The sequence below is a fragment of the Meriones unguiculatus genome, chromosome 14 (assembly GCF_030254825.1).
Source record: "Meriones unguiculatus strain TT.TT164.6M chromosome 14, Bangor_MerUng_6.1, whole genome shotgun sequence".
Classification (NCBI taxonomy): Eukaryota; Metazoa; Chordata; class Mammalia; order Rodentia; family Muridae; genus Meriones; species Meriones unguiculatus.
Genome location: NC_083361.1, coordinates 26,470,474 through 26,593,331, shown reverse-complemented (window position 1 = coordinate 26,593,331; position 122,858 = coordinate 26,470,474). Strand labels below are relative to the sequence as shown.

The 122,858-nt window shown below is 39.2% G+C and overlaps 1 protein-coding gene across 5 annotated transcripts; it reads left to right on the top strand.

Annotated features, from left to right (window-relative positions):
* Positions 1-59,288: 59,288 nt before the first annotated feature.
* Positions 59,289-120,821, top strand: Far1 (fatty acyl-CoA reductase 1). 5 transcript variants are annotated; one of them, XM_021659812.2, is made up of 13 exons: positions 59,289-59,408; positions 72,631-72,681; positions 85,824-86,018; positions 89,795-89,970; positions 95,305-95,484; positions 97,915-98,092; positions 99,210-99,254; positions 99,363-99,481; positions 100,098-100,165; positions 102,307-102,478; positions 109,660-109,789; positions 115,337-115,464; positions 117,404-120,821. In XM_021659812.2, the coding sequence occupies exons 3-13, from the start codon at positions 85,830-85,832 to the stop codon at positions 117,564-117,566; spliced, it is 1,548 nt and encodes a 515-aa protein (XP_021515487.1). In that variant the 5' UTR covers positions 59,289-59,408; positions 72,631-72,681; positions 85,824-85,829; the 3' UTR covers positions 117,567-120,821. The 5 variants fall into 5 exon arrangements, with proteins under 5 accessions (XP_021515487.1, XP_021515485.1, XP_021515486.1 ...); XM_021659810.2 differs by lacking the exon at positions 102,307-102,478 and adding an exon at positions 101,831-102,002; XM_060367005.1 differs by lacking the exons at positions 59,289-59,408; positions 102,307-102,478 and adding exons at positions 59,754-59,772; positions 101,831-102,002.
* The last annotated feature ends 2,037 nt before the right edge of the window (positions 120,822-122,858 follow it).

The following is a 122,858-nucleotide window of genomic DNA, read 5'->3' as shown; positions in this document are numbered from 1 at the left end:
TTTATTACTTACTTATTTTGTTGATGTTACAAATTGCCTGAGAAAAGTAACTTAAGGAAGAACAGGTTTATTTTAGCTCACCGTTTGAGGGTACAATCTCTTGTGGCAGGGAAAGGCTAGCTGGTGGGAATGGCTCTCTCTGGTGTCAGGGGCATAAGAGAGCCCGTCATATTGTGTCCACATAGAGCAGAGAGTGGATGCCGGCATCCAGTTCACTTTCTACTTTGTCCCTTTTTAATTCACTTGGGGCCCCCAGTGCCCCAAGTGCACTGGAACAGTGCAGCCCACATTCAGAGTGAGATTCCTTCTTGGGCTAAATCTCTGTAAATATCCTCACAGGCGTACTCAGAGGTCTTGTAGTACTGGCAACCTTGTACCTTGTCAAGGTCAGATTATCTGCTGCTGCTGCTGCTGCTGCTGCTGCTGCTGCTGCTGTAGAAAACAGCATGGCAGTTCTTAGACTGAGGCATAAGGTGAGAAAAATTTGATTACAGCCTGATTCAGTCAAATTAGCAATAATGATTATCCATCACAGATGGAACTTACAAATTCACTACACGCTAAAATTAATTTCCAATCTTTACAGAAAAAGAGCACTAGACATAAAAGGCAAATATTAGCATTGACCAAACTTAATACTATTTAATATCAAGAGACCAAAAAGGAAATGAGCAGGTGTCTAACACACTGAGAGGAAACGTCTGTAACATGCCTCCTTGTCATGGGGGCTACTTCTAGATCTTCCCCTAACGACTCGCAGGACTTTGAGCTACTAGAGGCTCCGCAGTTGAGTTCCTGGCTAGACACCATGCTTGGCCAGAGAATGCTGCCGGGAAATGAAATCCTCGGTTGTTGGGGAAATGCAAGTGCAGAGGCCAATGTCACCAACTGACTCTAGTTCTGTGTTGAATGTATTTGGAACAAATTGCTGAAAAACAGTGTTTACTGCTGTTTTGAGGGAAATCCACAATTTATCATTCAGGGAGAGGAGGGAGAAGAGGAGAGGGTAGGAAAACGTGGGGGTCAATGTGTGGAAGGGAAACTGAGGTTACAGCAAAGCCAGAGGAGGAGGAGGTGTCAGAAAAGACGTGACTTGCCAAACTTTGCTGATATATAATGTAAGGACAGCATTATCAGATGTTGCAATGCTGAGAACACTGGGTAAGAATGATTTGGTTGAGTAATTCAGGCAGAAAGCTCACTGTAACATGCTAACGAAATGGTAAGAGCTGGGAAACACTGAGTGTGGAGCAGAGGCACAGGTGGGCTGGAACTGCTGCCTGGATCAGCAGATGACATTTTACCAATGTAATCGTGATGACCTAAAAAAAACAAAAACAAAGTTTTAGTTATGTGTAGGTTTGTCTCCAGTGCACATGGAGGCCAGAAGAGAGCATTAGATCCTCCAGAGCTGGACTTACAGGCAGTTGTGAACCCCCTTTCTGTGGGCACTGGGAACCCACCTGGGATCTTCTGCAAACCACTAGGAACTCTTGATCTTGAAACCATCAAGTCCAAACTTGAGTTTGAAGTAACACTCACATATTATGGGCTAGCTTCAAACTGGCTGTACAGCTGCGGATAACTTTGAGGATTTAGCTCCTCCTGCCTCTCCCACTGAGTGCAGGGATTACAGGCATGAATCACCATGTCCAGTATATGTGATGCTGGGAATTGAACTCAGGGCTTCAGGCATGCTAGGTAAGCACTCTACCAACTGAGCTGTATCCCAAGTCCAGCTCAATGACCTTTGAGTAAGTAATATATTCACTCAGTTCAAAGATCTGAAAAACTACACATTAAGAAGGTGTACTCAGAGCTGGGCAGTGGTGGTGCACGCCTTTAATCTCAGCACTCAGGAGGCAGAGGCAGGCAGATCTCTTTAGGTTCGAGGCCAGCCTGGTCTACACAGTGAGTTCCAGAACCACCAGGACTACACAGAGAAACCCTGTCTTGAAGAAAACAAACAATACCACCACCAACAAAGCCTTGCTCAGACATCTTTATCCCTTTTCTTTATCCCTGTACACAAACACCATTTATTGTTTTCCGCTGACTCACACAAAAGTAGCCTACTGGCTTTTCTTTCTGCCCCCAACTACGGATCCTGCACCTCTCCAGATTAGACCCTGAGTGGAAAGCTCTCTTCCTGGTCCTCTGCTACTGTACACTACTTCACTGAGCATCTTGTACGTATGAGAACTGAACTCGTCAATGCATGGATACATTTTTAGGGTGAAATCCTGCAGCAGATTTTGCCGTGATTCACCTGTCCATGTGCAAGTTTCTGTGCTTTTTGGATCTGTGTCTGACTTCTAATTGATACTTCTGTTAGCGTATAGTTGTGCGGTTGCATCTTCCTTCACCCCAACCCCCTCACGTGGTGCTAGAGATTGCTCGGACCCTGAGATTTGTGTAAGCTGGGCAAGTATTCTGTCACTGGCCAATGTCTTCAATAGTAACTTTTCTGAATAATGTACGTTCGGTTTTGACAGGGGCAGGCAGACCACCTTCCATAGAGTTTGTACCACTTTACACTGCAATGAGTGGTTTGAGGCAGGGCTTTCCCCTGGAGCCTCCACAGCATAAAATGCTATCACATCTTGGAACATTTGGAAGTCTGATACGTGGAGGCTAGTGTTTTAACTTAATTTTATTTTGCACTTTCCCAACTGTGAAAGGTGTTGAATATATTTTCAAAGGTTTAAAGGTGATTAGAGTTTCTTACTGGGTCCCAGAGTTTAGCCATTTCTGTCAATCTATTACAGTGGACATTGGTTGTCTCAAATGTCTTGGAACCAGTCCAAACTCGGGGTATTAACTCGTAGCTTATGGCACTGATTGCAGCTATTCCCCCTGGCATTGATTAATTTTTGATTCTTGTGTATATCTATATTTGTGTGTACATTTATGTGTATAGAGCTAATGTTTATTTTATAATAAAACAATAACAAAAATTAGGAAAGAATTAGAACCTTCACAGAGTTGTACTTGACCATCACCTATAGACAAAGTAAAATCACAACATATTACAAAATAATTTATATATATTTTTAAATTGAGTGTTAAAATATGGCGCATCATAATTTATTTTATGTATAATTTTATTTTGGTATAACCTTGACATACAGTGGATTATTTTTATTTTAAAAGATTTATTTATTTTACTTTTTGCATATATGAATATGTTTGCCTGCGTATATGTGCATGCACCACATACATTCCTGGTGCCTGCAGAAGTCAGAACAAGAAGTCCCTGAAACTGGAGTTATCGATGATTGTGAGTTGCCCTGTGGATGCTGGGACTTGAACCTAGCCCCTCTGCAAGAGCAGCAAGTACTCTTAACCACTGAACCATCTCTCTGGTCCAGTTAATTATTTTGTCAAGACATTTAATGGCTTAAATTTTACTACTCGCAAACAGCAAGTTTTAATAACAAATACATATATATTTATATATTCATAATAAAAAACAAAACCAACTGGAAAATGGTGGATGAAGTTCTGTTTTCTATTGCAATCTTACTTCGGGTTACTGCTTATTTCCTTCTTTACTCGTGTTTTTTTCTCCCTTGTCTTCCATGGTGTCTTCTTCACCTTCAACAACTTCATCCCCTTAGTATCTGTAATGTATGCATGTTAAACTGCTACCTGATTATTATTATTGTTTTTGTTGTTATTGTTCTTATTTATTTTGCAATTAAAACCCCTGTGCCACAACATGGAAAGGACCTTGATGTCCTTATCCTTTTGCCCAAACATGCACATGACAAGCATCACAAAAGGTTCTTCCTGGTCTGTTAACTCTCACAGAGCCTGGGCAATGTTTTGTCTCAACGGCAAGTTTTAAATTCTTCTCCCATATTTGTTCTCCCATTCTACTAAAGAACTTGGAGAAAGGGATAATGACCAAGCACAGTCTTGCTCTCCATTTCAGTTGAAGCATCAAATGTGTTTGTGCATATATTAGAAAACCTAATTCTTACTTTGCAAAAGAGACAGTAGGAAAATATGAAGTGCAGATAGAAGCACGTGGAGTCATAGTTTGTGTGGCATGAAATATTCCTAAGTTGGGCAGCTCAACTGGATGCCCGTGAAGTTTAAAAAAAATATTCTGGGGAAAAAAATCTGGATTTCTTCACTTACGGTTACTATAATCTTTCCTGGGTTTGTATTCCTTGCAGTCTTCTGGATGTTCTCCCAGATTTCTTTATCCACTAGGTTGCTGGAGTCATTTTCCACACCCCTTTCCTCCCCTTGCCTTTTTGGTCACGGTGTTTCATCACTGCAGAGTAACTCTAAGACACCTACCCTGCCCCACCCCCAACACTCGGGGTGTAGACGCTCACCGCCACACTCTGCTTTTCTGTGGGTGCCGGGATCTGAACTGAGGCCCTCATGCTTGCTTACCAAGCATTTTACCCACCAAGCCATCTCTCTAGTCCACACCTTATCGTTGTTGTTGTTGTTAACTAACCAATTTACTGTAGGTCAGCTATGTCTCAAGTGGTAGAGCTTCCGGAAGTGGAGGAACTACTCTTCCGGTTCCTCTTTCTCTTAAGACAGCGCAAGTGATATTGTAGGTCCTAGCCTTATCAGGTCCCCACAGCTCTCTCGGGTTTTACCATCGAAGGAGAAATTATATTCACTGTGCTTGCTGATTTCAGCTTTTTTTTTTTTTTTTTTTTTTTTTCAGTTTTCTAGAGTGGGTGGCTCCTATGTAGTGGCTCCTGTGTTTTCTGATGATTCAGATGTACCTGGTGAATATAGCCATGCTGCTGTGAACTAAGCCCGAGTCTAAAGAACATGTCTTGATTTTTTTTTTTTTAATTAAATCTCTGGCCTGATTTTCTTCTTTAAAACTCCCTTCTCTTCCACTAAATTTAGCACATGCTTCCCAGGGTACCTGAGATGCAAAGTCCCCTGTGAATCTCAGGGTGTTTGTTTGTTTGCTGGACACTGTGTTGCTCAGTGGCTTTCAGATATAAAATGAACCAGTTCTTCAAGGTCATAGCAGCTGGTTTGAAGTACTCCTCTTAAACATGATGGACTAATGACACAGCTTGTTGTATAATGTGTGTATAATGTGTAACTCTGAAGTGCTTTTCCTGGCCAGAGGCAGAAAATGTAGTCAAAGATGAGTCAGAATCCCCTGCCTTCTTGACAGAACGGGCAAGTGTACTAGCAGGCAGCCTGAATTTAGTTGAGAAAGCAGGTCTGTTAGAGTCATCAGGAGGAACAGGTATCATTCTGAGCCTGACTTCAGGATGACAACTGATGGCTGTCATCTTCAGCCTAAGTGGGCTATTTTCTCTGAAGACAGGTATCTCTCCATATTCGGTGAAAGCCTATAGTGGTTTTTGAGCTCATTGAACTTTATGTGAGCAAGTGACTGAGTTTTGTCCTTTACTGTCAAACTTTCAGAAGTGTTATCTTTTTAAAAAGTATATCTCTATTTTTTTTTCTGTTGTAACCTGCTTGTACTCTCTAGTCCCCTGTTGAGACCTACTGTAGTTCTTAGCATAGCTATGGCTCCTCTGTTAACACCCGTTGTCGCCTTTAGCATACCAGAAGCCATTTTACCCCCTAGTCCCCACCTTGAATATGAGGTAAAATTAACATCAAATTCCCAGGCTCCTCGTGCCTGAGAATGGGATGCAATTCAATAGTTCAATGTTTGCTGCTTAGAATAAAACAATAGATGGTAAATGCATGTTCTGCTTGAATTAAAGATAAATATATGTTCGATTAGAGGTAAGGTCACTACATCCTACAATGTTCCTTACTCCCAGAAAGCTGGAAAGCCCCCAAGAGCTCCCCTACCCTAAATCCCAGCCAATCAGCGTAAACTGCTTTGTCTAGCTACCCAGATACAACACAATACACAAAATTAATAATGTTTAGCTATAGTCAAAGTGATGTCATGCCCCCCCACCTCTGACACCTGGTTACCTGGTTGTTACTGGTTATGGTTTTTGTATATATACATAAAATCTGTCTTAAAAGCAGACCGGCATCATAGTCTCGCTCCCGAGTCCAGATTATGGTCCTGACTGGTCATTTTTTTTGTTCAGTGTTCAATAAACGTGCATGAATCTGAGTCTGGTGTCTGAGTGGTTGGCGTGTGGCTACCCTTGAACCCATAACATTTTGAGCATTTCATACATGAATACACTATGCATGGATAAGTATTTTGACCATACTTTCCCCTCCCTCTAGTCTCCTCCCCTTGACTCCCAGGTCCACTCACTTCTCTGTAACCAGCATTTGCTACTTTATGGGTTCTTCTTTCTTCAACCCTTCTCCACCCTTTCAACCCTCTTACACTAGATCTGAGAGAAAGAGAGAGAGAGAGAGAAAAAAAAAGGATAGAGAGGAAAGGAAGGAGATCCCTGAATAAAGCCAGGGGTCAGAAGGAAGGCAACATTATTGTTAGACTACTTCCCACTGAGTAGGGGCATCGAGTCCCTGGGGGCAAGTTTGATCTTCACCATCAGGATACCTAATTTCTTCTTGTTGTTGTTTCTCCTTTTCACATGGCTACTTCACAAACTGTGGCCGACAGCAGCCGACAGCCGACAGCCGACAGCAACCAACAACCAGCCAACACCCCCCCCAAATGCCTCTTGTGGCCCTAGCATTTATATAACCCTCTGAAAACTTCCCAGAATCCCAAATTGTCACACAATTGCAAAAACTATCTGCAGCTGGCAAAAATCAAGCCCCTGTCAGAGCCTGAAGCAAATCATAGTCAGCTGCTGTGAGGCCTTATATCCCTACATCTGGGGTTAAAACAAAAACATTCTTATAATATTTCTGTGTTTTTTAAAGAAACTAACATTCCAAGATTGTCACTACATCCCTCCAACTCCCCACCCCAGCCCCCTCGCCAGCTTCTTATCCTCTGGTTTTGCTCTTATAACCAACTGAGTCCAATTTATGATGCTTATATACTCATAGGTGTGGGACCATCTAAACAGGGCCAACATGTCAGGGGCCACACCTGAAAGAAAATTCACTTTCCCTCCCCCAGAAGTCATTAACTGTCAATCATAGCTCCTCAGTTGAGGGAGGGGGCTCATGAGAGCTCTCATTCCTCTGTGTTAGAATGCTGACCATCTTGATTCTGTTTAGGCAACCACAGCTGTGAGCTCATACATCTGTCATGCTCAGAAGACATTGTTTCAGACTAGTCCCCCAACCTCTAGCTCTTAACAGTCTTTCCACCCCACCTATTTTGTTGTTTCCCGAGCCTTGGTGGAGATGTCCCACTCCTGGTTGAGCACTCCATAGGCATTTGCTCTTTGCGCTCTGACCAGTTGTGAGTTTCTGCATTAACTGTTATTCATTGCAGGAGGAACTTATTTGATGAGGTCCGAGAGCTACACACTAATCTTTGGGTGTAGAGGCTGACACTGTGTTAGAGGGTAGTTTTTTGTTTTTTTTTTTTTGAGGGTAGTTTGATAGTATGTTCATTTAGCAGAATAATAGTCACAGTTTGATCTAACTGGAGTCTGTGAGCTCTTCGGCTATGGGCTCTTGGCCAGACTTGCTGCAGCAGGCACATATTTCCTCCTGTCCAATCAGAAAGTGGTCTGTTACTCCCATAATAGTCATGCCACTGTTTCATCTATGGGCTTATTTTGCCATGAATGGGTGTTGTAGTTCACTCACGTGGCTCACAGCTGAGTACGACTGTTGATGCTCCTCCTGCCAGCAGCCTGCTTAGCGCCGTTAGGTACTGTAAAAGCTAGCCAGTAGGGAAGAAGCCTTCTGGGTCAATACCAACTTAATCTGTACATGTTCTGTGACCAAAGAGGACAGTGTCTTCAACAGTACAGCTTTACCATCAAGTTCTGGTGGGCAACCAAGGGCTATGGTGACAGCTGGTACTGTTTGGGGCATTTCTAGGTGTTGTTTTTGCACTTCTTTTTTCAGTGCCTTGTCTACTCCATAGCTTGTCTCTTTCAATTCTTGAATCCCTTTCTTCTCTAAATCTATCTACTCTTGCTTTTCAGTTAAATTTTGGATTTGTACTTGGCTGCTTTATCTATATTCTGAGAGCTACAGAAGCCAAGTTTTCACCCTGATTGTGAGAGCTGATCTGTCTTTCATCCAGTGTGTCCTCTTCACCATCATTCTCTTCTGAAGCATTACACTTATTTTCCAGACTCTATCATTGAACTAACCTAGAATTTCCTGATCTTTCTATTTTCCCTCTGCCCTCCTTTTCTCAGATTCCTTCTCCTCTGGCAGCTCTTTATCCCTGATGTTATCAGTGTCAGATAGGAATACTCTAGATTCTCCATGACCCTTTTAAGAAGTTTTCCAAATGTCACAGATTCCTAATCTCTTTCATTAGGAGAAAATGAAGGCTGTCCCTTAGACACCTCTCTGAGTAGTTTGTGGTGTGATTTGTCACCACAATGTTTTTTTCATAAAATTATATGATGAGTTGAACTCTTCCAGGATGGACTGTGTTGACTTGATCCATTTCCAGCAGTCATTCCCAGACCTAGTCCTTTAAGGTCTATGCAGAATGACGCCTGATTGCTATCAGAGTAGAGCGAACAGCACTGATCACAGGGGTATATGGGCAACATGGACTTTAACTGGGTTGGTGTGACAGTAGATGAAGGACAAGGAGGAGACATGAAAGACCAGGTCAAATGTCATCAGATGTGGCTGATTTGTTAAAATCATCTGTAGGTTCACACGGAGCATGCTCAAATGTGTCTTTCCCTTCCTTCCATAATTTACTTTTCTTTTCTTTTTTTTTTTTCTTTCATTTTGGATTTTGATTTTTGATTTTTTGAGACAGTTTTTCTGTGTAGCTTTGGCTGTCCTGGACTCACTTTGTAGATCAGGCTGGCCTCGAACTCACAGAAATCTACCTGCCTCTGCCTCACAGAGTGCTGGGATTACAGGCATGTGCCATCATTCCCAGCTTACAATTTACTTTTCAAAGTTTTTTCAAGGTCCCCTTTAGCTTTGTTTTTCCTGAGACCCCCTCTTTCAGACAAATTTACTATCTGAGGACAAGTGACCAGAAGATGGTGGAGTTGGAGACCTGGGAGAGACTCTGGATTAGGAAGATCTGCTCCAGGATCTTGAAACAGATCTTTTTAGACTCCTGTAACACAAATGACCTTGTACAGGAGTCTATAATTGCCATGGTATCTACCTCTTTCTCCTTTATAAAAAACCCTGTGTTAGTCACTGTTCTATATCTGTGAAAAGATACTATGAGATACCAAGGCAGCTCTTACAATAGAAAGTTTCAGAGGCTTATTCCATTATCATTATAGTGGTAACATGGCAGCAGGCATGGAAGGCATGGGGACAGAGAAGTAGTTGAGAGCTACATCCTGATATATATAGAAAGAGAGAGAGAGAGAGAGACTGGGTCTGGTATGGGATTTTAAAAATTATTTACTTTTATTTTCTGTGCATTAGCATGAAGATGTCAAATCCTTTGGAACTGGAGTTACAGACAGTTGTAAGCTGCCATGTGGGTGCTAGGAATTGAACCCAGGTCTTTAGGAAATGCAGACAGTGCTCTTAACCACTGAGCCATCTCTCTAGCCCCTGGCATGGGCTTTTTGAAACCTCAAAGCCTACCCCAGTGACGCCTTCCTCCAACAAGGCCGCATCTCCTAAACCTTCTCAAACAGTGCCCTCTTTGGTAACTAACCATTTAGATATATGAGTCCTAGGGGGCCGTTTGTATTCAAATCACCACCTTCCACTCCCTGGCCCCAACAGGCTAGTATCCATATCACAATGCAAAAATGCATTCGGTCCGACTTCAAAAGTCCTTATAATCTATCAGTCTCAACACTGTTTATAAGCCCAAAGTTCAAAGTCTCTGAGACTCATGTCAATCTCTTAAACTTAATCCCCTATAAAATCAAGCCCAAAAAGAAGATCACATGCTTTCAACATACAATGGTACAGAATAGACATTACCATTCCAAAAGGAAGGAAACAGAGCTTAGTGAGTAAATACTGGACCAAAATACGACTGAAAGCCAGTAGGGCAAACTCCAAATTCGCATCTCCATGTCTGGTGTCTAAGTGTTTGGTAGATGTTCTTTCAGTTTTGGTGCCTGCAGCACACTTCTCTCTCTTGGGCTTGTTCCATGCCCTGTTAGCAGCTTTTCCTGTCAGGTATCTCATGACTCTGGCATCTCCAACATCTTGATGTCTCCAATGCAATCCAGGTTTCACTTTCACAGCTTCACACTTTTCTGGGCCTCCTTGCAGGGAAACTCCTGATGCACACGTGGCCACAGTGGCTTTCCTCAGCTATCACCCTTTCTTGTATCCTTGACTCTAAAACCAGAACCACGTGGCCAAAGCTGCCAAGTCCTGCTGCCTGATGGGGCTGGAACTCTGCTCCTCTTTTAGTTACTTTTGCATTGGCTTTCTGCTGTTGATGGTCTCCTTTACTGCCTATGTTTTCCTTTAATGCTGTTTCAGAAGCTGGAAGCTTATTTACATAAAGTCACCACTCCCTGTATTTCATTTAGCATCAGGCTTTTCTTTAAACTTTTTATCTCCTTGAGCACTGGACTCAGCTCCATTACACTTCCAAGCTCTCCTTTCCTTCTCAAACTGTAGATTTTGTATTTCTCTTTGCCCAACTTTCTTCTTTTCATTATACATCTGCATAAGAGTGACTGCTAATAGACATGATCCTAATAGACAGTATTAGACTGTCTTGAAATCTCCTCTGACAATGTGCTATTTTTTTTAAATGGAAAAAAATTATTTAATTTAGCTTTAAGTTAGCTCAAATGAGAAGGGCATAACAGATTTTCAACAAAACTTTCACTTTGTACTTTTTTCGTAATGAAGAAATATACTGAAAAGTTGCAATACATGTAAATCTCTCCAGCATTCCTATCTTTCCAATTACCATCGCATCCTCACTGCATCTGCTCTAATTTGTCTGACCTTTGTGGTTCTTTTCCTAACCTCAGTACACATTTGACAATGTGCTATTAATCCAAAACTCTTCAATGTAGTCTCAGGCATATTTTCAGGACAAGGGCAAAAAGCAGCCACATTTGTCACCAGTATATTATAAGAATTGTCTGTAGGCCACTTACTAATATTCTTCCCTCCTGACACTTCTTAAGCTGGCCGCTGCAGTTCACATTGCTTTCAGTACTGTCTCCTGTGTATCATTAATCTCTGTATAAAGGATCCAACTGCTTTGCTAGTTCAAATCCCAGTCTTTCATGGTCCTCCATGAAACAGCATGGTCAGACCCACTTCTGTCTTAATCACTGTTTTATTGCTGTGGAGAGACACCATAAGACACCAAGGCTGAGTAATATTCCATTGTGTAAATGTACCACAATTTCTGTATCCATTCCTCAGTTGAGGGACATCTAGGTTGTTTCCAGACTCTGGCTTTTATGAATAAAGCTGCTATGTCCATGGTTGAGTAAATGTCCTTGTTGTATGATGGTGCATCTTTCAGATATATGCCCAGGAGTGGTATAGCTGGGTCTTGAGGTAGCATTATTACCAATTGTCTGAGAAAGTGCCAGACTGATTTCCAAAGAGGTTGTCCACATTTGCATTCCTACCAGCAATTGAGGAGTGGTTTCCTTTCTCCTCATCCTTGCTAGCATGTGCTGTCACTTGGGTTTTTGTTCTTAACCATTCTAATGGGTGTAAAATGGAATCTTAGAGTCATTTTGATTTGTATTTCCCTGATGGCTAGGGATATTGAGCATTTCTTTAAATGTTTCTCAGCCATTCGATATTCCTCTGTTGAGAATTCTCTGTTATATACCCCATTTTTTAAAATTGGATTCTTTGGTTTGTTGGAGTTTAATTTCTTGAATTCTTTATCTATTTTGGATATTAGCCCTCTGTCAGATGTAGGGTTGATGAAGATCTTTTCCCAGTCTGTAGGCTGCTGTTTTGTTCTGATGACAGTGTCATTTGCTTTACAGAAGCTTTTCAGTTTCAATTAAAAACAAGGAAATGATGAAATTAGCAGGCGAATGGATGTAACGAGAAAATATTATTCCTGAGTGAGGTAATACATACCAGAAAGACAAGCATGGTATATATTCACTTATAATTAGATATTAGCCATTTAATACAGCATAAGCATACTAAAATCCATAGACCTAAAGGAGTTAAGTAACAAGGAGGATTATAAGGAGGATGCTTAATTCTCATTCCAAAGGGCAAATAGAATAGATACCAGAAGAGGCTGAAGAGAGGGAACAGGATGGGACCCTACCATAGATGTACTATGAAAGGCTCCACCCAGCAAGGGATTGAAGCAGATGCTAAGACTCATTGCCAAACTTTGGGCAGAGTACAAGGAGTCATAGGGAAGAGTAGGGGAATAGAAGGACCAGGAAGGGACAGGAATGTCATAAAAAGATCAAGAGTCAACAAATCTGGGACCAGGGGGCTTGTGGAGACTGATGCACCAAACAAGGACCATGCATGGAGAGGACCCAGACCCCATGCTCAGAGGTAGCCAATAGGCAGCTCAGTCTCCATGTGGGTTCCCTAATAAGGAGAGCAGGGGCTGTCTCTGATATGGACTATGTTGCCGGCTCTTTGATCACTTCACCCTGGTGGGATGGTTTTGCCAGGCCACAGAGGAAGAGGATGCAAGCAGTCCTAAGGAGACTTGATAGGATAGGGTCAGATGGTAGGGAAGGAGGGCTCCCCTTTTGGAAGACTAGAGAAGGGGAATGGGGGGAAGAGGGAGAACGGGTGGGACTGAGAGGAGACAATGGACGGGGCTACAGTTATAAAGTGAATAAATTATAAAAAAAATAAAAAATTATCTAAAAAAAGACACTGAGGCAGCAACTTTTATAAGAGAAAACATTTAACTGTGGGTTTGCTTACAGTTTCAGAGGCTTCGTCCATTATCGTCAAGGTGGGAAGCATGGCAGCAGGCATGATGCTTGAGAGCTACAGTCTGATCCACAGGCAGGAGGTGGGGGACTGGGCCTGGCATGGGCTTTCTGAAACCTCAAAACACACCCCCGGTGAAACACTTTCTCCAACAAAGCCATACCTACTCCAACAAGGCCACAACTCCAAATCCTTCTCAAATAGTAGCTTGATGACTAAGCGTTCAAATTATGAGCCTATAGAGGTTATTCTTTTTGTTGCTCTTGGGATTAAAGGCATGCTCCATCATGCCCAGCAGTGTTATTTTTATTCAGAACACCACATACCTTCTCTCTACTCCTTCCTCTGTCCCCATAAGGCCACCTCATTCTTCTGTTACTCTGTACTCTCAATGATAATCTCTACGAAAAATATAATCGGTGTTGTAAGATCTTCAGTATGTTCTATAACAAGACCTAGAATGATATCTGTTCCTTCTAGAATTGAGTCTCAAATTTGAAGATGTGGGCTATACCCTGATCTTGAAGAATACTGTCTAGAATGGGAACGGCACTATTTCTTCTTCGGGAAGGAATCCAGAGGTCCATGATGTCTGAGATGCTGCAGGAAGTCTTCCAAAGTTCAGGTGCGGTGGCTCATGCCTGCATTCTCTGTGCTTGTGGGGCAGAGGCAGGGGGATTCCTGTGGGTCTGAGGTCAGCCTGGATCACATAGTGAGCTCCAGGTCAGCCAGGTCTGCATAGTAAGACTGCCTCTTAAAAAACCTCCTGGAGAGGATTTTCTGGAAAATTAAACTATAAGTTCTAATTCTTGACACACCTAAGTATGATTCTTGAGGTTTTTCTAGAAGAGATTATTCTTAAGGAATTTATGTATGCATGCATATGTTTGAATGTCTGTTGCAACTGCATGCAGGTGCCTACAGAGGCCAAAAGAGGGGGCTGGATCATCTGGAACTGGAGTTCTACTGGGTGTTAGAACTAAACTCTTCCCCACTGAAGCATCTCTCCAGCTCCTCCCGAGACTTCTACAAAATACGGTTTCAGAGGTTGCCATCACACACATGAGGAGGTCGGAGGTGCAGGAGTCAGTTCTCCCCTTTCACCTAAGGGGTTCTGGGGATTGGACTCAGGTCTTCAGCCTCGGTGGCAGGTACCTTTACCTTCCAGGCTATCTCTCTCTTATCCTATCCCTGTCAGGAATTTTAATAATGTAGACTCTCCTTAGATTTCATCACCAGTAACAAGAAGGTCCTTCTTTCAACTGTTCTAGAAGATTTGGCTTTGAGAATGATTTTGTGGGAAACAGATTTTCCGTGTAAGCTCAACCCACAGCTCGAGTTTCATCATTGCTTAAGGTCTGTGACACACCAAGTGCCCTTTGTCTTTTACACGGAAACATAAATATACACGTGGTTTGAATGTGACTGAGGAAGAATGGAGGAGAAGACTGAGGGTTTGAGAGAAAAGTCCTCAGTGGGTGAGGGATAATGAGAGAGTGGGAGTACCTAAAGTGATATAAATAGGTAACCCTTTTAGTTGGGTGTTTGCTAAGCACCGAGCCACATTCTAAGTACTTCTAAAAACTCCATTTAAGCCTCATGAATGACATAATGAAGCGAGTTATAATCCAAGTCATTTGTATTTATCGAATGAGGAAATAGGTAGAGAGGTGAAGTAACTCTCCCCTTGGCAAGTCACCCCAGTTCACACAGTATGTAACAGGGCAGAGCGGAGGCTTCAGGGCAACCTCAGCTCCAGATGTTGTGCTCTTAACCACCCTGCCATTCCACTTTCTGCCAAACAGCGTCCAGGGCCATCTGGCCCAGGAACTGCGTTAGCAGGCCCAGGACTTCCTGGACTGCTGTTCCAGAGCCTTCTCACCACCCCTCAAAGGGAATCTATGACAGATTAGATTCTGAACGAGGCAAAGAATTACAATGGATGACGGGGGGAGTGACAGAACCTGTTTATATCACACAGAAAATCATGAAAGAATGAAAACAGGCTTGAGAGGAAGCAGTGCTCAGTATGGTGGGGAAAGATGCAGGTGAAATGAGAGCGGTGGTCTTCTGGTCTCGGGGACCCCCTGTGCTGTCACTCCCTTGGCGTGATCTTCTGGAACTCTGGAAAGGTTATGAATGCTGGAAGGACACCGTGAGCTAAGTTTTGTGATGCAGCTCTTAAAACCTGGAGTTTAAAGGACACTTGACTTATTAATCTCAGAACAGAGCTTTAAAACCTCTGTGTTCACAGTCAATTCTTCGGAGCCTTTAAAAGAACTCAGTCCAGATCACTGAGCCGTTTCAAATAACAGCAGAGTTTTTGCTGTAGCCATAATAAACTTGCTTTATAGTTTTGTTTTTTTAACTTGTTTTCATTTAAACCAGTTCTTCAGGACTGCAAGTCACAAAAGTATGTACTGTGTGAAACCTGATCTCCAATCCTCCAACAACAATTTAAAAAAGAAAAAAAAGTTTGAGTTTCTCTTGCCCTGCAACCCCACTAACATTTTATTTTTGGTTTGGTCATTTTGATAATATTTGTTCAAATTGGGGTGAAGAGGCATCTCCTTAGGTTTTGGTTTGTATTTTCCTGATCAAAGGTATATAAAAAAAAAAATACATGCTCTGATCATTTCTATGTCTTCTTTTGACAAACGTGTGTTCAGATTACAATAGCCAAGCTGTGAGATCAATCAAAGTGTCCACTGAAAGGAAAACGTTATATACTGTGTTCTATTATCACGCCAGACCCCATGCATATGCATAGATAAATGTCTCCATTTTTGTTAACAGAATACACTTTAGATGTCACATGTGGCCAGTGGTAGTTAACTCCACAGAGCTATTGCTAAGAGTTTCTGTATTCACTTTTTGCATTTATTGTTTTCTTGGTTTTTGAAAATGAACATGAAGATTTTTTAAATAAGAAAACTAGTTATAAATCAATAATAGGTAATAAATAAAACCATTCAGCAGAATAAGGTTAAGGAAACAGGAAGGTTCTTCCAGAAGATTCTGCCTTAGAGCCCATTTCCCCTCACTGAATCTCTCTTTGACCCAGAAGGTCAAAGGTGGGAAGATGTCTCTCTACTCTCTGCGTGTCTGCTTTCTCTCGTAGTAGCCAGTCACAGCCAGTTCATATCTCTGTAACACTTCCCATTTGAGTTCACCTGGTTATCTCTGTTCCAGTCCCATCTTGGATTCTTCATATTTGTATTGTCGACCAGGCCTGGTCATGATTTTCCATGCCCAACACTGCTACCCGAGACAGAGTAGAGAGCTGCTGCCCTCTCCGCTGTGCACTGCTCCATTCTCAGTCACATTCGTAGCTTTCTGCACCGGCATTGCCCCCAGTACTGCAATACCGTCATTTCTCTGACGCGCCTCCTCAGTCATCCCTCTTAGTCTACAATACTAAATCCTATCTTCAACTTTTAAAATAGACGAGGCAGGGGCATATGTGCTCCATAGTGTGCACGTGGAGGCCAGAGAAGAACCTGAGCTTTCGGGGATCCTTCTGTCTGCACCCCCTTCTCCACAGTGGTGCTGTGGATCACACAGGCGTGCTAGCACACCCAGCTTTCTGTGATTGCTGGCATCTGAGTCCAGGTCCTCATGCTTGCACAGGGAGTGCCTCACCGATGAAGCCGCCTCCCCGCTCCCATTTGCATATTTTATTCTCACACCTCAGCTCAGTAAACAAGGCTCCTAAAGCTTCTTTGACAGCGGTTTAGCAATTCTCCCCTTGTCTGCCTCAAAGCAGAGGGGTGACAAAGTATGGTCTTGTGGCAAAACGTTATTTGCCAAGCATTTCTTCTGGGACTTCCCTGGTGTTGCCAGACCAACGTTATCCATATGCCTCTGTTCAACTTTTCATTGTCCCTGACTGATGTGAATTTAGGGACTGGGTCAGGCTCAGCTGTACTTTCTTGGGATTTTTTTTTTTTTTTTTTGAGACAGGGTTTCTCTGTGTAGCCTTGGCCATCCTGGGCTTGCTTTGTAGACTAGGTTGGTCACAGAGATCTGCCTGCCTCTGCCTTCTTGAGTGCTGGATTAAAGGCATGTGCCACCAGGCCCGGCACTGGAATTCTTTTTTTTTAAATTAATTACAGTTTATTCACTTTGTATCCCAGCTATAGCACCCTCCCTAATCCCCTCTCAATCCTGCCCTCCCTCCCTCGTCTCCTCCCGTACCCCTCCCTAAGACCACTGATAGGGGAGGACCTCCTCCCCTTCCCTCTGACCCTAGCCTATCAGGTCTCATCAGAACCTGCTGCATTGTCTTCCTTTATGGCCTGGTAAGGCTGCTTCCTCCTCAGCGGGAGGTGATCAAAGAGCCAGCCACTGAGTTCAGGTCAGAGACAGTCCCTGTTCACCTTACTAGGGTAGGGAACCCACTTTGAGCCATGGGCTACATCTGTCCAGGCGTTCTAGGTTATCTCCATGCATGACCCTGAGTTGGAGTATCAGTCTCAGAAAAGACTCCTGTGCCCAGATATTTTGGTTCTGTTGCTCTTCTTGTGAAGCTCCTGTCCCCTTCAGCTCTTTCTATCTCCCCTTTCTTTCATAATATTCCCTGTACTCTGCCCAAAGTTTGGCTGAGTCTCAGTGTCTGCTTTGATACCCTCCTGGGTAGAGTTTTTTAGAAGCCCTCTGTGGTAGGCTCCTATCTTGTTCCCTGTTCTCTCTCTTTTCCACTGTCCATCCCATTTGCCTGTCTGAGTGTGGATTGATCATCTTACCCAGGGTCCTCCTTCTTGCTCAGCTTCCTTAGGTATACAGATTTTAGTATGTTCGTCCTATATTATATGTCTAATACCCACTTATAAGTGAGTATATACCATGTGTGTTTTTCTGCTTCTAGAATACCCCACTCAGGATGATCTTTTCTAGTTACCACCATTTGTCTGCAAATTTCATGATTTCCCTATTTTTAATTGCTGAATAGTATTCCACTGTGTAAATGTGTCACAATTTCTGTATCCATTCCTCTGTTGAGGGACATCTGGGTTGTTTCCAGCTTCTGGCTATTAAAAATAAAGCTGCTATGAACATGGTTGAGCAAATGTCCTTGTTGTATACTTGAGCATGTTTTGGATATATGCCTAGGAGTGGTATGGCTGGATCTTGAGGAAGACTTATTGAAAGTGCCAGACTGATTTCCAAAGTGGTTATACAAGGGTTACATTCCCACCAACAATGGAGGCAGGTTCACCTTTCTCCACATCCTCTCCAGCATGTATTGTTGCTTGATTGTAGCCATTCTGATGGGTGTAAGGCGAAATCTCAGGATCATTTTGATTTGCATTTCCCTGATGATCAAGAAGGTTGAGCATTTCTTTAAGTGTTTCTCTGCCATTCAATATTCCTCTATTGAGAATTCTCTGTTTAGCTCTGTATCCCATTTTTTTAATTGGATTACTTGATTTGTTGCTTTTTAACTTCTTGGGTTCTTTATACATACTGGATAAGCCCTCTGTCAGATATAGGGTTGGTGAAGATCCTTTCCCAATCTGTAGGATGTCATTTTGTTCTGATGACAGTGTCCTTTGCTTTACAAAAGCTTTTCAGTTTCATGGGGTCCCATTTATTGATTGTTGATTTTAGAGCCTGTGCTGTTGGTGTTCTGTTCAGGAAGTTGTCTCCTGTGTCAATGAGTTCAAGGCTCTTACCCAATTTTCTTCTAACAGATTTAGTGTGTCCAGTTTTATGTTGAGGTCTTTGATCCACTTGGACTTTAGTTGTGTGCAGGGTAATAAATATGGATCTATTTGCATTTTTCTACATGTAGACATCCAGTTAGACCAGCACCATTTGTTGAAAATACTGTCTTTTTTCCATTCTATAGTTTGGGCTTCAAGTATCCGTAGGTGTATGGGTTTATTTCTGGGTCTTCTATTCGATTTCATTGATCCATCATTCTGTTTCTATGCCAGTACTATGCAGTTTTTATTCCTATTGCTCTGTAGTACAGCTTGAGATCAGGGATGGAGGTACCTCAGATGATCTGTTGTATCTTGGTTTTTTGTTTTTTCACATGGTTGAGAATTGTTCTTTCAAGGTCTGTAAAGAATTGTGTTGGTATTTTGATGGGAATTGCATTGAATCTGTAGATTGCTTTTGGCAGAATGGCCATTTTCACTATTTTAATCCTACCGATCCGTGAGCATGGGAGATCTTTCCATCTTCTGATATCTTCTTCAATTCTTTTTTCAGAGACTTGAAGTTTTTTTCAAACAGGTCTTTCACTTGCTTGGTTAGGGTCACACCAAGGTACTTTATGTTATTAGTGGTTATTGTGAAGGGAGTAGTTTCCCTAATTCCTTTCTCAGCCCTTTTGTCTTTCACATACAGGGAGGCCACTCATTTTTTTGAGTTAATTCTATATCCAGTCACTTTGCTGAAGGTGTTTATCAGCTGAAGAAGTTCTCTGGTTGAATTTTTGGGCTCACTCAAGTACACTGTCATATCATCTGCAAATAGTGATACTTTGACTTCTTCCTTTCTGTTCTGTATTCCCTTGATCTCCCATAGTTGTCTTACTACTCTAGCTAAGACTTCAAGCTAAGACTACATTGAAGAGATATTGAGAGAGTGGGTAGCCTTGTCTTGTCCTAATTTCAGTGGTATTGATTTAAGTTTCTCTCCATTTAGTTTGATGTTGGCTATAGGCTTGCTGTATATTTTACTATGTTCCTTGTAACCCTGATCTCTCCAAGACTTTAAACATAAATGGGTGTTGGATGTTGTCAAATGCTTTTTTGGTATCTAAGGAGATGATCATGTGGTTTTTCTCCTTTAGCTTCTTTATATGGTGGATTACATTGATGGATTTCCGTATATTGAACCACCCCTGCATGCCTGGAATGAAGCCTACTTCATCATGGTGGATGGTATCTTTTATGTGTTCTTGGATTCAATTTGTGAGTATTTTATTATTTTTGCATCAATGTTCATAAGAGAGATAGGTCTGAAGTTCTCTTTTTTTTTGTTGGGTTTAGGTATCAAGGTGACTGTGGCTTCATAGAATGAGTTTGGTAATGTTCCTTTTGTTTCTATTTTGTGGAATAGTTTGAAGAGAATTGGAGTTAACTCGTCTTTGAAGTCTGTTAGAATTCTGTGCTGAAACCATCTGGCCCTGGGCTTTTATTGGAAGGGAGACTTTTGTTTTTTTGGGGGGGTGATATAGGACTATTTAATCTGTTTACCTGATCTTGATTTAATTTTGGTAAATGGAATTTATCAAGAAAATTATCCTTTTCATTTAGATTTTCAAATTTTGTGGCATATAGGCTTTTGTAGTAAGACCTAATGATTGTTTGGATTTCCTCAGTGTCTGTTGTTATGACCTTTTGTTTCTGATTTTGATGATTTGGATAGTTTCTCTCTGCCTTTTAGTTAGTTTGGCTAAGGGTTTGTCTATCTTATTGATTTTCTCAAAAAAACAGCTCTTGGTCTTATTGATTTTTTGAATTGTTTTCTTTGTTTCTAATTCATTGATTTCAGCTCTGAGTTTGACTATTTCCAATCGTTTACTCCTCTTGGGTGTGCCTCCTTTTTTTTTCTTGGGCCTTTAGTGTGCTGTTAAATTGCTTGTATGAGGTGTCTTAAACTTCTTTCTGGAGGCAATTAGTGCTATGAACTTTCCTCTTAGCACTGCTTTTATTGTGTCCCATAAGTTTGGGTAAGTTGTGCCTTCATTTTCATTAAAATTTAGGAAATCTCTAATTTTTTTTTTTCATTTCTTCCCTAACCAAGCTGTCATTGGGTAGAGAGCTGTTTAGTTTCCATGTGTACGTAGGCTTTTTGTTATTTTTATTGTTGTTGTGGTCTAGTTTTAGGCCATGATGGTCTGATAGGATACAAGGGATTATTTCAATCTTCTTGTATCTGTTGAAGCTTGCTTTGTGCCCAACTATATATTCAATTTTTGAGAAGGTTCCATGAGGTGCTACAAAGAAGGTATATTCTTTTGAGTTTGGGTGAAAAGTTCTGTAGACATCTATTAGGTCCATTTGATTTAGGAGCTCTGTAAGTGTCATTATTCTCCTATTTAGCTTCTGTTTAGATGATCTGGTAAGAGTGGAGTGTTGAAGTCTCCCACTATTAAGTGTTGGGATTGATGTGTAATTTAAGCTTCAATAATGTTTCATTTACAAATGCAGGTGCTCTTGTATTTGGGGCATAGAGTTTCAGGGTTGTGATGTCCTCCTGGTGGATTTTTTTTTTATGAGAATGAAGTGCCCCTCTTTATCTTTTTTGATTGATTTTCATTGAAAGTCTATTTTATTAGATATTAGGATAGCTACTCCAGCTTGTTTTCTGGGTCCTTTTGTTTAAAAAACATTTTTCCAGCCCTTTACTCTGAATTCTTAATAGGAGACATTCGAACATCCCAGCCCTGGGGGAGGCAGAGGCTGGCAGATCTGTGTGAGTCGAGGCCAGTCTGGTTTAAAAAGTGAGTCCAAGGCAGCCAACACTATACCTGTCTCGACCTCCCCACCCCCAAAAGGAGTCATTTGAACCTGACAGAACAGTTATCTGGAAGGGAAGAGAATTTCTACTTGGTCTTTTCACAGACCTCTCTGAAGTTTTAAACTTTTTGAGGTACCACTTACAAACACACTGGGGCCTCACTTGGTGGGTTCCAATTCATGTCGTTTTTCTCCTTCTAAGGGGAAAGAACTAGAGTGTGGGTTAAGTAGGAAGTACTAACAGTGACACTTAAACTTAGGTGAAACAGTGTGTTATGGAGAATTAAATGGAAGAAGATGTGGAATTAACAACATGGCTTCTCATTGAGATGATTTGGTGATTTTCTAAAGACTGAGAGCATCTTATCCCCAGAACATGATTTTTCTTACCATGTGAAGGCTGAGTTTTCATTATTTCAGACACTTAGAGACTTTAATGTGTGGTTTGAACCATTAGGAAAAAAAAGAGTAGGGAAGAAAACTAGGACTCCAGTTATAATACTTATAATCATAATTTCAAAGATTCTATTTCTTACTATAGAAATATTTTGTCACATCTGTGCGCAGTGCTAATCTATTCACAATAGCTAAAAAAATGGAGGCATCGTCGATGCCTATTAACAGATGAATGGATAATGCAAATGTAGTACATACAAAATGGAATTTCATTTATCTGTAAAGGAAAATGATTATGAAAATGGGTGGAACCAGGCTGGTGATGTAGCTCTTGCTACCAAGACTGATGACCTGAGTTTCGTCTCTGAAACCACAACAGTAAGAGAATCAACACTTGAAAATTGACTCTCCTCACACCAAACAAACAAACAAACAAAGTGGAGGGAAAATAAGAAAAATGGTTGAATCTGGAAAATATTGCATTAAATGAGGTAATCCAGATTCAGAAACAAATGCATTTGTTCTCTTCTCATATGTGGATTCTATCTTTTAATTATTAGAAAGAGACCATGTGACAGGGGAGGGGAAGAGGACTTAAGGAAAGAAGGGAATATTAGTACACATAGTTATACACTTCTGTGGTAGCGGAAGTATGTAAGAAGACAATGGATGAAGAGTTTGTTAGCCTGGGTGACTCCATTTTGAAATAAGGAGCTATCTTGACCGGGAGCTGAACTCAGGTACCAGGAAATATCACAGAATAAACGTTTAGTAAAAAACAGAGACAATCTCTCTGACAATTGTTATTATGTAAATGGTCACCTCTCCCCTATGGCTTTTACCCAATTCTGTAATGTCAAGGAATGAACCCCCTGCTTTCTCTCATGGAAACATGTACCCCCCTCCTTGCTGTCATGGGAACCCCCTGCTTACAGTCTTTCCCTTTAAAAACCCTGCTCACTGAGGGCTCAAGGTCCCACTTCTCTACTGCTGTGTCAGTGAGACTTGGGTCCCGAGTTCGATCGCTCTCATAATAAAGCTCTCTTGCACTTGCATCGAGTCATCTCCTGGTGGTCTCTGAGGGTCCCGTGATCCTGGCGTTACATGGAGATGATCCTGGCATTACAGGGGCTGTAGGATGTTAACCAGAACTAAGGATGTATGGAAAGCTTTATGAAAACCCACTGCTTTGTAAACTAATTAATTAGCAAGGAATTCATACCTGACACTGTGAACCTGGTCAAAAGCCCATGGCTGGGGAGGTTTTCACTGCTAGGTTGAACCTGCTACCGTTGTTTTACTGAACAGACATGTTGTCAGACTACCCTCTAAATATTTATGTTTGTACCCATAGATGAACACAGTTGTCAGCCTTGGTCTCAGCTTTCTTTGCAGTGGACAGCAGTCAGTGCAGAGACTCCTACCTGGCCGAAGTGCTGAGAATAGAGACCGAGGGCTCGGCCTAACCGGGACACATCTGTACCCTTCACCAGTTCCCAGACCCAGGGAACATCATGGAGACAAGGTGGGAAGAGTGTGAGAGTGGAGGATGGAGCATGTGAAACGCTGTCTTCTGGCCCTGACATGGCAGCTGTAGTTGGGAACTCACTGCCACTGTAATCACCCACATAAGACCTGCATAAGATTGAGCTGTCGACGTTCCAGCCCCTAGCTGTAGACTTATTGGCAATTAATGGCCACTGGGAGAAGAGAGTCATTTTTCTTCAAGGGTGTGATCACTGTTAAGTTGATCTAACGAGTAATCCCGTGTCCACATACATGTCAGTAACCATCATTAAACCCAGTGGGTTATAGTAAAAAGGAAAAAAAAACAACAACAACAAAAAAAAAAAAAAACAAAAACAGACATGAAAGTAAAGTAAAGTAGGAGGCCAAAGTGTTGGGAAGAAGGAAACCTGAGGATTGGGAGGGCGGTGAGAAAGGAAACTGTGAGTAAGGAAACTGTGAGTGGTGGTGTTGAATATGATAAAAACATATTCCATCCATTTATGGCCTTGTCAAATGACAGACACAATTTTTTAAACCAAGGTTGAAATATTGAAGAGTAAAAATCCAAATCATTGGGGAATTTGATTGGAAAAAGGGGGGAAGGCCAGTGGGGAAGTGGAGGGATCATGGTTTAAATGATAGAAATGAAAATGATTCAATGCGGTGAATGCTCAGAGGTTAAGGCAGCTGCATGAATGCAGGGAAGACTCCTGAGTATTGCAGTTAGGTACCGAAGGCAAAGGCTGCCATGACTGGTAGACACGGGCAAGTTCTCTAAGGAGACCTGAAGATATGTGGTCCTGTGGCTATTCATGGGCTGAACAAGGCCAGCTTTGGAGCTTGTCCCTAGCACTGACTACAACAGACAGTATTTATCCAGGGGCCAATAAGCTTCAGAATCCTGATAAAGACAAGAAAGCCAGGACAATGTCTGATAACAGACTTATCACCGGCCTTGGCACAAGATTTAATCTGGCACTGAAAAATTTAATAAAAATGTTTCATTACTGGCACCTGCTCTATTAATAGAAACCTGCAGGTATCAGTTCATTTGAGGCAACGTGGATTCATCCTCTGGCAAGTGCCTCTAGACGGTTAACTTTTTCACTAGATCAGCACTGACTGTTGTTAAAAATTGCACATCGCTTCTGCAAAAGTTAATTTACCTACGTGAGAAGCTGAGGGTTCCTTCTGTTTCTTAACTTTCCCACAAAACAAAGTGTGAAACAAGGTCTTGGGTGTAGAAGGTAATTCTAGGAAGCTGGAGGAGAGGATGGTGATCAATTAGCTGGCAATGGATATATCATTAATATATGTCATGGGAAAATGTATTTCGTCTCTGGGGAGACACTCTAAAGAACCATGTAAAGTGGGCCTGGAAATTGTCCCTCTGAAGACAGGATGTGGAGACATTTTTCCCAGGTGTTTTTGACTTCCAGTGAGATTCCCCCAGATGTTACTTTGTTTCCCTAGACGCTCCCAGGCCACTCTATACAAGATGAAAGAGAGCAGGGAGACCTGGAACGTGAGACATCTTCCCCAGAAATCTAACCTCCAGGCAGGGCTGGGAGAATGTGCCCAAAGCACAGGCAGCACAGGTGGCAGGAAGAGAGAAGACTCCTCACCATCTCACCTGACCCTGACGCCAGGGACAGCTAAGGTCACACTAGGACACTAAGGTCACCTTTGCTCACTCATTTAGACAGGCAATCAATTCCCTAGTTGTAGCAGCAATTTCCAGTCTTGCTCTTAGTCCTGTCAGCCAGTGTGGACTCTATAGCTCGTCTGGGTTCCACAGAAGGCTCTCCCAGCCTCCTTGGTTATAGAGGAGGCCACTGGAGATTATTTTAGACTGTGGGTTTCTTTCGAGAGGTCTAACAACTCCAAAGCCCCGAGAGGCCCGCAGAAGGCCCCAATCTGTTTGGATAATCTGACTCCACGACACGTTTAATTTTCAACTTTGCCTACCTAGGCCTGGGTTTCTACACAGTTTCTGGGAAAACTGCAGTTTCTGGAAAAACCGCAGCGCGCAGGCAGCCACCCAGCCTACAGGTTAACACATGAGCTTGAGCTAAGTATAATGATTCAGCAAACCTGAGGAAAAGTCCTAGCAACTCTTGAAAGTTCCTAAACGTTTAGCCAATCCTAAGTCTCCTCTAACTCCGGAGTCACCACTAACCAATCAAATGAAAGGCTACCGCCCTCTTCTGGAAATCCCCCTAACTCCTTTAAATTGAGCCACTTTGTGGTCCTAGTCTATGGAATGGTGGCCCCAGCACGCTGGCAAATTTCTGCAGAATAAACGCTCATTGCTTTTGCAGACTACTTGAGTCTGGGGTCTTTCTTCAGTGATTCTTGTATCCTAACTTTTTGTCTTGACCAGTCACCTATTGTTGTTCAACGTCACACATTCTATTATTTTGTTGAAATCTTTCATGTTCTGAAGGAGAAATAACTATTTAGATACTTTGCCCATATTTTATTTTGTTTTGTTTTTCAAGACAGGGTTTCTCTGTGTAGCCTTTGCTATCCTGTACTCACTTTGTAGGCCAGGCTGGCCCCAAACTCACAGAGATCTGTCTGCTTCTGCCTCCTGGAGTGCTGGGATTACAGGCGTGCCTATATTTTAATTGAGTTATTTGTCCTTTCATGATTGAACGGAAAGAATCTTCCTTCATTACATAGTCTAGTCTCTTATCCAACAGTAAGTGGGGTCCCAAATTAATTTTTTTTTTTCTCACATGCTGTCACAGCACCATTTGTTGAAAAGACTGCTTTTTCCCAAGCAACTTGGCTTGGTAAAAATCTATTATCTGGGAGTTAGAGAATGTTGTGGACCATTCATTTGTGTTTTGTTTCACAAGATGGGGTTTCTCTGTGTCCAGCCTTGACTGTCCTAGTCCCACTCTGTAGACTAGATTGGCCTTGAACTCAGAAATCTGCCTGTGTCTCCCCACTGAGTGCTGGGACTAAATGCATATGCCAGCACACATGGCCATACATGTGTTTACAAATACTCTTAATGTGTGCTGTGACACTTCGCAGCATTGATACTCAGAGAAACTTAGAAGTTTCAAATAATCATAGTTAATAAAATATGTTCTCTGAAATAACTGTGGTGCGGCGGGGGGGTGCCATAGCTTGCATGTGGAGGACAGAGGACAGTCTCTGGGAATCCATTCCTGCCTTCTCACCTTGTTTAACACGGGTTCTCCATAGCTGCACACGCCTCTGGAGAGTCACCTTTTCCGCCTCCATTTCTTGTAGGCGGCCTAGGATTACAGATGCTTAAGCTACTGTGCCTGGCTTTTGTGTGGGTTCCGGGGACTCAAATTCTAGTCATCAGGCTGGAGTGGAATGCGCTTTTATCTACTGAGCTATCTCTCCAGCCGGATTTGATGGTCTTTCTCAACTCCTTTGTCACGGACACTAAAGTCCATTGAGGAGTTCTCCCGAGGGTTCCCCCTCCAAAAGAACACCATCCACCCAATACACCTCTTTCAAAGTATAAAACAAACTCTGTGCACTCGTTGTATACTCAGCTTCTCTTTGTTGTGAAATGTCCTAAGCATCTGTACTAATCACTTTTATCTAACCCAGATAAAGCGTTTCTTAATTATTGAAAGGTGAATACTACTCATAATGTTTTTGCCAAGGACATTCAAGTTACCACATCCATTGATCCACTTTTTTCTTTGCTTCATTTAAGCCCTATGCTTTCCTCAGAGCCAGTGGTCTGCTGCCCACATTAAGAACCCAGTCTTTTGGAGCTCTTTGGGATTCTCCTGTCTGCATCTTAGCCTGCGCTTCGCCACCTGACTTGGGATATGTTTAGCACTGGCCTCTCTCCAGCCTCCCATATCCCCAATTCTTGCTTCTGGGTTTCACAACCTAGAAATATCTTCTCTAGGCATTTTATCTAACTTGTCCTATTGTAACCTATATTTTTAAACTTTAATCCAATTAATCAAACTTGTTGGCATACTCCAAAGTAATAAAAACATTTCCTCATAAAAACATAAAAACATCATGGTGTTACTTGCTACACGTAGACAGATCATCAGACCACTTGAGATTTATTTTATATGCAGTGTAAGTTAGAGATCAAAATACATATACATATTAGATAATGATATTCAATCGACTCATTTTTAATTGACCATAGTAAAACCTTTTCATATTAAGTATCCTCATTTTTTGTGTCTACCTGGGTCTTTCATCCCATCCTTTTGATCTATTTGTCTATTTTTGTAATGATTCAGCATGGTGTAAATTCTGTAGCTTATAAGAAGCTATGCTACCCTACAGAACAAGAGGTTCAAGAGGTTTTATATGTGTAATGTGTGATTTCATACTCCTTTTTTAGTATAAGTTTAAAGCATCTATTCAATTTCCGCAAGCCCACATATAGTGCTGGCATGCTAATTACAACTGAACTAATTACATTTAGGAGAAAATGATATTTTAAATTGCCTTATATGGCAACCTGTGAATAATTAGGATTTGCATTTGTCTTTGAGGTACTGGGACTAAACCTAGGAACTTGCACATAATAAGACAAGTAAGTGTTCTAGCACTAAGCTGTATTCCCAGCCCTGAATAATTGACCTTAATTAGCTTTTCTCAATGCTTTGTGGTTTGTGACAGAATGCTGTTGTGCCTATTTTGTTAGACTTATTCCTAGGCATATTGTAGTTCTAATTAAAAATATACATATGACATAAAATTTTGATCTAGTTTTTTTATTACTGGTTCATAGAGATATTTCTAGACTGGGCTTTCTAATAGTTTGTTTAGGACATTTGTGCAAATGTTCAAGGATGAAAGTGACTTGTAATTTTCTTCCATGTAATGTCCTTGAGATTAAGATACTCTTAGATTTATAAATGACTTGACACATTCTTCCTCTCTGCATATTGTGTAAATGTTTGTGCAAGATTGGTATAATTTCTTCCTTAAGTATTTGGAAGAGTTCACTAGTGAATTCATTTAAGAAGGTTTTAAATTATAGGTTCAATTTCTTTAATAGCTCCACATCACTTTTCTCATTTCTAGACCTTCTGTTAAATATTTTTTCTATAAAATTTTTGTTCTTACCCAAATATGAGAAAACATTGTCATGTCTGATAATCTCAGAATTTGGGAGGCTAAGTCAAAAGGATCTTGAGTTTGGGGCTAAGGAGTCGCCTCTCCACCTCCACCCCACACAATCAAAACGTGGCATACTGATGTTCACATTATCCTCTTGAAATCATTTTAGTGTCTACATTTTTATTCTCTCATATGGGCATTTTTGTGCTTTCTCATATTTTTAGAAATTGATCGAAATAATGAGAAACTTGGAAAACTTATCGTATGTCAAAGAAATACTTTTCTTTGTGGATTTGAATTTGTTGTTGTTTGTACGTTTTATAAATTTCTCTTCTTTCTGACTGAATTTCACTTTTTGTGTGTGTGATGGCTGCTTAGCTGAGCACTTCTAAACTTTCTTTTCCTCAAAAAAGATGTATACAAGACCACATATTTCCCTTTAACTATCTTTTTTTTTTTTGGTGTGAACTTCACAATTTTAACATAAAATTCTTTCACTATCATTTCTTTTTAAACTAAAATTATTACAAAATATTCAAATATATACAAAGAAATACAGACTAGCAATGAAGATATAGCTCAATGATTATTTTCTTAGTGTGATCAAAATGTAAATTAAAAAAATCTTTATAGTTACAGTATAGTGGCAATAACAACTGTGTTTTGTTTTGAGGAAGGAGGTTACTATGGCGACCAGGCTGGCCTTGAGCTCATAAACATCTACTTGCCTTGGACTCTGAGTGTTGGGATTAGAGGCATGTGCCACCACTCAGCTCAATAAAAGCAGAGTCAGAGTACATGTAGGTACATCAGCTAACAAGACTGAGATGAAAGAACAGAGTCAGAGCCTGGGGGTAGGGGAGTGGGGATGGGCATCCACTTAAGATTACTGCCTCCCTCAGAGAAGCTGTTCACTGTACTAGGAAGTTGTTAGTGCAGGAATGTAAGTGGCCGAAGTGATGAGAATAAGTGGTGCTGGAGTGCTTGGTCCTAAATGGTACAACTGCATCACCTCCTTCAAGGCTCAGGGAAATCGTGGAAGAGAAGGCAGAGAGAATGTAAGGGCCAGAGGTTGGAGAGATGTACATACAGCAAAAAGATGTCTTCTGGACGTAATGGCAGACTTTCTGAGTCTAGAACATTAAGGCATTAGTCAGCTTTCTGTCGCCATGACAGATTACCTGACAGAAATCAACATAAAGAACAACAGGTGCATTCTGGCCTGGTTTCAGAGTTTTGTGTTTATAGTCACTTGCTTTGGTGGCTTTTGGGCCTATGGTAAGACAGTATCTCATGACAGAAGTGGGAGGGAAGCTGCTTGCCTCACAGAAGCCAGGAAGCAAAGAAACAGAGGGGAATGATCTGCTCCAACCAGGCTCTGCCTCTTCAAGTTACTAATACCTCTAAACAACCCTTTAACTTGCTACTCTAACAGTAGATGAACCCACACTGTCCATCTTTTAAGGGCCTCACCTTTGAATAGTACTGAACTGGGAACAAAACCTTCAACATACAAGCTTCCTGGGGACATTCAAAATCAATGTCATAAGACAGAGATACTTAGCAAAAAATAAAGCAGTTTTTAAGAGTCACTATAAATAACACTGCCATGAGCAAAACAGATTGGAACAGATGACATTGTCTGCTATGAAAATATCGGCTTCATTAACAAGAGTTCCACTCTTACTATTTGAACCAAGGTCTACTGAGATATAGTCTTATATTGTCAACGAAAACTATAGGAGATAAAGAAAAACGTTATCGGAGCCATAATGACACATGAATAAAACAAAGACAAAGTCATTAGAAAACCAAAACAAACTATGAGTGAGCCAAAGTGAGGAGGTACAGCAATGACATATAGTGGAGGCAGAAACAGTCATAGGCAAAGAGAAATTGAGTCCTGAGTGCTAACACGAGGATCAGCAGACTCCTCTTCTAGGAGCTGAAGGACTGCCTCACAGGCCTTTTCTGTTCCTGGGCAGCTTGGCTATACTGTAGATACTCCCAATGGTCCAATCATTAGAGAATCCCTGGGTTCCAATGCACACAGAGCTGTGTGTAAACAGGCTTTGGCAGTCACAGTAAAGGTGGGATTTAATACAATAACTAGTTACACAGGTGATGGAGTCTATGAGAAGACAAGTAAGGTAGAATCCAACCCAGAGACTGGCACTACTATGATGACTGTTTTGGGCTGGATGATGAAAGGTCCCTGCAAAGGGCTTATGGGGCCCAAGAAGCAGCCTTCAGAGGTGGACCTCTGAGAAAACAACTGGATTGTGAGGGCTCTGATCTTGTCAGTGGATTAATTCTATTTATGATTTCATAACATTAATGAAGTTGTTTGAGATCTTTGGAAAATGGGGCCTACTTAGAAGTTGGCCTTGAGGGTCATAGACCCTGCTCTCTTGCTTCCTGGTTGCCATGGAAATGAGCAGCCAGCACCTCTCCTCCATGCTGTTTGTGTCACAGCGATCTACCTCATGACAAGCCCAAAGCATAGGCTAACTCTCTGAAACCATGGGCCCAAAGCAACGCCTCTTCTCTTAAGTTGTTTACACACTGTCTCGAAGCTACCTAGTACAATAGCAAAGGAAAGATGTAGCGTGACAGGAATTGAAGCATTGCCCAGAGGGTGAGAAACCTGTAAGCCTCACCAGGAAATTGTCACGTGTTGTTTGAGCTTGCTAAGAAGCTGGTGGTGAGGCCCAATGGCCTTCCAAGGCTCACCAGCAATGAACCTGTTCTTTATCAGTTTGTTTTTTTCCCCCCAGGGACTCCGGCTTGACAGAAATCTACCCACATTTGCCTCCTAGTAATATGGTACAGTCTCTTTGTTTGGCTTTTTTTTTTGTATCTGTTTTTTACTTGTTTTAACACTTTACAGATCTGGTTTACATGTTGGCCTAAATAGTTTGGGTCTGCTAAAGACTCATTTACTTAGAAAGATCATGGCTTAACATGAAACTCATGAAAACCACTAACTCATCTTTAGTTCTCTGTCTGTTCATGTTTCAGATACCAATTACATTATGTGACACCAAGACAGAAATTATGTCTCACTTTCTCTTTTTCTCATTAATTAATTAATTAACCAGGAGCTTTCCCTCCCTCCTCTCTTCCCAGTCCCTACCTCTCACCTCTCCTCCCCCATTCCTTCCTCCCTTTCCTCTTAGAGAAGGGATACCTATTCCCATAGTTATCAATCTGCCTTGGCATATCAAATTGTAGTAAGATGGGCACATCTACTGAGGCTAGACAAGGCCATCCAGTTAGGGGAAAGGAACCCAAAGGCAGGCAACAGAGTCAGACACAGCCCCTGCTCTTACTGTTAGAGTTCTCACATGAGGACCAAGCTGTCCATCTGTTGCACATATGTAAGGGGCCTAGATCCATCCCATGCAATCTCTGTGGTTGGTGGGTCGGTCTCTGTGAGCCCCTATGGACCCAGGTTAGTTGATTCTGTAGGTCTCCTTTAGTGTCCTTGACCTCTTTGGCTCTTTCAATCCTTCCTCCCCCTCTTCCACAAGATTCCCTGAGCTCCCCCTAATGTTTGGCTGTGGGTCTCTGCATTTGTTTTCATCCATACTTGCAGACAGGTGGCTAGCATAACTGTCATCTGAGTGGCTTCACCTAGCAGTTGATGAAAACAATTGCAGAGACTCACCTTTTCCTGTGTGAAGAAATACCCATCGAACAGCCGTCTTGGCCTTAAACTTATCTCCTGCTAGACTTCTAGTAATGTAACTCCCTGTCAGTGTGCTGATACTCTCCTGTACCATGTAGGGAGAGGAAATATCAGTATTTCCCTCCTGGACTGCCCACGCAGACTTCCCCTCTATGTAGAGAACTCGGGCTTGGATGCATATCTCAGCACCTATCTCAGGGTCTGTGGAACAGCTGACATACTAAAGAAAGAACAGTATTTCAGAGACTATAAAGAAAGATAGCCACATCAGGGTTATTACCCCTAGGCTGCTCAGTGTCAGTTTACTGCCTTGCTACCCACAGTCAGTATCAAGCCTCACTCTGCCCCAACTCATCTTTAGTTCTCTGTCTGTTCATGTTTCAGATACCAATTACATTATGTGACACCATTTCAGAGGAGACATGAATAAATGTCTACTCACCCCAGACAGGAGGGTATCAGCAGACCAAAGTATGGGCACCACAAAAACACAACTTGGTAAACTAATATGTTTTTACAGGAATATGGGTAGGATAGTACTTACAGGAGCAGAAACGACTTTCAGCTTGTATGAGAATGTCTGCCAACAGTCCTTGCTGCTTCTATATGCTTCAGGAGAAATGCACCTAGTGACTGTGTTCAGTGTGGGGGACTTCATGAAGCCTTTGAGTTGTTAACTTCCTTGCTTAGGGAGCTTCCAGGCAGGGTGGAGTGTGCCGTCTTTCCTTAGAGCATCCTGTTGTTTCATATCCCTATGACTTAAGGTGCTTCCCTCCAAGAAAGATGGTTTCACCTTAGAGGAAACTGTGACACAATACCCCCTCCCTTTGAGTATCAGACTAGTGAAAGAATGAATGCTCACAAAATTGGAATTTCTCCAGGAATCTCACATTGATAATGGGTGGGGACTCATTTTGAAAGGGACTACTTAGCCATTCTTTATCCTTCTATTTTAAACCTCATGCCAGGACTCTAAAGATGACTTGGAGATGACACCGAAACTTTTTGTTCTTTCTCCCAATGTTTTCACCTTGAAGAAATCTGCATTTGTTGATTTTCATTATTAACTTGTTTGTTTAACTGAGCGACTGAGGATGGGTGACTGAGACTACCTTATTGGGATGCCAGAATCCACCCTCTTGCCATGGTTATGTGGTACCTCTTTGAGGGGGCTAAAAGCAGTGGTCCAGAAGTTGTACACAGAACCTAAACCCATGAACCAAAATATGCTTCCCATCTTTACAGCTTAATTACCTTCAGTACTTCACTATGGTGATGGAGAGCTTACAAATTTACTAGGTCATAAGGCATGTATTAGACTCAACTTTAATAGATAAAGCTGGATTCTTTTCCAAAATACTATACCAATATATGTTCCACACCCTAGCAATGGCATACTCTAGCTAAAGGACTTTTAATTTGATATTTTTTTGTGATCCTGCTTGCGATTTTATTTCTGAAAGAAGCAACATTCCTCTAAAGGCAGTCTAATTTGTTTAGAGACAGTGCGGGTTTAGGAATGCAAACTCTTATTATTTAATAGTGATGTGTGAGTTTTGCCTAGATTATTCAGCTTTTCTTTAGCTCAGTGTCCTTACAGAACTGTTTTTATGATTACATGAGTTCACATGAAAAGCACTGCAATTATACCTAGTATAAAGTTAATGTTTGCCTAATCATGTCTAGTAAAGTATGGCTGTGGTCAAGGTCATTATCATCATTTTATGAGAATGTGTAATGATAGATGAGTATGCTAAGACTAGCTCAGAATTATTGTTGATGTAGATATTATATTTGGGCTTCAACTTACCTTGGGTGAGGAGTCCAAGATTGCCTAACCTTAGAGGTGCTGAGAATTCTGCCTGCCTCCGGGTGGAGTGAGGAAGCTGGATGTTTTCTTTTCTTTGTGTGTGTGCGTGTTTATCTGTCTGCATGTACCTGTGTCTGTCTGTCTGTCTCTGTATATGTGTGTGTGTTTGTGTATGTGTGTGTCTGTGTCTCTGTGTGTGACTGTATCTATCTGTCTTTCTCTCTCTGTGTATGTATGTGTGTTTGTGTGTCTGTCTGTGTCTCTATCTGTGTATGTCTGTGTGTCTATGTGTCTGCCTGTTTCTCTGTTTGTTTGGGCACACGTGTGTGTGCATGCACACATATTCAGAGGCTAAAAGTCGACCTCAGATATCATTCCTCAGGAAGCCGAATACCTTGTATTTTGAGAGAGGGTCTCTCTATGGCCTGGAACTCCCTGAGTTGATGAGGCCACCTGGCCAGCAAGCCTCAGGGATCCTCATGTTTCTGTATCCTGGGATTCCAACCCTGAGCCACAATAACTGGCTTTTATACTTGGGTCCTGGGAATTAAACTCAGGCCTTCATGCTTGTACAGCAGTCACTTTATTGACTAGTTACTCCCCTCCTCTTTAAATAAACAGAAAGTTCATCCATAAAAGCTGAGAAATAAATTTCTTTCATCTAGATCACATAAGATCTGCTTCGCTTACACTTGACCCAAGGAGGTAAAGAGACTACCAGATACCAGATTAATAAAGAGCTAACAGTTTTTAGTTGGTTGGCATATGCTAAATGGTGTCTTAAAATTTTAACTTTTTTTTTTTTAGGTCTGCATGAATAAAGGGCATTCATTCTCAGTCCATTTTACTGAAACATAGAGAAGTAATTTTCCCAAGGTTACGTACCCATTTTGGTGTGAAGTTTAACCTTAAACCAAGTTCAACTCTTTTTAGAACCTTCATCTAAATTATTCCTTGATAGTTTCTCTCTTGTGTAGAGGAATTCTAATAAGCAACATGACTGCTTCAGCAAGGAATCATATCCAAAGACCTTCTAGGTCTGTGTGATCCCACTGGAATAATGCACCTTTAATCCCTCTGGCTGGAATAAAGACAAGCCCTCAGTACACAGCTTTAATTCCAAACAATGAAGATAAAGTTAATTTCTAGAAAGAAGCACCCATGTTTTGAAAGTGATGTGTAGTGGAGAGGCAGACAAAGTGATGAATGACAGAAAGATTTGACAGAATGAGCCAGGATAGGAAATGCCCAACTGTCACCAGAAGAGACAGAAAAAACAGGACTTAGGGAAGCAGGAGGCAGTTTTACCAGGGCAGTTGTACATTGACAGGTTGCGGAGAGACAAGTTAGATAAAGAAGAAAGAACAAGCCAGAGAATGAGAAGGAACCAGAAGATTAGAACATACTGCCAAAGTTAGTACAAGGCCAAGCAGAGCAACTCAGTCAGAAATTGAGAGAAGCCAGTTTGAATCAGTCAGCTTGGAGAGGAGTTTTGGAGCCAGGCAAGCTGAGTTGAACCAGCCAGTCAGAGTTCAGAAAGAACTAGAAATGATGAGCTTATTTCTCAGTAAGTCTCTGAGGCTGAAAATGTTCTAGGCCTAGAAGCTTCTAGAAGGCTAGGAGCTTTCAGGACTAAGCCTAGGTTAGCAGACAGGCAGTAAGCCTCCGAGATGACATTTAGATCAGACAAATAAAAGTTACTTTTACACTCATGCTCCCTTCCCCTACCAACAATCACCAATTACTCATTTCGACCTTCCAAAGTGTTTTCTCTGCATTTGTACATTTTTATATTGGGAAATACACACTTGCATGCAGTGCCCATAGAGAAAAGGGCTTTGTATACCCTGGAGGTGGAATTCAGGAGATTGTGAGCTGCCCAATGTGGGTGCTGAGAGCTTTATCCAGGTTCTCTGGAAGAGCAGTACATGCTCTTAACCCCTGAGCATTCCCCCAGCCCCCATTCTTGGTATTTTTAAACTCTTTCACTTTTGCAAATGTGAGTTAAGTTGTTATTTCACTAATGCTATTTGTAATTTTCTGAAAAGTTGGGAGGTTCAGTCTCTTCACATCATTGTGAACTATTTACAGGATTTATAAGTTGTTTATATGACTCTTGTAAATGATCTTTATTTTTTTGTTGGAAATAAGTTTTTTTGAGACAGGGATTGTGTGTGTGTGTCTGTGTGTGTGTGTGTGTAGCTTTGGCTTTCCTGGACCTCACTCTGTAGACCAGGTTGGCCTCAGAGGAAGGAAGGAAAGGAGGGAGGAAGGAAACGCTCTTACTTCAGTTGTGCTATCCTGTCCTTGTCGTTTCACAGTTTATTAGAAGAGGGTGTTATTTTGGCCCTCCAATTGTTTCCTTAACTCTACTTTCTCCCTTTCCCTAGTAATGTTGCTTTATCTGGTATCTGAGATCTTGCTTTGCTAAATTACTACAATTTAATTTTTCTTATGCAAAAAGCATATAAGTGCAATTATTTTCTTCTTCAATACTATGCATAGTATTTTATAGACTTAAATGGATTTATGTTAAATACTCTAAACTTGTACCACTTGGATATGTTATGGAGGGAAAACATTTAATTCATTTTAAATTAAATATTTAATATCAATATCATGTGCTTGATCCTATCAGGATGATTTGGGCTGTGAATAATAAAATCTTTGTTTTTTAAACAGTGAAGACTGTCTCAGAGAATTAGTTTTCAAATATAGTCAGTTTCAAGGCTGACTGAGCAGTTTACCTATATCATCAAGAACGTGGGCTCTTTTCACCTTTCTACTTTTTCATAGTTTGGATTGAAGAATCAAGACCAGAGCAACTGAGCCAAGATGCTACAGTGTCTTCTGGCTCTTCACCAGTCTGACTAGAACTATGTGCCCTGCTTCATGCAGGCATTTTGAGAAGATTCCAAAGAAAGGAAAGCTATTTTGAGGCTAGTGGGATTCCACTAAAGAGTGATTCCCTCTGTACCCCAACTCCCAGGGGCTTAGTGTGGTGGCACAGCATATCCACACAGCAGCTGGCTAGGGCTTTATTGCCCAAGAAGCAGAACCGACTTCGCTTAGGTCAGCGATTACTTGCTCCCATTTTTCTGGGCTCTCAATGAAGCAGTAATCTGCTAAGTAACGGAGCTCTTCCTTGGGGATCAATAGCGTTGACTCATCCTAGCCGCTGCCAATAAAGCAGTTGTCACCACTTAAGAGGGAAGTCGAGTCTGAATTCCGGCATGCCGAGCAGCAATTTCAGCCTTCAGTTTCGAAGAAGGAAATGTCTTCAGAATATTCCTTTTTACAGCTGCACACTCCAGTGTTTATACAACAATGTCAGTGTTGCTGGAACTGGATCATAAGTCACTGGTAAAAAAAAAAAACTGGACTCTCACGATTCCTTGATGACAGGAATTTCATCTGAGAGCAACTTTGCCTCACAAGGGGAATTTTACAGCATCTGGCAACACCTTCAGCCGTTAAACTTACAAGCAGCTAAGGCGTTTCCTGGCTTCTATTGGTATCTTTCCCTAGTGCTCCAGAAGAAATGTGGCCCTATTGATGCCATTTTAGACTTGATCTCTAGAACTATAAAATAATAAATGTGTATTGTTACAGGTCACTAAGCCCTTGCAACTTGTGACAGCAGAAATGGAACACTCAGGCACAGCCTAATACCAAGTCAGAAAAGAGTGAGTCACAGAAAAATGTATACACAACATGAAAAAAATGCAAGGGCAAAATGAATGGGAACTGGATCCAAACAGAGGCCAGACCTAGGTGGGCACCACTATGATTGGGACACCTGTTTCAATTCCACTGACACTCCCTCCCCAGTGCAATAGCATTAAAAGGCGAGACTGCCAGGAAGTAAGGCTATGAAGGCTGCACACCAATGTGCAGAGGGGACCAGGGCCTCCGAAAAGGCCTGGTGAGTAGGTAGGGCCTTTTGGTCCTCCTTCCAATGTCCACGTGAGGACATAGTATCAACCAAATACAGTGCCATCTCGATCTCAGACTTCCTAGTTCACATGGCATTGAGAAATAAAGTTGCATTATTTATATATCATCCTATTTCAGCTACTTTGTTATAGAAGTGTGAAGGGACTAAAATAAGCTCTAAGCACAGGAGTTATTACTATTTTCATACTAAGATCGGAACAAGACTTGTAAAAAAGATAGGTTTATTCTATGCATATGGCTTTTTTTTTTGTCTACATGTATGCCTGTGCATGACTGGTGCTGGCGGAGGCCAGAAGATGATAGTGGATCCTCTGACACTGGAGGTATAGACAGATGTGAGCTGCCATATGAGTGTCAGGAATTGAACCTCCATCCTCTGTAAGAGCAGCCGGTGCTCTTAGTTGTTGAGAGCTCTCTCTCCAGCCCCAGGAACTGGGCATTTTTAGGGAATTTCTTATGCATGTGTTACATCTGGATATATACATCAGTCAGAGTTCATTGAAGGAAACAACACCAACAGATTTTGTGCATGTGTGTGTGTGCCTGCGTGTGTTTCTCTTTTAATGAATGGGCTCACCAGTTGTGGAGGCTAGCAAGTCTGAAGTCTTTAGCATATACTGTCTGACTGGAAAATCAGGTAAGAGCTTCCTTGTAATCTTCAGCCCGGACTTTGCAGGCTCGCAGGCTGGAAATGTGAGCAGGCTTTCTAAGCTGCATACTTGAAGAAAATTACTTCAGAAACGTCGGGCTCTCTTTAAGTCTGCAGGTAACTGGAAAAGGTTCTTAGACATTCTGAAGGACGACTTGATTCACTGGAAGCCTACTGACTTGAATACTGATCACAAATGGGTACTATTGTCCTTTCAAGTTGACGCTGTCACAGCGAACATTCAGCTCATTATAATACTTGAATTAATTTTGAACAAACCTTAAGATATGTCCATCAACTTATTTTACTAGTGTTTAGGGCATGCTCCTTAATTTAGAGCTCACAACTCCTAAGGGAAACAACACTGCTCTCTTCTCTTTAGGCGAGGTTGGGGAAGCCATCAGTTCTTTTCCAATTATAGGCAGCATTTTCAATTCAAGTTATGTGTGTATATTTTTTCCAAGGAGAAGCCTGATTTTCACCCCTTATCAGGATAGTCCAGAAGGGTGGAGCTAGGCTTGAAGATGTCAAGGAGCTGCTACAGGTCAGTGGTACTGAAGCTTCTTAATGCGGCAACTCTTAATGCCATTCTTCATGTTATGGTGACCCCCAACCATAAAACCATATTTGTTACTACTTCATAACTGTAATTTTGCTACTGTTATGAATCACATGTAAATATTTGTGTTTTCTGGTGGTTTTAGGTGACTTTTGGGAAAGGGTCATTCGACCCCCAAAAAGGATCTCAACCCCACAGGTTGACAACTGATGCTATAGATGCATCCATACATGGAGTCAGCCCTATTTGACACTGAAGGCCAGGTTTCCATATCCTTCAACAAGAGCATCTTTATGTAATGCTTCAGGAGTACACACACGTCCACACGCGTATGCATACACGCAGGTGCGTGCCCATGTGCACACAGTTCTCACCAATTTAAATAATAGATTTCCAACAGATTTTATTTTATATCTTATCCTAATATGGACAAATGGAATTCAGTCAATAAAACTGCACCGTAGTTTACTTTAAAATGAGATTTTTCAGAGGCAACTTATTGGGACTAGGAAAATGTGATTCTTTACCTTGTGAATTAATTGGAATAAAGTGATCTAAAAAAAAAACCAATGTTTTGGAGAGAGAGAGAGAGAGAGAGAGAGAGAGAGAGAGAGAGAGAGAAAGCAGCATTAATAGGCTTTCCAGAGTTTTAGAAATTGGGAAACAGACCACACAGAATCCTGAGCACATGAGAAGTCAGTAAATGTCACATAGGATTTAGAAACAACTGTGCAGGTTTTCAAAAATTTTATGTGTGTGTATGTTTTTATTTGTGCACTCACACAGCATTGGCCATATGTAGGTTAGAGGACAGTTTGTGGGAGTCACTTCTCTCTTTCCACTACGTGAGTCCCGGAGATCAAATTCATGTCATCATCAGCTTTGCAGCAAGTACCTTTACCCACTGAGTCATCTCGCTGACCCAACAGCTGTGTAGGTCAAGAGGCTGAATTAATTAAAGGGGCTTGGGAACCTGTATTTTAAAAGAAATTCCAGACTCTAAGGGGAATTCACAAGGGGATTTCTAGGACAATGAGACTATTCTGCATGCTAGAACTATCCTACTGAAAACACATGACTTAGATGCTTGTCAAAATTCAGACCTGCGCAATATCACAGTGAACTTTTCTGCATGCAGTTTTTAAGAAAACAAGCTAAAATTCCTGGGGATCCCAGAATGAACTTCAGACAGTGACAAATGAATCCATTTATTACAAATGTATAAAATACCCTCCAAAGAGAAGGTAGGGGTGGGAAAGGAGGTATCTGAGTAACTTTGGAGAACTATTTTAATTAAACATTGCAAAGACAAAGACATTAAAAATAAGTCCTTCACATAGGGTAGCAAATCTGAACTTGGAGCCAAGTTCTTGTCATAGTGAGAAGTTCTAAACTTATTGCTGGGGAATGGATAGAACAATCTTGTGTTCAAAGTTAGAGGCAAGCATACACATGCACCCATGCATCTTCTAGCTCTGCACAGACTGAGCAGGTCCAGCAGAGTGAGCAGTCAGCACGGAAACCTCACTTACTGAATACGTTTCTGCAATGAGAAGCCACAGGACCAGGCTCAGAAGACCTCCCAATGGCCAGCTCTAGAATAATTCCAGTGTTTTAAATCAAGTAAGAATATCCATTGTACAAAAACATTGATCAAACGAAGGATGGAATGAATAAACATGGATATGTAAGGAAATGGACCAGAAATTTCTTACAGAAAATTTAAAATTATATTTGTAGATATTTCCTGCTCTGGGAAGTAGAGCTTACTTTCTTTCCCTTTGAGCTTGGGCTGGCCATAGCAACTCGCTTCCAAAGAACAGAGTATGGGGAGGAAAAATGATGTCACAGTGGAAAAGCCAGACACGCACCACCTTAACCAGGAGGAAATGGTAACACCATCACTGCCAAGTCGTATGGACAATGTGTGTGCTCTAACAGAAGTGATGGACAAAAATACACTCACTCAGCCTTCATGTCCTCAAAAGGGTATAATTACTAGCAAAATATCAGAAAAAGACAAACTGAAGGATATTCTACAGAACTAATGTACCCCAAACTATCAAGATCATAAAACCAAGACTTAGAAACCATCAGAGACTGCAGGACATAATGGAGACATAGTGACTTACACACACACACACACACACACACACACACACACACACACACAGGATCTCCATACTGGCTTCTTGATCAGAAGAAGAAAATTAGTGAAAAAACTGACTGAGTCTGGATAAAGTCCACAGTTAGTTGCGATACACTAATGTGTTTCTTATGGTTTGTGTGGGTGCACGGGTGTGCGCAGTGTGGTGGAGGCCAGAGTCTGACCTCAGGTGTTATTCCACATGTGTCATCCAGCTGATTCTTGAGATAGAGTATTGCAGTGACCTGGAGCTTGCTAAGTAGGCCAGGCTGGCTAGGCAGTGACCCCCAGAGATACACTGTTTCCACCTCACCAGTCCTGGGAAGACAAGCATGTGACATCTGACACTCTTTCTGTGGGTTCTGGGGATCAAACCTAAGTCCTCAGCTGAATTATCATCCTATCCCTAATTTCTTAGTTGTGACAAGACCTTCAGTTGTCACAATGGTGATTGTGTGGTGTGTAAGCTTATAGGCAACTGGGTAAAAAGTGTAGGGCAGCTCACTACTTCTGCAACTTTGCAGTTGATCCAAACTTATTCCAAAAGTAATTTTTAAAATTTAAGCACGTTTAGGAAAGCAATCTGGGGCAGTGTCACACAAGACAAATATTTTCTGTGGGTCACGGGTACTTTCGCAAGCCTCACTATCAGGTAACTGGAAAACACATGCAGCTTAATTTTCCCCCTCAGAAGTAATTCTCAGCTCCCCCCCAGTAACCTTTAGAATTCAGCTTTAAGGCACGATCCTGGGATTAGGGCGTTCTTGAGAGGACACGTGAAAGTCTTCTTTATGGGAAGAGAGGCTCTCCAGCTATAAATCGAATCAGCTGGCATTTGCACAATTGTACCAACCTCAAATTTTGAGATATTGCATCTTTCCCTGAAAACTGGTTTGTCCTAGCGTCCAAAGTCAACACCCTATCCCAAGGCTCAAAATGAGACCTGTACCCCCTAATCCCTACTCCTTCCACCATTTTCTTCCCCACTGTTGCTCTAGTCCCTCAGTCTTCTTGGCCACCAGATCTTCCACAAAGGCCTCCAGTGACACCATGCTTGCTGGAGACAACAAAGCCGCTTCTGATGCCTTGGCACTACTATTACTTTTAGTAACTTGACTATTTCCACCATTTTTTAACAAATAAAATCCATTTTTTTTCTTTGATGTCTTCAAAATCGTAAGTCCACAAACACAGCACTGACTCTAGGATCTCAGCTTGACTACTTCATCAACTTAACAGAAGTCTCCATCCTGTGTGACTACTCGTTCTTCAACCTCCATTCACTTTCCTGACGTTTCTCTTATCAGCTGGTGGTTTAAAGCCCCGTGGAACCCGAATTACTACTTTTCATATGTGAAACAACAAGTATGTAGTGTGTTTCTCTCTCAACTCTTGGGTCCTTCCCTTTTCTAACTTTATTTTTATGTTGATTTGGTATTGATCTTTAAGTTTTTTTGGCCAACAGGACTCTAAACTGGTGGTCAGTTTCTTTTCGTAACTAATAGTTCTCACTGGGAACTTTACCACACCGAGTACAAGTCCTCTGGCTACAGCCAGAAAAAAGCTAAAGCTGCCCCTTCAAACCCTTTCAGCAGCTACTATAGTTAGTAAACACTTTTACTCTAAAGAGATGGACTCTAAAGACAAGCATAGACTAGTGCATATCTGATTTTTTTGTTCTATTTCTCTTCTGGGACTGGGTAGAATGTGTAGGATTCCTTCCTTTTACATTGTACATGACCAGTTAACCCATCCTCAAAATGCTCTCTGGAAGCTGCTATATCTGCCAGGGCCTCAGCTCAGTTTCCCTGACCCTTTTGGTCCTTTTCTGGTTTTGCTCAAGATAGGAGAGGTGAGGGAGAAACTAAGCCAGAGGGGCTGGAGAGATAAGGCTCAGCCATTAAGAACACTGCTGCTCCTGCAGAGGAGTTGGGTGTGGGTCCCAGTACCTCTGTGCCAGCCCACAGACATCTATAACTCGTGTTCCAGGTCATCTGATGCCTTCTGCAGGCACCAGGCATGTACATAGTGTACACAAATACACACACATATGTATGTATGTGTATGTATGCATATATATGTACATACACTCAAACACATTCAAGTAAAAAAAAAAGTTGAAAGAAAGAAAGACAGGAAAGCAAAGGCCCATATTACTGATGTCATAGTATTATTCCACAGTGCCCTTTACCACGCCCATTTCACGCCTCCTAACTACCGTATTGCTATGATCCAAAAGGGTGGCTAAGTCTGGTACAGTGCTTTCTTATCTTGCTCGAGACCCTAGTTGTATCCTCAGCACTCCCACAAACTAGGTATGTTGCATACCTGCAACCCTAGTACTTGGGAGAGATTACAGAAGGATCACGAGTTCACTGTCATCCACACCTTCACAGTGAGTTTGAGGTCAAATTGTGACACATAGAAGTTTGTTCCCTCCAATCATAACAATAACAAAAGAAAAGAAAGAATGAAATAAAGGAGGAAAGAAAGGCAAAGAAGAAAAGGGCGGCCAGACCAGATTTCCTTAGTTGAGATTATATGAAAAGAAAGATGAGGGAGGAAATTCATTCCAAGACTTTTGACCCAAATTTGGCAATTTCCGGCTGCTGCCTTCTTTTCTTCTGTAGCACTTTCTTTTATGTTCTTTGCCTTGCCTATTTCACGCCTTGTTGTTCAGCCTCTGGCCACACTCCACCACTCCACACCCATCCTGTTTTCTCTTGTACTAATGCTAGTGGCTTGGCTCTGGGTGCACTATACTGTAATCATTAGGGAGGGACCAAAATGGCACTGCAAGAGAATGGCAATGAAGGAACACATGTTTTTGACCCCTCAAGCTCTAATTCTATCATTCATCTTGATAGTCCTAAAAATAGGTACCCACTGCTTTCTCTTGGTGCATGTTTTCTGTTTTTGTTTTTCTTAGACAGGGTCTCACTGTATAGACCAGTTTGCCCTAAAGTCACAGAGAGCTGACTGCTTCTGCCTCCCCCGAGTGCTGGGATTGAAGGCATGAACTATCATGCCTGGATTTGATCCATGTTTTATTTGTAAATTATTTATAAGCTTTATTCATTCTATCTTTTCAATTCATTCCAAAGCGAAGATATTTAGTTGGCAAAGTTCAAGGAAAAGATAAGTCTGAATGTTTAAATTTGGGTGTTGGCAGAATTTACTTGAGATATATATTGGCTGGCATTGCCAGTGCTATAATTTAACTATCTCTCTCTTCTCTTTCTCTTCCCTATGATCAGTCACCTCTCATCCTCATACTGGGTATCAAACCCAGGGACTTTTGTTTGCTGCTAGGTGAACATTTTATCACTGAATTGCAGCCCCATCATTCCTATAGTTTGAATATTGAATACCTGTTAAAGATCTTTGTGTTAGAAGACTTGATCCAGCGCCAGCAAAATGGCTATGGGGATAAAATTATGTGCCATGCAATCCTGACTACCTGAATCTGCTCTTTAGAACCCACTGTAAAATAGAACCAACTCCTAAAAGTTGTCCTTTGACTTCTGCAAGTCGCTGTGGCAGGCATGTGTTTAAACACACAGACACGGACAGGCAGACACACACACACACACACACACACACACACACACACACACACACGGAGGCAACTTGTAAGAGGTAGCTTAGTAGAATGAAGGTCCCTGGGGGCATGACCTTGAAAGGGGGTATTGAGACCTTGGGTCTGCCACTTGCTTTTTTGCTTTCCTATCACCATGATGAGGAACACACAGCCTCCCCTGCCTTGTATACATACCATTATGTACTGCCTCACCGTTAAATTGATCATGGACTGAAACTTCCACAGTCATGAATTAGATAGATAAGCCCTTTCTCTCTTAAATAAGTTTTAGGTGGGTGACACTGGAGAGCAAACCCAGGGCTTCACACATGCCAAACAAGAGCTGTTCCATTGAGCTATATCCTGGGTACCTTATTTTAGAGTTAATTTTTTAGGTATTTCGTATAACTGGTATCAATTAAACTTAACTTCATTTGCACTTAAAGATAAATTTTTTAATAAAAATACATATAACCAAAAACTCTCATAGCTTCCTTCCCATGCATGACCTGGAGTAACAGACTCTTCACGTAGCACAGTGAACTCTGTCGATGCACATCTCCAGTTTTGTGGCAGACCGCCAAACTGCTCTGCAAAGTGCAAGGAGTTATTTTGCAAAGTGCAATATGCCACCCTGCAAGCAGTTTATGAAAGAGTTCCTGTTTCATCACATCCTTCCTGAAGCATTGTATGACCTGTCTTTACTGGTGACTTCTCCCCTCAGGAATCAGGTCAATACTTTAACTGTTAGAGAAGAAAACCTAACGCTTCTCATAGTACAAAGCTTTGATCCCTTACAGTACCTGGCCAATAATTAGTATGTATATAACTACCTTTTAAATGAACGCTAGTAGATGTTTTAACCACATGAAGTTAAAACACTATCACTGAGGCCCTCTTTGGCTCTGATATACTAGTATTGTACCTAACATAGAATAGAAGTAGGCCTTCAGTAAATATTTGTTGGGTCATCAGGAAGAAGTCAGCACTGTGTGGTCATTTTCACCTAAGCAGAAATACGACTTAGTGTCTCTTTAACTTCCCTCCTCTCCTCTCCTCTCCTCTCCTCTCCTCTCCTCTCCTCTCCTCTCCTCTCCTCTCCTCTCCTCTCCTCTCCTCTCCTCTCCTCTCCTCTCCTCTCCTCTCGTCTTCTCTCTTCTCTTCTCTCCTCTTTCTCCTTCTCTTTTACGTATCTGACCAGGTATCATCAGTTTTTCTTCTCTTATCTTTAATATCTTTGGCCTCCTGGCATTCCATAAATGTTGCCAAATCATTTATGGCCATCTAAATTTCTCCTTTTGTTTCCCATCTCCTACTTCAGGTCTTATTCTTTTCTGTCAGAGCAATGGCCACATGGCCATTAAAGTTATCTTTCTGGAGGTTAAGCAAGTCCTGTTTGTTTAAAACACACAAACAGTGTGTGACCCACCCAGATGGTTTTTCACAGTCTTGTTTCAACTGATTTTTCCAAATCCACCTCTTAATCTCACCAACATTCCCGTCCTCTATCTCACCCTGAGGGAAGCAGCCATTATTCATCATCTTTGACTTTCTGGCTACGCCTTTCATTTTCTGTAACACTCTACATGTACAGCTTCTGTCTAGAAAACACTCCCTGACAAACAGTATCCTTACTCATGCTTTGACATCCAGGTCCATGCTAATCCCTTCCTAAAACCTTCCTTTCTTGAGTTTCTTCACTCCACTTCTTCTCCATGTTCCCACTGGGTTTCTCTTCCCTTTTCTATGGCATCTATAGTTTACTGTACTTGTCTCCTGCCACTGAACGAGCTATGCAATAGAAACACAATGCAAACCATTTGTAATTTTAATTTTCCCAATAGCCACATAAAAAAATGAAAATAATCTAGCAACATTTTACTTAACTCAATGTTATGAATTGAATATAAAATTAATATAACTTATTAATGAAGCATTTCACTTTCAAATTTTAAGACTCTTTTTCCCTACATTTAAAGAAATATAGAATAATTTGGACCAGCCTCAAGTAAAATGCTTAGTAGCTACCATATCTGAGAGCTAGTGTGAGCTTCAGGAGGAACCATATCTTGGTAATTTTTGTATTCCCGGGTGCTGGCACTGCAACAAATGCCAGGTGCTGGTTAAATGAATGTGTGGACAGTGATAGAAACAGCTAGTGTTGATTGATTACTACTGTGGGAAATGCACTGTGATAAGGAATATAAATATTTATTCCTTTCCCTACCAGCATATGGCTGGCTGGTAGTCAATGGTTACTAAATAGCTGTTAACTGTTAGGTAGTTCGCAGCAAGTCATTTAGATTCTCATGCTATCAGTTTGTGTATTTGTGAGATGAGGTAGAGGATGGGCAATGTAACTCTAAGACAGGTTCTGACACAGTGTGGCTGTAGCTAAATGTAGATCCCTTAAAGCAGTCATTAGGACAACAGGTGGAGAAGGTGTCTTAGGAGCAGATGCAGTGTGGTCAACAGGTAAATATTTTAGAATTGAACACAAGTGGGTGGAATTCATGACTCAGTTATGCTGTCTTGGGGAATTTGGTTAAATTTCTCTATATTCTGTGTCCCTGTAAGTAGATGGAATTAGTAATGCCAACCTTGTTGTGAGGCTTTAAAAAATAGCATCTATTAGTTACCTGACATATTACAAAAAAATAGAAGATAGACATTGTTATTGGTGTATTGGTATTTTAACTTTTTTTTTCTGTAAGATTTCACAAACACCTTAGTCTACCAAGTGCCAGAAATTACTTGTCAGTGATATAGGATTCTACATTTCATAGCCTCCCAATGAGGAGGCACCATTGCTTGCTCTTTGATCACTTCCTCCTGGTGGGGCGGTCTTACCAGACCACAGAGAAAGAGGATGCAGACAGTCCTGCAGAGACTTGACAGGCTAAGGTCAGTTGGCAGAAAAGGAGGGCTCCCCTTTCTGAGGACTAGGGGAGGGGGATGGAGGGAAAGAGGGAGGGAGGGTAGAACTGGGATGAGACGAGGGAGGGGGCTACAATTGCTATGTAAAGTAAATAAATTAAAAATAATAAATAAATAAATAAATAAATAAACAAAACCTTCTCAGTTTTAGCTTCAAGAAACTGAGATTAAACTACTTGCTTGCCCCAGATCACATAGGCAGTAAGAAGCAGAGCCACTATTCTGTACCAGGACTCAAGTGCTCAAACCATGACCCATATTCAATATGCTCCATTTTCTCACACCAACCACTGCCAGTTTCATTAGGCTGTGTTACAGAGAAACCAATCTGCACACGATATTCAAGACAATAAGAAATTACAGGTGAGTCAAATGTGTTTTACTTCCTCAAACAGCTGCCATACCTTTGTAGACACATTTTTTTTTTTTTTTCCACATAGGTGTGGTTGGCTGCTTGAACTAGCTTGGGGCCTTTATTTGAGAATATGCCCAAGGGAGAGCCTTACCTTACAGCCTCAACAGTGTGCCTATGAAGCCTTAACTACTCAGACTCTGTTCTCAAAAAGAACCACTGTCCAAAGAACAGGAAACAGGCAGGTCAGACCCTGTGCTTTATCGGTTGGAAGCACTGTGATTTTAGAGCAAAGATGGCAAACTGGTAATTCTCATCTTTGGGCATCCAGGGCACCTCCATTATGTTCAGATAGAAAGGGAGCAAGTCAGAAAGGAAGAAAGAAAGAAAGAAAGAAAGAAAGAAAGAAAGAAAGAAAGAAAGAAAGGAAGGAAGAAAGAAAGAAAGAAAGAAGGAAAGAAAGAAAGAAAGAAACAGAGAGAGAGGGGGGAAAAAAGGAAAGAAAAGAAAAGAACACTTTCCAGGCCTCAGGATTTTACTGTTCCAGTAAAATTTTGCTGCTGTGCCAGTAAAAACTATGACAGTCACACACACACCAAAGGCTTAGGTGACCAGATGTGCAAAGAAACTGGCCAATAGGAGGGTGTCTTCATTTCATAATTATGGTTGGATAATTGAGAACAGATGGTATCTAAAGAAACATTACAAGCCCTGTGCTTAGCTAGGTGTGGAAACATGTGCCTATTCATCCTAGCACCTGAGAGGCTAACGCGTGAGGACTCTAAGTCCAGCCCGGGCTCCACAGTGAGACCGAGTCTAAAAAAAAAACAACCCACAAACAAAACAACAACAACCAAAAAGCAGTGTTGTGTTTTTTTCGTTTTCTTTCTCAAGGCTTGTGAGCTGGGTTACAGCAATACACCTTATCAACAAGGTTTAATACAGGGCTTCTCAAATCTGTGGCCAGTTTTCATCCAAGAACGTTTTTACACAACCCTGGGAGGAAACAGGCATACAAACATAAAACATAAAACAGGTATATAAATCATAAATATGTTGGTAATAAATCATAAACATATTTTGAATCAATACCATTTGTAACAGGCAAAAGAAAATTTACATTCCAATGACACCAGTGAGATGGACACATTATTTTTTTTAACTTTTATTAATTACACTTTATTCATTTTGTATCCCCCCATAAGCCCCTCCCTCCTCCCCTCCCTCCTCCCCTCCCGGTCCCGCCCTCCCCCCCCTTTCTGCATGCATGCCCCTCCCCAAGTCCACTGATAGGGGAGGTCCTCCTCTCCTTCTTTCTGATCTTAGTCTATCAGTTCTCATCAGAAGTGGCTGCATTGTTGGACACATTATTTTTACATGAAGACTTAAAGCTTGAGCCAGGCAGTGGTGGCACAGGTCTATAATCCCAGCACTCAGAGGACAGAGGCAGGTGGATCTATAAGTTCGAGGGCAGCCTGGTCTAGAGCAAGTTTCAGGACAGCGAGGGTAACAGAAAATCCCTACCTCAAAAAAAAAATAAAAATAAAACAACAACAACAACAAAAAGATTTAGTGCTTGAATATTTGATTCTACAGCCTGCATGGTCTCTTTAACACTGTTCAAGCATTAACTGACATCTGTGAACTGTCAGCTGAGAACACCACTGCACATAACTACATTGTACAAAACGGCAGATGTTTCTTTAGGGTTATCCTTGGAATTGTTGGAAATCTTGTCTTAATCCCAAGCCAAGATTCATTTAATAATTCTTCATGAAACTCAAACAACTTAAAATATTTTAAAATCAAATATTTCAACAAAATACAAAGATATAGGAAGTTAACACACAGTAAAGAACCATGGTATGGAGCTAGCAAGTCTTCAGCTTCCACAGTTAAGCTGGTTTTTTTGCTACAGGAGCAGAAGCTCTGTGTATTTAGTAAAAAATGAAATTCATAACACACAATAGTCTTGACTCTGAACTGGTGTTTCAGGCAGGCTTCACTGGCCTTGTGGGCTGTGAAGGCAGTACATTGTGTGTGTGTGTGTGTGTGTGTGTGTGTGTGTGTTTGTGTTCAAACCAAGGCTTCAGTGAAGCTGTGAGCACTACCAGAAACCTTGGTTTCATAACAAATTTAATTTGGAATTAATTTCTGGTTGTTTCATACTCAGAAATGTTTTACTGCTGCCCAAGTTTTAGCCTCCTCACCCATCAAAAGCCATTCCTTGCCCACCTCTATTTCAGGACCTACATCCTGTGGCTAATAGATAAAAACCTTTTGGAATCTATGATCGTAGCAGACTTCTGCCTTCCACCAACCTTAAAGCTAAGAATGCCGTCAGACTGTCAACAGGCACTTTGCACCTACTGAAAATCTTCCCAGCTCTTTCTGTACCTCTCGGATGTACCCACCAATGTGTTTTAAACTTGCTTTATTGATAACTTTCTCCTGTAAAACTACAAAAATTCATGAAACTGCTTACAAGTTGGAACACGGAATCTGGGGTAATCTAAATCCGTGTTTTCAGGCCGAGGCCACTCAATATGCCCCCAGGATAAACTATTTTTTTTCCCCTTTAAGATGACAGCTGCATTATTTGTATGTACTGGGTGACTCACAGCTTAAGGGCCTGGGAGCTGGAGGGCACAGCTGAGAACCAGAGTCAATGGCCAGAACACAAAGAGGGTTTTCAAGAGCCAGGAACACAGCAGCTCCACGTCCATGCCACTTAGGTTATGCCTTCAGATGAAAACCAAACTTCTTTTACAAGTCTCAAAAACACCCAAGGCAGACAATGGGAAATGAAGACATGAAACCAAGGGGACCTGTGTATGCTCGCTCAAACTGGCAGTAGTAGACAGACCAATGGAAACCTTCAAAAAACTGAGAGCATGTCTTTGTTGTTTAGTGTTTTCACTAACAGTCTTTAAAATATTTTTTACACATGCATGCACACACCCCCCCCCCACGCACACACCCACACAACCCCACACATGCACACACTCACGCATTCCTGTAAACCAATTCTGAGTGTCATGTTATGATTGGGTATTGGACATGGAAGGACTCACTAAATGAGCTGCAGAGAATAAACAGAATTTAGTTCACTTTAGAAGGAGCCTGAAACTATGAGTGAAGAGCTTTGTGCCTTTTAGGTAGCTGTAATGGCAACTTCAGTTTTGTCAAACATTTCCTCCCCAAATGTATAACAGCTGCTTTTGAGTTGTCATGGAAACTGCTGCTAAAGCATGTTGGAAACAATTACGGGGGATATGCATAAGAATGTAATGAACACAAACACATTTAACATTGTCTTGGGAAAGCCACATGGAGCATAGTAACACAATTATGCTATTTACCATTAAATACATTTGAATGTTAGTCTCACGTCTGCCACCTAACAGCTGGGCATCTTTGGGCATCTTTTTTGTTTCACGGGGCCTCAATTTCTTCTAAGAAAATCAAATGAAAGTTTGCATAGGACTGCTGGGGAGAACAGAATAATGATCTCATTAGAAATATGTTTAGTAAGACATTGACAGAAAAATATATCATGAGCTAGAAAATGACACATGCCATAAAAAAAAAAGGTTTTCCTTGGGTTGGGGATAGTATTATAGTATTTGTATAAAACTGTTTGATTTTTGCTTTCCTTCCTTCCTTCCTTCCTTCCTTCCTTCCTTCCTTCCCTCCCTCCCCCCCTCCTTCCTTCTGGCATGTGTGTTTGGTATACAGTCTCTTGTCTGTGAGCACACATTGGTGTGTATGTGTGTGTCGGGGGTGGTAGTCGTGAAGTGGATATCAGGTGTCTTTCTTGATTACAGTGCTTTTTACTTATTGAGGAAGTTAGTTGTCTTCGCTGTAGCTGAAGTTCTCCGACTCTGGCTAGTGAAGCTACCTAGCTTGCTCTCGGAATCCCTGGTCTCTGCCTCCCCAGTGCTGAAATACAAGTTGCTGCCATGCCTGCCTGTTTTGTTTTCTGTTTGTTTTTAAACAAGGGTTCTGGGGAATCAAACTCCAGTTTTCAAAGTTGTAAAGCAAGCTCTTTATCCACCGAGCCATCTCTCCAGCCCTCCTCCTTTCTATTTCTAAAGAAGTTATGAAATTCTCAAGGATTCAAAAGCAGCAGTAACTACATTTATGTATAGATGACTTTTTCTCTATGTATTTTCTTCGTAAATATATGGCACCTATCTGTAGGATATAGAACATAATATCACATATTTGTTGTACTTTAACTTCATTTATGGAATGCTGGTTCTGCGTAGAGTTGTTCCACATTTGAATATTGCAGTGTAGCTGAGTTCCACACAGCACCCTTATTTTCAGGGATAAATTTAGTAGAGATGAGCAAGGATGTTGGCCCCTCCCTTTTATATGTGTGTGTGTATATGACTGTGTGGGAGTGCGCATCAGGGTACAGGTAAGCACATTCGCGTGCATATTCCTGTGTGTAGAGGCCCAAGGTGGATGTTGGAAATTTTCCTGATTGCTTTTCCACATCATTCTTTGATGTACGGTGTTTCAAACAAACCCAGGGCTCACTGATAGTCTAGGCAGCTAGCTTGCTCTGTGGGTCCCTCCTCCACTGTCTGAGGTCACAATTACAATTGAACTACCAGCTCTACCCAGCATTTATGTCAGTTCCAGGGATCCAAACTCTAGTCGTCTTATTTGACTAGTAAATGCTTTAGCTGCTAAGACATGTCCCCAGCACTAAATGGTTTTTTTAATATGTGTGCATTTTGTATGCATGTATGTGAAGGTGCATATGTGTGCATGTACTGTGGAGGCCAGAGGTCGATGCCACATATCTTCCTCAATCACTCTTCCTCTTGACTTATTGAGACTCATCTCTCATTAAATCTTGAGCTCATGGACCGGGCTGGGCTGTGCCAGTCAATGAATTCTCTGGATCCACTTGTCTCCACATGCTCCTCTCCCAGGGCTGCGGATGCTCTCTGATGAGCCTGGCTTCTTATGTAAGTGCTGAGGCTCTGGGAGCGTGTCCTCATAATTGTGCAGCAGGCGCTATGCCAACTGAGCCATCTCCCAGCCCAATTATGTTTTTTTTTTTTTTTTTTTTTTTGGTGTTTATTGTTAACTAGATTTCCACTACAGCAACAAACACCTGTGATAACCAGCTTAAAAGGAAGAAACATTTGTCTTGGCACAGATGATTTGGAGGTTTCAGGCCACAGACACATTTCTTTTGGATATATTCCTTCTGTCCGTGGCAAGACAGATACCATGGCAGGGAGCATATGGTGAAGCAAGCTGCTGGTCTCATGATGAATGGGAAGCAGAACAGAGAGGTAAAGATGGTAGTGCTGCCATCCCCTCCAAAAGCACGCTTCCGGTGACCCCTTAAAGGTTGTACCGACTTTCAAAGGCACCAAGCTGAGGGCCAACTCTTTCAAACAAGAACCTTTGAGGGACAACCCAAGTCCAAACCATCACAGTTTTATTACATTTCCTTGGGGAAAAATTTCCATTGTTTTCTGTGAAAGCCATTGATCACTCACTTCTCTCCCTTCCTTTCCCCCAAGATAGGGTTTCTCTGTGTAGCCTTGGCTGTCCTGGAACTCACTATAAATTAGGTTGGCTTCAGCTCACAAATATCCTCCTGCCTCTGCCTCCCAAGCTGTGTTATTAAAGGTGCGTGCCACTGGCTGCTTCTAAATCTAAATCTTTTAAATCTTACTCCAGAAAACAGCTGCTCATCCGTGGCAGGGTCTCTGCTACAGGTGCACGCGCTAGACACACATGCATTTGAACCAAACAGGATGCTCTTTTATTCTTGACTCTAAAGCTATGGTTAAGATTTATTTTTATTTTTTAATATGTAGGAGTGTTTGCTTGGTAGTATGTATGTGCAGCACATACATGCCTGATGTCCGAGGAGTGTGTTGGAATCCCTCGACATGGAGTTACAGATGTCTGTGAGGGACCGTGTGGGTGCTGCCGACGGGGTCCAGGTCCTCTGTAAAGAGCAGCAAGAGCTCCTAACCACTGAGCCCTCCTTCCCTACCCCAAAAGATATTGTTACATCATAATGTAATCATAAAGCAATTAGTTCAATAATTCCATTGTTTTCCTCAGAACTAAGCATGAATTTTTATAATCACATCCAGATATTCCTTAAAGATACTTTTGTGTTAAAAATTTTGTGAACAATGGATTTTCTAGAAATAGTGCCTGAATGTGTACACATAGTATGCTGCCAAACCTGAGTGGTGATTAATTTAGGGCCATGGTTTTTGAGAAGATACATCCAAATGCTCTATGTTCGTATTCCTTCAGTGTGTGTAATATTGGAATCATATCATTCTGCCACAGTGAACTTTGTGTGCCAGTTTGGTGATAAGCACTTTAAACAAAGGCACTTATCTAAAGTAAACACTTCACTAAATGAATAAACTCGAATATGATAATCTTTATCTTCTGCTGGTGTCCTTTTAGAGCTTATTACTCCGTGAAAGGGTTTATGTGTGTGTGTTTGTAGACAGGCTTTTGTTATGTTCCTCTGGCTGCCTTCTAACTAAATTCTTTTTTTTTTATCTCTTTTTTTTCTCTGCATCCAACTTTTTTTTAATTAGTTACACTTTGTTCACTTTGTATCCCCCATAAACTCCCCTCCTCCCCTCCTATTCCCACCTTCCCTCCTCCTTCTTCACACATGCCCCTCCCCAAGTCCACTGATAGGGGAGGTCCCCCTCTCCTTCCTTCTGATCCTAGTCTATCAGATCTCATCAGGAGTGGCTGCATTGTCATCTTCTGTGGCCTGGTAAGGCTGCTCCCCTCTCAGGAGGAGGTGATCAAAGAGCAGGCCAATCAGTTTATGTCAGAGGCAGTCCCTCTTCCTATTACTATGGAACCCACTTGGACACTGAATTGCCATGGGCTACATCTGTGCAGGGGTTCTAGGTTATCTCCATGCATGGTACTTGGTTGGAGTATGAGTCTCTGGAAAGACCCCTGTGTTCAAATTTTCTGGTTCTGTTGCTCTCCTTGTGGAGTTCCTGTCCTCTCCAGATCTTACTATTTCCCACTTCTTTCATAAGATTCCATGCACTCTGCCCAGTAGTTGGCCATAAGTCTCAGCATCTGCTTTGATAGTCTGCAGTATATACTCACTCATATAGACATAGGATAAACCTACTAAATAAAATCTGTACATCTAAAGAAACTAATCAAGAGGGAGGACTCTGACTAAAATGCTCAATCCGCATCCCGAAAGGCAAAGAGGATGGACATCAGAAGAAGAAGAAAACAGGAAAAAAGTTAGGAACCTGCTACAGAGGGCCTCTAACTGAATTCTTAAGCTCAAATTCTTCCCTTGGCCTGCCAGGTAGCTGGTCGTGCGGGGGTGTGTGGCTCAGTGGTAGAGCACTTGCCTAACAAGTCCAAGGCTCTGGGACCAGCACTGACTCTAACAGTAGAATGCATCAAGCCTGAATGTAAGCTGCTATTAGGCTAATGATCTGTAACCTTCTTCAGAAATGCTATGGTTGGGAATGGACTGTGAATTCCTCCAGGGCAGAAGCCATGGGATTCAAGTTCATTTCCAGGACTAGAGATTTAGGTCTGCCATAAATCAGGTAACTCACTCAGTAAGTGGAGTTTCTGACTGGGTGCAGCACTGTGAGTGCTTTCATGCTGACTCTATATGATGTTTCTTAAGGTATGCAAGCCTTTTAAAGATTGACAGATATTGGATATTTGTAAATCTGCATGCACGTACTTCATTTTCAAAAACAGATTTACTGTTGTGTTTTTATACAACCTTAGAGCTAACTTTTCTGTTGTGATAATTTTGTTTTTGGAAAGCTTTATAACTATGCTGTCAGCATTCTACAGAGGTATGGCTTCTGACAGAGGAATTTGAACAAGATTTGTGGGATGAAGTCTCTGGCTGCATGCAGCATTGCCAGTGCTTTCATGCCACCAACAGGGATAGGAAACAAAACAAGCTTCAAACCCCCAAGGGAAATCGCCTGGCACCCTGTAGTCTATCCTGAAAGCTCTAACACCATGTGCTATTTACAGGGCAAGTAGAATGGACTTCAGATATGCCTGATCTAAGATCCACTTCTATACCTTAGTTATGTAAAATGAACCTAAAGATTTTTGGTACTAAGTCCTGACATCTGTTACTTATTCCTCTCTTCCCCTTTAGAGGGATCATATCCTACCAACTGTCTTAGTTCAGGTTTCCATAGCTTTGGAAGGACACCATGAACTTGGCAGCTCTTAGAAAGGGAAACATTTAATTGGGACTGGCTTATAGTTTCAGAGGGTTTGCCCATCATAATCATGGCAGGAAGCATGGCAGCATTCAGGCAGACATGGTGCTGGAGAAGGAGCTGAGAGTTCTACATCTTGATCATCAGGCAGCAGAAGAGGACTGTGTCTCACTGGCGTACCTTGAGCATATGAGACCTCAAAGCCCATCTCCTCAATGACACACTTCCTCCAATAAGGCCCAGCCTCCTAATAGTGTCACTCCCTATGAGGCAAGCATTCAATTCATGAGTCTGTGGGGGCCATACCTATTCAAACCACCACACCAACCAAGAGGAATCTTTCTTAGTATTTGGGACAATGGAGAACAAAACACGAGCTGGTTAGTCAGCAATGTCTTCAGATACTATTGCTCAGAGATAAGTCATCGGAACTAAAATAAAGCCATACTGGGCATGAAAGCAGGTACCTGCAGTCCCAGCATGAGGCAAGGAGGACTTTAAGTTAGAGATCAGGCTAGGCTTTATGACTTCAACACTGTCTCAAACTAACAAGACAGAGTTGCTTGTGCTAGCCCTTCCAAAAGTAACTAAAAGCCAAGAAGTTACTGAAAAAAAAAAAACAAACAAAAAACAAAACCACACACCTCTTATACACAGCAAACTGGCACTAAATGTGTTTTGACCTTGGTCTATACGTGAATTTTAGTATATTCATTTCAGATGTATTCCACGTCAAGATTAGGGTGTTAAAACAAAGAGTGGGGAACTTTAATAGACATGGAAGAAATGAAGCCATTTAAAGAGACATTTGTGTTTCTCAATTAGACTACTGAAACAATGGGACCCCAAAGAAATAAGACTTTTCCTAGAAATCTCATGCTGGGAAAAAAGAGGCCAGCCAGAGAGGGAACTAGTCTTCTAGACAGAGACCAAATTATAGGATGAGACTGAAGTCCAGGCAAAGATGGGTCAATGGTGGGTGAGGTCATACATTGCCTGGGGCTGCTTAGATGTGCATATCCTTGGCCCTTTATTTTAAACTTTAATTTCACTCCAGGATACTGAAGATAGACTTTGGGGGGGGGGGGTCCACTGGATCTTTTATCCCTTTCTAATGTGGCCATGTTGAACACATCTCTTTATTCTGCTCTCCATTATTAACTGACTTGAGGATGAGTGGCCCAACCTGGCTTGGAGTACCCAATCAAGTTTCAATAACAATAGTGCCTATGTTCTGGTAAATACCCCCCTCCCCCACATTCATGCAAGCAAGCATAATTTAAATCAGTGGGTTAAAAAAAAGATATCGAAGTAGCTAGCTGGGAAAGAAAGGGTTTCGACAGGAAAGGCGGATGAGCAATGGGGGTGTGTACGTAAGAATGCCTCAGACAGACAGAAAATGATCACATAAAAGTGTTCGGTTTAGAAAAAGAGAAGTCCCCTGTACCCGCAGCCATTTGTAGTTTTTAAATATTAGTTTTAAATTAAATTATGTGTATGTCTGTATGTAGGTATGCGTGTGTGAGTGCAGGCGCCCATGGTACCAGAGGCTGGCATTACTGGCAGGTGGTTGCGAACTGTGGGGTACTGGGACCCGAACCCGGCTTTTCTGGAAGAGCAGTGCATGTTTTTAAACCCTCCTCTCTCGCCCGGGTTTGTAGTTTTGAATGGTGTTGATTATGAAGTCATTACCAGGATCTTGTTTTTTCAGAAACTGTTACACTGTACACGAAGCGCACAACTTCCCAATTCTTCACTTCAGACACCTGGGTACCCACCATCATGAAGAAAAATCAGATTCCTCGCTCCCACATTGTAAGAAGCATGCTTTCAGACATGTAAAAACGGCTTAGTTAGGATCCCCACTATATCCAAGGCTGCACCTGATAACCACAACCCAATGACATCAGCAGACACAGCCTTAGAACCCCACGATGCCCACTGGACAGGGTATAAGCGGAGACTAAAAGCGATGGGCTGCTCCGCACGTCTGGAGAGATGTCACCGTGATCTGCTCTGCGGCTGGAGAGTCCCTTTCAGGATCCTGACCTTCGAATCAGGTATTTCCATTAGCAACTGGATCTGACCTTCAGCTAAGAGGTCGCACAGGTGAGCAGCTTTGGGGTAGATAAGCTTAGGGCCGTAGTTAGGCATTCAGAGTGTGAATATCGTGCGATGATCCTCAGCGTAATAAAACGCAACCTGTTACAACAACGGCATGTTCTCTACCTTCTTGCTGGCGACACTCACCAAGTTCCCTGGCACCCTGGCCCTCGGCACACGCCCCACCCTCCAGGGCTAACTTCCCTCCCTGTCCCTGCATCTTGCACAGGGTCGCCTCGGAGGAGGAAGGACCGGGCGGACAGTCCGCTGTGGTGGGTGAGCCTCCGTGGTCCCTGCAGGAGGCTCTCCCAGCGACGGTTCCGCATTCTGAGAAACCTCGCTAGCCAGCAGTTCCCCGGGAGGATCCCCACACCCGGCTGCGGCCGAGTACAGCCGGCCCCATCTGGGCGCGCCAGGGTCCACGTCGGCACTACCCAAGTGCGCCGCAATGGCTGCCGGGCGGGCTCTCGCGCTCCACTCGCCCCGCACCTTTCGCGTGGGCCGGGCTCCCGCTACAGGGCGGCAGGGCGTGGTCCGGGGCGCGACCCTTCGGGAGCGGGCGGCCGGGGGGCGGCGCTGCGGAGCCGGGCCGTGCGGCGAGCACCCATTGGCTGCGCTTTCTCCCACCACACCTCCCAGTCGCCCACCTCCCGGCCTCTGTCCGCGCCCCCATTGGCCATTCTTCCCGGCTCTGGGGGGGGGAGGGACCGCTTTGGAGGTGGGAGGCTGAAGAACACTGGAGGGTGAGCGGTTCTCCCGGGAAGGGTGTGCGCGAGAGCCAATCAGGAACAGCCGTGGAAAAGAGGCGCCGCGCCAGCCAATCAGGACCCGAGGCGCGGCCGGGACCCGTGACGCCGGGGCGGCCCCAGCCAATGGGAGCACCGCTTGTCTGTCCGCTCTTCAGCAGCCGGTCGGGGGCGGTGAAAAGCGAGTGAGGAGAGCGCGACGGCGGCGTAGCCATCGCTGAGGGGAGAGCGAGGCCCGAGCTTCCGCGTCGAGGTGAGAGGCGCGGGCTCCGTCGCAGGCTCGGCCGCGGCCCCTCCGCGCCCGGCCGCCGTTTTGCGGGAGTCCCCGGCCGGGCTGCGCTGAGGTGGGGCCTGCGAGTCGCCCCGCCCCCGCCCCGCCGCGGCCGCCGGAGGCGGGGGTGCAGCCTCTGCCGGGACCGTCCCTGCGCGGCGTGGCCGGGCCGCCGCCCTCCCGACGGCCGGGGCCGCGGCGGGGGAGCGGAGAGGGCCCCTGGCCTGCAGCCCCCGGGGGGCAGGGGCGCCGCCTGCGGGGCCCCGGGGGAGGCCGCGCCGACGCGGCCACGGTGGGGCCCGGAGCTAACGGAGGAGGGTGGCGGCCTGGAGTCGGGAGATTCCGGGTCTGTGGAGGGAGAAAGTGATGGGAAAGGGGTGATGCTCTGGAGAGGGCGTCTAGTGGGAGGCCCCTGGCCTGGACTGGGATTGGCCCCTGGGAAGTAGGCATCGATGGGGTTGCAGAGAAATCGGCTGAGAGATGGAGAACTGGCTTGGGGTTTGAAGGTTAAGGTCTCTGGACCAATGGGGACAGGGCGTGTGGAGTGTAAGAAGGTACGCACAGAAACCGGAAGGTGGCCGAGGAGTGAGAGATTTTAGATTAGGGGTGGATGGAGGCTGTTTGACTAGAAGGCGTTATTCGGCTTCTTGGAAAGTACACAAGGAGCAGTCAAGGTGGATTAATGTGTGCTTGCTCAAGGGTGGGGATCTTTTGTGAACAGTGGCGTGAGGACAGAGTTGAGAACAGAGTTGCTATCGAGGTTGATCGTTAGTCTTTATCCTGGCCCCTGGATGAGCTTTCTGATTGTTTGCCACGGCTCACACAAACTTACCTTCTCAGAAGTAATGGAGATTAAGTATAATTTGTTTTTGATGGGGACATTGCTTAATTCTTTACATTAAAGGCAAGTGCTAAGGGCAACGTTTGAAGATCAGTTATCTTCTTGGGTGTAACGTGGTATTAAAACGGTGCAAGGTGTCTTACAGAAACAAAAGTGAGGGGTAATGTGTAAGCATAGTTGTGCAGACCTTCACAAGCAATCTTTTTAATGTAGTGGAATTTGTGTTATGCTTCTGGGCAGTTGATTTCAATTTGAGAAGAGTTTTGTAGTTAAACAAAACTTCTTTTCACTTAAGGAAGACATAAGTGTATGTGTGTTGCTGTTACTGCCTTTCTTTTTGAAACTTCTGTTTGTAGGGTACAGGCAGAATCAGGGGACAGAAGAGGAGAGCACATTTCCAGTGGATTTAGATGGAAGGGATAATTTCTGCTTGAAGATAGGACAAAAGACCTGTGAAGAGTTAGAGGGTCAAGGGCAAAATTCGAGAGAGCAGTTGTTACAGATGTTTCCTTGTTCACCAGATCAGCATGGAATTTTAGCTTTTGGATCATTCTTTAGGACATAGAAGGTATTTGTGGGCAACACATTCACTATAATCACATTTTGCCCTTAGTATAACCTCGTGTCCAAGTGCTGCCTTACCTCCAAGAGAAGCGGCTCAAGTGAAGCTAAGCAGGACAAGTTTTTTAGAAAAGGTGAATTTTGGATCATTTGCACAAGGAGTTGGTGCGTGGGTTATTAGTAGACACGAGTGATTACAGTGGTTTGGATGAAAGTATAAGCAAACTGGACCCCCCCAAAAACCCCTCCCAAAATTTAAATAGTTTCTAAGGTGAATTACAGACCTGTCTGAATGAATTAGATATGTGGTCATCAGCTAAGCCTCTTGTCGCAGCTTGGTTGGCAAATAGTGGTTACCTGTGATGGCTTGGAAGGAAACAGAACATATCACTGGATGGGGCAGTAACATATAGTACCCCCAAATATTTTTTTGTTTTTGGTAGTTAGAAATAGCAAAATTTATTGGTTGCTGCTTTGTGCCAGAAACTGTTTTGAGCTTTCCAAGTATCATCTTTTGGTTGTATTTTATAGGTGAGGGAGCCATTCAGACAGATTTAACTTGCCTAAGGTCACACCATCTATTACATGGCATGTCAGGACTGGCAGAATCAGACAGTAAACATTAATTGAGTATTTGCTTGATGCCAGACACTGGTAAATGCTAGTGATTCATGATTTACCCGAAAATCCAAAGGTCAGACCTGAGCCTGTTATAGAAGAGACTTGTTATAAAAGAAGTCAGTAAAGAAGGAAAAAAGATTGCTTGGAAAGATTTTGTAGATACTGAAGAGTTTACTGTTTAGAGAAATCTAGAGCTGACTTGTTAGAGAGAAAGACCTAGAGACTCAGAAGAACAATGGTTAAAAAGAAACCACTGGGTTAAATAAAGAAAAAAGAAATCTGAATGTAATCTCAAGATCACTGAAGTGAATTACGATGTGGCCCAGCAGTCATGCTTAGTGGCAGGTACTCAATAACTGGTGTGGTCACAGTTATGGTCACATTCAGGGGAAAAATCATAGCAGAGTCCTTTGTAGTGTTTTAATCTTTGACTAAGAAGATCTGAGTGTTTTAAAATGCTTGTACTTAAAAATTTTTTCCATATAAAAAAAGGGGAATTGTTATTTTTACCATTAGGTGATAACACCCATTCAACAGAAATGAGGCAATAGGGAATATGTAAGTCTGAGCTTGGGGTGAGAGCAGAGATGGTCTGTCTGACTTAACATCTGCGCCTTGTGAGCTATTTTGGAAGGCGTGTGCTTATATTGGAAATGACTGAGTTGTGAATTGAAATGGTACATCCTAAAAGTTGGCATTTGCTCAATCTCAAGGATTAGGCTATTAAAGCACCTTGAGTCATAGCGGTAGATAGGGTCCTCTCTTTCCTGAACATTTATTTTCTTAGTGTTTAAGAAAAGAACATAAGGTTAAAAGAAAACCATGAACTACTCTTAGAATTAGGTCATTTTAACTATTCCTTTTGGCCTAAAATTCTTCCTTCTTGGCACACATCATTTCTTAGTTCCTCCCTTTACTGGGTTTGTTATAGATTGAAGAGTTTTAGTTTAGTAAACAGTAAAGTGTGGCATTTATGTTTAACTGACCAACTTAAACAGTTACAAGTTCACCATTACTGTGTTTACCGTGGAAGCGTGAAGACCTTAGTTGGGATTTTCAGCACCCACTGGGCATCACACTGGGCATTCTCAGTACTGGGGAGGTGGAGACCAGAGGATTGCTGGGGCTTTCTCCTTGCTAGTCTAGTCCAGTCAGACTTGTCTCAAAAATAAAGTGGAGAAGCAATTGGGGACAATATCTGATGGCAGCCTCTGGTTTCCACATGTAGAAGCACACACGTGTATCACACACACATGCACACATGCCACATACACTTCACTCTTGCATTCCCAATTCAAAGGGAAACATCAATAAAATAGCTTTGTTTATCAAGTAATTAGTCTCAAATAAACAGGAGGATTTGCCGAAGGGTCAGTGCAGATTGAGTCTAATCTCATAAATAAGGAGGGAGAAATATTATAAATCAATCTAGTTTTAACCTTCATTTGGCCTGTAGAGATTGTAGAATAAGTATAATGTGATTCCTGTTTCACCCAGACACTGTATTATGTTTCTTCAATAAATGTTCACAATTACATTTTGTTTTCTTATGTGTGTGCTGCATTTTCCAAATGAGGCTCAGAGAACTTAGATTAGAGAGCTAAGTGACAGAACTAGGACTTAGGCCTAACTTTGGCAGGGCATAGTGTCATGTGCTTGTAATCCCAACACTGGAGAAACAGAGGCAGGAGGATTTTGAGTTTGAAGTCAGCCGGAGTTATATGGCAAGATCCTCTCTGAGAGAAAAATAAACCCCAAAACCCATGCTTTGTTTCTAAAACTCATCCAAATAAGGACTTATTAATATTAACATTTGTAATTGAAAAAGTGTCACATAGCCTTCAGTATTTAATAGCTATGTGACACCTTAAAAGATAGGTCTTGGCCCCTTCCCCATTTCCTTTGAAACATGAGCTAACTGTGTTGTCCCGGCTGGCTTGGAATTCTGTAGGTAAGTCAGGCTGGTCTTGAACTCACAGTGACAGTCTGCTTCCTGAGGACTGAGACTAAATGTGTGTGCTACCATGCTAAGCCCCTGCTGCAGATGCTTGTGCCCTGTGACCCTGCTTCTAAATACGCAGAAGTGAGTTTGTTTCACACAGAGTCTGTTATGTACATTTCCCTGTGTTAGAGAAGTGTGTTTCTACTTTTCAGTATTTTTGAAAAGATGTATTTGATAGAATATCTTTAAAATGTAAGCAATGGATACTTATCTTAAAGTTAAATTGAGGAAGTATGAGAAATGCATGTAGTTTTTATGTTTAATGGCTTTAGAATTGTGTCATTTTCTTTTTATCCTCTCTTTTTTATTATTTACTTTCCTTTAAATTATTGCTCATTCCTTTTAGTTAATATGATATAGAAAATGTGTCATAATGCAGAAAACTTGCATTGAACCGTTGAATCAGCAGGTTTGAGTTTTAATTTTGGCCTTTTTAGCAATTTCATGTTTAACTGTAGAAAGTCACTTCCCCCTCTGGGCTTTAGTTTCTTCATCTGTCATGGTGGCAGGGAGGAGAACTTTATTTATTTATTTTTTATTTAAAAAATTCATTTTTTTTATAAATTACAGTTTATTCACTTTGTATCCCAGCTGTAGCCCCTCCCTAATCCCATTCCATCCCATTCTCCCTTCCTCATCCCCTCCCATGCTCTTCTCCCAGTCCACTGATAGGGGAGGTCCTCCTCCCCTTCCTTCTGACCCTAGTCTATCACATCTCATCAGGACTGGCTGCATTGCCTTCCTCTGTGGTCTGGTAAGGCTGCTCCCCCATCAGGGGGAGGTGATCAAAGAGCCAGCCACTGAGTTCATGTCAGAGAGACAGTCCCTGTTCCCATTACTAGGAAAACCCACCTGGGCACTCAGCTGCCATGGGCTACATCTGTGCAGGGGGTTCTAGGTTATCTCTGTGCATGGTCCTGAGTTGGAGAATCAGTCTCAGAAAAGACTCCTGTGCCCAGATATTTTGGTTCTGTGGCTCTTCTTGTGGAGCTCTTGTCCCCTCCAGGTCTTTCTATCTTCCCCCTTCTTTCATAAGATTCCTTGTACTCTGCCCAAAGATTGGTTATGAGTCTCAGCATCTGCTTTGATACCCTGCTGGGTACAGTCTTTCAAAGGCCCTCTGTGGTAGGTTTCTGTCCTGTTCCCTGTTTTCTCCCTCTTCTGATGTCTGTCCCATTTGCCTTTCTGAGTGAGAATTGATCATCTTACCCAGGGTCCTTCTTCTTGCTTGGCTTCGTTAGGTGTACAGGTTTTAATATGTTTATCCTATATTATATGTCTAATATCCAGTTATAAATGAGTATATACCATGTGTGTCTTTCTGCTTCTGGGATACCTCACTCACGATGATCTTTTCTAGTTCCCACCATTTGCCTGCAAATTTCATGATTTCCTTGTTTTTAATTGCTGAGTAGTGGGGGGAGAACTTTACTTTCATTGCTTTTAACTTGTTTTCCCTTTTTATATCCTGTTCTTTCCTCCTGTCGTTTTTGTCATGGATTCCCGAGGATATGGTTGTGTTCTTAATTATTATAAAGAATGAACTCCTTTTGGTATCTTAAGTTTATTGAGATAGGCTGTCTTAGGTAGAAGATATTCATTAAATTGTTAGTAAAGTAATGGATGCACGTTCTCTCTTATCTGAGCTAATAACATATTGGTAAAATATATATAATTTTTAAAGAGCTGCAGAGACTCTAGCATCATATCTTAGTGGCAGAAAAAGTACTTAGCATATACAAGGTCCCCAGGATCACAAATAAAAGCAACAGTACAAATGTTGAAGTTAGTCAGATCCCAGCACTTGGGAGTCCCGCTGAGGCAGGTGACACAACTCTTTGAGTTTGAGGTCAGCCTAGTCTACATAGTGGGTTCCAGGACAGCCCGGGCTATATATTAAGACTCTGGGAGTGGTGCCTGCGTGCGTGCGTGCATGTGTGCAGTTTTGTTGAAAGGTACCTTTGCCTAAATAACTAAATGTGTTTAACAAACTAAATCTGCTGGTTTTAACAAATGTACAAAGGAGAAAACTTGTGGACCTGTCTTTAAGAATCCTTCTATTGCTTACCCACTTTTAAAAGTTTTAAGAGTTAAGAACTTCTGGTCCACATTGCTTCACAGTTTGTACCTCCCCTTCCACTTTCCTCAAAATTTTGAAGTAAATTAGAGAAATAAAAAATATTGCCAGACAGCCTAACAATAGATATGTTAACCTAAGTGGGATGGAAAATTTTTTATATAAATGTATTTTGAAACTTCTTTCTACTGTATTGTGCAAGAGAAAGCAGATGCAGTAAGGTGCCTTGGGGCAGGTACGGTGTTAGGAGGGAGACTGAATATGTGTATTGTGTATTGGAAACTAAGTAGTTATGCTGGATTGTGCACTTGAAACAGGTAGTGAATTGAATTATTCTGAAATGACGTAGTAGAATTTAGATAGGTTGAGAGAAAAAGAATAGTTAGGTGGTGTGGTAAAAGAACTTAATGTATATAAATGTGTATGGATAATACCTAACTTTGGCTTTACAAGGTAAATTAGGTCTTAATCTATACTTCTTTATCTTCTAGACCAAAATAAGATATTATGGGCATAGTGAAGATCCTGTATCAGTTCTTGGAAAAAGCCATTTGTTGTATTAAAAATCGAGGCACAATGTTTTGTGAATGTATCTTTGTCCCTGGTGGATTATTGGCACATCCCATTAAAAAGTGCCAGTATCTTTATAAATATTGTATGTCCATATGCAATAATCGATGTACCTTGGCTAAAGTGTTTGTGGGTGTGTGCCATCATCAGATTTTAGGTATTGATTACTTGGAGATTTTAAATAGTCTTTTGTATATATACACATGTGTTAACCATTTGAGAAACTTCAGATTTTGAAATATATAGTTTATTGTATTTCATAGAGTTCTTAGAAATGTACACATAGACATTCATGAGATATCTTTGAATTGAGGGAATTCCATGGTATCTTATGAAGTATTTAAAAAATAACCTTTATTTCCTAGAATGCAGAAGTTTTTAAGGTTTACGAGCCTCTCCAATCTTCATAAATATTTGTCTTGTCTCCTTACAAGAAAACACTACATTTAACTTTTGGTATAACTTTAGTGGCTTCTTAAAATGTTCAGAGCCTATGCTGTAGCTGTAGCTCTGTGGTCTCCAGTATGCCTCTCAGAGCTTAGTAAAAAAATCTTTTGAGCTCTGTGGATCCTGGCTTAATATCCCTTGCCCCTTTGTGCAGTGGTAGAGATTGAAACCAGGGCTTTGCTTATACTAGGTATGTATTCTACCCTGATCTGTAGTTTTAGCTAATACTTCATACTTTAATGTGTAGACAGAAAACTCAACTCTGTTCTGTTTTATGTTATGCTTACCTTTAAAAAGTAAGTGATATAATAGGAATTATAAAGTTATAAAGCTTATCATTCAGATGCTTGCTTAAAAAGTAGACCAGTTGGATTCTTAACTAAATTCTTTGCAGGGGAAAGGGGAAGTAAGCCGTAGGCAGGTTTCTGTTGAACTGCTTTTTTTTTTTTTTTGAGATTGGACCTTCTTCCGTAGGCTGTACCGATTTGACTAACCATCCTTCCACCAGAGTTTTGGAAGTACCATCATATTCAGCCACAAGCACTGTAATCATGTAGAAGTAACTACGGAATTTGGAATAGGTATATAGTATTTTATATACATAATGCAGGGCTGTGTCTGCTTGAATGAACAGAAAGTGGAACATAGTAGAGTGCAGAAATACCTTTTAGTTTTCTTGGAGCAGAAGAAAATTCTTTGCCTGACTTTACTGTTAAACAACAAGTCTGTGGAGGAAAAAAACAAAAAACAAAATCCCAAACCTGTTATTATTATTATTTTTTCATCTGGGTTGAAATAGCTCTACAAGTAATGCAGTTTGTGGCTGATGGGATTGATTGTGAAACTCTGAGGCCCATAATCAGTCATCATCCCCTTAGTTTGAAGAATGTTTACTTTTTGTAGTAAGTTTCTTAGAAACATGTGATTTTTAAAAGCCCATGGATTGTACTTAAAATATAGGTCATAATAATAATAAGCAGAATCATCAGGAGAGAGGAAGCAGGTAAATTAGCTGATAGTGGAACATTTGATAGACTGAATATGGTAAATAGTAGGTGAATTGCTTTAAAGTGATAACCTTGGTGACCTTTTGGAGTTAATAATTTCCTAAGTATCAAATGTAAGACTAGGAAACAGTTTATTCGAATGAATAGTAGTTAGAATTGCAGACTTTGTGAGCTAGAGGATGGTGAGTTGAGGCCTCTTAAGTGAATTGAAGAAGGAACCAGAGATGTTAATTAACTTGCCCAAGCAAGTTTATGGTGCTCCCAATCATGTAGTAACTGATTACTCGGATTCTTGTTAAATCTTTTATACTTTAAGATTTTTGGCTAGAGCCAGGAAAATGGCTTAACAGGTAAAAATGTTTATTGTGCAAGATGTGACTTGAGTTTGATCCCTGAAACTCATGTAAAAAGCCAGGTGGGTTGATGCACACCTGTAATGCCAGCACTAACAAAGCAATAGGAGGCATACACTGGCAGATCTTTCAGGAGCAGTACATCCTGTGAGAACCAACTCTAGTTATCCTTGACCTCCACCTGACCTACGGCACATGTGCACCCATGCACACACACACAAACAATTTTTTTTTTTAATTTGGCTGTCTTTTTATTATGTGTCTCAGTATACAGAGACCAATATATTTTTAGCACTAGAGGTTTTAGCTCTATGACTGATAACTTGACAACGAAATCTGAGTTTTTATGTTCTAAATGCTTATTATTATTATTTTGCTGCATTCTTAGTATTGTTAACTATTACAAGACTTATTTTAGGATAGGCTGCCAGGTACCTGAATTTAGATCTATAGCTGAAAACTCTACCTTGTGACTTTTTTACAACCTGTCCTTTTCTGGTAGCATTTAGCTAAATGATGTCTTAAAAGATAATGATTTTTGAGAAGAGATTATGGGACTTAGTCTTTTAAAAACATCCTTGAAAGTATTCCTTCTCACTCAAAGAGATCAGAAGGCATCCAAGTGCAGATGGTATCGCTGCTTACACAGCAGGCCCTGCATGGGAGGCAGAGGCAAGCCAATCTCTGTGAGTTCAAGGCCAGTCTGGTCTACAAAGCAAGTACAGGACAGCCAGGGCTATTCCACAAAGAAACCCTGTTTGGAAAAACCAAACCAAACCAAACCAAACCAAACCAAACCAAACCAAACCAAACCCAACCAACCAACCAACCAGCCAAACGCTGCAGCCCTGATTCTGAATTCTTTACCACTTTTGCTTGCTGTGGCCAGAGTTCTCTCTACATTCATGTCCCCTTAATCAGAAAAGACTCAAAAGAGCATCTGAAGCATTTAAGATTTTAAACTTTCTAGTGGAATAATAACCATTATAAAGATACAAGTGTATTTTGGGGAAGATTTTCATTAGGAATATAGGTAGTTCCTAATTGAATTACAAAAATTGAGTCTTGTTAGAAAACCAGAGATGAAATTGTAGAAGGTTAGTAATAACTACAACTAAATTGGTAATGAGTCTAAACTAATGTTTTTGTTGTTGTTGTTAAAAGACAAGACTAGTAATTGTAAACAATGACTAGGTCAAGACAGCAAGATTTAACTGGCAATTGTATGTCTTGAAAATTACTATCATAGATTCTGAGTATTAGATGTGGTAGCATTATTAGTTGAAGTAACCAGACTTAGTATTTGAATACAGGTATAAAGGTACAGATCCTTTATTTTGATAATTTTCTTTTTGCTATTTTTGGTAACAACTAGTTTAACATCTTATTCATATACAGCCTAGTGGATCAAAGGACAGTTGTACTTTCTTTCATAAGGGATTTATATTCAGATGTTTGTCCCATTTTTAGAGAAGTATTCCTTAGATGGCTTATCTGGTGATCACAAGCTCTTAGACAGCATTGTTTCCCTAAGTGTATTGGGAAATTTGTGAAGGGCCTAACTTGAAGTTCACTTAGTTTCTTTACTTCTGGATGTCTCATAGTCTTTGATATGCTAATATACTTTCACTAATCTGATTGGCTATAGTTTACAGTTTCCCAACCCCATTTCCCAACAAAACTTCCCTGTTTTTAGGTTTAACCTTAAAAAACAGATTCAGAAACCTTTTGAAGATAGTAGTGTAAGAGTAGAAAGAAAGAATAGTTAGTGAACCTCTGAGTCAGGGAGTCAAAGCAATTTCCTGCTTTAAGGATTCCATTCAAGTCATTTGATGCAATAACCATATTGGGTCAGAACTGTGCTTGCATTTGTGAATGTGTTTGCAGAATACCAGTTTGGTCACCATGTTTTGAAAGTTTAGTTTTGTGAATAGAGTTTAATAAACTTTAATTATACTGTACAAGATACATGATTATTAATTTGATTCAGTTTTGAGTCATATAGTCTACATGTAGTGTTTAGGGTTAAGTTGTACATTTTTCTTTAACATCAATTTAAGCCCAGTATTTTAAAAAATATTAATTGTGAATATTTTGTGGACAGTATACAATCTTCATGACTTTAAGCAAAAGAGGATATTTTAGTTTCCTTTGCAGACTTGGCAAAGCTTGAAAACTTCATCGTTGAACATGAGATAATTGTATACCTTTGAGTATTAAACACTGTTTTATTTCTCTGAGACTAAAAATACTAAGATAAAAATTTCTTAATATGGAAACATTTTTATTAAGGTAAGGGATAAGGACAGCCCAGTCATTTGTCTATAAAGTAGTTTATCTAGAATAAAATTACATGTGACTGACTTAATGGGCAAATTTCTTTTTGAAGGCATCTCTCCTTGCAGTGGAATTGAATACATTTTTCCAAGTGATAAATTCTTCCCACTTCCCCACCCCACTCAGTGACTAAACTCATTGTTAGGACTGTTTGCATTTTTTTTTTATCATGCTATGTTGAACAGGAATACAGTTCTTTTTCTATAGGTTTTATACTAATTACCAGTATAGGCTTTAAGCTTATAAACAGAAACGAAAGAAAATGGATAATACTAAAAAATTTATAATTTCTTGTAAGTATATAATTTCAGTGCCATAGAATTGATACATCCTCTCTGATATAAGTTGGTTATTCTTGAGACAAGGTCTCAACATCTAAATTTTCAGGATAATAAGATCCCAGAAGCATTTTAGTGCTTATGAAAGTAGTGTGCTTATAGAAGGACATCTGTGTACAAAGTGGTCATGTAATAGCCCAAGAACTAATCTAATGGACCATTGAGATTCCTCACTACCAAGTACCTTAGACATTAGAATACAGATATTGCTAAATCAGTGTCCATGTAGGCAGACAGAGTGGCTATTATGTCTACTTCAATGGATGCTCACAACAGAGTTGGACACTAGCATCTTTTATTGAAAAAAGAAATGTTATCCAAGATGCTAGAGCTGTTCTTTTGTCTGTGGAAAACTGCCTGATAAGCCTTAATTTTTGAGAAGAGGAAAAAGAACTCACTGTTCTTTGCTGTGTGACCATAGTTTGTACATTTTGAGTTTGCATTTTGGTTGTTTCTTTCTTGTCTGTAGCTTAGTTTCACAGGAATTTATGGTTTCTTAATGAAAAGACTGCATATAGATTGGATTCACAATGTACGTATGTTTGGAAACATGTTGTATTTAATAAATACATACAAATTTCTTGTTGATAAGTTTGTTAGTTTGCCTTTTGTAGTTACCAAAATAGAGTACAAAAGATACTAACTAGATCTTTGTATTCCAGTGTGCCTTTAGATCTTTATATATGTGTGTGTTTATGTGTATATATGTGTGTGTATATATATGTATATATGTATATGTATATATATATGTAAAGGCTCCTTTATAGTCTCACTGAAGTGAATTGTCTTTTTTTGGCTAAAAGGTTATCAACTTCAAATGTGGTAATCTAGTTAAAGTTAATTTGAAATAGAAAATGGTGTTATTCAGTAAGTTTGATTACTTTGTGTGTGTGTGTGTGTGTGTGTAAAAATTTGAAAGTATGAGGTCCATGAGAACCACATTTTTAAAGGTTTTGCCAGCTAAAAAAATTGTGGGAAGGGGGACTGGGGAGAAAGATAGCTCAGTAGGTGAAGTGCATGTCACTCAAGACCTACGTTTGGTCTTCAGAACCCACAAACAGCAGGTGTGGTACACTTGTTTTCCCAGCCCTGGAGAGGGGAAGTGCGCTTATCCTTGGCTTGTTGGGTATACAGCCTAGCTTACTCTGTGAGCTTCAGGCTAATGTGAAACTGTTAAAACAAAACAAAAAACAAAAACCCCAAATGGGTGGCTCCTTAGTAATGGCACCTGAGGTTGAACTCTGGCCTCCACATATATGGGTGCATGTATACACACATACCAATAATTTACTGTACTCACTTGGTAAATAAAAATTACAGGAAGTCATTGTAGTAAGGTTCCTATGCTAGTCCTTACCATACCCTGTATTTAAAAAAAAAAAAAAATGGAGTCGTTCATATAAAAGTTTTGTATTACCAAGATGAAGCTCTCAGCTGTTATTTGATTTCCTGGAAATTAGGATTATAGCCATAATGGTGAAACTTCTTCTTTTTTTTTTTTTTTTTTTGGTGAAACTTCTTATATGGGCTAGTTTCATTTGATATGATAAAGTTCCCTCTTCCTTAATTCAGAAAAAGATAACTTAAAAAAGTCTGATATTAACCAATCAGTTATTTTTCTCTTCTAAACTTGTCTCTACACAGGAAGGTGACTTTAAGCTGACTATAATTGTGATATATCTTTTGTTTTGTTTCTTCCTTCTTTAGCCTTTTTGTTTATTTGTTTGGTATATAAAACCAACCTTTTTATAGTACATGGTGTCATAGCATTTAGGATATGGAAGCTCTTGAATGCAAGATCTGCCTGGTTTACTTGGTAAGACTGTTTCAATAAAAAAGAAGGAAAGAAAGAAAGAACAAACAAAACCAAAACCCCCTTGGAATTCTTATTTGTTTTTTAGAATGAAGTATTGTTTGATTATAGGATAGAAAATGAAGTCAGTTGGGGTTTATTAAACTGCATGTTCCAAGGTACTGGGGCCAATCTCCAGTACTGAAAAACAAATATATACTGTTAAGCTAAATTGTTCTTATTTTGTCCTTTTGACAGATTTGGTGACTGAGGAAGGGACCCAGAGACTCCTTGAACAAGGAAGGCAAGGTACTGTTGGCCCTGTTGAGAGTCCCTCTCTTTCTTATGGAGCCTCCAAGGGTTTCCAAATAAGCCCGTCCTGGCCAAACTCTTCTTTTTGCATTGAGCCTAGGATTGTTTTAATTAGGGGATACCATGCTTAATTTGCTTTTTGAGAACTCGACTTGATTTACAGTGGCAGCAGACACATCCCTGTGAAAGATGAATTTTAAGTCATGCTGTGCTCGTATGTAGACTGTGTATACAGAACAAGTGCCCCTCACCAGCTGACCTAGCCACATCTGCATCCCTCAGCTGTAGTTAAAGGCACAGGGGGTGAGACATTTGCTCTCAGAATTTAAAGTCATAATTTATTTTCCCTTTTTTTTCTTGGACATTGAATTATAAAAAAACATCAGCTGAGTTGGGTGAGGGGATACCATAGCCACGGCTGCAACTTAGGGCACCATTCTAGCATTCAAAAACCAGTAGAATGCTTGCCATCCTGAAGAGGTGTTTATGTCTTGAGTTTGGGCTGTCTTCAAATCACTTGTCAAAAAAAAAAGTTATACTGTAGTGACTTCTGACTGTCAGAAAAGGTGAGAGAGATTCTGCCTGGACATTCAGATCCTGGTTGTGAGGGCATGGGTAGCTTTGGAAGCAGTCTAACTAGCCTGAGGTTACTTTGCTGTAAAGGAGCTCAGGCTACCTTGTTGGTTGACAATGACATTTAAGTTCCAGAACCAGGGCTCTTCACTTGCAGTTGCTTTGTGGAACCTCTACTAAATTTCTGACTTAAAGAAATTGTAGGAGAATCAAGTAGTTGTTGTAAATTACCTTGTTTAATAATGATACAAATGCAGAATACTATTTTTCTGCATCTGGTATTTACTGAGATTTAGGACATACGAATGTGTTATCAGTAAGCACATATACCCTAATATGTTCCGTATTTGCAACATTTACCTTCTTGTGATCTTTCATCTTTGCTATGTAAAACTTCTTTTTTTTTCCCCTCTTAGTCTTTCCTGTTCTTGTTTGAAAAGCTATTCCAATTTTAAGTATTTAGAGTGTATTTTTATAGCTGCAGCTGTCTTTCTGTGTTTTGGCAAGAGTGCATACTCATCATGACACGAAGCTTAGGCATCATCTGTAGGCCTTGGTCCAGAGCCTTAATTGTAGTCACTATAACATTTGGCCTTCTATTAGTTTCTTAGGGTGATAGTTACTCGTTTTTACCCAGTTGGCTCCTTTTCCAATGGAAATTTATTATCTCACGGTTCTGAAGGCCAGAATTGTGAAGTAAATATGGGCAGAGCCACGTCTAGCTTGATGCTGTGTAACTCCAGCCATTGACCTTGTTAAATGGTGTTCTTTCTATGTTAGTAGTAGTGCATTTATTCCTAGACTTGTGTATTTTTGTGGTGCTTTTCTCACTCATGCTTTGTTTTCCTGAAGCTTGTGAAATACTAGTAATGATTATTTAGACAGGTCTTGGCAAACCCATGGTTTGCAGATGGTAGCTTTTTGGCTTTTTAAATTTTATTCCAATATAGTCCGGCCATTTTGTTTATACTCTATAGCTGCCTAGTACATTTTACATTACTGTAATTATTATATTCATGCATTATTAGCGTGGCTGGGAAATACCTGAAACTGAATAATTTCATAAAGAGGAGTTTATTTAGCTTATAGTTGGAGGCTCAAGGGGCAGCATCTGGTGATGTCTTCCATGTTGACAAAGTCCCAAGGTTATTATACGACAAGAGACGGGAGTGTATCCTCTGCCCCACCCCCCCAAAGCCATCCATGTTCAGTCAAGGGGGTGTCCACTTGATGACTTCATTACCTCTCAAAGACTCCACCTCTAAATGTGATAGTTGGATTAGATTTCTACTGTCAATCAGTGGTGATTAAACTGCAGCAGTTTTTTGTGGAGTGACAATTTCAAACACAAGCAACTTTTGTGCTATAATAGAAGTTGCAAAGTTGTTTCTGCTACAACTGAAAATAACCTTTACTGACCCATGTTTTAGCATATTTTGGATTTCTTCTTCTTAAGGGATATTTGAAACTATTTTTCATTTAGTTTTTTTAAAGTATTTTATTTTTAATTTTGTGTGTCTGTGATGGGTATGTGCACCTAAGTGCTAGTACTTGCAAAGGCCAAAGACATTCAATCCCCTGGAGCTGAATTAGGGGCTTGTGAGCTGTCCAGTGAATGCTGGGAACCCATCTTGGGTTCTCTGCAAGAACAGGATGTTCTCTTAACTTCTAAGCCATCTCTCCAGCTTACATCTTACTTTTTAAGTCATACAACCTAAGGAATGTTAGATAATTTAGCTTAACTATCTGCCTGTCTCTTGTTGACAGAGATCTTCCAGTTGAGGGATAGAAAAGTGAGATAAGCAACGTTAAAAAATTATTGACCAATCAGCATTGCACATGCTATGCTAAACATGAGAATTACGCCAGATTGGGAGTTTAAAAATGAATAAAGACAGATTTGGTAGCGCTGGCCAGTTTCTTGGGAGTTTGAGGCACAAGGATTGCAAATTTAAGCCTGTCTGGACAACCTAATGAGACAATTTATTTAAAAAAAAAAAGGGTGAAAAGAGGGGTGAGGTTATAGAATCCTTTCCTATTTATGCAGGGTTATTGATGCAAACAGACACACAGAATGAGAGAGAGAAATACTTTCTTCTTTGTCCATTTGTTTGTCCAACTGTCTCTACTAGTGGGCTTTGATTAAAGTGTTTGTATATTAAATGCATACAGGAGCCAGTTTTAATAGAGAAGTAAATAGAACCTAGTTTGAGGTATAGCTCTAGAAGATGGAAATTGATAGAAAGCAGAATTGAGTAGTTAGGTATTCATTTTGAGACTTTCACATTCAGTGCTTAGTTTCTCTAAATCTGTAGAAGGAAAAACTTCTTGCAAAGATCCTTTGTCAGTTACTGTGTAGTAAATAACAATGAGAAAGATACATGTAGGTAGAGTCAGTGTAGACTGACTGCAATACTACATTTAGTAGTGCTTTATGAACGTGGTAAACATGTTGAAGGAAGTGAGTCAGGAACTAGAAGTAGATCCTGTCCCAACACAAACAACATTATCCTGACTGGGATGGGTTTTGTCTTCAAAGTTCAACCTTTTTTTTTTTTTTTAAATCAGTAGTTTCATATATAAATAGTCATCTGCTTTTTTAAGGATACATTTTTTTTCATCTAAAAAAGAAATGAAGCAAATTTATCAGCAAAGGTTACCAGAAAAAAGATTATACTTTTTCACCACCGCACTTGTGGTTTTTTTTAATTTTTAAATTTTTATTAATTACAGTTTATTCACTTTGTATCCCACCTGTAACTCCCTCCCTCTTCCCTTCCCAATCTCCCCTCCCTCCCTGTTTTCCACCCATGCCCCTCCCCCGGTCCGCTGATAGGGGAGATCCTCCTCCTTTTCCATCTGATCCTAGTCTATCAGGTCTCATCAGGAGTGACTGCATTGTCTTCCTCTGTGTCCTGGTAAGGCTGTACCCCCTTGAGGGGGAGGTGATAAAAAAGCAGGCCAATCAGTTCATGTCAGAGACAGTCCCTGTTCCCATTACTAGGGAATCCAGTTGGACACTGAGCTGCCATGGGCTACGTCTGTGCAGGGGTTCTAGGTTATCTCTATGAATGGTCCTTGGTTGGAGTATCAGTCTCAGAAAAGACTATTGTGCCCAGATATTTTTCCTTAAAACATTTTCAAAATTTTTATAAGTACATTTGAAAATCAATTTATAGTTGTTAGAGAACAAAAGATAGTCTAAAGTGGAGAGTTGAGAGGGAAAGTTATGATTTCTAATTTTTACAACATTTTCATACTTTTTTTATGCTTTACAAAGACATTTAAAATATACATAAGCTGGGCATGGTGGTGTATTTTTGTAATCCCAGCATTTGTGGAGGCAGAGGCAGTTAGATCTCTATGAGTTCCAGGCCAGCATGATCTACAAAGCAAGTCCAGGGCTACACAGAGAAAGTCTGTCTTGAAAAACCAATTAAAAAAAAAATAAAGTAAAAATACATATACACAAAAAAGTGTATGAAAGGGTAATGAAAAGTTAATCCCCTTCATCCCCACTCCATAGTTATATATACCTTTCCTCAGAAGCAAACAGTATTACCATGTTTTGGCTTTTCTGCCTTAAATGATCTATAAGAACATGTAAAATATTATTAAATATTAAATATTTTAATTTTACTATTTAAAAAATATTTTAAATTTTGTTAGTATTTCATGCATGAATACAGTCATATTCATTTTGATCATATTCACCCAAGCTGCTTCTCCTTTTAAAAAATGTTTTTTTAAGATTTATTTATTTTTATGTGCATTGGTGTTTTGCCTTCATTTATGTCTGTGTGAGGGTGCCAGGTCCCTGGAACTGGAGTTAACAAACAATTGTATGCTGCCATGTGGGTGCTAGGAATTGAACCTGGGTCACCTGGGAGATCAGCTGGGCTCTTACTTCCTGAGCCATCTCTCCAGCCCCCCTGTTGTTTCTCCTAACTTTTCCCAGATCCACCTCTAACCAACCCCCTTCCTAATTCATGTCTTTTTTTTTTCTTAACCTGAAAATTGCAGTTTATGGGTTATATAGTAATGGGTGAGTAGCCATCCGCTAGAGTATGATCCATCTGCCAGGATCCACACAATTAAAGAAAACTGACTTTCTCTCCCCAAGAAGCCAACAGCTGTCAGTAGCTCCTCAGCTAGGGGTAGAGGTGCCTCCATGCTTTAATGTTGAGTGGCTTGATCTTTGCCACAGCTGTGAGTTCATAAGCACAGCTGTGAGTTCATAAGTACAGCAGTTGTGTCACGACACTGTTTTGATCTGGTCCTCCTGGAACTCTGGCTTTTCAAGATTTTCTGAAAAGACATTTTCTGTAATGGTATCTGAACCTTGTGGGGAAGGGATGTGATGTAGATGTCATCTTGGGTTATTTAATCATGAATGCTACTTCATACCAATGTACTTTATGCCAGGCCACTTTATTTTTTGTTTAAATACAGACTATACCACCGGAGGAACTTTCCAGGTTTACCTGCTCCTCCGTAAGTGAACATTAGGTTTTGCACTTATGAAGCAGTGGATGGAGCATTTTCAGGTAGAAGGAAGAACTGGAGGATAATTCTTAGAAATAGAGTTTCAAGGTCAGAGATAATGAGCCTTTACATTTTTATAGACATTGCCAAATTACACTCCCTCATTAAGCTTGTTTCATTTTTATACTTTATTTAAAAAAAGAGTCTTATTGGTTATTGCAAACCTGATAAAAATGCATCTTGCTCTATCAGTTAGAGCACTTTGAAACACTGTTTCATGTCACTTTGGGTATATGATGTCAGTGAGTATGTTTGTACAAGAGGAGTGTGAATGAAAGAATATTCAGATACTTTTCATTAAAACAGATCGTTGTAAACTATTAAATAACTTTGATACTCAGGGACACAGGACCTCTTTAAGCTGGTAGTAGACCTGGGTTAGTTCAGAGAGAGGCTCCAGGATCACTTAGCAGCTTTCAGGAGCATAGGTGGATTGAATTAGAATCAGCATTTTAACAGTCCATAGGTTGTTTGTGTGTACTCTAATGTTTGGGAAGTACTAGTGGAGGGTTCATCTGTGGCTCCCAAGGAGCACATATGAATGATATGTTTAAATAAGGGTAGACATGGAGGGATGTCCAGAATTTGCTTTTCAATTTGACTGGTGAAGATATTTGAGGTGTTGGCGTATGGAGAGGAACTGCAACAGAAGTCTATGTGGCCTCACCACTTGAATTTAGGGGTTTTGTTTTTTGTTTATGTCTGGAATATTGGGGCTAAGTAGAATTTTCAGTAGAGACCATCACTTCAGTGTTCTGGGGAGAGAGTAGTTAAGAACTAGGCACATTGTGAGGGTGTCAGTGTTCAAGAGAGCGTAAGGGACAGTGAGAAATCAGAATGATTCCCAGAAAAGGAACACGTGGTCTAGGCAGAAGACTTGTGTCATTCCAATTGTCAGAAATGTATTGAATGTGAAGTTTGCAACCCATGTAAGTTTTATCAGCTTATCTTCACCAATATTCTTGCTTTTACTTGAAATTGTGTCTCTTAAGTAATTAAATTATTTGTTAACAGTTTGATGTTAATCACTAGTGTAATACTAAAATTACACATTACACTTCAAATAATATTTAGATTACAGAATGTTGTAAAAAGTTAAGGAATATAGAGGAGCTAATCAGTGTAGATTAAATGTAGCCAACCACCGGGATTGGGCTCGTGAACCAATTGATATAAAGGTGAAAGATCTGGATAGTGTCAAAGTGAGCAGTGTTAATTACAGGAGGATTGTGCTGAGCTGAGTACAAGGACAGTCAGGAGTTTGTTGCCTGGTGATCTTGGCAGAGGCTGGAGGGAAACAGGATTGGCCCTTGAGAAAGTGGTGGTTTAGTGTGTCGTGCTGCAGTCTGTAGCTTTTGTTTTTGCTTTGCTTCATTTCTGGACAACATTTGCAGGTTTTTTGCATGTGCAGAGAAATTGGTCTTGCTCTAGTGTGTCTTGGTAAATTTACTGTACTAGTTGATCGTGATAAATGATGGTAGTTATTTATTTGTATAAATAAGGTACTAGGTTATTCACCTTTACATTGGTACCTAAATGGAGAAGCTTGGGACAAAGTATAGCCAAGAAGCTGTGGCCGTAGTTTCTTCATAGTCAAAGCTTGCTGTTTTTCAACAGCATTTAAGTCCAACACATTTTAAAAATTTAGTGATCTGCATGGGGTTTCCTTGATTACATGTGAAAATGTTTTTGAGTTTATTACACTTGAACAAGACCTCAGAGCTTCTTTTATCTTGATCTGGTTGCTCCACTGTCTTGGGTTTTGTTACAGTGTTCCAGCGAATGAGTTTATCTGAGTAAGATCTTTAAGTAGGTCAGGTTTGGTGGGATAGGAAATAAATATGCTTACTTCTTGACTAAGTATGATGTATTTTTATTAAAACTGATTATGATAGTAATTAAAAACAACTGGTGATTTTTCTAAGTCCAGTTCTAAGTTTGACAATAGATTTCTTTGTATTTTCCTCCTTGTGGTTGGTTACCTTTGAAAAAGCCCTCAGGGAGATCTTGGTAATGTGAAATTGCCTGAAGCAGTTAACAGATTTTTATACAGCTGCATTTTGGTCTGTCAGCTTTGTATGTGGAATGACCTGAAGTTTTAAAGGTGTCTTCATTATAGTAGTAACCTTAGTTCATTTCCCTTTCTTCATAGAGTAGATTCTCATCTATTACATGCACTCAGAAAATGGAAGATGCCCTGAAGTGAAGCACTTGTTTTTTCTTCTGTAGTTGCGCTGTACACCTTAGAACTGAATGACATCTTTAAATGGCCCACTTTAGCCTGTACGTTTACTCTCAACTTCTCTCTGATGCTTTGTGCTCATTATTTTCATGGTACATGTGCCTATCTCACTGAAAGGTATATAGAATTCTCTAATAGTCTCTGTAATTGTGGAATTTAATTAAAAGATACTAGTTGAGATTTGATTCTACCCATACATGTGTACTTAGTGAATTTAGCAAAAACAAAACAAAACAAAACAAACAAACAAACAAAAACTTATGGAAAGTGCTATCTGAAGTTATTGCCAGTCCAGAACCCCAGTCCATGGAATAGTGCCACCCCTATTCAAGGTAGCCAAGGTGGTTCTTCTTTTCCTTGTGTAAAGCTTTTTGGAAATAGGCTAGTCTTACTAGGAGGAGTGTCTCATTAATGCCTTGTATTTTTTTTAAATCTAATTTAGTTGAAAATTGAAATTAACCATCAAAACATTGTATTGAAAGTTTCAATTTAATATTTTTCCCACAGGGCAAGGGGATTTCTGTTTTTTGGTAATAAAAAATATTTTTTTAAAGTGGTAAATTTTTGTGCTTTCATACTTACTGGAAAACTCTTAAGAGTTTAAGTTAAAAATAAGAAAGAGGATCTTAATTTTAATCACTTGTATTTCCAAAACTATTAACATGATTACTCTTCCATTAATACTAGGATTTTTGTTAGGTGAATACAGTTAAAAGTAGCTTATTTTATATATAAGTTGTTATTCCTAGTCATTTTTTAAGCCTTCATTCATGGGTTCTTTAGGCCTTGTTTATCCATAAGACCTGCATGTTCTTTTACAACTAAAAACAGGTTCAGATTAGTAGTAGGTTTAACTTAAGTGGAAGAATCTGGATTTGAATTCTTAGTTAAGAATATATCTTAATGGAATGGATACAGAAATGTGGCATATTTACACAATGGAATACTACTCAGCAATTAAAAACCAGGAAATCATGAAATTTGTAGGTAGATGGTGGGAACTAGAAAAGATCATCTTGTATCCCAGAAACAGAAAGACACACAGGGTATATACTTACTTTTAAGTGGATATTAGACATATAATATAGGATAAACATACTAAAATCTGTACACCTAAAGAAGCCAAGCAAGAAGGAGGACCCTGGGTAAGATGCTCAATCCTCATTCAGAAAGGCAAACGGGATGGACTTCGGAATGGGGAGAAGACAGGGACCAGAACAGGAGCCTACCACAGAGGGCCTCTGAAAGTCTCTATCCAGCAGGGTATTGAAGCTGAGACTCATAGCCAATCTTTGGGCAGAGTGCATGGAATCTTATGAAAGAAGGGAGATAGAAAGACCTGGAGGGGACAGGAGCTCTACAAGGAGAGCCACAGAACCAAAAAATCTGGGCACAGGAGTCTTTTCTCCAACCAAGGACCATGCATGGCAATAACCTAGGACCCCTGCACAGATGTAGCCCATGGCAGCTTAGTGTCCAAGTGGGTTTCCTAGTAGGGAGAACAGGGACTGTCTCTGACATGAACTCAGTGGCTGGCTCTTTGATCACCTGCCCCTGATGGCGAGGGAAGCAGCCTTACCAGGCCACAGAGGAAGACAGTGCAGCCAGTCCTGATGAACCTGATAGGCTGGGGTCAGATGGAAGGGGAGGAGGTCCTCCCCTGTCAGTGGACTTGGGAAGGGGCATGGGAGAAGAAGAGGGAGGGAGAGTGGGATGGGGGGGGGGATGAGGGAAGGGTCTACAGCCGGGATACAAAGTGAATAAATTGTAATTAATAAAAAATAAATTAATTAAAATAAAGAATATATCTTAAGTAGCTTGGTGGTTTCTCTTAATGAGATTTTTAAATGAAAATGCTTTTTCTAAACAGCTGTTGGAAAACACTTTTGTCAAGAAAACCTGAGTGAATTCCTTGAAAGCGATGGTAATACTTGATTTGCCGCAGTTTGTTAGACATTTAACTTGTTTTTGCCGAACTTTTGAATCAGAGAACACAGTGTCACTTGGAAAAGCTTCTGGTTGCTATGTGTCTTCACCTTCTCCAGAAGGGAAGGCTAATCCTTTGCTGTTCTTAGGAGTGCAGTGTCTGTCTGCTTGTCTACCAGTGATAGGAGCTTGTTAAACTCATTCACTAATTCTTTATAGGTTTTCTTCTTGGATTGTCTTTTTTTTTTTTTTAATCAGGATTGCTGATTTCCAGACATGGTATATCTTTGTTCCTTTTGGTAGTAATTATTTTGTAGATGTAATAGTTTTAAACGTTTACCGAATTGCTTTGGTAACTTTATACATGTATAAGGGGTAGTCTGATTATTATAATCCCGTATCTCCTTTCCACTCCTGTTATTACTACACCATAATTCCTTTTAAAGATTTATAGAGTTTAACTATGATTAGGGTTTGGCACTTGGTGGGTTCTTAGTGGGTACACAACTGAAGATAATACTGCCCCTACTCCTGAATGCAGCAGAGAGGAGTAGAGCCCCTGGACTCCTTCTGTGATTGACTGTTGATAGGTCCTTTCTTGTTTAGAGCTATGTCAAATAGCCATAGCTCTTGTGACACATGATGACTATATTGGCTGTGCCATGCTCAGAAGACAGCATTTCAGCAATCCTTCTTCCTGTCTTCTAATTCTTACTTTCTTTGTGCCCGTTTTCCTTGAAGTTTCCTGAGTCTTAGAAGGGGTGGTATAATGTCCTGTTGAGGGCTGCACACATAACCAACACTTATTCTCAGTATCCCAAGAAACCATTGGTCTCTGCATTCATTGCTGTACATTACAAAGCGACGTTTCTCCGAATCTTGGAATAGCATTTGTTTAGGTAGATATTTGGAAAACAGCTTGGTGCAATGTTAATTTACCTAAACAATAGTAGTAAATTGCCCCTTTGGTGCCATGGGGTTTTAGATCAGGTTACAGTACCAGGTATGAATTCTCTGTTGTGGAATAGTCCTCAGATACAGTAAGAAAACAGTTTCTTGTGTAACAGTCATGCACCATTGTATGTGTGAGCACATCTTGCCTGGCAGGTTGGTATGGCAGATTGTAGGGTTCTTGTCTGAGAAAGACAGTGGATGCCTTTACTCTTCCTACAGACTGCATAATAATTTCTGGCACAATGAAAGCTTGCTAGCAGGGAGGAAGCTTCCAACTTGGTTCCAGCTTGATTCTCTACATGCTGTAACCAAGGTGTGTGGTTTTTTCAGCAGTAGGGTCTTATTAAAGTAGTTCTGGTGGACAACCAAGAAGAGTGGCAAGAGCCTGTATTGTTGTCGAAGCCTTGACCTAAGTAGCTCATATGGAAGCATCAGGTACTTGGCATTGAGATTTTTGTTAAGTTACTTTTAGCTTTCAGGGTCATTGTTATATACATGCAATATTCTTATGATTTGTAGGACATTTATAAATGGTTTGAAGGGTGTTTGTAAGACTTAAGTGTCTTTTTGATGTTTTCAGGATCTTAATTTGTGGTTGGGTTGTGAAGGACGAGGTAAGTTAGCTTTGGTAGCTGCTTTTGATTCTTATTTTGGAGATATCTAGTCCCAAGAATTTTTCCTAAAATGGGATTGCTGGTGGAGAGCTTCCTGGAGTATACTTTTAAGGGCCAGGAACAGACAGGTAGGCTAATGCTTTAAAATCTGTTCTGGAGACAAAATGCTGTACAGAATTTTTTTTTTTCCCTGTTGGTTGTTTTTGTTTCCTTTTTGCAGAGTCTCTGCTTTTTCTGCCTCATTAAGGATGTTTGGTGCACCCTAAAGCTTAGTGTATTTCAGTTTTGTCTCAAGCACTCGTCTGGATGCTTTTCTCAAGCACATACAAATACTAAGGCTGGAGCCAATGTTTATACAGGAAATCAGACTGACAGGAGTGGGTCATCTGTTCTGTGTGCATGCTCTTTTGATTACCTTGGTGACTTCATACTCTAATCCAGCTTCTTTATCCTGGGTTTGTTGTTTTCTTCTGGTTTTCATTGGGGGAGATAATAAATACATCTCTGACCTCCTTATAGTACTTTTCTTTTTCTACCACAGCCTTTCTGTCTCTGTCAGTTTATTCTCATCTGTTCTTCTAGAAGTTATTATGCTTTATTCCTTCCCCCTATTGCCTATTTATAGTCTTTTGTTTCTAGATTTTAAAAAATGGGGTTTTTTTTGGAGTGGGAGTTGGGGAATCTTAAGACAGGGGTTTCTCTGTATAGCACTGGCAGCCCTGAAGCTTACTCTGTAGACCAGGCTGGCCTTGAACTCAGAGATCCACCTGCCTCTGTGTCCCTGCTAGGACTAAAAGCATGTGCAACTACCACCCTGCCCTTAAAAAATGTTTTTAATTGAAATAGAATGACATCACTTCCCCTTTGTTGCCTCCCTCTCCTGGCTACCCACTTTCTAACTCCTTTCATTTTTCCCACTACTCTCTCGTTGATGGTCTCTTTTTCTTTGTATTTGTTACATCCATATATGTATATATGTGTGTGCAAAAATAAATGCAGTCTAACCTGTTGAGCCCATTTTTTTGTTGCTTTTGTATATGTGATTTCAAGGCTGACTAGTCTGCATTGGACAACCAATGAGGGTGAGGCTAAATCTCCTCCCATCATTTCATAGTTGTCTGTAGTTGTTGTTTGTTTGTCTCAGAGTGCAATCTCTCTCAGTTTTCCCCTCCTGCATTAACTTGTCCATAGATATTGTTTGAGTCTTGTTTATGCAGACATTTCTAGGAAAGACTGTTTCATGGCTGACTTCCTGATATTCTGGCTCTTAAAATCTTTTCTCCCCTTTAGTGATGTTCCCAGAGTCACAGATGCAGGATCTGTGATACAAATGTGTCTGTTGGTGCTGGGCTCTTCATGATTTGATAATCTCTGCATTGTGTACAGTTGTTTTCTGTAATGCTCTCCATTTCCTATAAAGAGAAGCTTTTTTGAGGAATGGTTGCCACATTTATATCTAGGAAAGGTAGCTCACACCTTTGGATTTTTACAGAACACTAATTATGAGAACCTTGGACGTAAACACATGCATCTGTTACACTTTCCAGCTTAAAGTACTATTGATGGTTTTTCTCTTCTCTAATTGCATTGCATGCCCTCAGACATGTGCTAACATTTCATTTTATGCATATGCATTTCTAAATAGCATAGAGCTTGTATTTCAATATAGTGTAGTCTCCTGTATTAACACACTTCATAGATCTTTCTGTACTCAATCCATTCAACCTCCCTCTCATTTTTTTTTGTGTGTATTTTTTTACAACTTTTTTTTCTTTATTGTCATGAATATGTAGAAGAAAGGACTTGGTATCACCTCTTCCTGTTTCAGTGGTTGATGGCAGGTGATCTGACACCTGGCAGCGTTATTCAAGCTGAGCGTTTGAGTGTGCTGACCTCCATTCAGTGTTATAAATTTCTTTGGGAACAGAGAACCATCATTCAGTTGTATTCAAGGTTTAACAGAAGTTGAGTGAATATTTGAGTTCTTATTGTAAGCAAGTTTTAGAGATTTTTAATTTTTTTAATTTTTAATACAATTGTCCTAAAGAAACTGGGGGCCAGAAAAGGTGAGTGACATGTCTGATGTGATCCAGGAAAGAACAAGGTCTTGATGGAGCTGAAATCCATTCTTGCTTTCACTGTTGTATAATGAACCAAAGGTTAGAGTCTTCTGTTGTCAATATTCAATTTTGATTTTTGCCAGTTTCTTAAAATATTTATGTGGAAACCAAAAGGTCTTTAGTAGGATTGTAAACTAATGTATGTGTTGTCATGTTTCTCTCAAGGTCAAAATGGTTTCAATCCCAGAATACTATGAAGGCAAGAATATCCTCCTTACAGGAGCCACTGGCTTCTTAGGGAAAGTGCTTCTGGAAAAGTTGCTGAGATCGTGTCCTAAAGTGAATTCAGTCTATGTTTTGGTGAGGCAGAAAGCTGGACAGACACCCCAAGAGCGAGTGGAAGAAATCCTTAGTGGCAAGGTAAGTATGGAGGCTGATCATTTGGAAGGGGATAAAAGTATATGCTTGTGTGTAAATTTTGTGAAGCATCATTAGTTTAGTATATTGCTTCAGTAGTCAAAAAACCAGAAACCAAACCAAACAAACAAAAAACATGGGGGAAAATTGCTAAGTTTCTGCATTATGGCAGTGAGCTAGAGTCAGGAAAAGAAAAAGCTTGCTTTTATGATAGACCAAATTTTGTAATAGGGGTTAAGCTACTGTTTGATTGATATTTCAGGTATGCTTTTATAATAGTTGAGACAGGTTACCAGATAGTTTAGTCTTCAGATAACAATAATTAGTTTTTGAAGTATCTACTATGCTCTGAGTCAATGCTTTAATGTACTTTACAGTTTATGAGTACTGGCGTTATTACTCATAATAGTGATAGTTAGCAAAAATCACATGTTCTTATTTGAAAGATGACAGGGGTCATATAAAGTATTAATCATTTTGAACTTTTAGAAAAATATTATTAAAAGTTACTACTAAAACAACTTCAGAATAAAATAACTTCAGAATCATATTAAGCTGGCTCATATTAAGCTCCCAGAAGGAATAAATTTATCTGACATTTATTGATAGTAAATTTGAATTTTCAAAATCAGTTTTGATAGATATAAAGAATCTGACTGCAGGCATAGTTTAGAAAGGAATTTTCACTTACTTTGGAATGAGAATAATACTTGTTTGTGTACTTAAATTATTATTATTATTTGTTATTTGCACCCACTCCCATCCCCGACAGGGTCTTTCTGTACAGCCCAGACAGTCCTGGAACTCATAGAGAACCATCATGTACTTAGATTCTAATAGACTTCTTTAAAAAACAAATGGCAACAAAAGAAAAACAATATCTAGCAAACCCATCCACAACCACCAGCCAGATTTTTCACTATGAATATGTGAATGACCTTCATATGAGTTTATGGTAGTTATTGTCCTGTCATAACATGGTCTGTGAGACCATGCAGCAGGTACTCTTAATTATGTTACTCTTTTTTTTTTTTTTTTTTAAAGCCCTGAGATCTATGTTTTTTTTCTCAGGAGGTTAGAAATTATCTTTATTATATTTTACAGTTTTTCCAGTTAGTTTACAGTAGTATCCTTTAACCATTATTTTTCCTTTTGAGTCTTTGCTTTCTTAAAGACCCATGAGAAAGGAGTCATTAAGAGGCTAGGGCACCACCAGCCTTGCTCTGAGTATAAATGCCTGAGGTGGGTTTTGTTGATTTCGTGGCTCTTTGCTCATTAATGTTGGCATTTTATTATGAAGCACTGTGATTGCTGTATTTAATCACTCTCCCAGTACTCCTTCTTCATAGTAAAAAGTTCTCTTTCAATTTTAAGAAGAAAGAGAAGAGAAGAGAGAATGTACAGGTATAAAGAGGAGATTGGAAGGGATATTATTGAAGTTGATGCCATGTTTGAAATTGAGCCTGAGTAAAATATAAAATTTTTGAGCATCTCTCTGAAGTTTTCAGGGCAGTGTTTGTAAAGTGTCTTTGATTGGGTCTAATTTGTATTGAAAGGATATATTTTATGTTAAAATTTCATAGAATGGTTATGATTCAACCTATATATAAAATGTTTCATCTCTAAATATTTGAAAAGGAAATTGAAATGCTATTTTTCTTTCTTCAGCTTCTAGTGCCCATATAGTACATATTCCACTACATAATACTAGGTCTCAGATGTATAGGAATACCAGTTAAATAAATAAAAATGGGTGCTTGGTGTGAAGAAGCCATTCTTGTGTACTTGAAGTTGACAGGAAGTTTTTTGTTTTGTTTTTTTATTTATTTTTTTTGAGACAGGGTTTCACTGTGTAGCCTTGACTGTCTTGGAATTCCCTGTAAACCAGGCTGGCCTTGCACTCCCAGAGATCAGATTACCTCTGCCTCCTGAGTGCTAGGATTAAAGGTGTGCACTACCACCACCCCACATTAGTAGGAACTTTTAAAGCCCACCGTGATTTTGAAACAGAAAATAAAGAACATAGATGGAATATTTATCCCTTAAGGAGGCTATTACTTAGAAGAATTTTCACCATTCATCATAGTTAATATTTTGGGATGGATAGTATTTTGTTACAAAGTACTGGTCTATTATTGGTTGCACCAAATGTTTCCTGAGGACCAAAATTACCTAAGGTTGAGAACCAGTGATATATGGGAATGCCTCAAGAAAAAGAAACTTGAGTGGAGGGTGGAGGTTTAACTAAAATAGATGGTTATGGGCTATGGATGTAAATACATTAACTCAGTTGGTAGCGTGCATACCTAGAATATGTGGAAAGGTCCTGGGTTCTATTCTCAGCATCCTCCAACAAAACAGTAAAATAGCTAATTGTGAAGTAAGTTTTGAAACATTTGAAAGATATCAGTAAAACTTAAAATAGGAGGTAGTGGTAGCAATAGTGAGTTTAAATAACTGGAGATGATATTGAAAAAGAGATAATGCCTGGTAAAGGGAAGATTTCACCATTGAAGCAGCATGAACATGTCCTAGACTGAGGTGTTAAAAGTACTTGTGGCCTTCCCCTAGGTTCCTCTTTCTCTGCTTGTCTTTTAAATGTTGATATTCTTAAGATATCTGTCATAAGCCTTGATCTGGTTCTGTTAGGTATAGTGAAGTACCTTCTTTGTGTGTGTGTGTGTGTGTGTGTGTGAGAGAGAGAGAGAGAGAGAGAGAGAGAGAGAGAGAGAGAGAGAGATTTGAATGGTTGTCCTTTAAATTAGATTTGGAAGTAGTTTTGTAGTTTGGATTTGGGGTGCTCATTACTGTTGCTATCTGGATGATCTCTTCCATTCTCAGGATTTCCTTCAGTTATTAACTGTATTCAGTCAGTATAATCTATATTGGTTTTGATTCTCCCTCCTTGAACTCCAGATCCACAAAACTAAACCTGTCTTCTGGGATAGACTTGAGTTGATGGAGAGTTGCCATTCCAGGGAATAACTTTGAATCTTCAAAATTCTTTATTTTCAGTGTTTTAATTTAATGAGTGAATTTATTCACGTAACAGATGTTGGAGATTGTATCTGGTCAGGTCCTCTCTCTAGGGTCAGTGTACTGTGCAGAGTAGCTATAGTCCTTGCTCTTCCAGGGTTAGCATTTATCCACCTCCCACCCCAAAGTTAGTAGCAAAGACCAGTTGAGGTTACTTTCAAAAATGTATGTGCTTTTTCATTCTGTGCAGGAATGCTATTCTGCTTTGAAATTTTAGGGTCTTCTCTCTCACATTTGTCCCTATAACTCAACTATGTACCTACATGTTCTCTTGGTCCTTCAGGGCTCTGTTTCAATGTCATTTCAATGTCATTTCCTCCAAGAACTACCTTAAACTATCTTAACTCCAGGGGATACCACATCCTCTTCTGGCCTCTGGGCACTGCACTCATGTGTATAGGTTCATACACATAAAAGTAAGCACTAAAAAATCTTTTAAAAGAGTCAAGCAGTTAGCTGGGAGTATTAGAGTGCTAGACTGTTACTGCCCAGATGTCTGTTATTTCTGAGGCGTAAGGCAGTCTACAGAGTGTGGACAGGGAATGCCTGCCCATGCAGACTGTCATCTGTTTTCTTAGGGCACCGCTTGAACTTCTGAGTCTTGACTCTATGTCTGTAAGATGAGCAATCTTATGTGCCCCATGAGATTAAAAAAATAGCAGTTTTTGGTGGGAAAAGGGTTTATAATAGGGTTTGGAAAGTAGAAAATATTACTCTAGAATAAATATCTTCCCATTTAATAGCTTTTTGACAGGTTAAGAGATGAAAATCCAGATTTTAGAGAGAAAATTATAGCGATCAACAGTGAACTCACCCAACCTAAACTGGCTCTCAGTGAAGAAGATAAGGAGGTCATTATAGATTCTACCAATGTCATATTCCACTGTGCAGCTACTGTAAGATTTAATGAAAATTTAAGGTAAGTACAGAACTTACTAACATTTGAATTTCATACTTTAGAGATTTGTTGTTGTTGTTTTTTGAGACAGAGTCTCTCTGTGTAGCCCTACCTGTCTTGGACTCAATTTGCAGACCAGGTTACTTTAAACTCAGAGCAGTCTGCTTTCCTCTGTCTTCCTGAGTGCAGGGATTAAAGACAATGTACCATCACATCCCACTACAGATAGGATTTTAATTCCTCTTTTTTAGTGAAGTTGTTTTACAGTGATAAGAAAATGCCATATGTTGATAGTAGCTTTTGATGAAATCATTTTGAAATGAAAAGTAGAAGATAGCTAGTATATGCTGACTAGCAAACCTTGCCATGATTTTATGAAATGGGATATAGGCAAGCAGTGGACTAGAAGAAACTGTACTTGGGTAAGAAAGTAGGAATAGTTACTCTGTAGGTGTGTTGGTTACCTTTTTATAAAGTGTCAGAGTCTTCAACTGACGCAGCTGTGTGCCTTCATTCTACAGCACATATTCTAGAATAATAATCAAATTTATGCTCAAGTTTTGTGTACTAAGATAGAAATGGCTTGTATGTTATAGTCACTTCGGTTACATTTGAAAAAACTCTGCTTTAGTGCCATTGTTAAGGGACAGAATGTGTCTAAATACAAGTTTATGTTAGTCTCATTATACAGTCTTATACTTGTTCACTCTCCTAGCCCTACTCACCACATCATAATTATTTCTGTGAAGCAGTTTTAGTGGATGTTTACATTTAAGTAGTGGTAGAACATTGGACTTGGGCCAGATTTTCAGAAATAACTGGAAATAGCCTATAATAGCCACTTAGGGAAAAACCACTTATAACTGTCACCATCTACAAAGCCACAGATATCACATGTATGAAACTGTTACTACCGAGGGAATGCAGCAGGAGGATACTCATGATAACTTGGTGCCTTGGTAAGGAACCAAGATAAGCTTGTATGTGGACCCTTCCACAAAGCCCTGAGGTACATGCTAACTGTGGTAATACAGAACTAAATGCATGTAGTACTGAACAGCATATGTTAAGAGTTGAGGTAAAACTCATTAATTTTCAGACATGTTTCTCAGATATTAAGTGGGGAGACATTGACAGGAATAAAGGATTAGGCAGGAGAAGGGGAATAAGTAGTTGCTTAAGTAGTTGGTCACAGGGTCTTGCAATCAGGACAGTATTAGTTGTCTAGAGAGGAATATTAGGAGGTGAGAGGCCAGCTTGGTGCGGTGGTGTATGCCTGTAATCCCAACACTGAAGGAGGCAGAGGCAGGTGGATCTCTCTGAGTTCATAGGCCAGCCTGATCTACAAAGTAAGTCCAGGACAGCCAAGGCTACACACACAGAAAAACCCCGTCTTGAAACAAACAGACAAACAGACAAACAAAAAAAGAGGTACAAGGCTATGAGAATGGAAATAGGTGTTCCAAAAGGAGTGAAAGTACAGATTAAGATAAATTAGATATATTATTTTCAGACTTTAAGAATATAATATGACTAGAAAAATGCTGCAAAGGGCTTGTAGTATATCCTGGTGCTTATGTGTGTGCATTGTGATGATTATTTTTTTCTAGTTCTGTCTCTGTCTCATGTTGTTAGGTTTTTAGAAATCTCACATAAGGAAATCTACCTCTTTCCACCTCCAAAATAAAAAGAAAACTGTAACTGGAAAACATGTTTATTTTTTAAAATACAGATTTCATGATTACATGTGACTCAACAGTTGTGGAGAATCCCCTTATTTAGCAGAAACATTGGCTATACTGAAGTTAGCTGCTGCACTTTCATCGATATTTTAGAGCCATTATTTGGAGACAGCTTTTCAATTACAGATGCGTACTTCTAAGTTTGATTTCATTGACCCCTAAACATCTGTCTCTATCAAGTTTATTTTTTAAAAGTGCCTCTTACAATAGTGGTAAGAGTTCATCTATGCAGTAGTTTGTGGGGAGTGAGAATAGTGGAAAGAGATGTGTCAAAATGGCCTGGAAACTTATTTAAAATGTAATTTCTTGGGCCTCATTTCAAACATTAACAGAGCCAAAACCAAACCAAACCAAACAACAACAACAACAAAAAAAAACCAAAACAAAAACACTGAGCTCTGGGGCCCTTACAGAGACTGATACTCCAACCAAGGACAATGCATGGAGAGGACCTAAAACCCCATCTCAGATGTAGCCCATAGACTCAGTATCCAAGTGGAATCCCTGGTAAGGGGAGCTTTCTCTGGCATGAACTCAGTGACAGGCTCTCTGATCACCTCCCCCTGGGGTGTGTGTATGTGTGTTTGTTTGTGTGCAGCCTTGCCAGGCCATAGAGGAAGACAATGCAACCAGTCCTGAGTAAACTAGGGGAGGGGCATAGGGGGAGAAAAGAGAGAGAGGGTGGATTTGGGAGGAGATGAGGGAGGGGGCCACAGCTGGGATACAAATTGAATAAATAGTAATAAATGATAATAATAAAAAGAAATAAAAGTTTAAGGATGAGGCCTAGGTACCTTCATTTTTAATAACTCATAGGTGTATTGTATACTGAGAATAAGCTCTGGTATAAAGTTTACAAAAATATTATCAAATAGATTTTGAACAATTTAGGATATCTGTAGGAGACAAATAGGAAAGCTTATTGGCCATTGAAATGGATTTTTTTTTTTTTTGCTTTTTACTTTTGTTTCTTTTTGAAGTGATTTCTATGTCTACATTAGGGAAGTGCCATACTAAAATAGCCTATTTGCTTTCTATCCTTTACCAACAAGGCTGTCTTAAGATGTATTTATGATTTTATAAAGCAAAACATAAGAACTTTATTTCTGTTTATTTATTTTCTAATCTAGCATGTAAAGGACTCAGCCTGAAGTTCAACAAAAAAGAAACTAGGGTTCCATTGAGTGAGGTTAATTAGCCTGGCAGATACTAAAGTAACATGTTTTATTAATATGGTTTCAGGCTTGGGCTTTCAGGTACAAATAGAGTGGAGAGACTCAAGCCTCAGGAGTGTGCCTTGAGATATTCCTCATTTTTGGTGACCTAGAAACTCTGTCACCATTCTCAGGACAGTGCAACAGAATATCCCTTGTGTCCTTTATCCAAAACATTACTCTACTTATCCCCATTGTTTTGTTAATGAGAAGGAAAATAGTGCATTCTCTAATGCTCTAGTGGATAGTATCCTCTCTGTGAAAGGTCTCTTGTTAGATTTCTATTTGAACAGGTGTTTTTTTCTCTCCTTAGTTGAGATTTGGGAGAATCTTAACACCCCACCCTAGTTTCATTAAAAATGTTTTGTTTTGTTTTCTCTTAATTTTTCTCAATAGGATCTCAGGTACAATTGAAAGAAAAAATAGAGTCTAAGAGATCTTTATTTATTTATTTTCCTTTTATGAGTTTCTCCTTGTTTCTAGTGACCCAGAACTTCTTGTCCTGTCCTCAAGAGCTTGTAATAAAATATTCTTAGTCTGTCTCTTCCTAAACAGTATCCTCCTTGTTCCCATTGTTTTCAGACAGATAGATATCAAAGTATTGCTCTACAGTCAGATAAGCTGACTGTATAGTCTGTCCGTGATATATTTCTGACAATATGAGCCTGTTGCAAAGAGCTCAAAGCCATTTTCATTTTTATAAAAATACTTCACACTTGGTATGATGATACATGTTTGTAATCCAAGATTCAAGAGGTGGAGGTAGGAGGATCATAGAATTGAGGTAATCCTAGGCAACGTAGGGAGTTCTAGGCCTTGGGCCACATAACCCTGTCTGATAAAGACCTCCCTCAGAGTTCTTTGGATCTATGTTTGAACATAACATTTTTATATAATTGTGAATATTTTAATAATTTTACTTTTTAAATTTATCATAGAAATAATTTACATGTTTCTTTTCTTTTTTTCTTTTTCTTTTTTTTTGAGACAGGGTTTTTCTGTGTAGCCTTGGCTGTCCTGGAATTCATTCTATAGATCAGGCTGGTCTTGAACTCACAGAGATCTGCCTGCTTCTGCTTTCCCAGTGCTGGGATTAAAGGCATGTGCTATCAATGCCTGACAATTTACATGTTTCTAATGTTTTTCATGGTTATACTTTTAGTGACTATATAATATTCTGTCATGTTGATATGTAAGTTTGTATAATTTTCACTTGATATAAAAACCTTATTTCTTGTTTGAAAAATTAGGCTTAGGTTGAGTTTTTGTTCTGAAAATTAGATTAAAAAATGCATCATTTCTGTAATTGCTGGTATTTTGTCCTAGTTTCTTTTAGATCAGTTGTAATAATTTGTAGTTATAACAGGCAAGTAATATCTGCATACTCTGCCATTTTTCACCACTCAGTAGTTTTGAGTATTCCAATCTGTGTCTTCCCTATCTTTATAGTTTGTGTGTAGGTATATGTGCAGGTGTATGTATGCATGTGTGTGGAAGTCAGAGGACGACATAAGGATTCTTTAGATGCTATTAAGTTTTTCTTTTCTTTCTTTCTAACCCTTTTTTTAGAAGGTTGGAGAAGATGGCTGGAGAAGATAGTTCAGCCATTAAAGGCTAGGTTAGGCTCACAACCAAAAAGATAAGAGATAGGATGTCTCACTGACCTGGTACTCCCTTTATATGTTTATCATGTACAATACATGTGCAATGACTAAATTAAACTAATTAATATGTGTATGACCTCATGTAACTTTTCTTGTATTGAGAACACTTTAAAAATCAATGATTTCCAGTATTCTGGTGTATTGTTATTAAGTCTAAATACCATGTTGTACAGTAGACCTCTTGAGGTTCCATTAAAAAATGCTATGAACACTGTTGTATAGAAAAAGTACTTTGCACCATCTATTTAATACTCATTAGCTGCCAAGAATAACAAATACTAAATGCTTATAAGTTATACTTTTCATTTAATCTTTCCAAATTCTGGTAGAAGATTCCATTACTGTCCTGTTTACAGGTGAGGAAGCTGAGGGGAGTGCTTGTGCAGCTTAGCATCTTGGCAGACAAGCAGGCTACACCAGGATCTGATATCTGATACACCAGGATCTCATATCATCTTTGCTCATAATTTTGTTTTACGTCACAGTGTATGCTTTGTTTTCAAACTCTGTACAGAAGTTTATTTTAAAAATCAGAAAATTTACACATAGTTGGTAGAGTGAGTGTTCTTTATACTAAAATAAAATACACCAACTCAGAGCAAAAGGAGAAATTGCAAATTACTGAAAAATATACTTCTTTCTTTGTATTTCTTTAATGAAATTCAGATTTGGTTTGTAAATAGGTTAAAGAAAAAAAATAGATTTTTACATTTTCATTGTTTCTTTGTCTTTCAGAGATGCTGTTCAGTTAAATGTGATTGCTACACGACAGCTTATTCTCCTTGCACAGCAAATGAAGAATCTGGAAGTGTTCATGCATGTGTCAACAGCCTATGCCTACTGCAATCGAAAGCATATTGATGAAGTAGTTTATCCACCCCCTGTAGATCCCAAGAAGCTGATTGATTCTTTAGAGTATGTTTGTTTGAATCTTATGCACATTGCTTTTAATCCTAAGACTTTGGATCCAAATTTATAATCCCCCCCACCAACTGCTACACACACACACACACACACACACACACACACACACACACACGTGTTTATCTCTGCATATCTTCTTCCGTATTGTACAGAATTATGTCTGTTGATGAGGTCAGTGTAGAGTTTTCCCTTTGGGTCAGATAATGATTGGAGGAAGGTCACTGAATAATTAATTATCTATGTGTTAAAAGCTTTGTTTTTTTAGGTAGTCAGTGCTAGCGCCAGTGGAAATCTGAGACCAATGGCTACTTAACCACAAGGTTCTAGTTTATTAAAGGATCCCCTCCCTCCCATGACAGTACCTATAGAGAGTCCTTTCATTTTAAAGAGAATCATAGGGATTATAGTCCTTAAGAATACTCCTAATGTTACCATCTTTCTAAGGACAGGGATCCCGTCAGCAGTTTGTTCTATGAACAATACTTGTATTTGGTAGATGTAGAAGTTTATGTGAAGTGTACACTACACAACCTAGCCTTCACTTACTTTTTAGTCTGTGCTTTCTTACCACAGGAAGCATGGGTTCTTTTCCCTTTGTTTGGATTACAATACAGAAGCATTCTAATAGCCATTATATCTTGACATGTTTGTTTGTTTTCAAACAGTGTATCTATGGACTTTTTTTATAGGTTTTGTTTTTTATTGGTCCCATCTTTCCTCACAGATAATTCCATTTACTTTTGATTCTCGCCATCCCTTGATTTCTCAAGAATTAAGCACACATGACCTTTTAAACAAAAGCTTTCCATAATGAGGACATGGATTGTAAGAAAATCAATACCAGAGATGATTGAGACATTCCTTAAGAAAATTACCTACTTTTATTTTATGACTTAATTTCATAGTGGTTCCTAAATATAAAGCTCATTTTCCTTACAGATTAATAGATGCATTTACAATTCTGGAGAACAGTGAAGTTAATGAAATGTATTACTTTTTGACTTTTTGTCTTATCAGGCATCTAAGGAAATGAGCAGAGCTTGTAACCCAGATCTTTTTCTCCTTTCCTTGTTTATAAAGAAACATATAGTAAATAATTAATGAGTTTGCTTTGTAAACTCAGGAGAATAAAGTTTACTTGCCTGAGTCTTTTTAATCTTTTTTTTTTTTTTGAAAAGGGGATGCTTATTTTTCTGTCAACTACTTATCCTATCCAATTTTCAAAACTCTTCTCCACTTTAGTTTTCCACAAACTGCATAACTATGTAACTGCAGTTTAATGTTAGTATTCTTTCACAAACACAAAAAAATTCCATATGTGGACTTATTTTAAGCTTCCCTGGTTATTAGTATGGGTATCATAAGATTGTGACAATATGCAGAATCTAATTTTATGCTGAATAGACAAAAAGAACAAGTGTCTGGAAATGAGGACATTGCACCTTAGAGTAAAATGAGGAATGACCATTGACATCACTTGATTATGGTCCTTTTACAGGTGATTTTCAGAGACACTGATGTCATTAAAGAGATGGCTGTATTGTAGGTTGTTAATTGAATTTTAATAACAAACTTTAGTATTGATAACATACTTCAATATTTAGTAACATACAGTAATATTTTTATTACTAATGTTAGTATTTGTTAGTCTCACTTGTGAGGATATACAATTCTAGTCGTTCATCTTAAATATTTAGACTATTAGACATTGTATATTTTATATATGAATAGCAAATATATGTATCATCATGTTACTTTATTCGATAGTAATAAACAGATCTATACTTTCTAATGAAACATTTGAGGCCTGATATATTTTAGAATTTATTTGAACTTTGGAAAGGAACTCTGATGTAAGTACTATGTGATTGATTTTAAATTACTTCACTTTGGTTTATAGTAGCATTCCTGTTCAAAGACACACAAAATGCGGAGTATTTAAACTAAATGATGTTTTGTAAAGATTGTGAATTAAGTTTCCTCTCTAACAAACTTAATTAGGAAAGGACCTTTGGCTTTTATTTGATATAGGAGTTGTAGATTATGGACTTGTAGTTGATAATTAAAGACACTACCTTTTTTTCCCTGTTAGTAAAAGTTGTTTTTAAAGTTGGGTGTGGTGGCACACACCTTTAATCCTAGCACTCAGGATGCAGAAGCAGGTGAATCTTTGAGTTGGAGGTAAGCCTACTCTATAGAGCAAGTTTCAGGACAGCCAGGGCCACATATAGAAACCCTGTCTTGAAAAACAGCAACAAAACAAACAAGAGAGAGAGAGAAAAAAGAAAGAAAAGAAAAGGTTATTGTGAAACTGGGTAAACCAGAGCAACACATAGGTCTGTTCAAAGTTCATTTAAGTAGGTTTTTATCTACGATAAAATATTTGGAATTTTCGTGCATGTAATTTTTTTTGTTTGCCAGATGGATGGATGATGGCCTGGTAAATGATATCACACCAAAATTAATAGGCGACAGACCTAATACGTACATATACACCAAGGCGTTGGCAGAATATGTTGTGCAACAAGAAGGAGCAAAGCTAAATGTTGCCATTGTAAGACCGTCGATTGTTGGTGCCAGTTGGAAAGAACCTTTTCCAGTAAGCTCTTTACAAGTTTTAAGTAATTGGGATTTAGAGTTTTAAGTTATAACTGTATAAGGAGTTGGGGTGTGATTTGAGAGCAGTGTTAGGTGCTGAATGAGCTTTAACCGTCACAGAGCTAATGAGCATAGGGAGAGGTACCGTTATTCAGACTTCTATTTCTAAGGCTTCTGAGTGTATGGAATGTAGATTAACAGTTTTAAATTCTAGCAGAAAATCAAATCAGCAGTTCTACACTGTGTCTTCAGTAACGGATATTGTGATTTCATCTGTTTTCATTGTCAGAAGCAAGTTCTGCAAGAATTGTATCTTTTCACATGTAGATTACAAAGCTAAGAAAAGTATGAGATTTCTTTGATAACTTGCTACCAAAGAGTATGAAAGGTGTTAGATACTTTTAAGTCCTCTGGATAAGATTAGACAAAAACAAAAGCCAGTAAGTAAGATGATTCAGGAAAAGAACAAAACAAAACAAAAAAGCTCCTGAGGTCATTATAAATACTAGTAAGCGATAGCCTGTCCTTTGTTGTTTTGGTAATCATTCTCTTTTCTTCTGATTTACACACTAAATTTGAGGAGCATATATCATTTCCCCTTAATCAAGATGCTGTACTAATAAATAGAATATCAAAGGTAAACAGGCTTACTTCAGGAAAAGTTATGGAAAGTTTATATATATATATATATATATATATATATATATATGAAAAAAGGAAAAAATATGTATATATATTTAAATTAACATATACATTAATATATATGTGTATATTATATATTTAATATACACATCTATACATTTATATATGTATTTAATATATAAAATAAATCTATACATATATTATATGTATATATACATATATATTTTTTTCCTTTGCAAAGACTTAGCAGAGCTAGCTAATGCTTTAAAAATACTTTAATTTAGTCATTATGACCCCAGATGAAACTTTTTGGAACATTTTTGGGATCTAAGAATATTCTGCATGGCATGTAAATTTTTCATAGGGTTTGGGGAAAAAGTACAGAGTTTACATTTGGAGTTAACACTTTGAAATAATAAATCTACTACAATGATAGCTTTAATCTCTTCTTTTTTTTCTTTAATTTTTGGCATTAGGGATGGATTGATAACTTTAATGGACCAAGTGGTCTCTTCATTGCGGTAAATAAACTTTTTATGATATTATGATTACCTGTATCTTTATACATATGTGCATGTATACATGTTTTGGTTCCGTATCTTAAGGTGTTGTTTTTAATTTCAACAAAGGCAGGGAAAGGAATTCTTCGAACAATGCGTGCCTCCAACAATGCCCTTGCAGATCTTGTTCCTGTAGATGTAGTTGTCAACACGAGCCTTGCTGCAGCCTGGTATTCCGGAGTTAATAGGTATATGAGGCAATGATGTTGCATATTAACTGTGTAGTAACTGAGAGGGAAAAGGAACTTCTGATTGTAATCCTTTGGTCTTGATTGTGCTGTATTGGTAAAGTGTCCTATTAGGATATAAGAAATACCACTGCCTGTTCTAAAGAGCTTATACAGTGGAAGCAGTACTATGTGGACCCATCCGTGGTAATAAATAAATAAATAAATAAATAAATAAATAAATAAATAAAGTTCATTCTCATGTATTTACAGGTTTCTTAGGAACTAAAAATGGGGGGGGGTTCAGCAAGATGTGTGTGTGAGGGAGAAATCCTTATAAAAGATGATTTAAGCCAAAGTAAAACTTAGTGTAAACTCAAGTTGGAATTCACAAGAAATGCTTTATGTATGTCAGTCATGGCACACTAGAGCAGCTATGATCCACCTGTGAGCATTGTTTTGGACAGTAATGGTAGCATTTATAGCTAAAGCCTAAACATTTAAGAAATAAGGGTACTTTTTATATAATAGAGAAAAGGTAGTCATTGTGTCTTCCTACTTTGATAGTATGTAAGACTTAGCTTAGACACTTTTGACTTCCTCTTATGTTTATTTGCTTTCATCTTTGTCTTTGCAGACCAAGAAACATCATGGTGTATAATTGCACAACAGGCAGCACCAATCCTTTCCACTGGGGGGAAGTTGGTATGATTTTATCTGTTTTTGAATGTTAGAACGTAAAGTGTTCACTGAGTTTTTAGTGTTACAATACCCATGAGGCATTAGAGGCACTGAGTTACAAAGATACTAAAGATACTGTTATTTTAGTTACTGTTTGAGATTAACTACCAGTCTTGCCTTGTGGTTCATCTTTAATATTTCCCAATATAAGAGTGGTCTGATATATGTATCCACTCACCTAGTCAGGCCCAAGCTGTTCTCTTGTTATCTGCAACATCCTCATAGACTACCAGTAGTCTGGGGACAGTTTTTTTTCCCCCTAACTAATGAGCACACTGAGGCCTGAAGTTGCCAGTCAGGTAAGAGTAGGTCAGTCAGTTGGTCCCCAGAGTTACAAGTGAAGGAAGTAGTATATGGTTTGCCAAGATACATTCTGCCAAAGGCAAACATCCTTAGCATGTAGTACATTTGTTAACTAGCTCTAAAATAGGGCTAATACCACTTGAAGCATGCTGATTTTAAGTTATTAAGTGAGTCAGATATAAATTTATTTATGGCATTGCTTTTTGTTATAGATCTATTTTATTTCTAATTGAACTTTTGCTATCCTTAAAGAGTAATTTTGTTTGTTTTTTAAAATAGATTGGTGCTAGGAATCAATCTGCCCCTTTCCTCACCCATCCACAAAGTCTTGTGCATGCTAGGCAAGCACTCTACTGCTCCATTTCTGTTTTTTTTTGTTTTTTTTTGAGAGAGAAACTTTTACTATGTAGCTCAGACTGGCCTGGAACTTGTAGTATAGTAGTATAGCCCAGGCTGGCCTCAAATTATCTATCCTCCTACCTCAGCCTCCCAAGTGCTGGAATTACAGGCATGTACCACCACACCTAGCAACCTTAAAGTAATCTTACATGATATTTGTCCTACGATTTTTCTGTGGCATTTCTATTTAAATTTAAAGCTTGAAGTATATAAGAAAACACTGTAGAGTGATTTCACAAGACTTTAAGTCATGGTCCCTCAGGTATAGTGAAGCATCTTAAGTGAGTGAGATTTTCATACTTTTGTTGTGCCATACAGTTTTGTGAAAAATCAAATTCAACATTATTCAGTGAATACCTAAGTGTACATTTCCATTAAAGTATTAATTAACGTAGATGATATCAAGTTTGATTGTGTTGATGTTGAATAACCTAAATAAATTGTAGCAGAGGTTAATTTTGGGTTGTTTTAAGCTTGTATGATGTATGTTAATTTGAGTAACTAAATCATTCATAAACAAAGAATGATGATTTTCCTTTTCTTTTTTAAGTAAGTACAGTAATAAGAATCTGGAAAGAGGAACAGAAAGAAAGAAGCTATCGTGAGAGGTGAAATATAGAGAGTGACATTATAAACTGACCTAGGTAAAACATTAAGATTTTCAGAGTGAATTTTAGTAAAAATTCATTCATTTAATTAAAATACTGGCAGTTTTTAAGCTCCTTGGAATCAACAGTTTAATGCCCATATTCTCTTAGCTATGAAGAGTAGAAAAGCTTGGTTTTTTTTTTTTTTTTTTTTTTTTAAATGAATGAACTCTGAATGAATCTTTGGTAAAATATTTTGCATTGTACAAACATGATTTTTTTTTTCAAAACTTCATTACATGGTTATTATCAAAGCTGTTACACAACTTTTCTTCCTCAGAATACCATGTAATTTCCACTTTCAAGAGGAATCCTCTCGAACAGGCCTTCAGACGGCCCAATGTAAATCTAACCTCCAATCACCTTTTATATCATTACTGGATTGCTGTAAGCCATAAGGCCCCAGCATTCCTGTATGATATCTACCTCAGGATGACTGGAAGAAGCCCAAGGTAATGGTGACAAGCTCTGTCTTATCTGTTCCTCTGACTGTTAAACAACCCATGCTTAACACCGAAATGTGTATTAACTCTGTATCTGTTCATGCTTATGATAAGGCTTAAGGGCCTTTGTGAATGAGAAGACTCTTGAATAAGACATTGTCAGAAAAGCAAAGATAGTGTTGTAAGTCACTCTATTTGTTCTAAAGTTTGGGTGATAAATTACTGTCATATGTTGAATTTGAGGTCTAACTTTAGGTGCTTTTCTGAATAACAAATAATATTCAAAATGCTTTAACGCTTATTTTTCCTACAGGAGATTATCTAAATCATTCCTTCAAGATGAATCCTTTAAACCAAGTATTCAGGCACCCCTATGTTAAGTTCTATTCCAACAACCTAATGCTCCATTATTGGAAGGGTGTCAAACATACAGTACCTGCATTATTGCTCGATCTTGCACTCAGGTTGACAGGTCAGAAACCGTGGTAAGAAGAATAGCAGTAATACACTATGTATTGGTAAGGTGGCGGAAGCTTGCTGGACAGACACCATGTCGCTAGCATGAGCTTACCTTTAGAATTACTAACCTGATTAAGCACAATCACAATCAAGATGCCAGGACATTTCCTAGGAATTGGAGATGTTTGGAGACCATGAATGGACCTCATTTTATTCAGTCATTGATTCTCCAAAATCCCGTAATAATAGAAAATGTCCTACCTCAGGATTGTCATTGTTATTATAAGCTGAAATTGAGTCCCTTTTCTCTCTTCCTTAAAAATGAAGGGGTGACTTTTTATAGGGGATTCAGGGTAAAATATTTTGCTTTAAAGTAGATGGTTTAGTTTTATATGAAAAATATAGGATACTTCTAGAAAATTACTTGAAATATCTTAGCTACCTATTCAGCTTATAATATGGTAATTTCAGTTATTAACTAATATTCTATTTTTAAAAAGTTGACAAACAGAACTTGCTACTTTCTTATAGTTATAATATCTTTTCTTTCTTCTCTTCATTGAAACCCTACAAATGCACTTCTCCTACTGTCTTTATCACATAATGAAATATACTACAAAATGTTTATTATTTAAACTACTTTGGCACCTTTGATGCTCAGGATTTAAGCATTTATGTACAAAGAAGGTGGTGATCCAGGCCTTTCGTCAACTGCTGAAAAAAATATAAGTGAGGTATTTGACAGTTACAGTATCCTAGGATCTGAGTAACCATCAGAAACTTTTGGTAGACTGAGCGTTCAGGAAGTTTCTCATTATATATTTACTGTTGAAATAAGGGGGAGTATTGACTAGCACAACCTACAGAACAAACATTTCAAGTTTTTGAGAATGATTTGCAAATAGTTTTGCTTTATTGGAAATTTTTTTCCCGTGGGTACGAATCAAGTAAAATTAGTGATTGATGTTAGTGTATATTTATATTAGTAAACGTGCTATAATAGGGCAGAAAAGACAAAAGTGGTTCCAAAAAGTAAAATAGATTTAACAGATTATATTACCTTACAAAGAAAATGGGTTAATTCCCATTAGTTAAAACTTAATTAATTTTATTAATTCTTTAAGAATTTTATACAGGAAGTCAATTTATTTTGAATCATATTCACCCCAACTCTTTCTGTACTCACCCATATATATATATTATACATATATAAGGTATATATTTCTTTTTGGGAGGAGGTGTTGGTTTTTTCAAGACAGGGTTTTTCTGTATAGCCATGGCTGTCCTGAAACTGGATTTGTAGAGCAGGCTGGCCTGGAACTCAGAGATTCACCAGCCTCTGCCTCCTAAGTGCTGGGATTAAAGGTGTGCCCCACCACCATCTGGCTTATATTCTTTTTTAAGTAACTTATTGAGTCTAGTTTGTGCTGTCTACTTATAGCATGGATGTGGGACCGCCCACTGAGTTTTTTGGGTCTACCCAGGACCACATGCCTGAAGAAAACTTGACTCTCTTTCCACTCAGTGCTGTCAGCTCTCAATAGCTTTTTAGCTAGGGGTAGCGACACATGAGGCTTTTCCACTTTCTGTTAGAATGTTGACTGGTTTTATCTTGTTCGGGTCTGGTGAAGGTGATCACATCTGGGAGCTCAGTAAACTTAAAGAAAAAAAAATTATAATAAAAAGAAAAAGAAACACTCATAGTTACTACGAGTACAGAGAAGATAATGCTGTATAACAAGTCATCTTAGATTTAGCAGTTAAAACAGTCATCACTTCATTATTTTTTTAATCTTAGGATCAGGAATTTGCAGAGGAATCAGCTTTTGTGGTTTTAGTTTAAGAGTTTTCATGTAATCAGTAGGAGCTGAAAGAGCTGAAGTCTGATGGGGAACTTGATCATCCAGGGGACAGGTACTTTCTCTGTTTCATCAGGATTGCTCTTTGTAGGAACGTTTCAAGGCCTAGTGGTTACCTCTAAGAGTTAACTTTTACATGGCAGCTGAAATGATAGAACAAGTAAGGTGAAAGCTAGAAAATACTGCATTATCACTTTTGCCTTGTTTGTTCTTTGAGATACGATCACTTGTAGCCCAGGCTGGCCACAGATTGAGAGCCAAGATCATAGGAAATGCCATCATGAGTCACAAGCAAGTCACAAATCCTCTTAGATGTAAGGAAGAGGGGGTGTTCCAGAGAACAGTCAGACCTTGAAAATGAGCAAGTGAGAGGAATATCTTTCAGCCATATTTGAAAAGTATGCTGTAACCAATAATTCACTGTAATAGATAATTCACTCTGCCTTGAACAATGCAGTTAATTCCTTCTTCTACAAAGCCTCATGGTATCAGCTAAAGGTTAGGGTTTCACCTTTAAATGTGATCCAGTTGCAGATATGATTGTTTAGAAATAATATTGCAGATGATACTCCTCATATGAAAACTTACGAAACAAAGCAAACTAGCAGCTGCCAATATTTTCTACATATGTTGAGCGAAGCATAAGAAAATGGCTTTAGACAATGTCAAAAAGAGAAAAAATGGGAGGCATACAGCAAACACTACTCTATAAACAGTTGTCAGTTGAAATCTGGGTATATATTGATAGCTGGACTCATTCTTACTCTATGAGAATTCTTTAACCTTTTTTTCCCCCCTGAAAAAAAAGGGGGGGCAATCTTTGTAAGACTTAACAGCCGACGTGTTCTGCTTTCTTCCTGTAAAAAGTTAGACTGTAGGACAGGGGTTGGGAAACGTCTTAAAAGGGCCATGTTGTAGTAAATGTTTAGGTTTTGTAATAGTTCTGTTACTACCTCTCTGCTGTGTAAAAGAAGGAAAGCAGTCATAGATAGTTTATAAATAATGAACACGAGTGTTTCAATAAAACCTTATTCACAAAACAGTAATAGAATGGGTTTGGTGTGTGGGCTCTTGTTTGGTGACTTGTGTTACAGAGACATTGGTATACTCTTCCTTTTTATATAAACTTGTGGCTTTAAAAATCAGGAGTTTTAGTTGTGTCTATTCTAAAGAAAATCCAAAGAGATGGACTTAAATCAGAGAGATTAGAGCCTCTTCAAATCTCTTTGAGACAAATTCTTTTTGGGTCTCATTAGGTTGCTGTGGAAGAGTACCTATAATAAATATTAAATCTTTGCCTCTTACAACCTGTCACCCAAACAGAGAATGTGATATATGTCTTTACAATTGTGGAGGCTTTTTGTTTGTCTGTTTTATTTTGTTATGTTTATTTGTTTTGTCTTTCTGTCTGAAAGTTACCATGATACATTCTTAAAGGATCTTATATCTTTACACACTGGGTTTGATTTATGCTCAGAAGTTATTTTTCCCCTTTGTTTTTATTTATTAAATAAATGATGTGATATAACCTAGAATTTCTAAATTCCAGATAAAAAATGTCACTTTTTGATCTGTCATTGTTCACAGAAGTAGTACTAGCCTGACAGTAGGTTAACATCTGTCTCTGTGTCTTGTCAAGTCTGTTGCTGCTTTTTACTTTCCTAAGGGATGACCTACTGCGTTCCTTTTAACACATTCTTAGAAAACTGGTTAACTGTTGATTGCAAGGGTGACATCAGTGGAGTAGTTTACTCAGCTTTCAGTGGAAGTATATAGGGGATTCTTAGCTTTCCCATATGCTTATCCCAGTTTACTGTGTGCAGCAGTTCCTGTATAGTGACATAGGCTGCATGCTTCTCAGATCCCAAGGCACTACAGCTTTGCTTCCTCAGCCTAGCACTGTTCTGCCATTATGAGCCTACAGCCCAGGGCTTGCATACTAGCCATACTAGCCTGTATGTGCATGTGACAGCCATGCACTGCAGTAAGAAGGTAGTTTTTTTTTTTTTTAAAGAATTCCTGACTAGCCTTTTACATTTTCTCCAAATTCCATTCAGACAGTTTGCTTTCTAAGATCAGCTTTGTCTTCATTCAAGAAATCTTAACTACATTAAATTTTAGGCATATAGGTCCACTTTTTGTTATCTTCCATGTTACCAGAGCTTCAATCTCTGTAAAGCTTCCTCTAATTTTCTTTTCATGGACCTTTCAGATTTCAGTAAATGATCTTAAAGGTCATAATAGAGTCTGCCACTTAATTCTAAAATGCCACAAGCTACAGATTTTTATTATTGTTGTTTTTCCCAGTACTAAGATGTGTTACTCTGTTGTATGACAAGACACCACAACCATAGTTTCTTAAAGCAAGGTGTTTTTGTTTTGTTGTGTTTTAATTTTTATGTGTTACAATTTCTGTGAGTAGAATTCTAGAGGGGCTTGGGTGAGTGCCTTTGGCTAATAACGGTCTTTGAGCTGTAGTCAGACAGGGACCAGGACATGTACACTAGAGAGTGTCATTAAAGGAGAGGAAGGGTGTGTAGTAGCCAGGCTGCCTTCTCTCTTCATGTAGAGTTAGCCTCTCCATGTGTTGTCTGCACATGGTCTGGTTTGAGCTTCCGTGCAGCATGACAGCCTCGGGTCATTGTACAGCGTGCAAGGTGACTGAAGTCTTCAAGGGTGAGTATGATAATGAGCAAGGCAGACTACTCTTAAACCTTTCTTACCTAGTCTCTGAAGTCACCACCTCATTCTAGTGCATACAAGTATTTCTCCTTGTGATGAAAAGTTAGTCTAGGTGACAGTGTAGATTACCTTGTAGGATGGGAGACAGGAGTCTTACTGTTTCAAAGCAGGAATGACCTGAGACCTCTGTAAGTGTATAATACAAAAGTTACAAGGAGTAGGATTTGGTGCTGTAGATTATAATCTGAGCACCCAGGAAGCTGAAGCAGAAGGATTTCTGTGAGTTTGAGGCCAGCCTGGTCTACATAGTTTCAAGTCAGCATGGAGTGATTAAAACCCTGTCTCCAAAACAAAAAATGAAATCAAAACAAAAACAACAAACAAAAAAATAAGTAAATAAAAGCAACAAGGAATGTAAAAGCTTACTTAGGCAATGTACACACGTTAACTATTGTCTCAGTTTGTTCTTCAGCTATTTACTTAGTCAAGAGTAAGCAAACATTACAACTTATATAACCCTGATAGAATACCTCATTCTACTTTAAATTAATGTCATTTGTGTAATCTAGTTTACTCATTTATATGATTTTGAGTGTCAGCTAGATAAAAATCTGACTTGCTCCTTTATTTTGAAATAATTGTGAGTTCTGTTTCTTAATATATGGATTCTTGGTTAGTAGGGAGGCTATAGTACATATATAGAATCATCATTAAAGTTTCTTCGTGGTTTTTGTTGTTTAATTTACCTTCTTTGAACCTGACATTTCTCATATGTGATTCTCACCTGAGGACACTTGTCAGTATTTGAAGTTGGTCATTGCAGTGGGGAGAGGTGTGCGTCCCTTCAACCTCCAGGGTGCTAAGATGGGTGCTGCCAAGTATCTTAGTACATAGATATTTTTATTTGTGATGGCTGAGGTTGAGAAACCTTAGATAAGGTGATCATTAAGATTTGGCCTCACTGTAAATTGTGATTAATTATAGTTTTTTTTAGAAGTAAAGAATAAACATCCTCAGTAGGTACAGGACACTGTATCTATAAGCTTCACTCTGTGGCGTGTTGAACCAGAGTGATGGTACAGTTTTAAGTGAACTTTATTTCCTGATAATATCTGCAAATTTCTCATGTGTATGAGTTTTCAAATCTCCAACCCCTTCCTTCTATTTTTTTGGAGACAGGGTTGAGTTGTAAACCAGGCTAGCTCCACATTCATGGCAGTTCTCCAGCCTCACCCTACCAGGTGTGGGATTATAAGCATGCATGAGCTGCCATGCCTGAGCCCTCTAATTTTTTTAGTAAGAAATACACTTTTGAATGGTTGGATCAAGGATTGATTTTAGGGCAACTATACCACTTGAATGAATCTGTACACATGAGATTAGGCAAAATTGACAGTTAAGAAAGTCAGGGAAAAATGTTTACTAATACTTGTTGGAAAATAATGTGAATTATGTGTGTTTGGGATAAAATTAATATATACTGCCTGTGATATACTGTATTATATAAATTTCAATTTTTAAAAAAAATTTTCTTTATAAAACTCTTGTTTATTAAAGCAACTGTCAGTTTTATCTATATGGTTTACTTCTAGATAAAGCTTTGGATGTTTGATAATTCTTTTCCTGTTTAACGGAGAATTTATTCTGGGATTCTGTAGTGAATGAAATAGTTTTTCTTTACACTGTATTGCCTCATTTCCTTTACATATTTTAGATTCAGGGTTTCTTTATAAATGTATTGGGTATATTATCACAGTTTCTTGGCTAATTATGCTGCTTTTATTTTCTTCATTATTTCTCATATTCTGATTTTTTCCCGTGCCCCCATTTATAAAGCCCTTAATTTGAGGTCTTTCTAAATTTTATATACTTTTAGCTAATACTTGTGGGAATATAAATGCAATTCTTAAATTTCTTCTGGTATTTTGGGGGTATATTTGATTCAGAAAGCTTTTTCTTAATTATTACTTGGATCAGTGCTTTGATATCAATGACTTGTGGCAAGTGATAATAAATAAAATGTCAGATAAGATTAAGGTTCCTTGTCCTGTAAAAAGAAACAAAGAAGTAATATACTTATTTGTTTCTCAAAGAAAGGACATGGCTGAGGCCAGAGGAGAATATTTCAGAAAGTCCTCAGTATTAGTCATTGATTTCACAACACATCCAGGTAATAAGGAGTAGTTCCAATCACCATTGAAGAGAAAGTTCTTGTATTTTTCTAATAGAGTTGACTAAATACCAAAGGAATATTTCTGTATATCTGCTTCAGTGATGCTGAAGCAGTGGCATTATAATATAGTTGTAGAATTTGTGTTGTGGATTCTCACTAAGTACAGGTTAGCTAAAAGGCAAAGGAAGACTAAACTGAATCCTTTTGCTTAGTATGATATATAGAAAATTTTAATGTAAACTTTAGTATTTGCATATCATTTGAGAATTCTGTGTCAGCAGAACTTGTACAGGCAACATTAAATTCACTTTGCTACTGCTTCCAATTTGCTTTTCCATTTTGAATTATAAATAGTTCTCCCACGATACAGAAATATTCTGGTTCTCTGCTGGTTTGGTACACTTGCGGAATTACAGTTGGGAGTGAACGGTTGGGACGCTTCCTTACCCATTCTATATACTATATGAATCTCTTGATTTTTCTTGAAATACAGGATGATGAAAACAATCACTCGTCTTCACAAAGCCATGGTATTTCTTGAATATTTCACAAGCAACTCTTGGGTTTGGAATACTGATAATGTTAATATGTTAATGAACCAACTAAACCCTGAAGATAAAAAGGCAAGTATTTTCTCTTTTTGGTTTAAAAATGTGACCAGTAAGCCCCCCGGAACCTAGGCATTTCCCATAACCATAACATAGGAAAGTCATTGATCTGGTTATATTTCCTCAGTGTTCAATCTTAATATGTATATAGAGATAAGACTTGCTTTGCTTTAAAATTAAAATTAAAATCAAAGGCTTTTTAAATTAAGTTATTTTTTTCTTCAAATAAGGTTGAATTCAAAGAGAACTTAACATTTCTATGGGTTTTATGGTCAGGATATTTTGTTTTCTCTAAATTTTTTTGTGGGGGTGGAGGATGATGGACTCCAATTGTTTTTACTTGTTTGTTTATTATATACTCTCTGTCATTTTACTATGGTTGTTTGAAAGTTAAACTGTGTTCCTTCTGAAGTTACTTCAGATTGTTTTGTTTTGTTGAGACAGTGTTTTACTATGTAGTCTTGGCCAGGCTGGCCTCCTCAAGAGATCCATCTGTCTCCGCTTTGTAAGTGTTGCATTAAAGACTTGTGCAGTATACTATGACCAAGCTACGTCGTATATCTTCCTATGTCTTAGGTTGAATAAATCAGTTACCTCCTTTTAGGGGTATAGCAATACTAGGGATTGAACTTAGAGCCTTATTTCTTAGTTGCTTTCTCTTTATGGTAATGAGAGCCTTAACTTGAGTTTGCTGTGATAATACCTTCAGCTTTCCAGCTATGTGTAAGCTTACATATTACTGTAGTTCTCCAACTGAAGCCTTATAATTAGGAGACATTCCCTCCATCCATTTTCATTCCTGGTGCTTCTTTTTATTTTCATTTTCTTCTCTCTGACATGTATCTAAGAATACTAGAATATGGCTTAGTTAGGAGACTTATAGTGAACCTTCAGCTTTTGGTTGTCATTCTTTAGTTCCCCCTAGTTTTTTTTCTTAACACAATTTCAGCATATCAAAGATTATTTTATGTTCTGTTTATTTTGTTCAGTTGAAAAGTCAGTTATTTGTTTTGCTGACTTTCTTCCAGGTTTTCCACATGTTTGGTATTCTGAAACTTTCTTTGGGCTTTCTATACCTGTAGATTGGGTGTCTTTCAGCAATTTTGGAAGTTTCTTAAGCATTTGTTTCTTCAAATGTCTCTTTCTCTCTGGTCTTTCCTTCTCACAGAATTGTTATGTGGTAGATCATGATGCCCTAAGTTTTTTAACCTCAATTAAATATTTTGCTTTTTGTCTAAAATGTAAATAATTTGTTTAAATTCAGTAGCCAGTCAGTTGAGTTTAAACCATTCCCTTGAGTTTTTATACTTTAATTTTTAGAAAGTTCAACTGTATCTTGGACATTTCTTCATAACTGCTCTGAATCTTCTCTTCATAGTTGACATTTAAATGATAGGCAGTGTCTGATTCTGCTGCTTGAGCAGAATGATAAGCAAAACAACAACAAACAGACAGACTGTTAACTCAGGGTACCTTGTTTTTATGTTGTTTTGCTAATCATTATTTGTTTTCCTGTAATTCATATTCCTTGAGGTTTCTATTGAAATTTGGGGAGATAGATTGAAGTTGAAGCTTTCTATAAGATTTTGCATTTTCTGTTTATTTGGCAAAACGCATGTTCACAGAAAAATTAGTCCTATTTGCCCCAAACTGGAAACAACAGAACAATGAAGCAACAGAAGAATGAAAACAAAACACTGTATATGCTGTTTGTGTGAAGTTACAAATGGCAAAAAAACAAAACAAAACAAAACAAAAAAACCCAACCCAAAAAAACTAGCATTTAATATTCAAGATGACTGTTACCTCTTAGGAGCAGGTAGCCCAGTACCTATATAGCTCTCAGCATGAGCTAGCAAGGAGGCCTTCATAAACCAGGGCCTCTAAAACATCCGCCGAGGACTTCAGCTTAGCGCAGGTGAATTCAGTATTTACCTGAAGATTGGTTCAGGGTTAGTTTTTCAAAAAGACTTTTTGTTTTTTCATTCATTGAATTAAAAAAAAAATATTTTTTATTGTTTGATTTAACCTGATATATATAAACTACCTTGAACATATAAAAACTTAAAAATAATATAGACTATTCTGCTTCACTTCTTTCATATTGTGCCTTTTGCACAGTAGCACATCTCAGTGTGGACAAGCCATAATTGGTTTTTGTGGCTTATGAATTCTATATTAGAAGTAGAGAACCAACCCATTCCACTAGCTTTGTAGATATGAAGTTTCCATCTGAGTGAATTTTTTTTTTTTGGGGGGGGTTGCTTTTTTGTTTGTTTGTTTCTTTTTCTTTTTTTTTTTTCTTTCCCGAGACAGGATTTTTTTTGTGTGACAAGAGCCCTGGCTGTCTTGGACTCATTTTGTAGAGCAGGCTGGCCTTGAACCCACAGAGATCAGCCTATATCTGCCTCCCAAGTGCTGGGATTAAAGGTTCTAGGTGATATTTTATTTATTTTTTACCCTTACTCTGAAGGTATAGTTCTTTTATTTTACTTTTAGAATTTATTTTTGCAGATATTCTAGAAGCCTCCCTCACTTACATGACATAGCATATGGATCTAGTCTTCATTTCTCACTGTAGTCCTCAGGACAGGCTCAACTCATCAGAGCCTGCAGATATTCTTTGGTGGAATTTTTTTTTGTGGCTCTTTCTGATCCGTTATCTTTTCTTTCCCCTCTTTTTATTCTCTCCCTTGTTAGGCTTAATATATAGCCTATTTTGCTTAATAATTATTAGAGAGCAATCGCTCAGTTGAGAAACCTAGAATGTTATTATTCCTTGTTGTCTATCATACCCTTTCCTCCTTTCTCCCAGAGGTAACAGTTATCTTGAGCACTAAATTAATTTTCCCTTTTGTGACTACACACAAATAGCATTATACAATATTTTTTTAGTCTTATGTTGATGGATATTTATTTTGAGTTTGGGGCTGTAAGGATTAATTGTTCTGTGAATATTATTTATACAGATGTGTTCTGCTGTGTAGAGTGTATGCCAAGAAATTGAATTGAGGGGTATAGTTTATTCACTTGTTCAGTTTAGTTTATTGAAATAGATCTCCCAAGTGGTTAAGTCCATTTATATTCCAAATACTAGTGTATATGAGCTCCTGTTCTAAATAGTGCTTTGTATTTTTTAGCTTGTCATTGATTTTTTTTGAGTTTTAGATCATGCACCTCAATCCCATTCATCTCCATATCTCTTCATATCTGCTCTCCACCCTTGTAAACTCCCCTCAAAATAAAACAAAATATAAAAGTAACAAAACAGCCTGTGTGTATGTGTGTGTGAGAGAGAGAGACAGAGAGACAGAGAGGGAGAAGAGCGGAAAGAGGAAGAGAAAGAGATGGTGTCTTGATACCAGTATGTATTTTCTACTAAAATCTTATGATGTAATTGTTGTTTTTAAAGTAAAATCCCAAATGCTTGATTTTACCAATGAAGGCTCGGGAGCCAGATGCTAGGGTGAAAGCCTGCTAGCTCAGAAAGGCAAAGAGTAAACCCAGGTGACCTTCCTGATCCACCTATGTCCCAGAAGGAAAAAAAAAAAAAAAAAAGCTCTTTCTCTTTCTCTACACTCTTCAAACGGAATGTCTCTCTTTTCTACATCCTCTGTGTCTTTTTATCCTCTGGACTTCCTCTCACTTTCTATTTTTTCCCCCCATGTTCACTTACTATCAACTGGTTGCCCTGCCTCTTGATCTAGGGCTAATTTTATTTAATCCTGTTTACAGGAAGCTCTTGGAATAAAGGTGTGTGCTAGGGCTGAGCCACACCACAGCCAGAAACAGGTTTTTCTAGTTCACAATCTCAGGGTTTACAATATGAGCAGATATCCTGCAACATGTAATCAGCTGCTATTAGTCCCTTCCTTCCAAAACTGTTGAAGATTAAGCATCCACCATGTACTCTGAAAGGGACACAAATAAATTAGTACAGTCTATGCAGTAAATAGATAATTTGTCAGGATCATGACTTATCTGTTGCCTTTCATTTCTTCTTCCACCTTCAGGCATTCACAGAGACTTGTGTGGACAGTCTGGAATCTGGAGTTATTCTCTTTCAGTCCTGAAGAACACCCTTTAGTGTTACTTCTCTATTGTGGGTTGTGTTAGATTGCTCTAGTTTTTATTCTTCCAGATTTATCTTTATTCCCTCTTTCTTTTTCAAGTATCTTTACACTGGTATGGATTATTACATTAGTAATCTGTTGAACACTTGGAAAAGATGGTCTTTTGGCTCTACTGCATCTGTAATTAACAGTTTTGGTATTTGTTTAGTAGGTAATCTGTCTGTCTTGTTTTAGACTCATTCTCAGATGCCTAAATGTTTATGTATATATGTATTGGGCATGGTATTTAAATACGTGTTTGGTGTTTCATCATTTTTTAGGCAACATGTTCTTAGGTGATGCTTCTGTTTGTTTATTTTATTTTTTTTTGTTTGTTTGTTTTGTTTTGTTTTTTTGTTTCTTGTGGGACTCCAGGCACACATTGTGTATAGACGTATGTACTTTCTTAAAACAGCTTCTTTGTGAAATCAAGTCTTCATCCATGTTGGTACTATGGTACTATCTTTTCATTTTAGTAGTTTGTTTCTAATATTTTCTTCTCTGGAGCTTGTTCCTTTTAGATGATGGCTTATAGTGTTATTTCACAAAAATACCTGATGGCCTGAAAGACTTTATTTCTATAAAGTCTGCTTTTCTAGATTTATCTATACTTTTCATCAAATGACACAGAAGCTGTTACTAAAATCCTAAAGCAGCATTCATGGCTAGGTTTTGCTTTTTATTGTTTAGCGTTTGTGTGTGTATTTGTGTGGTGGTTGTTATTGAGACAGGGTCTTACTATGTAGCACATTGTCTTATCACTGTTTTCTTGTTGTGAAGAGACATCGTGACCAAGGCAACTCCTACTTGTGGTCTTGCTTACACTCTCAGAGGGTGAGTTCTTTGGCATCGTGGCAGGAGCATGGTGACATACAGGCAGCCTCTGAGGTAGTTGTTGAGAGCTACACCCTGATTCTTAGTCAAAGAGGTAGAGAGCTTAGGCCTGGTATGGGCTTTTGAAATTTCAAAGGCTACCCAGACACTCTTCATCCAACAAGACCAAACCTAATCCTTTCAAAGAGTTTCACTCCCTGCTAACTAAGCATTCAAAATATGAGCGTGTGGGGGTGATGCTTACTTAAGCCACCACACAGAGACTGGCTTCAAACTGGTGACCCTCCTGTCTACTATGTGTACTAGGTGATGCATACAGTATACACCACCTTACTCTGCTTGACTTCTCTTGATGCTAGATTTTTCTCTAGGGAAGTTAATCTTTATCCTATAGAAAATATACAGGAAGAAGGGGAAGTTGCAGGTGGAAAAGAACTTGAAATGTGTATCAATTCATATGGAAAGTCGTTAGGGACACATAGATGTTGACAGTAGAAAAGGCAGTACTATATTGATATGCTTTGTTGTCTTTTCATTTGGGATTGTGCTTCAGAAAATAAATTTTTTGACAAATTACAAAAAATTAGGAATGTAATAACTTTTTTTCTTACCATAGACCTTTAATATTGATGTACGGCAGTTACACTGGGCAGAATATATAGAGAACTACTGCATGGGGACTAAAAAATACGTATTGAATGAAGAGATGTCTGGCCTCCCTGCAGCTAGAAAGCATCTGAACAAGTAAGTTTGGCATAGGCTCATTGCAAGTTTCTCTTAGTCGTGAAGTATTTCAGTGTGCATTGGTAAAGTAGTATTCTAAATAAAAATAATATATTGAAGAAAATGCTTGCCCTTGGGTTTGTAACTATGTGGTATTTATTTACCTTAAGATTATTAAAAGACTGGGGAGATGGCTTTGTGGTTAAGAGTACTTGCTGCTTTTTAAGGGACCAGAGTTTGATTCCCAGATTGCATGGTATATCATAACTACCTCTAACTCCAGTTCTGGAAGATCCCATACCATCTTTTGGCTTCCACAAGCACACAGGTACACAGACATACATGCATGCAAATCAACCATACACATAAAATAAAGAAATAAAGATTAATAAAACTTAATATCTTCATTAATTTATGTTTATTTCTGTGTATGAACTTTGGGCAGAACTTAGTTTTGAAAAATCACTATTTACTTCTCTTAACTTTCTGTTGAAAAAGTGAAAGTATTAGCAGAAAGTGAAAATATTATTTGATCCAGAAGTTACTTAGGAATTTTTTTTTAACTTATAGCATAGAATAATGGTTCATTTGACTCTTAGCAGAAAAACAGTACATGTTGAATATTATGCTAAAACATAATAAACTCAGAAAATAGGCAGATCAGCTGTAGTCAACCATTCAGAGATTTGAGTACTACTAAGGGTTATCTCATTGTATTTTTTTTTTAAATGATTTCTCTGATTCATTATTATTCACTTGCCAAAGTCACAGCGCAATAGAGCTTACAAAATGCCAGATTTATTGATGAGGAAAACATGTTTGCAAGATCATATTTTACTGGGAAGGAAACTAGAACGTAGATGTTTTCAGTACTTACTTAAAGCTGCAATCTCTACTTCTACATCTACTTCAGCATCTTTGTTGCTGAGTCCTGTCTTGGACTGCATGATTAAGTTACTGGAATTTATAATGTGCCTATCTGAAGGTTTAAATTTCTTCAGACAACCATCAAAAGCTATCAAAAATGTTTAGAAATAATGAGCAAGGTGGCTTGCTTGCTGATCTTTGAAAGCAGAAATGTCCTTTATGGAGCTAATGCTGTATTTAACTTTTTTTGTTTTGTTTTTTTGAGACAGGGCTTCTCTCTGTGTAGCTTTGACTGTCCTGGACTCATTTTGTAAACCAGGCTGGCCTTGAACTAACAGAGATCCGTCTGCCTCTGCCTCTCCAAGTGCTGGGATTATAAGCATGTGCCACCATGCCTGGCTTGGTGTTTAACTTTTAGATGAGGACTTATCAGTTGGCTTTCGAGTTGGATACTAATAGCTATCAGTGTTTTGTTTTTTTTTTTGAGGTTAAATAGAAGCTCCAGAAATTCAAGACATGTTCTGTTTTGCTTCCAGTTTGTTTGCTTGCTTGTCTGCTTTCTCACTTCTTTTCTTCCTTCCTTCCCTTTCTCCCTTTCCAAATTTTCCCTGCTTCTTTCTTTTTTTCTGATTGGGTCTCATTCTGTAGCTGAGTCTGGCCTCAAACTCAGGATTTCCCTGCTCAGATTCAGCCTCCCGAAAGTTAGGATTACAGATAGAAGCCACCATGCATGGCTTAGCCTTCAGTTTGTTGATGTCTACCATAGGAATAGGCACACAGGAATTCTCAGTTAAACTATTGCTTACTAAGCTTATAGTTCAGGTATACTGATATAAAAAGACTTCGCTATACTCTCTTGCTGGAGTGTTGCATTGGTTTGCTACTGCCCATGTAGGTTTGTGTATTTTTGTGCATGTATGGCAGGTATATTTGAATTTTGTGCTAACTTGAACTTAATAAATTTAGTTTTTCAATGTTGAAAGTTAAAAGATGGCTTAGAATTTTGCTTAAATTGATTACTATTAATTAGCTCCTATCCAAAAATAATTTTATTCTAGAAAATATTTAGTGTGTCTCTTGATTTACTTTCCAGGTTGCGGAATATTCGTTACGGTTTCAATACTATCCTCGTGATACTTATCTGGCGCATTTTTATTGCAAGATCACAAATGGCAAGAAACATCTGGTACTTTGTGGTTAGTCTGTGTTACAAATTTCTGTCATACTTCCGAGCATCCAGCACTATGAGATACTGAAGACCAAGAATTTAGCATTAGAACATCTATGCATACGGTGATCTAAATGCACAAAATGTAAAATGTACTTAAGTCATCTCACCTTTTGTTACGACATTAAACCATCTTAAATTGGAGCGTGGAGTAAATTATGGTCCATTTTATGTAACATTTTAATGTTTATGCTCAAAATCTAGTGAACATACTGTGGTATGCCAGCTCAGATCTGCAATAGCCACTCAAACTACGATTTAACATTTTAATCCTTGGAATGCAAAGTGTAGGAAGAGGGCAGAAGTGGGGCTATGGGAACATTGACCAGTATAACTGTGCAGTTCTGGAACATACTAGTTAAAACATGCCTTAACATGCAGTCCTAATATTCAGTGCAATGGGAAGTGTGCAGATAGGAGGCCTAGAAAAATTAGTTAAATATTTGCTTCAGTATTGATTTCTTTCTTTCTTTCTTTCTTTCTTTCTTTCTTTCTTTCTTTCTTTCTTTCTAAATCAGATGAGAGGCGGAGTTTAGGTTTGCTAAAACCACAGGCATGTATTTTTGCTTCCTATAAGTTATAGGTGGTATCAAGTACAAAGACACGTTTTAATTTTTTTATGATTAAATGTATGTTGCATATCATTTTCCTGCAAATAATCAGTTACTCTTATGATCAGAAGGCCAAATATTATCTAAAGACACTAATGAAGCTAAATGAATTAGAAACTCCATATCAGTACACACTGTGCATTTGAAACAAAGTGAAAACATACACTAAAACTGTGTTAGTATCAAAAGAATAGGAAAACATTTTCTAGTCCACATTTTGATCAGATGGAACTCTGCTAAGATGTGTTTTCATTTTGAAGAGGATTTCTTGAGACTTGATTAGAGGTGGGATTGGGGAAGGGTTCATCATGTGCGCTCTCCTCCCTTACAAATTTTCTCACAGGACCTGCCCCACTGAATGTGCATTATTATGAGGGATGGAGTTGCAGCTTCTAACATTAAGAAATTGTCCTCATGTGTTTGCCGGCACATACAGATTTTGACCATGAAAGCTGAATTACTTTTAAAAAATGCATAAGTATGTGTATAAAATTAAATAAAGGATTTTTCCTTGTAATGTAGCAAACTGTTGAATGAGTTTCAAGTCATCATTTATTTGCATGTTGTTTTAGCTTTAGAAAGAAAGACATGCATTTTAGGAATAAGTATAGCAAGAAAATTGATGTGTTTTTATTGACACATTACAGTTTCCTTTAAATTTTACTAGTTTGTTACTATTATTTTTTAATGGCTTGTTCAGCACAACACTGTTAAAATTATGCTGATCAAGTTGTGCTACGTTTAAATCATCAGCAGTGTATGTTGAAAGTGCTTAAGAGGGTCAGTTCACAGTACAAGACATTAAACATAACTTCACATTTTAATGTTTTTGCCAATTGAAATACAGTGTAGAAGAAGTTTATTTTACTATTGTGAAAAAACAAAATGTAAAAGAAACCCACTTTTTCCATACAGGTATATAATCTTGAAAAGGAAAAAAAAAATGCTTCTGTGTTGAAGCCAGACTTTGTGTAGTAGAACTTATAAACATTATTTTAAAAGAAATATGTATGTAAATATCTGTGTATTTTTTGGAATGACACTGAAGTCTCTGGTCTAGGACCATGCCTGTGTAAGGTGTGAGAGACCATGATAGTGTGTGAAAATGGATGTGATTTAAGGTGGTCCATATAAGATATATTGAGTACTCCATGTCTCCAAATACATTTCCATGATGTAATTAAAACACACTAACCTTTGAATGATTTTTGTACATCATCCAAATATACCTAGAATCTGGTAAATTGTCTTTAGGTCTCAGAAAAGAATCAGGTACAATGTGGACAGGCTCATGAAGTGAATTGGACATGTGTCTTCTGTTTTATTGCTCTTGTAATCTAATTTAAAGAAGTGCTAACTAGGGGCATTCTCACTGAGGTTACAAATTAATATTGTGTGTTTAGAATTTTGTTGTCAAAAGAATAAATGATGCTAATCCTGGAATTTACAATTTTGAAATTAGTATGGAGAGTAAAATGTGACATTGTTGGTCATCTCCAACTAAGGTCATATTTAAAAGAGTTTGGAAATGTATTCTGTTTGTAATTTACTAGACAGTGCTTTTAGTTGTGATTATATTTTCCATACAGATTATTCAATAGGACAACCTGCAAAATAATCTATTTCATTCAACTCATTTGGCAAAACTGTATTCCAAACCATTTGGTTTTCTCCCCTTATCTTTCCTTCTCTGAACTCTGGCATACATATTTGTACACTGTAATGTCATTGTAACTGTTTTATTGCCTTGGCAACGCTAATGTATCTTAAAGCTTAGTGCAGATAAGCATGACCAGGGTCATATGTTGTTTGACTTCAGGTTGACATAGAATAAGCGTTTCTCCAGTCTGCCAGTTGAAGCTTGGAAGTGGGAGGGCACTCTCCCCTCTTCCCTTTGTGTTTGTCTATAGGAACTAATTGGGAAATTTTTGTTTTGTGTTTTTGTTTGTTTGTTTAAGTGTAAACTGATAATCTTTTATAAGAAGTAAATAGAAACATTGGGTGCCTTTGTTTGTAAACCAAAAAGTAATAAATGAATCCCTATATTTCTATTATAGCATCTATTGTATTTTTACATTGTGGAAATCATCCATGAGTTAATGTGGCTACAATGACAGGAAGTAGTCCTTGAACCTTTTGTCTTTTTTAGGTGTCCTCATCCATTCTCACATCTTTTTATGTCTGAGTTGTTCACATAGCACTTTAGGGGAAGCATACAGGCAGAACGAACACTTAAATATTTTTATATAGTAGTTAATGAAGGACATTTTCTGGTTTGTTTTTGAATGTAAACAGAACCAGACCACCAGCATGTTCCTAGGGTGAATGACATTGTGTTAGTTTATAGGTCCTTCACCAGTAATTGATCTGGCTTCATTTGAAGGCTTATTCATTTTCATAGAGACTGAGTGAACTGCTTGGGGGAGGCTGAGAGTGTGTCAGGATAGGGTTGGCGTGTAAGTGGCTTCATAAGCATGCCTTTCTAGGCCAACATCCAGCTCTGCCTTGAACCCGTTTGCACTGACTATCTCTGCTTTGAGAAAACATTCTAACTTTGCATGAGAAGCTTAGAGAAAAGGGTATATGCGCCGTAACTTACAAACATGAGTTTATCAGTCTGTTTAAATATATATGAAATATTTTCTTAATAAAGAAAATTTGAGCAACATTAAGTTTGGTGTGCTCCTTTGCAAATTGATTAGTCTAAAATGCATTTACTTAGAAAAGCTCTAAGTAGTATATAAGTTTAATACCTTTCCTACTGGCTTGCTCTCTGAGAAAGAAAGCTCTCTTGATTCTGTGTGTGCTTGCGCTGGGCTGAAAATCATGGATTATTTTCCAAATTTGTTAAAATGTATAAATGGTCCTTTGAAATATTCTCAATTTATTTATGATAAATACGCTGATGACTTTGACATAGTAACATAATTTTATATGAATAAGCCTTTTACAAAAGGAAACATTTCATGTAAATAGACAGATGAGGTTATTTTGTTTGAAATAGTCATCCAGGGAGATCATATATTTTCTTTTGTCATTGTTTAGTTTAATATTAAATACTTAATTTCCTGCTTTACTTCACATCTTTCTCAGGATCTTATCTCTTCTTTCAACGTGGTTCTTAGTTTCATGAGAGCAAATTCAGCCAGCACGTAAGACATTGTGAACATACTAGCTGACGCTTAGTGCTTACTGTTGTGTTAGCACAGGTCTAAGCATTTTTGTGTGATGTTCTCTTTTTGCCTTACAGCAAGCCCTCTGTTTGAGGCACTTCTGTTGCCCCTGTTTAGAAGTGTGGTAACCAAAGTATATGACACATAATACTATTCAGTGGAGAGCTAGAACCTGAACTAGTACTAGCTCTGATGCCCACAGTCTTGTTCAACACAGTCTTGTTCACTATCGCTGGCCTTCTGTAGCCACATCTGTGGAATAACCAACATGGCTTGAAAATAATTTTTAATTACTTACAAACTTTTGTTCCCTAAATAATATGGTATAGCTTTGTTCTTGTTCCTTTAATTACCTGGGTGTATTTCTCAGGTGATTTTGTTGTATAAACCAATATATACTTAAACTTAGATGGTTAATCTATTCTATACTAGGGTCATGTAGTATATACTGTTATACTGTTATACATGTCCTGTGCTGAGTGACTGTTTAAGTAGTGTTCATATCATATTAGGTATACGTACTCTAGAAGTACTTTCATGTGTACAGACCAGTGTGCACACACTGTACAATTTCTCTAAAGGACTTGTGCATCCAAAGATTTTTGGATTTGAAACTAATTCACTGTTAGATAAGTTCCTTGTCAAGTTGTGCTTAATGTTTATTTTTCATTCCTAAAACTCCACACTCGCTTTTTCAGTAATACTGGATACCTATTATGTTAGGTACTGTTTTATCTCACAAGTGTCTTTATCACCATATGATAAGCTTCAAAGTGGCCCAGTCCTAAATGTGACATGCTGTCTTTCCTTAAGAGCTTTTTTATTTGATAAAAGCAGGTTAATATATACCACAGATAAGGCTAAAATGCAGCTAATAGGAAGAAGTACTTACTGCTTTAAGAAAATCTCATACATGCATGAGTTATTTGAGTTGTGATTTGAACACACCCAGCAGGAGAAGGGTTATGAAGAGTGGCTTCCAGGCATTAGGAAGTGTGTCTGCAAAGACAAGCATGTGATGAACCACAAGGAAATCTGTTTTTAAGAAGCCCCCTCCAATTTTATGTAATGCTGATGTTCACTGAAGCTGGAGAGGATTGTTGGTTGAGTGAGTCCTGGTGAGGTACCGTGTTCTAGGTTAGCCCACTGGGATTTCAAGAGAACATCAAGAAAAATCAAGATACTAGGATGTAGACATACATAAATGTCTAAAATGGCCTGAACTGAGTGAGGAGGCCAAAATACTAGATGTTTCTGCCGCGTAGGGAGATAGGGTAAGCTAGCTTTTGTTGCACTCTTTCATATTTTCTTTGTTATGCCATTGTTTTGTTTATAAAACAAAGTTTCTGTTTTAAGTTACAGATGAGGGCATAGCATAAAGAAAAAAAAGAAAAACAGCAAGGGTTAAAATGTAGTTTTGCTTCATTAAAAGGCCGGAGTCTATTCATTCTGGAGTGTTAGCTTGAGGAACAATGTCTGGCTCACAGCTTGTCTGGGTCTTGTGTTTTAGTTTTTCCTAAGTGTTCCCATACTTAA

What these genes read in the sequence shown, in the direction of transcription:
- Far1 (XM_021659812.2), top strand. Translation starts at nt 85,830, where the DNA reads ATGGTTTCAATCCCAGAATACTATGAAGGCAAGAATATCCTCCTTACA. An exon ending in CAAGTGGTCTCTTCATTGCG is followed by an intron (nt 99,255 to 99,362) that starts GTAAATAAACTT and finishes ATTTCAACAAAG; the next exon opens with GCAGGGAAAGGAATTCTTCG. An exon ending in GCTAGAAAGCATCTGAACAA is followed by an intron (nt 115,465 to 117,403) that starts GTAAGTTTGGCA and finishes TTTACTTTCCAG; the next exon opens with GTTGCGGAATATTCGTTACG.